Source organism: Sarcophilus harrisii, chromosome 6 (genome assembly GCF_902635505.1).
Source record: "Sarcophilus harrisii chromosome 6, mSarHar1.11, whole genome shotgun sequence".
NCBI lineage: Eukaryota > Metazoa > Chordata > Mammalia > Dasyuromorphia > Dasyuridae > Sarcophilus > Sarcophilus harrisii.
In genome coordinates, this window is record NC_045431.1 from 160,939,075 (window position 1) to 161,062,174 (window position 123,100).

The 123,100-nt window shown below is 35.0% G+C and overlaps 1 protein-coding gene across 1 annotated transcript; it reads left to right on the plus strand.

Moving 5' to 3' along the window:
- Positions 1-61,072: 61,072 nt before the first annotated feature.
- Positions 61,073-120,626, plus strand: RASSF6 (Ras association domain family member 6). The gene is made up of 11 exons (XM_031942251.1): positions 61,073-61,192; positions 73,287-73,371; positions 89,875-89,953; positions 93,939-94,081; positions 104,078-104,175; positions 108,268-108,452; positions 111,121-111,222; positions 113,793-113,844; positions 118,355-118,473; positions 118,577-118,674; positions 118,764-120,626. Exons 2-11 carry the CDS (start codon positions 73,310-73,312, stop codon positions 118,837-118,839), a joined length of 1,014 nt encoding a protein of 337 aa, XP_031798111.1. The 5' UTR covers positions 61,073-61,192; positions 73,287-73,309; the 3' UTR covers positions 118,840-120,626.
- The last annotated feature ends 2,474 nt before the right edge of the window (positions 120,627-123,100 follow it).

Genomic DNA, 123,100 nt, shown 5'->3' on the forward strand with positions numbered 1-123,100 from the left:
CAGAGTATTTTCACTTCTTTTTTTGGTTTGCTTTTTATTTCTCATAGTTTTTCTTCTTTTGTTCTGATTTTTCTTTCACAACATGAAAAATATATCAGATAACTTGCTGTCTTTGGGAGGGGAGAGGGAATAGAGAAAAAAATTGGAACTCAAAAATCTTACAAAAATAAATCTTTATATGCAATTGGGAAAAATAAAATATAATTGAGGAAAAAGAAAGAAATATCCTGATTTTGAACATGATATTGTATGTATAAGGAAAAGCAGTCATATTTAATCCAATAATATATTTTAGATCAGTAAAGGAGAAGAAAGAAAGAAAGAAAGAAAGAAAGAAAGAAAGAAAGAAAGAAAGAAAGAAAGAAAGAAAGAAAGAAAAGATGGAAGAAAGAAGGAAGGAAGGAAGGAACCCCTAAAGAGAGTAGGAACTAAATTTTCCACTCAATAAGAAAACATTTTTAGGAAGAAACATTTTTAAAAAGCTCCATTTGATAAAGATCCCAAAGATTGTGTGTCAGTTTCCCCTGTAGATACAACAGACTAGATCCCATAATTGAGATTTATGTAATTCCCAGCTCTTATTTCTGTGATGCCCACCCTATCTGTATTTCATTCTAAGACATGAAGACCAATGTTTAAAGATCTGAGCTATTTACCCACAGATGAGTGCAAACACAACAGCATGAGAATAAAATAAACCGGAAAGGGGATGAGGAGGAAGGAATAACCCCACCTTAGCCCCAGGCCCTCGCTCAGCTTTTCACAATATCCATTTTCACAACATTCTAAACAAGTAGGGATTTGACTCTGCCAGTCCCCATTCCTGAGGTTGGACACAGGAGCAGGGAGTGTGGAAGAAGCAGCCCTTCTCCAAAGGAACTAAGAGGGTACTGAGAGGCACTGAGAGGCACAGAACTACCTGGGCAAAGGGTCTCTTGGCAAAAAGGAGGTTGCCAGATGCCATAGTTATCCCTGATTAGCTTCTCCATTGACTGCTTCTGTCCCTTACCCATGGCCTCCCCAGTAATAGCCTCCTATCCTGGGCTCTCCTCTCTTCAATCCATTGACAATGATATTCCACAAGCAAGACAATCCATCTCTCCATTTCTGGAGTTTTCCCTGGCTGGTTGCACATGTCTGGGACTTTCTCCCTGCTGTGCCCTAACTACCGACTTACTTGGTTTCCTTCAAATTCAGTTAAAGTTCCACCTTCTACAGGAAGTCTCCCAATCCCTTTTAATTTCAGTGTGTCCCTCTTTTGATGATCTTGTATATAGCTCAGTATACATATAGTATATATGTATGTATACATATATATTTAGAGAGAAAGAGAGAGAGAAAGAAGAAAAGAGAGAGAGAGAAGAAAGAAGAGAGAGAGAGAGAAAGAAGAGAGGGGGGAGAGAGAGAGAGAGAGAGAAGAAAGAAGAGAGAGAGAGAGAAGAAAGAAGAGAGAAAGAGAAAGAAAGAGAGAGAGAGAGAGAGAGAGAGAGAGATGTTTGTTTTCATATTGTCTACCCCACTAGATTGTAAACTCCTTGAGGGTAAACACTATCTTTTGCCTCTTTTTGTATGCTCTGCTGAGCACAGTACCTGGCACAGAGTAGGTGGCTAATAAATACTGATTGATTGGTCACAGCCAATTGGTGCAATGGACAGAGCACCAGCTCTGGAGTCAGGAGGACCGGAGTTCCAATTTGACCTCAGACATTTAACATTTGATAGTTGTGGGACCCTGGGCAAGTCACTTAACCCCAATTGCCTCAGGGGGAAAAATATTGATTGATTCTCCTGGCTTCTCCTTATTTCTAACACCTAAATTTGTCTTGACATTTTGATTTGAGGACAGAGGGATAGGACATGATTTCTAAATCTTTACCTCAGACACATTTTGTGAAGCTTGGCTCAGATGCCCAAATTGGTAATCACTTAGTCATTACTATAAGGCTAAACTACCAAGGCTAAAGCTTCATGGGAAGGCATATTACTTGGCACCCTAATACTATTCATTTCCCACCATCTGCAGAGCAGCCCAGATTGCTCTTTTCCCCTAAACTGAAATCTTGACACCATCAGGGAAGCTAGTGTGGGTCTAGGAGTTTGAGCCCTAGACTTGCAGGGGTCCTCAAACTTTTTAAATAGGGGGCAGTTCACTGTCCCTCAGACTGTTGGAGGTCCGAACTATGGTAAAAACAAAAACTTTGTTTTGTGGGCCTTTAAATAAGAAACTTCATAGCCCTGGGTGAGGGGAATAATCGTCCTCAGCTGCCGCATCTGGCCCGTGGGCCTGCCTGAGTTTAAGGCATAGAATCCCAGACCTTTGCAGTTTAGAAGCCTTAGCAGTCCTGGAGTCTATAGCTTTCATTTAACAAATAGGAAACTGAGGCCCAGGGAAGGAATGTGGTTAAATTAAAGCCACTGAAAATATTTAGGGGAAGAGTCAGGATCAAAATCTTTCCTTTTGCTTTCAGATTTTCCCAACATCATATAAATGATAGCTATTGTTATATCCTGTCTGTACTATATAAAGAGGGAGAGGAAAGGGCAAACAATTTAATCTCTACTTTGATTTTTCTTCTTTCTCAGTAAAGTGAGGGATAGAGAATTCAATTTGGATTGAATTAGAGAGGCTTTATTGAGCTATTCTGGAATGCAGAGGAATTGAACTTTCCAAACTAGATATCTTCCCTCAAATATCCCCCCACACCAGAGACCCAGAGACCCAGGCAAAACTCTTTTTATCCTTATTGATAAGGTCTTCAGCGTTAGCTGTGGTTAGCAGAAGAACTGATAAAAATTAATCCCTGAAGTAAGCAGAGAAGGCACTTATAGAGATTCGTTTAGCTCCATGGTCCTACCTTCTGGGGTGGGTCCAGGCTGAAACCTAAGTTATGTCAAACTCCTGAGACCCATTCTCTGTAGAGTCTCACCTTGCCATGTCCTGTTCCTGAAGTTAAGTTTTCCCTATAAAATCTACTTATGCACTATTCTGTGACTGCTGCCTTCCTTTGTTTGGGTCAGTCCATCATGACACTCTACCTCATGGTGTTTTTCCCCTTTCCTTCCCCCATTCCATGTGATATGCCCCCCAAACTCCACCTCTCAACCCCACTTCTCCTCCTTACAGCTAGCTAACTCTTTTGGGTTGCCGGGTCACTTTTAGGACTAAGGACTTTCCTCAACCTCCTGGAGTGTTTCCTTTCTCCTGGTAAGTGGCAAATTCCACTAGGGAACTTGCCCTTTCCATCATGAATTATTAAAACCCCTTTCTATGTTCTCCCAACTCTATTTCATATTTACCATTCCTGGTATCTATTGTATCCCTTCACTTTGTTTGTAACCTATTCCCCTAAAGAAATCTATCTTTTACCAAAGAGAATGGCCATTATGAATTCTTCAGATGACTGAATCCCAACTTTGATGCTTGCCATCATCTGGTATCTACATTAACCACATCATTCTGATCATGAACCACATCAGTTATCATCTTCTTACTTCCCTTTCCAAAGCTTTCTTTCACCTACTTCCTTTTCTCCTCTCCTTCCATAGATACTCAATATTGTCATACAGATCTCCACTCATTTTGTCATTTACTCCCTAATTTTTTTTTCTCTCCCTCATCTACACTATTCAATTCTTACCTATTATCCCCTCCATTAATTAAATGATCCTTGAGGACCTGGACTATCTGTTGAAACCATTCTTAGCATCACCAGTATCAGGCATATAGTAAACTTGTGGTCTAGTAAGATTAGGTATTGATTTGATAATCTCATAAAAGTCAGCATTACTAATTGAGCCTAATTGGGGTATGAACCTTTGGACATTTGGATTTTTTTTAAAGCATAAATCAATTTGTAACTGGTAGAACCTTTGAAATAGATACTTTTGAAAAAAATCATTCAAGTATTCCTGGGTTTTATTAAGTACTACCTTTCCCCTACAACCCCAAATTTCCCTTCCTAACTTAGCCTTTCATGTAATAAAATATATAGAATTATCATTGCAGCCTTCTTTTTTCCTCCACATGTAGATCTTTGCAAGCAGCTCCAGCAATTTCTGCCAATTATTCTCCAATTTTCCCAACAATTGCTACCAAAAAATGAATTTTTATCCCCAAAGTTGTCTTTATACTTGTCAAATATAAGTTTCTTATATTCATTTGTTGCTGTAAATTGTGTCTACTTTATTCCACTGATCTACCTTTCTATTTCTAAACCAGATAATTTTGATAATTACTGCCTTTTTTATAGTTTAGGATTCAGTACTGCTAAACTTCCTTCTTTTACATTTTTTTTTTGGACCGGTTCCTTTGATATTCTTGACTTTTTCTTCTTCCAAATGAATTTTGTCATTAAGGGATCAATAAAGTTTGAAAGTTGAGAATCAGAAATAGATTTTTCAATAATATGTAGCTTCTTTCTAAATCATTTTGGTTTTTTTGGTTACTAGAGAATCTGATTACTCATCTAAGTAGCTCTTTCTTTCCCTTTCTTTTATACGCAGTCCATGGTATAATCCTACATGAACTTCCACCTGCAATTTCCATGTCTTTGTATGGACTGTACTCAATTTTTAGAATTCTCCTCACACTCCTCTTAGGATCCTGATTTCCTTTGAGGGCCAGTCAAGTGACATGCTCTATGAAAAAGCCTTTCCTAAACATCCCAATGTTAGTTTTATATCCAAAAAAATTACTTCATTTCACATAAATGTATATTGAAAGAGTGAGGGCAGTTAGGTGGTAAAATGACTGGAGTGCCGAGTGTGGAACCAGAAAACTTATCTTCCTGTGATCAAACCTGACCTCAGACCCTTCCTAGCTGTGTGATTCTGGGAAAGTCATTGAACCATGTTGCCTGTTTCCTCAAGTCTCAAATGAGTTGGAGAAGGAAATGAGCACTCCAATATCTTGGCCAAGAAAACCCCAAATGGGGTCATGAAGAGTTGGTCACAATTGAAATTATTTAACAACAAAAATATAGAGATTACATATCAATGTAGATGCAGATATCTTATAATTTTGGTGAATTATATCCCCCAATAAAATGTATGATTTTTAAGGTCAGAGCCTGTCTTTTAATTTTTTTTTTTTTACCTTAGTATCACTGAGTGATACTTATAAACTTATTGAACTAAATTTAACTGAATGATGCTGCTATAAACCTTTGGACAAGTATCTACTTATCCCATTGCTGAAATTTCATAACAAATGTCAAGTAAAATTTTTATTCCTTCTTCATAGGGAAATGTCTAGGGATTGGTGTATATGGACACTCAATCAATATTTGACCAACTAGGATACTGATCAACAGTAGAAAGATGGAGACCCAAGTGGGTCAATCTTAACTCTCTCTAAATTGCGTCTTATTTGTCCTCTCAAAGGAATAGGGGTAAGGACATTGATATAGGGAAATCCCAGGAGAAGAATTTCTCTTTACCAATAGAAGCCAGCACAGTTTCTGCAAATTAGAAAGCTGCCTACAGAACTGAAATATTAAGGGATCTGCCCATGGTGATAGAACTCTTCTTTGTCAATAGTAAGGCTTGAACCTGTGGCGGACTGGTTTTAAGGACAGCCCTGTATCCACTATATCTTACTGTCTTTCATCCTATCAAATAAATCTAAATGAAAAATATTAATCATTTAACATAAGACTCCCAGATTAAGTGTCTAGCCAAAGTAGAAACATCGAATAGTTTATAGCTAATATTAACAACCCATTGTTTACTGAAGGTATGATTAACCAAAGGGAAATACAAGATTAAGAGAGCTATGATTCATGGATAGAAGGTGTTTAGCTTTCTGTTTGAAAAGAATACCTGAATCACAGGAGATACTGATCCTTATAATAATAAAAATGCCACAAACTTAAAAGCTGAATTATTGCTCAATAGATAACAAGGGAAGAAATGTTGGTTGTTGTTTTTTTTTTTTTTTTCCTGGTTATTAAATCTCAAGGAAACCAGCAGTCTATAGATTAGGAAGCATTAAATATGATCATAAAATCTTGAGAACTAGGATGGCTAATAATAGATCATTGAAAACTTAATAAAGATGATAAAAAGATAACTTAATATTAGTGAGTATAAGAAGGTGGAGTGATTCTTCTCCTCATTGTGTGTTCATTTGTCTATATGACTTAGAAGAGATGCAAGAGGAAAGGCAAGAGAAGAAAAATTAAGGAGAGCTCAATAGTGGTATGGTGAGCCAGCCAATATTGAGTAGACTAATAGGCATCCTTTCCCATGGTACAATGTTTCTCTGGGTACTGCTCTCTCCATTGTTCTCTTCATCTTTCTTTCCATATGACCACCTTTCTCTCTCCTCATTTTATTTCTCCACCTCTGAATTTATAAACTTCTCCAAAAAATATCCCATATGTTAATACAAGAGAATATATTTTAAAACATAGAGAAGCTAGCCCTATCAAAATTAAAGAAATGATGACTCCAATTTGGGGGAATAGAAGGTTTATTTCTCTTTTGTCCTTTTCCTTTTTCTTAGGTATCTGCAGAAGAATGGCATGGAATGAAATCTGAGAAAAATAAAAGAGAAAGAAACCAAGTGGTCACCTAGGGAGAAAACTAAATAATTCTGCTAAATATAAGCATTGAACATTAGAAGCCCTTTGCAGATCACTGAGTGAGCAATATGCAAATTCCAGTGATATTTCATTTTTTGTTATGATGACTATTATGGAAATTAAATGGCATTCTTATGATGAATTTTTCCACTATGAATATAAGCTGGAATTTTTTCAAGAAGAGTAATTTTTTTTTTTTTTTGGCAAAGAAGCTCCTCTTTTATACTTGATCATGATGGAAAAATAAAAATTAGTCACTCTAAATCCTGTCAAATAACTTCTCTACCATCCAAATTCCCCTATTGCAACATAAATCAACTCCTTTGGTTGACTCTTTCATTCCTTTGTTCATCTATTCATTCACTCACTCATCAAATCATCTAACAAACATTGATTAAGAAGCTATTATGTGAAATAACTATGTGAGTCCTGAGGGAGATCATGGTATCATAGACCTAGATACTTCTGAAGTTATCTAATTTAGTGTTTTGACTTTGCCGTGGTGGTGACAGAAACCAAGGAAAGTTAAGTAAAGCAATGTCCAAGGTCAAATAAGTAGGGTGGGACTTGACTTTAAGTGGCCTGGCTCCAGAGCCTGTGTTTTTTCTACTGTAATTCACTGCTATTAAGATATAAAACAAGGTTCAAATCCTCAAAAAGTTAATAATTTTAGGAGAGCAGCCATTTCTCAACAACAACAACAAAAATTCTATTTCTTATTCCAGGCATTTTCCCTAATTGTCTCTTGCTTGGAATGCTCTCCCTCCTCACCTCTGCCTCCTGACTTCCCTGGCTTTCTTCATGTCCTTGCTAAAATCTCACCTTCCACAAGAAGTCTTTCCCAGTACTCCCAGTACTTTGATCATTTCCAATTTATCCTTTCTGAAGCTTGTTTGTATACAGTTCTTTGTATATTGTCTTCCCTATTAGTCTGTGAAGTCCTTTAAAACAAGGACGATCTTTTGGCTTTCTTTGTATGCTCAGAAATTAGCTTGGTGCTTGGTGAGTAGTAAATACTTAATAAATGTTTATCGACTGACAGAGGAAAAGAAGGGAGATAAGAGAAATCTCTTCCTCAGTGCCGCTAGAGGTCTAAGAAACATCTGGCAGACAATCTCAAGTGGTGTAATCAATAGAAAGGAAATTGAGATTTTGTTCTTTTCTTTGAAGACTTCCCAGTGGGCAGCTCTTCCAATATCAGAGATCAGTCTTCTCTGACAGGATCTGGCTCCAGAACCTACCTGGAGCCGCTGTTTATACATGCAGATTCTGGAAAGAGGCTCCCCAAGGAAACAAATGCATACTCATTTCCTGAAGAAGATCCACCCACACACATATACTTTAATAAGAAAAATACAAATTAGAATATGAAAAGTGAAATAGAGAGGCATAACAAAGTCCTAAGGGTGGAAATAAGGTGTAGTAGATAGGGAACTGGATCTGGAGCCAAGAAGATCTGAATTTATCTCTGATTTGTAGTGACTCTACAACTCTGGGCAAATCATATAACCTCCTAGTGCCCTGATCAACTCCCTAAAATTATAAATTACAGAGAGGATACCAACTGGTATTAGTAGAGGGGATTTTCTCATCTAAGAGTTTCCTGAATCAATGAATTCATTCAATCCTATCTTAAGAGAAATAATTGATGGCTGGAAGAGATTGGATTGGAGGACATGGAATTAGCACTGGAGGGAATTTGTAGGAAAGTATTGATACAAAGTAAGACTGGGAATTAAGACACTTCGGGCTAAATTCTTCCTCAGGCACTAAACTGATTTCCCAATTTCCTAGAGCTCTAGTTCACACAACTTTAAAACAAATACTAACAAGATTGTTATGGATTTGTAAACTTCATGAAACTGAAAGCTATTCTAATTCTTGTAGGAGGTAATATTCCAGAAAGTTTTAAAAGATGGAGAGTATTTCAAAAGGCTGAAAGAAGTCAGTATGAGTATTGCAATGTAAAGGGTATGCTTTAACCTTACTTCTTCTGGGCTGAGAGGCCTCCATTACCCTTCACCCCAAATTTCAGAGAAACCCAATTAATTTTTGAAATGTCTCTTTTCTCAGTCACTGCCATGAGCCCCCATTAGCAATATTTCCTTCATTTGTTAGAGGCTAGTGACTAACACCTCAAATGTTTTTTTTTTTGTTTTTTAACAAAGAATCTTGACACAATATTGTGAGAAATAATCCAAGAAAATTGTCTGGGAGTGATAGAACATGAGGGGAAATAAGAAATAGAAAAAAATGCACTGATCACTATCTCAATGAGATCCTTTGTGGAAAACATATAGGAACATTATTGACAAATTTCAAAACCCCCAGATCAAAGAGAACATTTTGCAAGAAATAAGAAAAAAAAAAAATTCAATTACTTTGGAGCTACAATTAGAATTATACAAGACTTATCAGCAGTCACAATAAAAGACCGCAGGTCCTGGAATCATATCTATTGACAATCAAAAGAACTAGTTCTGTGGCCAAAAATATCATATCCTACAAGATTATCCTTAATATTGAATAAGAAAAAAAAATTGACATTCAAAAAGAATTCACAAAAAAAACCTCCAGGTTTTCAGGACTTTCTATCAACCAAACTTGAACTTAATAGAAAATTTAACATACAAGAGCTAATATTAAAGATAAATTTCAATGAACTCAACATGAATAAATTGTTTATGATTTATGGGAAATTAACAACGTTTAAAATTGATATCAACACGACAATACTGATGTAATGACTCTGTGTCTCCCAGAACTTTGTGAGGGTGGCCCAACTGGCCAGGGGAAATTCCTAAAAAATGATCCCCACCCACCTGAATCTCCCTTGGGAAAGCTATCTGGTTCTCACAAGAATCTCCCATTCCCAAATGATCTGATTTCACTTTGGTCTGGGAAACAATCACCACCCTTTACTAAAATGAAAATTAATCACTCAAATTTATCTGAAGATCGTTCCCTAGCTTCATGCCATAAAAATACAATATAATCAAAGGCTGAACCCATAATCTTTGCTAATTCCTAATCAGAAAAGCCCACTGAGTTGTTATTATTGTAAAGTTATCTTTGCTAAAAATCCTAACAGGATTTGATCCACTTTGAAGTTGTTTCTTCTCAATGTAAACCCATCTTTGCTAATTCCTAATCAGGAAATCCCATTAAGTTGTTTCTCAGTGTAATAAACCCATTTTTATTTATTTATTTATTTTTTGCCACAAACCTTGCCTGCATGCACAACTGCAAATTCTTTTGCAAAAAACTGTGACACTGGCCTGGGGATCTCTCACCCTCATTTCTCACATGTCAACAATACAATAGCTCAAAAGAAAGATTGGGACAGTATATATATATACTTTCTTGAACTGGGATTGATGCTGTTCTAGTAGCAGTGCAGAGAGTTGTGGGAATCCCCTATTGATTGGAATTGTAAGTCCTGTGTAAAAGAATTCACAAACCCGATATATTAGTGGCAAAAAAGGAAGCTTTATTGGGATTGAGAAGTAGTATTGCTAAAAAGACTGACTTTTGAGCGGCAAAGTCCTGTTAGAGAAATGGAGGTCCTACCAGAGAAATAGAGGTTAGCACTGAGAAAAGAAGCTCTCTTCACAGCAAGCAGGAGTCCTGGTGGGCAGCCGTGCCAAGAGGCAAAGCATACTACTTTGGACTGCTGCAAAAATATGCATTCGGAATCATCCTTTTTAGAAGTCTGAGGCTAAAACTTCCAGTTGAAATGCCCCCACACCTAGATACTCATCTTGGAGTTTCAGCCACTCAATATCAAGCTCAAATCTCCCAACTGAATGAAAATCACTTGCAGGCTTGAAAGAATTTGGAATTTCCTGAAAAGGGTTGACATCTCCAAAAGATCAACGGGAGGGGAGTAATTTGCTCAAGATTTCAAATTGAATGATGTCTCTTAACTTGTATGCTTTCCCAGGAGGGCCTGAGACTCTGAATCTCCCTTCTTTATAGATCAAAGGGAACACAGCTGCCAGAGTGATTATTTTACAGATTAAAAGGGACACGATTTTCAGAGTTCACCTCCATCATTTCTTGTTGTTAAATATTTTGAATCCTCCCTGATAGTCTGCTGGGCACATGATAATGTTCTCTTCTGTTTTTTTGTTTTTTGTTTTTTTTTTTCATTTTGTTTTGTAGATCTTTTCTGTTTTTCTTTTTTCTTATTCTGTTTCTTTAAATAAAATAAATTTGGAAAAAAAAAACAAAGGGATTTTGACTTCAAAGATATAATAAGAACATATATAAAAGATTTTTCTCAATAAGAACATATTTTCTCATTTTTGTCTCTGGTGGAGTAAAGCTCAAAATTAGCATGGTTCCTACAAAGTATTAGTCCCACCAAATTCATGTTCAGATGGGCAAAGCTACTTGATGAATCCTACTGTTAGGACAGATATTGGAGAGTCATTTCTTCCTCCTCAAGGGATTGAGCACTAGTTTGGTAGCCAAGCTACTTGGCCTGGATTATGACCATCATATTCTTGAGACTCATTCTGATGAACAAATTTCCTATTTCCTATACTCCAGCTACTGTGAGCTGATCCCAACTTTTTTGAAAGACTTTAATAGCTCAGGCCACACAATTAATCAAAAAGTTCTTTACCAAAGTACATAATTAGGTAACCAGAGCCAATTACACAATGTTTCCTTGCTCCAGAATCTCTCCAAGGTACTTTCCCTTCCAAGTCATCACTAATTCCACAGAAGCCCTCCCTCCCATGTTTTCCAGAGGTTACAACAATCACACAAGCTTATGGAGATGGAAGGGAGAGACTCCATAGACTTCCATTATAATTATAAGAAAGGGCACTTGTTCCAGAATCAGTGAATACAATTCAACTGAAGAGTAAATAGAAAAGCATGAAAAAATTGGCAAAGATAGATTAGAGTTGTATTGTAAATAGTTCTGAATGTCAAGCTAAGGAGACTATTTTATTTCATCAATATAAATCACAACCCCTCTACAACTTGGCAAATGCACTTGGACAGTTGATGTGGATAAGAAATTCAAAGGAAGAATGATAATATCATTAATTGAAGGAAGAGTTTTGGGGAAAAGAACAGTTTTTTGGAGAAAAACTGCCCCACTCAGTTGTGAGCATGTTGAATTTGAATATCAGGAGATATGTATATATGTAGATATCCAATAGATAGTTGGTGATACAAGTCTGAATCTTGACTAAAAAGTCAACACTGGAGATAAGTAATTAATAAGTCATCCACATAAAAATGATCATTGGAACTCTAGGACTGAATGAAATAACCTGAAGGATAAAGCTAAGAAAAGAAGGAGAAAAAGGAAAAGGAAGCGATATCAGCAAAGAAAGCAATTAAGGAATGCCTGATCATCTTATTCCCCTACTCAATTAACCCCTATTTCTCCCTATTGCCTTTAGGATAAGATATAAATTTTCATGTGGCTTTTAAAGCCTTTCCCTGGAGCCCAATCAATCTCTCTAGGCTCCTTGTATTTTACTCCCCTTTCCTTGCATATGATTTAGCCATTCCTTACCTGAATATACCACAATATCTCCCATCTCACCACTTTTGTATCCCTTCTTCAGAGGGAGTTTCCTTAAATTTTCTAATGTAGCTTTCACAATTTTCTACATGATGCATCAACTTCTAGTTCCCTTCTTTTCAAACTCCCTCAAATTTATTTTGTACTTTGGGGCACATATTAACTGTATATAAAGGGACTATGGTCACTGTACATTGCTTGGCTGATGCATTTTCTCTTTGTAGAACACACTAAAATGATGGCTTCTGAAAGAATCGTGATAGGAAGAAAGAAAAGTATCTTAAAGGTACCACAGAGCAGTGACAGATATTACCTAACTAGTTCTAGTTGACCAATCTTATGGAGAAAGGGAGAGTCTTTTCAAAAAGGCCTGGTAACCTCAATTCATTTTTCTTTGCTTCATTTGCTTGATTGGATTTATATGTTAACTCTTCCCACAGCACTAGATAAGACACTAAATTACAATTGTCACCTTCTGATATTTAGTGGTCCCAAGAAACAGAGTAAGTTCTGGATCTTTTGTTTTGTCCTTATGGATTCTAGTGGAAGGAGTAAAGACTGTATGATCTTGTGATTTCAAAAGATCTGAAGGGCAACTTCATTATGATGCTAGAGAAACTGAGGCAAGATAGAGATTAGAGAGTTTTTAATATTTTATTTGAGCTTCTGAGAGGGAGAGATTGTCTGGAGGAAGAGCAGAATCCATTTTCCTCCAGGAATGAATTGGACTTTTGTCTCAAAGAATTCAACATCAAATGTGAGATTACAATGATTTTTATAGGGCTCTATCAATCAGGGGATACAAAGAGGTGGAATCTGAACACTGGTGAGTGGAAATTTCCAGTAAGGGATCATTAATCCGGTTCTGACAGGTTGGGGGTAGGACGATAAATTCTTATACATTGGAAGTGAAGGGGGTAGTCAAACTAGAGACAGAAAGTCTGGAACAAGAGATATGCTTACCTATCTGTAAATAACTTATCTGCAATTTATGGCTCTATGGAATGCTAATAGTCAGGGTTCCCAGCCCTAATTATCTCAGTCCTAGTGGTTAGGAAGGGGGGATGCAACCTGGGGGATTGAGGCAGAACAATGCAAGGAACTGAGACAGAACAATTTAGGGAAACTGAGGCAAGACAATTTAGGGAAACTGAAGTAGAGCAATCAGGGAAACTGAGGCAGAACAATAAAAGGAAACCGTGGCACAACATGATGTTCTAGACTGAATTTTACAGCTTACTCAGCATCTGTGTCCCAAGGAGCAAGGAGTGACCTTCAGAACACAGATCAATGAAATCATAAAGAAGGACCAGTCTGGCAGCTATGCTACTTTTCCATGTAAACTTAATGGGCCCAAGGGTACATAGGAAATGAGCTAAAGTTTGAGTCTATCCTCCCCCAGAGATGGCACAGGGGAGAGTATAATCTCCTATTTCTGAGGGAAATATTTGCACACTATTCTTGAAATATATCTTTTTGTAAAAGCTAACCAGAATTCAGTGGTTAAATGGATCTACATTAAGAATTGCTGGCAAGGAAGCAGACCCAGAGGGAGCTTATAGCAATGGTATTTGAGGACAGATGGGGGTGATGTAGTCACGTGAAGGTTGTGAATGGTACTGATTGGATGAAGTATTTCTCAGTATTGAGACTAAGTCACGTGATCCCTATTCCCAAAGCTGGGAGATCTGGGTTCCAAGAAAGACCCTGGGAAGTTACATGATCTCTAGGAGGTCAGACAAGAAGTGACTTGATATGTGGGAAGCAGACAATATTGGTGACCATTGGTCAAGGATGGTTACATCCTTTTAATCTATCCAATGAGAAGACTCAGGTCTTTTGCTTTTTAAATCTTGGACAAGCCAGAAGCTGGCCAGATTCAGGAGTACATGGGGGAGTTGGGATGGCCCCCAGATGTGTCTGGGCCCCTCCCAGCAGGGACTAAATAAATGCTTTCTCTTTGTATCTGAAGATGTCTCTGACTAGCTAATTTGGGGAAGGGGGTCTAGCACCCATCAATAGTTGGGAGAGCAAAGATGAGGCACAAAGACTGTGAAGAATCACAATGAGGCATTCTCCCTGCCAAAAGGTCTCAAACAAAATCCAATTATGGTTTTGTGCCGTATTTTGGGAAGGGGCAATTTTTATGGGCAGAAGGAGTGGGGAGAAATAGGAGAGTTGTTTTGACAAATGGTTGGGGACATGTTTTGCTTGAAGGATAGGATCAGGGAGGAGTGGGGAAGAATGCTTGAAGAATAACATTCAAGGAGGAGTAGGGAGAGATCATGGATACTTGAAGGACAAAAACAAAGTATGGGTAATCAAAGTAGGGAAATTTGGGGAAAACAAAGTAAATTTGGGAAAACAAAGTCAGAGGAAATTTGGCAAAACAAAATCAGGGGAGATTTGGGGGAACAATTTCAGAATGGATTAAGGAATTTTGATGTTCCCATCAGGGGCAAGTAGACATGACATCAAGAAGAGAATCAGAGTCTCATCCAGCACCATGAGAGGAGTTACTGAATAATCCCAACTGAGTTAAGGTGGAAAAGGAAGTAACTGAAGTTGACTAAGTTTTGGAAAGAACCTCCCTTTCACCCTATGGTTATCTAACCAGAACCTATTCCAGATAATTCTATCATTTAGTATCTTGAAGGCACTTCCTTCTACATCCTCCTAGTACAGAAAATGTATCCCTGAAACCCGTTAACAAGATTTGCAAAATCCTCACATTCTCTTTTCTTTTACATATGCATATGCAGTCTTCCCTAATTAGAATGTAATGTCCTTGAGGGCAAGGACTATGTCATTGTCATTTTCATTTTCAGATACTGGCAAAGTTCCTGGCTCTTAGTAAGTATTTATTAACTGCTTATTTATTAACTGACTTGTGACTAGTAAAAATCTGAGAAACAAATTTTCTGGGTATTAAAAATAAATTTATTAACTCAGCTGGCCAACAATCAATTAATTGATTGGTGATTAGTGGCTTCTCTTGTTTACCAAAGACAAGAAAAGGAAACTCTGAAACACCTTCTGAACAAGGAATTGCCCTGACAAGTGAAACTTAATTTTCATGAGCAGGTAGTTAATAAGGAGGTGGGTTGAATCTTCAGCACCTTCTGATGAGAATGTGGCTTGTGAGATTTCACAACCTCGGGCGATCTGGGCAGGAGAAGCCTTTTTGACTGGACCTCTCTGGCTAGTTTTCTCCTTCAAGAGCCAGGTTAGCCCAAATGCTAATAAAGGCACCAAAGTCATACTCTAGGTAGCAAGAACCAGTTCCAGCTAGCTTTTGTTTATGAAATCTCATTTGAGTGGGACCCAGACCAAACTAGTTACTGAGCAAATGCTTTGGGGGGTTTACAAATATGACAATAGTCTTATTACTCAGTCATGCCCTTCAGAAACTGACTGGTCTTTTCAGGAATGAGGTTTTGACAAAAACATAAAGAAAAGGAATGGATCACAAACTAATAATTATTAACATAATAGCTTAATATTAATTTATTCAGACTGATTATTGATTGTAAGAATAGTGTATGGGATAAACTGAGTGAAGATCTCTCATGGGAATATGGTTTTGAACTATGTCCTAATTGTGATTTGAGAATAAGTTGAGCTATAGTTAAAAATCTACTAGTGTTCTGATTGTCTTGGATGAACATTTCCCCTCCTGTTTCCCACCACTTCTTAATTATCAGTTAAGTACTTCTTTTAAAGGCTATGATAATTTGTGAAATTCAGGTAATAAAATATCTACTTGTAGGGCAGTTCTCTAGGAAAATTTAAATTAAGAGTTTGTTATTTACTAATATTCTTCTGTTTCTCTGAAAGATTTCTGTATTTAAAGTGTTCAGGGTTGGGGTTGTTATGCCAAAGTTCCCTTTTAATGGGGTGACCAGTTCCTCCAATTGTCCTATTTCGTAATTCTGTCTTAGGTTATAACCATCCCATCTTAATGGTTGAGATAAAGGTTTTATAGACATTCCTTAATGTCATTAGAATATCAGTAACTTCCCTGTATTAGGTTATCCCCACTTAGGTCACTCCATTGTCATTGTTCTTGTTATTCCATAAAAGGCTCGCTGCCCCGATACTCTGGCTAGATTCTTTGAGATGATAGTCTCCTCTAGCCCTGGGATCAACATGGATGCATTGGTCCCAGTATTTCTCTCCATTTAATAAATTATTGAATTGATCTCTAATCTCTGTCTTGTTCAGTTTCTTCCATTACAGGGTGGAGTCTTCTGATCTATTTAATCTTGTGTTTTACAGTTTGTGCTTTGCACTGCTTTACTGTGTTAGGAATTGCCCTTTCTTACAAGATTATAATAAATCTCTTTTTGCTTTTTCTTATCTTGAGAATCTCTGCTTATTTTTGTGATTGCTTCTGTCCCACGCAGTAGGAAAAATGAGTGATTTGTTAGGCATAAATTATTATTATGGGGAGCCTATCAATGAAAGAGAGGAAAGAGTAGCTTGAGGGTATATCAGTGTTATAAAAGAAGGGGATTGCTTTGATCAGCTTATTGTCATTTTGTTTTATGTTTTCAGGATAAGAGAGATTTGAGAATTTTCATAACCATGGGCCCCATTCCCCAAAGGGAGAGAAATAAATGATGGGGCATTTTTTCTTAGAGAAATCTACCAGTAGGAATAAAGGTATAGATGGAAGGATTAACTTTGGCAAGGAGGGCCACTTCATTTTCTGAGAATAAAGAGTAGGATATACAAAGAAATTTTAATGTGAGAAGAAGGGGAATTGGAGTAACTCCCTTAGATATGTTCATTATTCTCCATAAAATAGCCTTCAGATTATCTGCTAAAAACTAGGAGATGTTTGGAAGCTTAAGAAAAGAAGAAAAACTCAGATGAAGAAATTGAAACTATTTCTAGCCATATGAAAAGATGCTTCAAGTCATTATTAATCAGAGAAATGCAAATTAAGACAACTCTGAAATACCATTACACACCTGTCAGATTGGCTAGAATGACAGGGAAAGATAATGCGGAATGTTGGAGAGGATGTGGGAATATTGGGACACTGATACATTGTTGGTGGAATTGTGAATACATCCAGCCATTCTGGAGAGCAATTCGGAACTATGCTCAAAAAGTTATCAAACTGTGCATACCCTTTGACCCAGCAGTGTTATTACTGGGCTTATATCCCAAAGAGATCATAAAGAAGGGAAAGGGACCTGTATGTGCACGAATGTTTGTGGCAAGTCTCTTTGTAGTGTCCAGAAATTGGAAACTGAGTGGATGCCCATCAATTGGAGAATGGTTGAATAAATTGTGGTATATGAATATTATGGAATATTATTGTTCAGTAAGAAATGACCAGCAAGATGATTTCAGAAAGGCCTGGAGAGATTTACATGAACTGATGCTGAGTGAAATGAGCAGGACCAGGAGATCATTATATACTTCAACAACAATACTATATGATGATCAATTCTGATGGACCTGGCCATCTCCAGCAATGAGATGAACCAAATCAGTTCCAATAGAGCAGTAATGAACTGAATCAGCTACACCCAGGAAAAGAACTTTGGGAGGGGACTATGAAACACCACATATAATTCCCAATCCCTCTATTTTTGTCCGCCTGCATTTTTGATTTCCTTCACAGGCTAATTGTACACTATTTCAAAGTCTGATTCTTTTTGTACAGCAAAATAACTGTTTGGGAATGTATACATATATTGTATTTAACTTACACTTTAACATATTTAACATGTATTGGTCAACCTGCCATCTGGGGGAAGGGGTGGGGGGGAAGGAGGGAAAAAGTTGGAACAAAAGGTTTTTCAATTGTCAATGCTGAAAAATTACCCACGCATATATCTTGTAAATAAAAAGCTATACTAAAAAAACAAAACAAAAAAAAAAAAAGAAGAAAAATATAGAACAGATATTGTGGAGGGATATGATAAAGAGACAAGTGATTTAAAAGATTCAGGTCCTTTAAAAGAGAAATAATAGAGGCAGAAAGGAAGGAGAGTGTTACCCATTAAATTTTTAATTAAGTTAATAAAGATTATCCTTAAACTATTAGGAAGAAGTTTTCTGACCATGATTGTTCGTTACAATGGAAAATTTCTTAATCATCACCAAAATGTACATGGAAGTATCACTTATCAATAACTAAACACTTCTTGTGCAAGGCTTTATGCAAAGGAATGAGTCAAAAGGATTTTTTTTTTTTTGATTGAGTAAAGTTTCTGTTTGCCTAAGAAGTTTTATTTAATCCTTGGATGGCTAGAAGGACTTTGTGTGTAAATTCACTATGGCAGGGTAGATAGAGAGTTAACCTTGAAAGAAGTAAGATCAGAGTTCATATAGTGGCTGTATAATTCTGGGCAAGTCATCTAGTGTTTAAGAGTTCTAGGCATCTCACTAAGACTGAACTATAGAGAAGGTACTAATTTTTCTCATCTCATCTACAGATCTGATTCCTATCTTTAATCTTTATAAGCTTAGTTGCTCAATCTAAATATTAGGAAGACAGTGAGAGGGACAGCATGACACCATGGAAAGAGTGCTGATTTTAGAGTCAGAAAAATCTGGTTTTATTCTCTGTGTTATTCCATAGATGGAAATAGATTATTCTATTGTATTGTATTCTGTGCCTTAGTACATGGCTTTCATTATTTGCTCTGGCTCAAAAGAAAACCAGAAGTTGTCAAATGGCCAATCTCATAGCAACAGACAATGACAAATATTAATGGCTTATAATATAATGCTTATTAATTAAATGAATTTTAATTAAGCTTCTCCTTGGATGAAAGACACAGGGACTGACATTGGGCCTATAATTTTTTCATCCGGTCAAACCTGGTCAGATAACTTGGTCAGAAAACTTAGTTTTCAAGAACCCAAAGGATGATCCAAGGCAGACTTCCACTTTGGATAATTGTTATTATTAGGAGTTTAAGTTCTTCACAAGCTACTTCCATCTTTGTTGCTGTTTGCCCTTGATTCTAAATGAGAACCATGACATCAGGGAAGTGATGTCATGACTTGCAAGTGAATTGGATTTAAGGGAGGTGGGCTGTGCAAAGTTACCTGCTTCACTTTTCCTTCCAGAGCCATCTGGATCCAGTGGCCACCTATTGATCAAGAAGATTGGAGATGGCCCTGGAAGAAATGGGAAACCTTGGCCTTTTCAAACAAACATTTTCAGACTTATTATATACTAATGACCCTTATGTATTCTACAATCCAGTCCAATAGGCCTTGTTGCCACTTGTTGCCCAGAAAATTCCAACTCCCATCTCTATGTATAGTTTTTAAGTATTACAAGGCTACTTTACCCCATCTGTATGTGAGGTTCTTATTTCTTTTGAACAACATTTAAGTTCCTTATATTTATATCATGGATCGTGTTCCACCAAATCGCCACAAAATTTGATCTCTTTTGAGATCAAATTTATTTCCTTGAATTGGTCTATCTTGCTCCTTAACCATGCTTCTTTTATTTTTGTATAAACATATTATGTAATAGTTGCTATTTTTTGTTCCTGACTTTTTTTTTCTTCCTTGTGAACTGCTGGATGCCTTGGATATTATTCTATTGTATTATTCTAACTTGTTACTATATTCTTCCTTCTCATTTGAAGATTTTGCCTCAATTTTGGACAACAAAAAAGAATTGAGGCCATTCAATGAGAACTTCCTCTTTTCCCCTTCTGTATCTTATATCCCTCAGACATCCCTCATCTCTATCTCCTACATAACCCATATCTGACATGAAAAGGTAGCCCTTCTTGCCAAACTCACTCTCTCTCTCTCTCTCTCTCTCTCTCTCTTTCTCTCTCTCTCTCTCTCTCTCTCTCAATACTACCCCACTTTCCTGCTACCTAAAAACATGTCTGTGTCTTCCCCATCCTCATCTCTTCTCCCATTTGGGACTAAAATTCTTGAGAAAACCACTTACAAATGTTGTCTCCACTTTATCTCCTCTTATTCAACAAATTGTCTGTTTTTTGTGATAAAAACAAAAGGAGACTGGCAACCTTATAGTGAGTGATAGTTTTTTGGATGGAAGGAAGGAGGAATTCAGACCATTGGAGCTCTGTTGGACATAGAGAATCCGGTAGAGATTATCTCTAGAGACCTCACTTGGGTTAGCCATGAAAGGTAAGAGATTGAGGGGAATCAATACTTGGTAGAAAAAAGACCACCATTTTCTCTGTGTACCATTGTTAGCGTAGGTAAATACCAGGAACATTCTCTCCTACAAAGGAAAGCTATCCTGGATGAGATAGGAGGAATATTAGACCAGGAGAATGATGGTTGGTCACCAGAATTAATTCATTTGTTAATGGAGAATTTGGGCACAGTGAAACACACCACACAAAGAAAAGTTATAGTCCTTTGTTTTATAGGCACTGAAAAGTTAAAGGACTACATATGTGGAGATAAATTTTACACGTGGATAATTCATTGATATATTCTGAGCAGTGCCAAAAATCATTTTCATTTTTACTTTTTTGCTAGAGTTGACTTTAGCAAATACTAATAGTCAGGGAAGAAAATGTGTATATGGAAATTCTATTTTGAAGACTACATGATACCAAAAATGTGGTATCACTATGGAAAGAGTGACCTAGCCCTAACCCTATATAAATATATATATATACTTTTAAAAGCATACATGTACACAAAGTTGTTTATATAGATATATGTATATACATATAAATCTATTTTTATCTAGATTTATGTTTATCTATCTATCTATCAATATGCCTTAAAAAAATATCCCAAGTACTTTTGAAGAGCCATGACTTTACCAAGCTTCTAAACAAGTAGCCTCTGCCTGACCCAGGTCTGGTGTCCATAGACAAAATGTCTTTTCTTTTGGTTTCTGTTAAAAGGTCAGTTCTTGATAAAGGTGGAACAAAAATAGCGGAGAAAAGACAGTGACTCACCTGAGCTCTCCCTGAAACCCTTCTGAACACCTTTTAATAATGTCATAAAACAATTTCTGGAATGGCAGAATACACAAAAAGATGGGGCAAAATAATTTTTCAGTTGGTAACTTACAAGGTCTGTCATACTTGGGTGAGAATGGACCATAATCTAATACATGCTGTGCCAGTACAGACTGGGACCCAGCAAACCAGGAGCAGACCTTGGGAGCCACTGAATCAGAAGCTGAGACACTAAGGCATTGTTGGTGGAGTTGTGATCTTATACAATCATTCTGTAGAGCAATATGAAGCTATGCTCAAAGAGCAATAAAAACCAGGCATATTTTTTAACCTAGTAATACCACTGCTAAATCTGTATCCCAAAAGGAGATTTAAAAAAACACAAAACAAAAGGATCTATGTGTAAAAAATATTTATATTGTGTAATGGACTGAAGTTTGAGTTGATGCACTGAGGTCCCAAGTATGTGAGGCTAAATAGTAATTGGGCTATACTCTATTAATATACATGATTAGATAAAGAATGGTCCCTGCCCACTCTCCGTGCAAGTCCTGATGTGTTGTATAGGAAATGACCATTTGGGTGGGTGGAGGCAGAGAGAGACAGGAAGAGAAACTGGGAGAGATTGGGCCTGGGTTCAATACTCCTAGCTGCTGGTCCTGTGGCTGCTGGTCTAACTAGCTTCTTAATTCAGCTGCACACATTGCTATCGCTGATTCCCTTCCACCTCTGATCTTTCTTCACTGAGAATAAAGACTGACGATTTTCCCCTAACCTGAATTCCTGACTCTGGCTGATTTTAAAATACGCGATCTTCACAATATTGGCTCTTTTCTGTTGGGAAATAATTGGAAATTGACAGGATGCCCAACAACTGGGGAATGGCTGAACAAATTACACTATGTGGTTGTTTTGGAATACTAATGTGTGTAAGAAATGATGAGTAGGATCCTCTTAGAAAAACCTGGAAAAACATCTATGAACAGATACAAAATGAAAGGTATTGTGAAAAGAGATCAGCAATATTGTAAGATGATCAGCTATGAATGACTTAGCTCTTCTCATCAATACTATGATCCAAGACAACTCAGAAAGACATGATGAAAAAGAACCAATCATGTCTGAATACTGATTGAAATATATATATCTATTTTTTTTACTTTATTTTTGAGAGCTTTTTTTAATCTATGATGTCTTTAACACTGTGACTAATATGGAAATAATGTTTTGCATAACTAACATGTATCATCTGTATCAAACTATTTGCCTTCTCAATGAGGAGAGGGAAGAAGAGAGAGAATTTGGAACTCAAAGTTTAAAAAATGAATGTTAAAAATTGTTTTTACATATAATTAAGGGAAAATTAAATACTAAATTAAAAAAAATAAAGGTCAGCTTTTGGCTTTTCAGCCTTTGGACTTCAGTGAAGTCAGTGAGCAAAAATAGGATAGACTTGTCACTGGCAGGATAAAGGGAATTGGCCCATCTGCCTGCCCTTGACTCATAGAAATTTCATGGTAATGTAAAGATATTCAGGTTCTACCAGGATCTAAATCATTTAAAAAAGGGATGTGGGCTCAAGTTCTAGAATTATTCACTTCCATTTTTATAGCATCATTCACAAAGAGTCATCTCTTACTGTTTTCAGAGAATCTCTTTTATTGGACAGTAAAGTCAAGCTCCGTTACAGCTCTAACAGCCAAACGTCAGAGGTCTGTAGTACAAGGAAGCTATTGCTGTGAAATCATAGGGTATATGAAAGGGCTATAGACAAGGGGACTAGAGGGGTTGTATTAAAATCAAGATGTGTCAGCCTCTGAGAGGCCTTGTCAAAGGCTGGTGAATGCAATATATAGACATTTTCCACAGCAGTTTCCTCATTTTCCTCCTCTGTTATGTGCCATATAAGGAGTCTATTGCTGGAATGGACAGGTTTTTTGAGAAACCTTGCCTCTGCAAATCTCTGGACAAAAAGATTTCCCCTTCCTATGTTTTTTTTTTGTTTTTTTTTGTTTTTTTTAATTGAATTGACTAGGTTACTTTTTTACTTTTTTATTTTGTTGCTCCTTTTATTCCTATTGACCCAACTTGAATATTAGTGAATTTTAGCTTAGGAATAAACAGTCAGTAAACTCTTCCCCCTCCCCCAAAACAAAGTGTTATTGTGAGGAGGATAGTCCAAAGGAAGTGAAAGGAATAACTCCCACTTTCCAGAGAATTACATTAGAATGGAGGCAATAGTCCCAAATACAGGAGGTAACCCCATCTGTACATCCTGTAACCCACCTAACAATCAAGGCATTTTAGAAACATTTATCTAGATACTATTTACTATGATCAATAAATTACAAGGAGTGGTCATGCTGATGGCTTTGTAAACCTATGAAACTGTGGTTTCAGACTGAGAAAAAAGAAAGCTTATAGGAAAACAAATTTCTTTTGTTTCCTCAGAGTAGGGACTTGGATTTAATTTATTAGTAATTAATGAAAGCAATTTTGCATTTTGAATACTTTCTGAAAAAGTTACTATTCATACCTTTGAGCTCAGTAAAATACTTAATCATTCTTTTTAATTAATTATTAATATTAAATAATAACCTAGTAGAAGGCTGAAGGGGTCAGGAGGAGAGGGTAGGGCAGAGAGGAGATTGATGAGAGTTCCTGAGGAGTTGAGAGTGATTAGTTATATCCAGCTTTTCATGACTCCCTTGGGAGTTCTTGTGGCAAAGATACTGGAGTGGCTTGTCATTTCCTTCTCCGGTAAATTAAGGAAAACTGAGACTATATGATTTGTTCAAAATCATATCACTAGTGATCTAGGTCTTCCTGACTACAGGATCAATGGTCATCAAGCCACTTGCTGCCTTATTACATCACACCTTGATATATATATATACATACATACACACAAACACCCATTCCTTCACTCATTGAATTGGTTTAAACGAGTTAGTAAAAACACTGCTACACCCTTATTATTTTGGCAGATCAGATATTTTCTCTAATTTAAGGCATTCCCTCAAATGGATCAGATCACCACCCCCTTCTTCATTTTTATCCTATACAATTCTTATTTTGCACAGAAGTCTGTCTACTACTGGAGGTCTTTCACTAGATGTTTTAATGTTACACAGACACCGACGGAACACATAGAGCTGTCCATTAGTGATTGCTCGCTCTTGTGATATGACTAGCTCCTCTCCCTTTCCAATTATTCATCTTTCTGATAGCCCTTGCTATTTCGATGGTAACACTCTACTGTATATTGATGCTTCCATTTTGAGCCCCTTCTTTTGACTTTTTAGTAAATTTTAATTCCTTTGAATTTCAGTGAAGGGCAGACTCAATAGATTGTAGATGTAGAACTTGTAGGGACCTCAGAAGTCATGTAATCTAAACCCTTCATTTTATAGCTGAGGACAACAAGGTCTAGGAATTTTAACTCATGGCTTTTGAGTCAAGAACCAGTCCTAAATTCCACTAAACCATATTGCCTTTAAAATCATGTTTTAAACTGGAAAGCATTCAGGTAATACATACTCTGGTTTCCTCAACTCACTGAGACAACATTGTATACTGACACAGGTTTGAAATGGGAGTCTGATGGGAATCAAGGACTGAAGGACAGCATACATAAAACAAAAAGAGTCTTGCACTCTCTTTCACTTATTCTGTGAGCCTTGTGTGCTCCACACAAAGCCAAGAATATCATGGTTGTCAAGGACAACCAAAGATTTAGTTGTCAAGAATAACCCACTCCTGGGAGCAATGGGAGTTCACAAAAGAACCTTGTTCTCCATGGAACATGAATAAGCAACATGGTTCTGAGTTATATCCTGTGCTGCATTGCCTAGTTCACAGAATGACAGCCCACAATCATGTTGGTTTGTCCATACTATAATGAGTTCTCCCTGATACCAGGAAAGAATATCCTTAGGGAATAGTCTTCTGAGAACTATATCACCTAGAATCTTTCCTGAGGCAGAATGATGTGAGCTCTTCCTTTACTTGGGTATGTCAGGAGTAGAATGGGGAAACCCATCAATCAAAGTGGTAAATTAGGACCATCTTTCATTATAAATGACAATAGAAGCTGGAAATTTTCAGTAGCCCTAGATAGGTACCAAATACCCTTGTATTTGTAGCCCATCACAGGTACTATTTAGTGCCACTTGTATGTATGCAGTCTCTAGAGATGAACAGTTTTGAACTTGGATAGATGTGGATGGTCACTCAAGTTCAGAAGCATCCAAGGAGCTGGCTTGTAGTCCAGGCTAGTTCTTGATCTGATGGAAACTGGAGCAGGTGAGTCAGTTCACATAGACTTCTGGAGTTCAAGTCTCTCTGTAACGATCTCTCCAATATGATAAGAGTGGCCAAGCAGGCACTAAGCATTTATTAAGCATTTATTTTGTGACAGAGAGTGTCCTAAGCACTGGGAATACAAAAAAGCAGAAAGAAAGACAGAGCCTTAAGAAATTTGCACATGGTAAAATATAACATATAAAAAGGAGAATGTGGATAATGGAGGCTTAAATGAGATAATATGTCGAGTGATTTGAAAACCCTACAATACCATATAAATGACAGTTTTTATCATATGAATTTGACCCGTCCATCCAGAACATTTTTTATTGTCAGAGATCATCTCCTTCCAAAAGCAAGTCCAGTTTGAGATACTTTCATCTAAGGGCTTGGGTATAAGGTATAATTATGCTCTACCCCCTAGCAATGGGAATATGGGCAAATATCTGTATCCCATTATGTCCTTATTTCTTTCATCTTCCATTACATATGACAGTAGAAGCTGAAACATTTTTGTAGCCCTTCACAGGTGCTAAAAATGCAGCCACAGGTATTGCTTCTCATATTAATCAGCTGAACTGGGAAGCACGAGAATTCCTGTGACTCAGTCATAGAAACATGTTTATTACTGTTCAGTCATTTTTCAGTCATGGTTAATTCTTCAAAGATACTGGAATGGTTTGCCATTTCCTTCTCTGGCTCATTTTACAGTTAAGAAAATTGATGCTTACAGGGTTAAGTAACTAACCCAAAATCATATGGCTAGTATCTGAGGTCACCTAGTTCCTCCCCAAGAAATGCTTAGCTCTGAATTATTTAACTATTCACAAGATACTAGATTTTCTAGAATTTTGAGGTCTGCAAAATTCAGAGCTGGTGAAATCTCATTCCTCTCCTGTCTCTTCCCTGAATCTTCATTTCTTAAGTTTGTTTGCTTTCTGCTCATTCTTGTCTTTTATGCATAATAGAGAACTGGCCATTTGGAACCCAGGCCTTCGAGTATACATAACATTTCCTTCCTGCTGTCAGCCTACATGGATGCAAATAAGCCTACTGCTATTAGCACTTTATAAGATGTAATAGAATCCTCTGACCCAGATTCAGAGCATACCCAGCTTTTGTGATTATTTTGCTGTCTTTTTACTGAGTGGCCAAAAAAAAAAAAAAAAAAAAAAAAAAAAAAAAAAAAGCATTTTACCTAGGTGATGACCCAGAACTGAATATACACGTAAAAGACACAAACATGCAAAATCACTCTCTTTCCTTCCTTGTGGTGATTCAAGGAAAGAAATTCTGTAAGCCTCTGGGTGAGGTGAAAGAATGAGATATTGGGCCACTTAGACTGTTAAGCAAATATGAATGTATGAACCTGATTTTTCTTGATCTCTAGAGTATTTATGCTTTTCTGATCTTAGGCAAAGGAATACATGAAGTGAAACAACCAGGTGGTTACCTTATGAGCTTAAAAAGGTTGTAAGAGCCATCAGAAGTCCATCAGCCAAGTTCAGGAATGAACCAGCCTTAAGGAATAACCTGCTTGTCCCGTCCAACAGTGACACCTTATCCTACAAATAAGGGGGTAATTTCCACCCCCACTGGAACTTCAGGGGTCCTCAAACTACGGCCCTTGGGCCAGATGCAGCAGCTGAGGAAAATTATCCCCCTCACCCAGGGTTATGAAGTTTCTTTATTTAAAGGCCCACAAAACAAAGTGTTTGTTTTTACTATAATCCGGCCCTCCAACAGTCTGAGGGACAGTGAACTGGCCCCCTATTTAAAAAGTTTGAGGACCCGGGGTTACATCATATTTGGAAACAAATCCAATGGTGAGGGGAATTTTTTACAACTATTTTGAGCCCACTTTTCCCAAAAACTAAGGTGGTTAGTACCCCCCTACATATTCTCAGCAAATATCCCTTTGACAAAGCAAATCATTGTTCACCAGTTTTCAATAATATTGAGGAAATACCAATAAGTTAAATAGCATTGTATTGCTAAGCACTGATGATGATATTAGATGAAGCATACTAGATAAGAGCTTAAAATCATTGGAAGGCTCTGTTGCTCCTCAGAGCTACCATTAGGAGCAGTAGTTGCTCTGAAAAATCACCTTGCCAATGCTAATGCAAGTTGCAGAGTAGCTTCATATTCTCAATATAAAGATGTGACAAATTTGGTTATTTACTACAATATTAGCTTATGAGTATCATCTGTTCAGGCTTCAGTTTTACATATCATCCAATCATCCAGTTATTTACCTGAGATATTTCATCATCGGCCTGATGAGAGGCAAACTTCACTCTCTCCACCACCCCAGAACAACAAAACGCTATTGTTTGACCACCACTTTCTTTATATATATTGTCTTCCTTTGTTGTTGTTATTGTTTATTTCTTTTATTAGAATTTAAGCTTCTTGTCCATTGACAAGAATATCCTCACAAACCCAAAATATTTATTGCAGCACTTTTTTTTTTTAAGAACAAAGAATTGGAAACAAAGCAGATGTCCATTAGTTAGGAAATGGCTAAACAAATTCTGGGACATGACTATAATAAAATATTGCTATACTGTGAGAAATTATAATATGATAAAGACAGAGAAGCATAAAAAGATCTATAAGATTCATACAGAGTGAAGTAAACAGTCAAGAAAACATTATACATATTATCATTTCCATTTATATTGTTATAGTCATGAGTCAAAATTAAATGTTGCAGAATTATAAAGAATAAACGTAGTTCAAAAAAGGAACTAAGAGAAGACACTTCCAACTCATCCATTTGCAGAGACAGGAAGTTCACAAATATTAAATTGGTTTTTCCTTTTTCTTTTTTTTTTTTCTTTAAGGATAATACTTGTTGGGAGCAGAATCAAAATGGCAAAGAAAAGGCAAGAACTCACTTGAGATCTCCCAAATTCTCCTCCAAACAACTTTAAATAATACCTCAGAATGAATTCTGAAGTCTCACAACTCACAAAAATATGGGATGAAGCACTTTTCTAGTCCAATAAAACTTAGAGAGTTGACTAGAAAGTTCTGACAGGAAAGAGATGAGAGTGGAATACAGTATAATGGAGACAACAACCTAATAAGGTATCAGTAGACTTTGGAAGGAACTGAATCAGAAGCAGCATCTTCTGGAGCTCTCAGCCCACAGATAGTAAGAGAGTTGGACAGCTGGTCAGAAAGAGATTACAGGAGTCCCTCTTTTAGTACTGGGGGCAAGACTCTGTTGCATTACCCATATTCAGAGCAAGGTCACAATCCTGAACCTTAGTCGCAGGACAAAGAGGAGCACTAACATGCCAGAGCTAGTGGCCACAAGGGAGCAAGATTCTGGTCACAGTTCCAGAATAAAAAAGAGTGATTGTAGTCTCTCACATACTAGAACACAGGCCAAGAGAGTAGTGACCACATCTCTCCTTAAATTGGATTACCTTGGAAGAATTGAAAACTTACACTGTCTCTGAAAACAATTACATGAAAAAATCTAAAGCTTGGGAAAATGTCCCCTCCACTCCAGAAACAGAGCCCGAAACTTTAACATAAAGTTAAAAGTCAAGAAATAGATTGGACAAATAAGCGAACAATAACAAGAAAAAGAACCTGATCATGGAAAGTTACTATGGGGGTGTAATGGGCTGAGGTTTGAGTTGATGCACTGAGGTCCCAAGCACGTGAGGCTAAATAGTAATTGGACTATACTCTATTAATATGCACGCTTGGATAAAGAATGGCCCCCACCCACTCTCTGTGCAAGTCCTGATGTGTTATATAGGAAATGATGATTTTGGTGGGTAGAGGCAGGGAGACAGGAAGAGAGGCTGAGAGAGATTGCTGGGGGTTTGATTCTGGTAGCTGCTGGTCTTGTGGCTTCTATTCTAGCTAGCTTTTTGACTCAGCTACTGACATTGTATTGTCAATTCCCTTCTTCCTCCGATCTTTCTTCATCTCTGCTAAGAATAAAGATTGGCAATTTCCCCCTAACCTGAATTCCTGACTCCAGCTGATTTTAAAATACGCGGTCATCACATGGGGGCAGAGAAGATCAAAACACAAGTTCAGAAGAAGATTACAAAGTCAAAACTCCTATATCTAAAACTTCAAAGAAGAAATGTTAATTGGTTAAAGGTCCAAAAATGAATTCCTGGAAAAACTCAAAGAGAATTTTTTAAAAATCAAATAATAGAGAAAGAGGAAAACTTAGAAAAATAAATGAGAAGCAATGCAAGAAAATCATGGGCTGGAAAGAGTTAACAGCTTGGTAAAAGAAGCATCGAAAATACTGAGAAAACTAATACCCTAAAAAACAAAATAGATCAAATGGTAGAAGAGGCACAAAAATCCACCGAAGAGAAGGGCTCCTATAAAATCAGATTTGGTCTAAAGGAAAAGGATGTACAAAAGCTCACTGAAGAAAATAATTCCTTAAAAATTAAAATTGGGCAAGTGGAAACTAATGATTCATGAGACATCAAGAAACAATTAAACAAAATCAAAGAAATGAAAAAAAAAGAAGAAAATGTAAATTATTTTGTTGGAAAAGGAACTGACCCAGAAAATAAATCCAAAAGAGATAATGTAAGAATTATTGAACTACCTGAAAGTCATAATCAAAGATTGAGACAGAGCCTAGATATCGTCTTTCAAGTAATTATCAAAGTAAACTTCTGAAATACTAGAATCAGAAAGTAAAAAAGAAATTGAAAGAATTCACCAAATACCTCTTCAGACATGTTCTCAGATGAAAACTCCTAAGAATACAATAGCCAAGTTCCAGAGCTACCAGTTCAAGTAGAAAATTTTGCAATAATCTCCCCCCCCCAAAAAAAAAACCTATTCAAATATTCATGGAACCACTACCAAGATATCACAAGATTTAACATCCTCTACATTAAACGATCAGAGATTTTATAACATGATATTCCAGAGGACAAAGGAGCTTGGATTAAAACCAAGAATCACCTACCCAGCAAAGCTAAATATAATTCCTTAGGAGAGAAAATGGAAATTCAATGAAATAGAAGACTTTCAAGCATTCCTGATGAAAACAGAATAAAAATAAAAAATTTGACTTTCAAATGCAAGACTCAAAAGAAGCATAAAAAGGTAAACAGAAAAGAAAAATTATAATGTGTTCAATAGTTAAACTATTTTACCTTCCCTAAATGGGATATATATATATATATATATATATATATATATATATACAGAGAGAGAGAGAGAGAGAGATTTAGATAGATAGATAGATGGATGGATAGATATAATTTCTAAGAATTCTATCATTATTGAAGCATTTAGAAGAAGCATACATAGAAGGCACAGGCATGAGTTGATTATAATCAGATGCTAACTAAAAAGGGGGGATGAGGAACAAAAGGAAAGAAAAAAATAGAATGAAGTAAATCACCTCAAATAAAAATGCTTGAATGTTATTCTTGTTGAAATTAGCTCAAAGAGAGAATAACATATACATTCCTTTGGGCCTAGAAATTTATCTTATCCTATAAAAAAGTAGGAGGGGAAGAAGTTAAGAGGAGCAGGGATTGATTGAAGGAAGGACATTTTGGAGAAGGTGGTAGTCAGAAACAAAACATTAATGAGGATAAATAGGGCAAAAGGAGAAAAAGGGAGTAGCATTTATGAGGGGAGAGGGAAGAGGATAGACTTATTTCTCAAATATATAAAGAATTGAATTAAATTTATAAAAATAAGAGCCATTCCTCAATTGAGAAATGGTCAAAGGATTAACAGCAGGCAATTTTCAGAAATGATCAAAGTTATCTATTGCTGTTGGTAAATCATGCCCAACTCTTCATAATTCCATGGATTATAGCATGCCCCTCTATCTTCCACTATCTTGTGATATTTATACAAGTTAATGTTCATTATGACATCCATTTCATCATTTACCATGACTTTTTCCTTTTGCCTCCAGTCTTTTCCAATATCAGTGTCTTTTCCAGAGAGCTCCATTTTCCCATTATGTGGCCAAAGTATTAAAGCTTTAGCTTTAGTATTTGAGATTCCAGTGAATAGTCTGAATCAATTTAAGTACTGACTGATTTGATCTCCTTGTGTCCAATGACTACCAAAAGTCTTCTCCATCAACACAATTCAAAAGCATCAATTCTACAATGTTCTACTTACCTTATAGTGTAACTCACAGCCAGAAATCTCTTGATAAAGTGAAAGAAGACAGCATAAAAGCTGGCTTGAAACTTAACATAAAATGCATCTAATTTATACTTTAATATATTTAACATCTACTGGTCATCCTGCCATCTAGGGGAGGGGGTGGGTGGAAGGAGGGGAAAAATTGGAACAAAAGGTTTGGCAATTCTCAATGCTGTAAAATTACCCATACATATAACTTGAAAATAAAAAGCTATTAAAAAAAAAAAGAAACTTAACATAAAAAAAAAAACCTAATATCTTGACAAGTGGTCGCATCACTTCCTGGTAAATAGAAGAAGAAGAAATGGAAACAATGTCAGATTTTATATTCTTGGGCTCAAAGATCTTATTCATTTATTTGGTGAGGCAATTGGGGTTAAGTGACTTGTCCAGATTCACATAGCTAGTAAGGGTTAAGTGTCTGAGGTTAGATTTGAACTCAGGTCCTCCTGACTCCAGGGCCAGTGCTCTATCCACAGTGTTATCTAACCTCCCCATAGTCATGATATTTAAAGATGTTTGCTCCTTGGAAGAAAAGCTATGGCAAATCTGGACAGCATACCAAAAAGCAGAGACATCACCTTGCTAATACAGCTATCTAGTCACATTTTTAAAATGTTCTAAATCACTATTGATTAGAAAAATGCAAATTAAAACAATTCTGAGGTACCATCCCATACCTAGTAGATTAGCTAATATAACAGGAAAGAAAAATGAAAAATATTGGAAGGTTTAGGAAAATTAAGATACTAATGCATTAATGCATTGTTGATGGAGTCGTGAACAGATCCAACTATTCTGGAGAGGAATTTGGACCTATGCCCAAAGAGTTATAAAAAACCATGTATACTCTTTAGCCCAGCAATATGATTACTAGATTGCTATATCAGAGTGATTAAAAAAAAAAGAAAAGGACCTATATATGCAAAAAATATTTATAGTAGCTCTTTTGTGATAGCAAAGAATTGGAACTTGAGGGATGCCCATCAATTGGGGAGTGGATAAATAAGTTATGGTATATGATTATGATGGAATGCCATTTTATTAAAAGAAATGATTAAGCGCTTTCAGAAAAATGAACTTAAATGAAATGATATAAAGTGAAATGAGCAGAACCAGGAGAACACTGTATAAAAATAACAGCAATATTATTTGGTGATTGACTGTTAATGCCTTAGCTATTCTTTGCAATACAATGATCAAAGATAATTCCAAAGAACTTATAATGAAAAATGTTATCCATCTCCAGACAAAGAACTGATAGAATCTGTATGCAAATCAAAGCAAGGGTTTTTTTTTTTTAACTTTATTGTTCTTAGTCTTTTTTTAGTCTGTTTTCTTTCACAACATAACTAATATGTTTTACATGACTTCACATGTTTAATTGTATCAAATATCTTGCCTTTTTAATGAGGGAGGAGGAGGAGGTGGAGGAAGAAGAAAGAATTTAGAATCAAAATTTTTAAAAATATTAAAATAACTTTTACATGGAATTAGGGAAAAATAAGACATAAAATGTATGTGTATGTATATACATGTATACATTTCCATGTATACATGTGTATATATATGCATATATACTATTTATTATATGACATGGCTCTCTGGGAAGAGGAAGGATGCTATGGTGATATAAAAAACAAAATTTAAAAAATAATATAAGCTTTTTAAAGTTTCTTTTTCTCTTTCTCCTTAGTTTGAATCTCAAGCAACCAATCCAATATTTGACACATAGTATATATTTAATAAATGAATTTTTTTCTCCATTCATTTACCCATTAATAGCAAAAATGAAAACCTAGTAGGTAATATGAAGAATTACAGAAAACTTCTCTGAGAAATCTTAGTTATTACTTTTCATACTCAGTACTTAAAGATCTGATAAGATTAAAATGCATGGTCTTCATTTGATATACCAATCAATCTTTTGGGATAGATGATGGAGGTATGGTTATCTCCCAGCCTACCCCCCATTTTAAAGATGAGGAAACTGAGGCTCAGGAAAATTAATCAAACCCAGGTTTTCTTACTCCACTATGTTTAAAGATCAGGGACTGAGGTTCCTGGTTTTCCCTTCCTGAAGATTGCCTTCCTTGTTTCTTTATCTTTAGAAGATAGAGTATCTAGCCATTTCCCTTCTGAAAACTTGGAAATACCTCCTCAAATGCCTGCAGTTTAATAAGAACTTCCTGACACTTAAATCACTTGGTACCCTGATTTCCCCCTTCTGACTCAAGCACAGTCAGCCCTCCTCAAGGCAATAGGGTTGTTTTCCATCCTTCCTGCTTTGCCAAAGCTATGGCCCAGCTCCAGAAAAAGTCAGAACATAGAGGCTCAAAACGGCACATTTCACCTTCACTTAGTAATATCTGGGGAGTTTGCACCACCTTGTGGTGCTTTCCTTACAGATGGAAATCTGTGGTCATGCAATAGCAGCATGTGGGAGTGAAATGGAAAGACTCAAGAAAACCTTCTTTATGGACACGGATGCTGAGAGATAAGCAAATTCTTTCCCCTAAAGAACCACCATGTTAGGTGGTAGAGGACAGGATGGTGGAATTAGAGACCCAGGGCTGGAGAAGAATCTATAGATGATATATTGTCTAGCCCTCTCATTTTCCAGATGAGAAGTTAAGTAACTTGCCCAAGGTCATACAGATGCTAATTTTTTTTTCTTTATTAAAGCTTTTTATTTTTCAAAACATATGCATGGACAATTCATCAACATTAATCCTTGCGGAACCTTGTGTTCCAATTTCCACCCCCTTTTCCCCCTCCCCCAGATGGCAAGTAGTCCAATATATGTTAGACATGGTAGAAATATGTGTTAAGTCCAATATATGCATACATATTTATGCAATTATCTTGCTGCACAAGAAAAATCAAATCAAACCAGAAAAAAATGAGAAAGAAAATAAAATGCAAGCAAACAACAGAAAGAATGAGAATGCTATGTTGTGATCTACATTCAGTTCCCACAAACCTCTCTCTGCATAGATGGCTCTCTTCATCACAAGATCATTGGAACTGCAGACAGATGCTAAGTTTTTGAGAAAGGATTTGAAGGCACTTCCTCTCTCTCCTGAGTCAGTATACCATCCATCTTTTGGCTGGCAGGTTAAAGTTTCCAGAGACTACAACAGCAGGAGTATATTCATCATATTAGGATGACGATAGACCCTTTCTGACTTTGAAGAAGCTAAAATTTAGGCTTACATGAATCAAGATGTTTAAATCTTGATCTGCCCGTGAAGGGAAGAATCTAAATCTGTCTATATCAGCAGTCTTCAGACTGTTTTGATTATGCTCCTGTCAGTAAAAAAAAAAAAAAAAAAGTGAACATGTATTCACAATATATTCACATCTATTTATAAATTAAGCTGTTGGTTCAGTGTGTATTTTATTTCAATATTTCTAAAAGCAACTACCTTGTTATTGTTAGAAAGTATCACTCATTGTCTAATATCTAAGACCTATAGAGAACAATCACAAATATACAATACCAAAGGTCATTTTCCCAATGGATGTCATCAAATGACTTGAACAAACATTTGTCCAAAAAGTTGCACACTGGGAAGATGGTGGAGTAGATCAAAAAACTTTCATCTCTCCATTCCTCCACCAAAAACAAAACAAACAAACAGAAACAACAGAGAGAACATTACCTCAGAGGAAATGTAGAACAGGAGAAATAAAGAAATCATCCCAATATAAAAAGTATCCAAGAAAGACCAAAACTTCCAGAAGTTTGGCCTGAGTGAAACACATATACCTCCAGGGTGACTTTGCCAAACAACCATCCCTTAGGCTACCTGGGGCTGATCAGCAGCCCCTGCTTCAGGAGCTTTCATCTCAGAGACAATGTGTGAGTCAGAAGGCTGAGTAGAAGAAGATCAAAGGAGCCTCTATTGTTAAAAGATTCCAAGCACAACTGTGCTGACCAGATGTGTCCCAGGTTGCAGCCATGGGGAGAAGGAGCTATCACATATTTGATGAGTGCAGTGGCGGGGACGGTGTGTGTGGGGGGGCGGAATTTACTGGCTGTGGGCACTTGCAGTAGAGAAGAGTTCCTGGTTTCAGTTCCAGAGCAGAGAGGACAACTATGGTTTGCAACCACTGAAGGGACCACCACACAAGCAAGGACATTTGCAGGACACTGTGATGGCTTAGGAGTGGAGAGGAGAGCCTAAGGTTGGACTCCCAAGACAGACCTCAGAAAATAATAGTAAGAAGGACCTGAGGCTTGGGACATCATTCTCTACGTCTTAGGACTAGAACTTGTTTTTTGTTTTGTTTTTTTAATTAATTAATTAATTTTATTTTATTAATTTAATAGCCTTTTATTTACAGGTTATATGTATGGGTAACTTTACAGCATTGACAATTGCCAAACCTCTTGTTCCAATTTCTCCTCTCCTTCCCCCCCCCCTCCCCTAGATAGCAGGATGACCAGTAGATGTTAAATATATTAAAATATAAATTAGATACACAATAAGTATACATGACCAAAACGTTATTTTGCTGTACAAAAAGAATCAGAGTCTGAAATATTGTACAATTAGCCTGTGAAGGAAATCCAAAATGAATGTGGGCAAAAATATGGGGATTGGGAATTCAATGTAATAGTTTTTAGTCATCTTCCAGAGTTCTTTTGCTGGGAGTAGCTGGTTCAGTTCATTACTGCTCCATTGGAAATGATTTGGTTGATCTCATTGCTGAGGATGGCCAGGTCCATCAGAACTGGTCATCATAATAGTATTGTTGTTGAAGTATATAATGATCTCTTGGCCCTGCTCGTTTCACTCAGCATCAGTTTGTGTAAGTCTCTCCAGGCCTTTCTGAAATCATCCTGTTGGTCATTTCTTACAGAACAATAATATTCCATAATATTCATATACCACAATTTATTCAGCCATTCTCCAACTGATGGGCATCCACTCAGTTTCCAGTTTCTGGCCATTACAAAGAGGGCTGTCACAAGCATTCGTGCACATACAGGTCCCTTTCCCTTCTTTATGATCTCTTTGGGATATAAGCCCAGTAGAAACACTGCTGGATCAAAGGGTATGCATAGTTTGATAACTTTTTGAGCATAGTTCCAAATTGCTCTCCAGAATGGTTGGATGTATTCACAGTTCCACCAACATTATATTAGTGGGACTAGAACTTGTTATATTAAGAACTAAAAAAGATACAAATAACAACAGGCAAGCAGAGGAGAAAGAACCCAACCATAGATATCTACTACAGGGATAGGGAAGATCAGGATTCATGTTCAAAGGAAGATAATGGATCTAAAAAAAAAAAAAAAAAAAAGCTATTCTTTTTTTCAAAGAGAAATGTCAAATGGTTCCAAGCACAAAAAGAGTACTTGGGAGAATTTTTAAAATAATTGAAAAATCAAATAAGAGATCAAGAAAAAAATTAAAGGGGGGAGCAATCCAAGAAAATCAAGAAAACTATTTTTAAAAAAGTTAATCAACTTGAAATAAAGAATGAAAAATTTAAAGAATATTATTATTCTTTATAATTCCTTGAAATTATAATTCCTTGAAAACTAGACTTTTGTCAAGAGGAAGCTAATGACATTCTAAGACATTGAGAAGTAATAAAACAAATTTTTTTTTAAAAATTTTAAAAATAAAAAAGAATGTGAAATATTTCATCAGAAATAGAATTGATCTGTAAAACAGATTAAAGAGAGATAATATCAGAATAGTCAGATTACCTGAAAAATTATGATGAACAAAAAAGAATCTTGGGGCAACAATGGACCTGTGTTCAAATTTGGCTTCCCATACTCCTCCCATACTTAATACTTCTTAGCTATGTGACTCCAGGCAAGTCACTTAACCCCAATTGTCTCTGTAAAAACAAAACCAAAAAAGAATTTTGAAACAATTTACAAGAAATTATCAAGGAAAATTGCCTTGAAGTTCTAGGACAAGAAGGCAAAACAGAAACAGAAAAAATCCACTGATCACCACCTGAAAGATATCTCTGGGGGAAAACTTATGGGAATATCATAGGTTAAGGACAAAATAGTGTAATCAACAAGAAACAAAGCAATTTAAATATCATGGAGCTACAATAAAAATTACACAGACCTAGCAACTACTACCTTGAAGGACCATATGTCTTGAAATACTGTGTTTCACAGAGGAAAAGAACTGGGGTTATAACCAAGAGTATCCAGGAGAAATATAAGGCAAACATTAAAGACCAATTATTAGGGACTCAATAAGATCAAATTGTTTACTTTTTTATATATGAAAATGTTTCCAATATTATTATGATTATTACCATTATTTGGGTAAATTGAAAGAAATACTGGAGCTAAGCTATGTATGACAGGGTAGTTCTTAAAAAAAATTTTAAGGAAAGATAAAAAGGAGTACTTTTACAAATGAAATATAAAATGAAGAAATGTTACAAAAGAAGCTAGTAAATGGGAGAATGGATGGTGCTGGAACCTTACTCCTATCAGGAATGGGTTAACAAGGGAACAACATATGAATCTAATATAGTATAAAAGTATTCTAAATTAAGAAAGAAATAAGAGGTCAAGAGGATGGAGCAAAGGGAGAATATAAGGGAAGGACTCTTGGAGGGGTGGGTAGGTTAAGGAAAAGGAGAAGAAGGTAATAGAAGTAGAGGAGTGAGAAGGGATAGAGCAAACAAGGTAAGAAGGATAGCATATTAAAAATAGGAAGGAGGAAAATTACAATTATAGCTTAGAATGTAAATGGGATGAATTTACCTATAAAATGGAAATGGGTAGTAGATTAAAAATTTAAATTCAGCAATAAGTTGTTTTCATAAAATACAATAAAAGTAAGAGATACATAAAAAAATAAAGGACAAGAGTAGAACTTATTAATTTTAAAAAGCAGTCATGATCTCAATTAAAGTTAAAATAGACTTAAAAAAGAAAATAGTGAAACTACACTATGAGTCACCAATATTATTCAATATTGTTTTAAATCATTTAAAATAACTAGACTGTATAAAATACCTAAGAGTATGACTGCCAAAACAGACACAGGAATTATGTGAACAAAAATATAGAATACTTTTTATACAAGCAAGGCCAAATATAAATAATTGAAATAATATTTATTGTTCATGGGTTGATAAAGCCAATATATTTTTAAATGATAATTTTACCTATTTATCTACCTATGTCTATCCTTCTTTAGGAGGAAGAAAGAATAAAGTAAAAAGTGCACTGCAGAGAATAAAAGGAAACCTATAAGGAAACAAAGAAAAGCTGAGTAACTTGGAAATCAATGCATAGTATTAAATATATGTTTCCTTGACATGGAAATTTATTGTTTTATATTGAATATTCTCTTATATTCTGCTATATACATGGCAATATTCTTCATTTCTTTTCTCATTTTTTGTTTGTTTAAAATGAATAAAAAGTGTACAAAACAATTGCAAACTATAAACAACCATGTTAAAGCATATAAGACAAAAGTAAATCAAAAAAAGTTTCAATTCATACACAATAAATTGACCACTATGGCAAAAGTTGAGAATGGTCCATGTTGAGAGGAGAAGAATGAGTATAGAAAGACAGCAACATTAATAAATACACTATTGATAGATACATAAATTGATCTAACTATTCTTGGAAATATGTTAAGATAATCAATAAAGTCTCCATATTTTATGGTCCAGACATGACCAGTATGACATAAAATATCCTTTAATTTATTTTTTCTTTTTTTGTATTTTTTATTTATTTAATATTTCCCCAGTCACATTTTAAACAATTTTTTACATTTGTTTTTAAAATTTTGAGTTCTAAATTCTCTCCCTTATCCCCCCCATAATTAAGAAACCACATATGAAGTAATATAAAACATTTCCATAAAAGTATGACATAAAATATCAAGGATATCAAAGATGGAATGAAAGGTATAAAATATTTATAGTAGTTTGTTTTTTATAGTAGCAAAGAATTCATCAATTGGGAATGGCTAAAAATATCGTATATGAATGTTGTGGTGGGACCACTAAAGATAGGCTAGTTATTTTCTACAATAGGACAAGCTATCACCAGAACATGATTGTCCCAGAAGGCAAAGAAAGGCTCAAGCATCACCTTTCTTGTTCATTGCTTCCTGGTAGCCTCTAGCCATAATGGAATATTTTTCTCCTCACGAGAGGATATAAAAGTCCTATATATGGGGAATTAGTGACTTTCAAATGATGTGTGTCCCAAGGTAATACAAGTTCCTACACCCTTCTTTCCTGACCAGGCATTTTTTCATATGTCAGTGAGGACCTCTAAGAGTTGGAACATACTTATTGGAAATCCTTTCTCTGCTGGGTATGAATAAATCTCTCTTTGTTAACAAATGTATAATGTACTCATAAGTGCCTCATTTCATTCCAAAATCCAGCTTGAACAGGATCCTGACCTAAATCATTCCATTCTTAAATGAATAAAATAAAATGGTTTGCAAATATTATCTTATTTGATCCTTACTTACAACAACCCTGTGAGATAGGTATTATTATGATCCCTGTTTACAATTGAGAAACTGAGGTAGACAACTTAATTTTCTCAGGGTTTCATTCAAACTATCAACATTGGAAGTTTAAGGTTTAAACAATGCAGTTAAGAAAAATTACTCAAAAGAAGCACTGAAGTATTAAAGGCTAATTTTGTCAGTGAGCCAATAAACATTTATCATTCATCTGTTTTGCCAGGCAAAATTATTTTTTAAAAAGAGAGGAGGGTACAAAACATAGCCCCTGATTTTAAGGGACTTACAATGGAGAAAACAATAAATATTTACAAATAAGCTACATATAGGACAAAAAAACAAGTAATTTACAAAGGGAAGACACCAGAATTAAGAAAGGTTAAAAGGAGAGTGATTATGACAAAGGTTGCAGAAAGGTCAAAGTGAATGAAGATAAGAGAAAAGATGTTTGGGTAACTTTTGAGGGGGTAGTTTCAGTGGAATAACAAGGTTAAAAGCTGAATTATGATAGGTTAACAGAGTGAAAAGAGAAAATAGAAGTACCTACTATAGATAGTCTTGAGGCGTTTGGTCATGACAGGCAAAAGAGATATAGGACAATAGTTAGTAGAAACGGGATCAACTGAGGGCTTTTTCAGGATGAGCGAGACATCATCATGTATGTGGTTAGTAGGAAATAAGCCTGTAGGGTGACAAAGAAAAAAAATAAGTAAAAGAATGGGAATAATAGAGAGGGCAATCTTATAGAGAAGATGGGATGACTTCAAAAGGAAGAAATAGTGAAAGAAGGCACATGAGGGATAAAAAATGGAGAAGAAAGGAAGATATAGTCTCAATTTTTTTCTCTAAAATGTAAGGCAAGGTTCTCACTTGATAAAGTAAGCATGTAATCAGAAGAAGGTTATTTCAGAAAACCAGGCTTTTTAAGGGAGAAAAGTGGTGTTTACACACTTTAATCTGTAGTATTTTTCCATCAATTTTTTATGCCTAGACAAACATTAATTTGTAGCTGTTGTCAATTTTTGATGTAAAAATGCTCAAACTGAAAATTTAATAATTTCTATATGTAAAAGGGTGGTAGATTGCTGTTAATGCATGGCTCACATTCTTATAGATGTCCACTTGAGTCTGTGATATTTTATGGTGAAGGGATATCTATCTAGATATAGATTTGTGTTTTTAAACATACACACCCACACAATTTTACAATTCTTGGAGCATAATTCCAGATTGCTCTCTGAAATGGTTGGATAAGTTCACAATTCTACCAATGATGTATTAATTTTTCCTTATCTCCTCCAACATTTATCATGTTTCCCTTCTATCACTTAGCCAATCTTAGAGGTATGAGATTGTATCTCAAAGTTCTTTTAATATGCATCTCTCTAATAAATGATTTAGAACAATTTTATATAATTATATATAGGTTTGATTTCTTCCTCCAAAAATTCATATCGTTTGACTATCAATTAAGAAATGCTTCATATTTTTATAAACATTACAAAGTAATTTATATATTTGAGATATGAAACCTTTATCTGAAAAACCATCTATAAAAATTTTCCCCAATTTTCTGCTTTACTTATGACCTTGACTACATTTGTTTTATTTATACAAAATCTTTTTAATCTAATGTAATTAAAATTACCTAGTTTATGCCCTACTCTGTTTTCTATCTTTAGTTTATTCACAAATTATTAACCCATCCATAAAATTGGTAAGTAATATGTTCTGTATTTTTTAAATTTTCTTATAATCTCTCTTCATATCTAAGTCATGTATCCATTCTGACCACATCTTGATAAATGGTATGTTAGTTTATGCCTAATTCTACCATTGTGCTTGGCTAGTTTTCCCAACAATTTTTACCAAATAATGAATTTTTGTCCCAAAAATCTTGTCTTTACACTTGTCAAATACAAGTTTACTGTATGTATTTGCCTCTGTAAATTATATGTCTACTATTCTACTGATCTACCTTTCTATTTCTTAGCCAATACTAGATAGTTTTGATAATTACTGCCTTATAATATAGTTTAAGATCTGTTTTTTTTTTTTCATTAATTTCTTTGATTTTCTTGATCTTGTTCTCCCAAAAGAATTTTTTATCATTTTTTTCTGGCTCAATAAAATAAATTTTAGTTATTCATGTCAGTTGGTAATGAATAATTAGATGAATTTAAATAGAATTGTCATTTTTATTATATTGACCCTGCCTATGAATAATTAACATTTCTTCAGTTATTTAAAGTTCTTAAGAGTTGCAAATACCATTATCTTATATAAGAAACAGTTTAACCTGATTAAATTCCTTATAGTTAGTTTTTCATGTTTACCTTCTTATGTTTCTCCTACTTCTTATAGGTCAAATTTTCTGTTCAGTTCTGGTGTTTTCCTCAAGAATATCTTAAGGTCTTTTAGTATATGGAATACTTATTTCCTTGCAGGATTACATGGAGCTTTGCTGGATAGGTTATTCTTGATTGCAAATCCAGCTTCTTTGCCAGAAGAGAAGCAGAGGGTTGGAAACAGAGTCTGACCATACTGAGAAAGGTTAACCAATTAGAATTGGCTCTAGTATACCTGAACAATTCCCTCCTGTACTTAAAATAAATTAACTAACCACTCTCATGTCATTTCTTTGGTGTAGTTGATGTAGGTGAAAGAGAATGAAAGAGAGGCAATTGCAGGTGGGAGGGGGAGAAATATGCTTATTCTAAAATTCCATATGTTCATTAAGAAATAGGGCAAGCAGAATCTGAACTATCAAGAAAAGAAATTGAGAACTTATTTTTTAAAATGTATTTCATTAAATCTTTTTCAATAACATGTAAAATAATTAACAATCCTTTTTTTTTTAAATTTTGTGTTCCAATTTCTCTCCCTTCCTTCTCATCCTTAGCCCATTCATGAGAAGGCAAGTAATTTGATTTTGATTATATATATAAGATCATGCAAACCATTTCCACATTAGCCAGGTTGCAAAAGAAAACATAAAATAAAACAATAAAGACTTTTTTAAAGTATGTTTCAATCTGTATTCAGAGTTCTTCAGTTCTCTCTCTGAAGATAGGTAGCACTTTTCATCAAACATCTTGGATCATTTCTTGATCAGAGAGGGTAAGTGTATCACATTTGATTACCTTTACAATATTGCTATTACTGTGTCCAATGGAACCTCTCTCATTGGCTCCTTACCATATCAAGCACTGAATTAAATATTCACAAAATGGCCTTATGCTTAGAAAGATGTCATGGAAATAAGAACATTGTTTCCCTTTTATCAATGGCTGATAGTAACTATATGAATGTAGCACTCAATGTCAAAGACTTAACTTTGTATGATGCCATAAGACAGCTCTACCCATAAGGAAGATAGGGTTCATGGCTGTATGTGCACTCATGGGTTGGGGTATAACCAGCTTTACATTTGTTGAGTGAAGAAAGCTTTGCTGTGGCAGAATGCCAGTGAAGAAAGAGTCAGAAAACTAACTGATAATCCTTGAAGAAGGCACTGTTCAGAATCTGTTTCCTAACAGCTTGCTTGGTCAGATTCCTTGCTTGCAACAACATGTTAGATAACTAAAACCTTTGCCTACAGGGCAAAAATGGCATGCTTAAGTGAGTGGAATTTTCACATTTCAGGGCATGCCTGCTAAAAACAAGAATAACAACAAAGCTATTTTCTACAGAGACTCACTACGAGTCTCGTTGCAGCAATTATTTTCTGGTATATCCTTTTCATGTTTTCATTTTTATACTTATTTAACAGGTCTGCAGTGGTTTTTAGAGACAACATTAAAGTTCAGAATCATAATTAGGGTTATATAAACAAAGTTTTGCCCTTTAGCACCAACTTATGGATACTCGGTGTTCTTCTACCCAAGAAATACAAGTGTGGGGAAGTAATATGCCCTTGGTGGGTCTATTCTACAAGAAACAGGTAGGAATGGGGTCAACTGGAAATTGCACCTTTGGTGCAATCCTTAGCAGAACGGCAATACAATCCCCAGATAGTTCAGGACTGAGTGGTGGATCAGGGTAGGGTTCCCCCAGATGGCTTTCCAATCACAGAGGACTTCACAACTCCAAAAGGGGGTGGGGGCATACTTACTCTGCCTGGGGGAGGGAGAAAATGGGTCTTAGATCATGAAAAGACAGTTGACTGGGAAGTGAATTCCCAAACTATAATCACATGTCCCCACCTCTCTAATCCCTAAACTTTATTTGTCCCAAGCACTCAAATCCCTTGTTATAATTCTGTTAAATATTTCTTTCAGAAGTGATTATTAAAGAAGTAGGTCTATAAATATGAAAGAAGAAATTAATCCAACACAACAGCATCAATGATATCTCCTCAATTCTGTAGACCTCTCATCTCCATTAAAAATTCTAGATGACATTTTAGAAAGATAAGGCAACATCAGCCAAAAATCAAGACTCAGTGTATCCTACATCAAAGAAATGGAATGGTGCCAGCCACAGTTTTTAGACCTAATCAGTGTAAAACTACAAATTCTTTGTATAGAGAGAGTTCTAAGTCTGAACTTAATTGGAGCTACTATATGCAATTAAAAAACAATCTTTTAGGCTCTTTCAGGAACTGTTGCTATTCTCCCATTCCTTACCCATATAGTTAGTATTAATTTGAGAACATATTCAGTGTCTACTTGACAACTGAATATTTGCTTTAGGGAATAAATGGGATGAATCATTAGCTTTCAATGAAAAAAGCTGGAAATAAAGTCTTTAAATTCTCCTTTTAAATTTTATTCAATTTTCTCATTAAACTGTCATTTAAAAATTCCATTCTCTGCTTTTGTGATTTCTTCAGCTTTTAATCTGTCACTTAATTTTTTTCTTATTTTGCCTTAAAACTGCAAATAACTTGCTCTCTGACCTTTTGTTTCTTCTGTAACTCCTTCTTGGTCTCCAACTGAAGGTTATACACGTAAGTCTATAAGCATCTGGGGTATATCCTCTCTACATTGAAAAACATTAAGGATATGAACACAAGACTGATAAAAGTTCATGCGTTCCATGGCTGACCGCAGTACACCCCTCCATCTCCTACACACTCCACTACAATCCTAAGGGAAAGGAGGAAGAGGGTTTTAGGGGAAATGTGTCCAATTATTATGGTCTACAATGCCATCTTGTGGCTAATGGGAGGAACCATACCTTCCAGACCACCTGTTTCTTCATGTATGCTAACATTCAGTAAATTCCATTTCAAGCAAAATCCTTCTCATGTAATAATAGCTATGTAAAATGTAAAAATAATAGCATTTATATAACTCTTAAACTTTGCAAGTCACTTTATAAATATGTTTTTATCCTTACAACCCTTATTATTTCCATTTTACAGAGGAGGAAATTAAGGCAGAAAGAAGTGATGTGATTTGCCCAGAGTCTCACAGAAGTTCTTGAAGTTGGATTTGAACTTAGTTCTCTTGCTTTTTGTCCAGAAATCTATATATTATACCATCTGTGTATGCATAAAAGTCTTTAACCTTTCCTTTTTTTCCCTTTCTTCTACCATGAAACACTTACCTTATGAAATATCTCCTTCGTTTATTTTACCTGGGAGACAAACCTCGTTTAAAGCACAAGAATATTATACTTCTATGAAAGAGGAAAACTTTAGTTATTAAAAGAAATTAGACATAATAAAGAATTAAAGTTAATGACTTCTAAAAATGCTTGCGAGGACTAGGATTTTCTTTTAGAATCTCCACAAAAGTCTTTCAACCTCCTCTTATAAAGTTTCTCCCACCCTACCTCACCAACAAAATAGAGGAAGGATGGAGGTATCTAATACATACTTTTGCCACAAAAACAAAACCAAAAGCCTCACCATCTTAATTCAATGAGGTTGGTATAATAAATCATCTGTCCAATAGTTTTCCCTCTTACAGTTTCCTCCCTTGACTTTGGGCTTTTCACCTGGCTTTTGACCAATGTAAAAAACTTTTTCTTCCCATTTCCCAAGTATCTCATGGATTTGATTATCTGTGAACTTTGGATTGATTTAAATTATTATTTTCTTTATTCCTTGGAAAAATTATTCAGATCACATGCCTTCTTTCTTTAAGAAGTTTCTTTCCTTCAGGCCTATTAATTGGCCCTTAATCTCCTGAAAAGATAAGAATATCTTAGGGGAGCAGAGACCAGCATTCAAGATAAATTAAGAGCTACTTTAATTTAATTTTCTTTTTTTTTTTCCCTTTGAATTTATGCAATTACTAGGATTGGACCAGTACTGCATTATCCTACTTTCAGTGTACATGTGCAATATTTTAGCTACATTATAGGTAATGACTTGCTATAGGCTAGTTTGTGAACCTAATTTATAATATTCATAATACTGTTTCTATGGAAAATACATTATGGGTTTCAAAGAACTAATTTATAAAAGACCTTTTGAAATACAACTTCACAGCTTTCCCTATGAGTCAACTAAGCCCGTTTGAACAGATATAATCATAAAATACAAGGGTAGAATGACTTCAAGGAATATATCTAGTCTACCCCATATCAAAGTTTCTTCTGTAGCACATCAATTAAATGGTAAGAGTGGTAGAGAAAAAAGAGATAGGAAAAAAGATCTTATTACCTCTCCTGGAAACTCATTCCTCTTTTGGATATTTCTTTGGGTTAGAATATTTTTCCTACTAATTTTGCTTCTTTAAAACTACCATTCATTGGCCCTAGTTCTGCCCTTTGGAGTCAAGAAGAAAAACTTTGATCTAATGGAGATTGGTGTCCAATGAGAAAGTAAGTTAAAAAAAATTAGCTGGAATCTTGAGCTTCACTGACTAACATTGATTGAATGTTAGAACTAAGTTTGGCCTTAATATGTGATTCAGGAATATTCCTGAAAGGCTCTCTCTCTCTCTCTTTTTTACCTCTACCTCCCTGTTTTCCCTCAAAAATTGGCGCCATTTTTAACTTCTATATCAAAACTTGTTAAACATCACAATCCCACATAGGATCACATAACTGAATGTGGGGGTCAAGAAATTATGATTTTTACCAATAAGTATTTGATTTGTATATTTATTTTGTGTACTTATATACCTGGGGTCACATAAAAAAATTTTCAGATAAAAAGGGGCTATGAGTGGAAAAGGTTTAAGAAGTCCTGTTTTAGTTGATATTATCCTCTCTCCTGTTTCATATATATGTATATCTGTTTTCTCGGTATTAATCTATCATCTCTCATTCTTACTTAAGCCATGTTCTTCTTTATCAGTCCTCTGTAATAATCAAGGTTGAAGGGGTAGCTAAATGGTACTGTTATCCACAGTACTAGTCCTGAAGTCAAAGGTGACCTCAGACACATTACTTCCTAGCTGTATGACCCTGGGCAAGTCACTTAACCCCAATTGCCTCAACAAAATCATCATCATCATCATCATCATGGTTGATCATTTAGCTGATCAGAGTTTTTATGTTTTTCAAAATAGTTTATTTTTACAAAATTGATGTTTTAGTATAAATTGTTCTAGTTCTACTCACTTCACTCTGCATCAGTTCATACAAATTTTTCCATGACTCTTTGAAATCATCTTTTCCTCATTTGTTGTAACTTTATTGTTTTCAATTATGTGGTTATATCAAAATCCAAACAATTTGTTCAGCCATTCCCCAATTACTTTCTCACAATTCTACAAATGCTCTCTTACTTTCTGGTAGTATAAATATTAAATCAAAATCAATATGAGGAATTAATGAAAACATAAAAAATTTTATTGTAGTAAGGGCCAAGAAGACAAGTATCAAACACACACAGTCTTTGGAATACTTTTAAATATAATCTGATTCAGATTGAAATTTAATTGGAAAATATTTAATAAAATAAATAAAAATTCAATAAAACATGGATCATTTTACATTTTAATGGTTTCGTGGCCCCCATTTCTATTTTATTTGACTCTGATAAAATAAGATCTTTGGCCTATCTTAAAATTAAGAGACAGAGAGAGAGAATGAAAGATAGAAAGAAAAATGAGAGGAGGAAAGAAGAAAGGAATCATAAAGAAAAACTATCCATACTATTAGAATTTCTAATTCTAGAAGGAAAAATAGAAAGAACCTATCAGTCACCCCCCTGAAAGTAACCCTAACATGACAAAAACCAAAAACATTGTAACCAGAATTTCATATGTAGTCCAAAATTTCCAAGAAAAGAAAAAATACTGCACACAATCAGAAACTAGCAATGGAGGTACCAAGGAATGGCAGCCAGAATCACACAAACCTTTAACAGCCTCTTATTGCTTTTTTAAAAATAGTATTTTATTTTTCTAAACACATGCAAAGATAGTTTTCAGCATTCAACCCTGAAAAACCTTATGTTTCAAAATTTTCTCCCCCTTTTCTCCTCTCTCGCCTTCTCTAGAAAGCAAACAGTCCTTTATAGGCTAAACACATGCATTTCTTCATTTCCACATTTGTCATATTGCACAAGAAAAATCATATCAAAAGGGGAAAAAGATGAGAAAGAAAAAAAAAAAACAAGCATCCAAACAACAACAATAATAACTTGAAAATACTTTGCTTTGATTCACATTCTTTCTCTGGATGCAGATGGCACTTTCCATCACAAGTCTATTGGAATTACCTTGAATCACCTCATTGTCGAAAAGAACCAAGTTCATCATAGTTGATCATCACATAATCTTCTTGTTGCTGTGTACAATGTTCTCCTGACAATCACTTTAATGTAAAAGAGAGCTTGCAATACATTCAAAAGATAAATGGCAGAGAGTTGCAACCAATAATAACTTTACCTGCAAACATGGATCTCTACTAAAATAGAGGTCTCTTAAGCATTCCTAATGCACAAATCACAGTTGGAGTAGAAATCCTGAAATGTAAATAGTTCAAGAGAAAATTAGAAAGGTAAAACTTCTGAGCATTTGGAAGAGGCTATTCAATGATGAAGGTCTTAATTCCAGTGGGGAAGAAGAAATAACTGACTCTGTTTTCAGAATCCTAGGAAGGCAGAGATGGTTTGATAATAGAAAGCCCATTAACATAAAATATAATTTAAATAGCAAAAAGAATAAAAGTCATCAATAGATGCTTTAAAGAAAAGCTTTGACAAAATATAATATCCACTGAGTTGTGAAACCATGTTAAAAAAAAAAAACAATAACATATAAAATCATGGGAATAAATGGACTTTTCCTTATTATGGCAAAAAGTACTGACAGTTGTCCCAAAGAATCAGAACGCTCTTGGAGATCTGAGATTGATCACAGAAAGAAAGCTTAGAAAGGTGGGTAAGACTAACAAAGCTTCATATGTAGAACAACTCTTCCAACTATTTGTAATATTAAGCATTACATTAAGTATGTAATATTAACCCTTACTGACTTTTATTTATTGACTTCCTATTAGGCTTTCAGTGGGAGATGAGACTTTTTTTTCTCTTTACTTTCATAATTCTGGCTAAATTGGAGATTATAGAGATAAATACAGATAAGAAAAGAACTTTCTTTTTCCTGGTTTATTGAAATTTATGGCATTATAAACCAATTAGAGACTAAAACTATAACTAAAGTGTGACATTTTTACTGTAAATTTCAAAATTATGGGTTTAAATTTTTTAATTGCAAAAACATTTTAGTGTGTTTGGGGAGTTTCACAGCTAGGATTAAGATTAAATATAAATAGCAAAAAACCTTTCTTCCCTTCCTGGAGAAGGATAGATGTATTTATTGTTCTAGCAGAAAGTTATTTCATCTACTAGAAAATAAGCAGAACTGAAGCCTGTTTGAAATAATTCAACTGAATTTAAATTATGTAAATTAGTAGCAAAGTCACCTAAATGGAAATAGATTTTGCAAATGCTAAGGTAAAAATTTAGCCATTAATTGGTATTATATAAGGAAAAATAACTGAGAAATGAAAAAAGAAAATGGATAGAATATTTTTATTTTGTTTTTGTTTTTTAAGTGCAGATCTTTTACACTGACCTTATGAATGTGAAGCAAGGATTTGGAATTTTGGGAAGTGATTTGTGTAGATTTTTTTTAATCCCATTGAGTTAAAAAAGATAGAAGCTTTTTTTTTTTTTTTTTGAAAGTGCCTATTAACACTTTTCTATAAACACTATTCTATCAAGTTATTTATGAAGTGGAATTATTGAAATAAATTTTCAGCATGGAATTATTTGAGTATAGTATGCCAGAATTCTATCCTTGAAGGACCATGGGATAGGTTTATTCCAATTCTTAGGTCCATAAGTTCCAAAAAAAGGAGGATAAGAATGAGACTGTCACCATTAATCTTTGAAAGAGGGCTCTAAAATCCCAAGTGTTCATAGCTAAGGGCCCTTGGGAAATTGAATATTTCAATGTTTACCATTTGGATTGTAAATCCAAATTTTATTTTATTGAAGTTTGTTTAAAACTAAATTATATACTACAGTGGTGTGTCATCCCTGCACTAGGCATGGGATCTCTGTTTGCCAGTGGACATAATAGCCCTCCTAGTCATTATTTGCCTGATATGTAAGGTCCAGAGCTTTTCTCTGTTACCAACATTGGGTCTTTACTTCTTTAGAGCCATCACTTGCCTACCTTGACTCAGTTAGCTGAGGCACAGTGACGTCTAAATCTCTTTCTGACCAGGGCAGTCCTTTATTTTATTGGTTGTTCCCTTCATTCTCAATGAGGACCAAAATGATATCACTATGTTAGAGTCAAGTTACAGTGTGTCCAATCTGTGACTCATCAAACCAGTACAAGCTTGGAATGCTCTGCCACAGGTCAGACACAAATAGTCCCTATGAACATTTAGGGGCTTCTCTAACATTACATATCTCACATTTCTTCTGAGTTAATTCAATTCTGCTTTGCTTATAGAGCACAGAACCTTCTCTCATGAGGGCACCCATGCTAGACAGTCCTGTACCAGTGTCTCCCATATTATACAATCAATTTAAAAATTCTTTAGAGATATCTTGAGAATTTCCTTATCAAAAAAATTGTTTTTCTGACCACCTTGTGAGCACTCCCCCTGTCTTGAATTCTCCATAAAATAATCTTTTTGGCAAACATACATTTGTCATTCAAACAGTATGATCAGCCCAGTGTTGTACTGTAGAGTTGGAATTCTTGATAATTTAGTTTGAGAAAGGACCTCAGTGTCTGGTACCTTATCCTGCCAGATGATCTTCAGAATCTTCCTAAGACAATTCAAATGGAAGCAATCTTTGCATGGCGTTGTTATACTTCCAGCTTTCATATATCCAAGGCAAATAATCACCATACCAGGTAATAATAGCAAGACAACAGAAAGGTTTAAGAACCTTCAAGATAATTTCCTGTGTATTCTTTTATTATTGCTATTGTTACTGTTAAGTCATTTAAATCTTTTCTGACTGTTTTTGTCCCATTTGGAGTTTTCTTGGCAAAGATGCTCAGGTATTTGTCATGTTCTTCTCCAGATATATTCTTTTGACTATTTATTGTTAAAAATAGATTCTAGACGGTTATTTGACGTCAGGTTAGACATACTATGTAACTGTCAGTTTCAGTGTAGATCTTATGCCCTCCAAATCTCATTTTGGGGACTTGTCAAGGAAAGTCCACAAAAGCTTAATAAATATTTCATCTCAGAATTCAGCTTTGCTCCAGGAATCTCCCCCTGAACTGGTTAATTAATGAGGTGAACATGGACAGAGTAAAGAAGGCAAAATTATTTTTTGCTATAATCCTGGTCTATATTTTTGCCTTTCTTATATCTGTCAGCAGCGTAGATAAATCTGTGCTATGTTCTGTTCAAGACAAAAATTTTTCTCTTTTCCTACACCTGTTCTTAATGAAACCATGTGGCTGCTAAATAGGCTTCTTTCTAAAAGTTGGCAAACCAATCCTTTAATAATGTCTTTGAGAACTTTATCATAAATAGAAGTCATTATCACTAATTTATAATTTGCAGGCTCCATTTTTCTCTCTTCATTTTTAAAATGTCACTCAACATCTGTATATCTTTATCTCTAGTCTTATATCATCTTTTCCAATCCTTGTGGTCTTTCAAAGATGACTGAAAACAACTCAATATTGTCGCCTATTTCAGTGAACTAGAATGTAGCTCACCTGGGAACAATGGTTTGAACTAAAAAACAGTCGGATATTTTCTTGCCATCTCCTCACTTATCTTGGGTTTCAATCCAATATCTCATCTTTATTCTATTTTTTCTAGGCCAAGAATTATTCTCTTTGTCTAAGAAAAAGAAGCAAAATAAAACTGAGAAGTTAGGGCTTCTCTCCCAACATGCAGTATTATCATACCATTATCTCCAGTCAGCAGACTTATCTGCTTCTCTCCTACACAGTCAAAAACAAAACAATGATACAAGACATTTTGTTCTTCCTTAGCTATTCTTTCCATCCTCAGCTCATTTTGAACCTTACTAATCATATTATCATTCCTTAAGGCACCTTATTGGGTCCATCCCTAGTTACCTGTCTTTATATCTATTTTTTCTATGTGTTCCCTTAATATTTAAGTTAGGTGATCATGATTCTCCTATGACTCCATATTTAGATACCTTTGTATTTCTCCCTCTTAGAAAATATTTTTATTTGCATCTTTCTGTGAGAGCATCCCAGCCCCTGGGATTTACTTCTGTAGAATTTTAGAGCATAGATCCTGGCTTTGTAACAGTCTTTCTCTAAATCATTTAAAATCCATCCCCAAACTTAGGATTGATATCAGATCCATCACAAACCATAAGTGAAAACAGTCACTTCTCGTTGCATTTCTCTGCATTTCTACTTTTACAAACAAGCCATCATTGAAAAGGGCCACATAACACAGTACTGGAGTTCTGAACCTGGAATCAGAATAACATGAATTCAAACCTAGTCTCAGACATTAGCTGTGTAACCTCGGTCAAGTCACCTAATCTCTATTTGCCTCCTCTTCTAAAAGATGAAGGCAATAATATCACTTACTTCTCATGGTTATGGTGGGAAATAAATGAGATATTTATAAAGTACCTTATAAACTTCAAAACATTATATAAATACTACTGGTAGTCATGGTGGTGGTAGTAGTGACCAGAATCACACAGAGAATAGTTTTCATAGATTCGGACTGTTAGAAAATTAAATTATCTTTATGGCAAGTCAAGAAAGTGTTAGATATTTTGTTGCTGCAAAGTTTTTAGTTGTATATAATAAAAATCATTCATTAAAAAAGAAACTAAATTCACCTGAAGAGGGAAAATATAATTAAAGAATATCAAGGGAAATAACAGAAAATATATGAAAGAAGGAAGTGTAGCAATACCAGATCTTAAATTATGTTATAAAACAATAAGTGCCAAAATTGTTTGGTATTGGTTAAAAAATGAAGATCAATCAAAGAACCTTATCAGGCATACAATATACTGAAGTAAATGAACTTAGTAGCCTTGAATTTGATAAATGCTAAGATCCCAGTTACTGGGAAAGGACTCATTATTTGAGAAAGACTTCTGGGAAAATTAGAAAGCAGTTTGGCAGAAATTAGGTTTAGATCAATATCTCATACACCATATACAAAGGTAAACCACAAATGGATATATGAATTAACTATTAAAGGTCACATATTAGAAAATTAGAGGAGCAGGAAAAAATTCTTTTGCAAGTATGAAGATGGAAAGAGTTCCTGATCAATAAGGAATAGAATACCATAAAAAATAAAATGTTCAACTTTGATTACACAAACAAAATCAGTGCAACTGAACCAGAAAAAAAGTTTCATTATAAAACCTATGAATTGTTATCCACCTTATTGAAAATAATTTAAAACTGCCCCCAAGACAGTAAACTATGCATATCCTAACTCACTAATATGTTCCAAAAAAATTCAAGAAAGAAAAAAAAAAGAACCCATCCATACAAATATGTTTAGAACAGCTCTTTATAAAAGAATTGGAAATGAAGTAGGTATCCATGTGACTAAACTAATGATCTATGAGGATAATGAAACATTATTGTACCATAAGAAAGGACATAGCTACTAAGAAACCTGGCAAGATATGAAGGAATTATTAAAGGATAACATGAACAGAATCAGGAAAATAGTTTTTACATTAACAACAATGTAAAGACCAATAACTTTGAAACACTTAAAAAATTTAGAATAACAAAATATGCTATTTATCTCCTGACAGAGATCATGGCCTCAAGGTGAAGAATGAGACATACTTTTCTATAAAAGACTAATTTGGAAATCATTTTGTTTGATTAGATGTTTTTTTTTTTTTTTTCAAAATCCTCTCTTCCCCCAAGTGGGAAGAGGAAAGGGAAAATGGAACTAGTCAGAAAAGGAAAACAAATGAAAGAAAATAGGAATATTGAAAATTGTTTTAGTACACAGAAAAGAGCAGAAGAAAATTCCAAAAGAAACAACAGGAGTTTTGAAAGTTACATATTGAATTAATTAAATTTTTAAAAGAAAAAATAAACTCTACAAAAAGACTCACAATTTCATGTTTAATCATTTCTGTACTGTTTTGAATATTAAATTGTTTTATTTGATACTTGTTAAGCTCAGAAAAAAATGTAAAGATAAGAAGAAGAGATGTAGGATACTAGTTTGACAGATAGTAGTAGGTTCTAATGAAAAATATTTTAAGAATGAAGGGGTGTGGGGTAATTCTGAATACAGAAGAAAAGGAAACAATAGAAAGGAAGAAGTTGAAAATTAGGGAGAGAAGGGAGATGATTAAAGAGGCAATTTTCTGGGATGCGATGAAGGGTACATGTAAACGGGCCTGTCTTGGCAAGGAGAAGGGTTACCTCATTATCAGAGATCAAAGAAAGAGGAAAGAAGAAGAAAATGAGTAATGTCAAGCAAGGCATTTTAAGAGGATGAGAAAGGAAGAAGACAGAGATCATGGAGAACAATCTGAATTATGAGTTACTATTTTGTATTTAAATCTTTATCAGCAAATATTATGAGTCTTTTTCATGACAAATGTCTTTTAAGTAGAGGAAATAACTATTTTATAGCAAGACAAAATTTTTAAAATACAAAACCAAAACCTGGTTTCCATCATCATTATTCAACTGAAGCTATTCTTTCCAAGTTTACCAAGTCTTTTTGTTTTTGTTTTTTGTTTTTTAACCAATGTTCTTTTAATTGTATTATCTTATCATTTTTTTCTCAGTTCTTAACTTTCCTGACTTTCTCTTCTTGCTCCAAGAAATTTTCTGCTCCCTTGGTGTCTATGACACTTCTTTTCTAGTTCTCCTACTTATCTATCATTCTTTTTCAGTTTCCTTTACTAAATTATTGCCCTTGGGTGACATGTTATAAAGGGATATACTCCCAGAACTGTGACCTTCTTCTTCTATATTCTTAATATCTCATCAGCTCCAATGTGTCCAGCTACCATCTCTCTATATACAACTCCCAGATCTACATTTCCAACTCTAAGCTCTTTCTTAAACTCAAGTCTCACATTGTAATTTACTACGTAGATATCTTAAACTTTACTAAATTCAAAATAGAATTTGTTACCTTTCCTCCTAAATCTACTCTCTTCTCAATCAGGACACCACCCTCCTACCTAGAATGTGCTTAGGTTCTTACTTCTGGTTTCTAAAATGTCCAGTTTCCTTCAAAATTTAGCCTAAATATAGGACTGTAAAGCAAGGATCCCTAACCTGGGGTTCATAATTTCACACACACACACACAAATATATGCATATATACAGACACAGAAATTCATATGTGTCTATGTGTAATGTTGTTCAGTCATTTTCAGTCGTGACTGACTCTTCATGACCCCATTTGGGATTTTCTTGGCAAAGATATTGAAGTGGCTTGGGACTAAGCAAACAGTGTTAAATGATTTGCTTAGTAAATGTCCTAAGTTGGAAGGAACTCCTCTGGAGAATCTGTGGAAGATCATTGAAGAGAATAGGACAAGGTCTGACTTGGGATGCAGGTCCCCTACATGGAAATATCCATGGTGTATATCATAGAACTGTTGTAAAGACAAAATGACATATTTTCTGTCAAGTCATGAAATATTTATTAAGATCTCCTATGTTCCAGTGCTGTGCTAAGTCCTAGAGATACAAAGAAAGGAAAAAAAGAAACAGTCTCTGCTCTCACTGACTAATCAAAAGACATATCATTCAGAGAGCTATGGACAAACAAGCTATATCCAAGATAAATTAGAAATAATCAATAGAGAAAACCCACTGTCATCAAGAGTGATTGTGGAATATAAAATGTGGAATTTTAGCTAGGATTTGAAGAAAACCAGGATGTAGAGATGAGAAGGAAAAAAGTAGAACACAATCACTGAAAATATCTAGAGTTAGGAGATAGAGTGCAAGTAATAACAAGGAATAGGAAGAAAGGGAGAAAGAGAGAGAGGAAGAAAGAAGACAGGAAAGCAGGAGGGAAAGAAGGAAGGAAGGAAAGAAAGGAGGGAGGAAGGAAGGAAGGAACGAATGAACAAATACATGAATTTATTAAGCATATACTGTGTACCAGGTACTGTGTAAAGCACTTTACAAATACTATGTCATTAGATCCTCATAAGTGAGGGAGACAGGTGCTATTATCATCTTCATTTTACAGTTGAGAAAACTGAGGCAGACTTAAGTGACTTGCCCAAGATCTTATAGCTAATAAATATCTGAGGACAGAGTTTATATTTCATCCTGTAGATATTAAGGAGCCACTAAAGTTTATTGAATGAAGGGAGGAATGACTTCCATCATTATCAGCACCAGCTGATATTGATCCTATCAATAGTTTCTTGAGACTATTTTATTAAAAAAAACTTTCTAATTTTCTTCTCACTTATTTTGGGGGGGGTGTGAAAGGGGAATCTTTAAATCTCTTTCTTCTGGGGGAAGTAACTATTACATTAAAAAACTGTCCCTTTATCTCAAGAATCTACCAGAACTCACTGTTCTAGTTTAAAATAGACTTGGATTTTCCTCAAAGGAACCAGTATTAAGAAAAAGCAAAGTATTTTGAAGTCAAAAAAATTCTTGCTTTATGACCATTCACATATATGCCTTATATGTCCCTCACAATGCCTTTCCCACAAATGCCTGGCTTCCTAGGAGGCAATTTGCAGATAGATTAATTCTCGTTTCCACTATGCTGTTTAAGGTTTTTCATTTCCCTTTTCAGTTTCCCCAGCATATATGGCTAAAATAACCTTACTTAGGAGAGGAAATCAATTGACAACAGTGGCTGAATCATAGATGGGGCTGCTTGAGTGGATGTTTGACAACTTCCTATTTTTCTTTTTTTTTTTTTTTTAATCCCTTTTGTTGGAGGAACCATTAGCTGCCAATTTTTCAGTTTTGCTACCTGGATTAATCTAGTGAGAGAGCACCTTCATCTCCCTTCCCCTTATTGCTCCCTCTTTTTGGTCATTTCTTGCAAATAGCCAGGACCAATTAGAAATAAACCATATAAGGAAGCCATTAATATTAAGAGGGATTGAGAAATACTGAGAAATACTGTTTAGACCAATATATTCTAGGAGGTTCCATCTCTTTCCCTCTTCAGGAAATCTGTGATTATATGGAAATAAGGCATACTTGTTACCTTTCCAAATGAGAGAAACTCTCTCATATTAGAACTCCATCTTGGATCTAAGATCCAGATTCATCCTTTTTCTTTTGTTTGCTCATAAATCTAACGTCAGGGAGCAATCTTGCTATCACTGTCACTGACTCGAAGTCAGTTATCCCTATTGGGAGGAAATGCCAGGTCATGGAATTTGAATATGGAGCCACAAATAGACAAAAATATATTCTGTGCAGTAAGCTAACAAAAGCCACCTGGAAAGTAAATGATTAGAAGACGTGTTCCAAGGATATCTGAAGAAGTATATTTCAAAGCAATATTGCTTAATCCTGATAATGGAGAAATGATAACAATAGGCTACAGAAGATGAAGGGTCTGTTTTGAACAAAGACATCCTGTTGACTTAGAGTCTGCAAACATTGCATTCAAAAGTCAGATATCCAGGCCAAAGGAGACTGAGTAATGTATCAAATCTTTTAATTATAGTCACATGTCTATGAATTATACCACTGTTTGAACATAACCATTTATAGGTCTTAGAGGCTTCAGTTCTATAGGATAAAACTCATTGAATCCATTAAAATATTTCAGCTTTAAATCATTTCTACTGAAGCAAGTATGTATGGACCCGCAATCAGATAAATAGTTAGATAAAGCTACTTGTGGTCAGAAAACTGAACCTGAAGTAAAAAGGACCTGAGTTCAAATCCAGCCTTAGATAGTTTAGATAGTTCACTAGCTTGTGAACTGGGTAAATCCCTTAACCTTTCTGGCTCAGCTTCCATATTTGTAAAAAGGGGACATAGCACTTACCTCACAAAGCTGTTAGGATAAAATAAGATATATACAAAGTGCTTTTTAGACTTTAAAATGTTATGCAAATGCTACCTTAAATAAAAAATGTACAGAGGCTGGTTGAAAGCTCCATTCACTAGTAATCATGCTGTGATCACAGTGAAAAGAATATTGAATTTAGAGTTGATAGACATGAGTTCAAATTCTCATTCTGAAACTTACTAGCTATGTGAACTGTTGTTTTTTGACAACAATGTTCTCAAGTTACTTCATTTTTAAAATATAGGTAACAATATTTGTTTCACCTCTGAAGGTTGTTGGGGGTTTTGTTGATGTTAAAATGTATATAAAGATAGATAAACTATAATAATAATTATTATATAGTCACAAAGCTAAAGTCTCAACCATTCTCATCCTATGACATATAAAGCATTCCCTCCTTTTGGTCATTTCTTGCAAATATCCAGGACCAATTAGACATAAATCACAGAAGAAAGCCATTAGTATTTAGAGGGATTGGGAAATTCTGGCCAGACCAATACATTCTTGGAGGTATCCTTTCTTTCCCCATTCAGGAAATCTGGCATCATATGGAAACAAGGCACACTCCAAGCATCACAATTTTGGTTGATTGATAATGAGGAGAAATCAGACTCTTTGCAAGAGTAACAGGACTGCTTTTGTAAAGTAGCCTGTTATACTATTTCTAGTCATATGAAAAGATGCTCCAAGTCATTATTAATCAGAGAAATGCAAATTAAGACAACTCTAAGATACCACTACACACCTGTCAGATTGGCTAAGATGACAGGAAAAAATAATGATGATTGTTGGAGGGGATGTGGGAAAACTGGGACATTGATGCATTGTTGGTGGAGTTGTGAACGAATCCAACCATTTTGGAGAGTAGTTTGGAACTATGCTCAAAAAGTTATCAAACTGTGCATACCCTTTGATCCAGCAGTGTTACTATTGGGCTTATATCCCAAAGAGATCATAAAGAAGGGAAAGGGACCTGTATGTGCACGAATGTTTGTGGCAGCCCTCTTTGTAGTGGCTAGAAACTGGAAACTGAATGGATGTCCATCAGTTGGAGAATGGCTGAATAAATTGTGGTATATGAATACTATGGAATATTACTGTTCTGTAAGAAATGACCAACAGGATGATTTCAGAAAGGCCTGGAGAGACTTACACGAACTGATGCTGAGTGAAATGAGCAGAACCAGGAGATCATTATATACTTCAACAACAATATTATATGATGACCAGTTCTGATGGACCTGGCCATCCTCAGCAACGAGATCAACCAAATCATTTCCAATGGAGCAGTAATGAACTGAACCAGCTACGCCCAGAGAAAGAACTCTGGGAGATGACTAAAAACCATTACATTGAATTCCCAATCCCTATATCTATGCCCACCTGCATTTTTGATTTCCTTCACAAGCTAAATGTACAATATTTCAAAGTCTGATTCTTTTTGTACAGCAAAATAACGTTTTGGTCATGTATACTTATTGTGTATCTAATTTATATTTTAATGTATTTAACATCTACTGGTCATCCTGCCATCTGAGGGAGGGGGTGGGGGAGTAAGAGGTGAAAAATTGGAACAAGAGGTTTGGCAATTGTTAATGCTGTAAAGTTACCCATGCATATAACCTGTAAATAAAAGGCTATTAAATTTTAAAAAAAAAAGTAGCCTGTTGTAGAAAATATCTTATCTACAGTGTTTTATGGAAGAAGTTGCTAAAGTGATAAAATTCACATTTATTTCAAAGAAGGATTGGGGGAAAGGATGGAGTTTTTGATACCAGGAATTCCCCATTTCTTCAGTCAATTTATCACACAGTCTACTATGTGCCAATCACTGAAATAAGCCTGAAAAATCAAAGATGAGGGAGGGGTTGGGGGGGGGGGGAATTAATACTACATTGAGTATCATTTCCCATTTCTGGATCTCCTTTTCTGATGTTCCTTTTGTGGTTGATGGAACAATGGCAGTTAAATGACTCCTGTTTCTCTCAATCCAATACTCAAATCAATTGAATCACATGCTGTGGCCCTATTTTCCTATCTGCTGGGGAGCAAAAAAGGGATTCAAATTAAGCTCATTCAAATGTGGAAGGAAATGAAAGGCATCGTGAAGAATTATTTTTCAGCTCCAATCATTGTCACTTATTAGTAGATATTAGAGTGAAAAGGGGACGGGGCTTGGACTCAGAAACCCTGCTTTGGAATTCCATGCCCTACAGGCAGTATGACTATAAGGAAATCACTTCACCTCAGAGTCTGTTTCAACCAATGCAAAGTAGAGGCAAAAATGCTTGCATTTCCTATGCCATAGGATTATGAGAAGAAATCTTAAAATGTCTCCTAATGTGGTCTCTTGTCGCTCATAGGGTGTATGGTATGGAGCTCAGAAAATATCAGTCTAGATCTGAGAATCGGCTGGCAGGTAGTCGCTAAAGCGTTAACCGGAGTGTCAATTTACCTCTCCTACAGGTGTGTAGTTGGGAGTGTTCCTATCAGCTGCTCCTCTCAAGGAAAATAAACACTCCCAACATGCACTGAGCCATGGGGAGTGTCTCAGGTTTCCAACACGCCTCAGCTAGTTAAGAGTAAGAGTAATAATTAACAGCTTCTAGGACTTTATTAGGCTGTGCAGGGACATCTGTCAGGAAGAGAGCACCCTGCCATGCTCATAGGAAAACCAGGCAAATCCTCTTCCTTCCTCCGTAGTTCTGACCTCCCTCCCAGGTAAGTCAACTTTATGCATTTCATGCATTGCCGGTGTCTGCTATAATTCACTTATGCTCAGAATGACTTTGTTCCACCGACTAGAAAAAAGGGGGAAGACCAATGTTAGAATGCATAGAACGAGGGGATAGGAAGGAAGGCTCCTGACCATCCTGAATTCAACTTCTTCCGGTCTAGTTACCAGCGTTCAAAATTGGGGGGCATGGACTCTGACATCATCGCGATTGCACCTGTCCTAGAAATAAAGAAATCCAGAAGCTCACGTGGGTCAGACCAATCTCAGACTGAACATCTTCTTCCCTTCACATTTTTCATTTTTTTTTTCAGGGTCGAAGCAATAGTTCTTTGGAAGTCTCCTTGAATTTTAGGAGATCCCCTACTTATTAAGTTCTTAAAGTATTTTTGATCTAAATATTGTAAATATCACCTTTGCCCAAGATAACAATAATTAGCATTTATATAGCCAGCCTCTAGGATTTTAAAACTATTATCTCATTTGATCTTCATAACAACCATTTGAAGTGGGTCCTATCAAGTGGGTCCATTTCAGAGCTGATAAAGTGTCATAGATCTAATAGTGTCTAAGGAAAACTTTGATAGGTCCAGGATAATGCAGGCTGGACCTTCTTAAATGTTTTCCACTCAGAAACCCTTTTCATATGAGAAATTTTTACGAGAGCCTGATATGAAGATATATAAAATAAGTGTACAAATCAAACATTTACTGATAATAAATCATAAAGAAATTTATTTTAAAACAATTCTTTGGTATACATATAATTTTACCATTTATGAAAGACAAAAGCAAATTTGCATACTAATGAGATGGCTGCTCCTATTTATTTTTATATAAAGAATTAAATCTTGATGAAATATTTGATACCTTTTACTGCTGTCAAATTTTTCAGGACCCCCCCACATTCAATTACATGACCCCACTTTAAATGGCTTTGTTCTATGCTACCTCATTGACTAGAATTATGTTTCTGATGTCTCTTTCTCTGAATATTGGAAAGGTTAAATTATATATAATATTTGAGAAATAATTAAAGAGTAATGGGGTGGGCCCCTGGACTTGAACTGAGTTCCAATCCTAATTCTGAAACATTAGCTATATGTGACTTCTGGTAAATGACTGAATACAAGGCTTCGGTTTTATCACCTACAAAATGGAGTGATAATTTCACTGCATACCTCCTCAGAGCTGATATAAGGAAAGATCTGGTGAAAAATGCTTTACATAAGAGAATTCTTACTGCATTTTAGAATGGCTTTTTTTAAAAAGTTTGTTTTAAATCATCCTTTCTTAAAAAATGAGACAAGAAGAAAAAACCTTAAAGATAGATAGATGACTTCAATGAAGATTGAGAAACTGCAATAATTATCAGCCCTAGGTTTAAAATTTAGTTCTTCTACAATTTATGCTTCATATTTACAGATAATCCCAAGTAGCAGATTCATTTTATATTGGTTTGTTTTAAGCATAATTTAAATGCTTGCTATGAACCTTCAAGAAAAATATTCAGTAATAGAATACTAAGACAATTACCTGGAGAGAAAAGTAATTAGTTTAAGTAAATACAAGATAATTTGAGAAGAGAGAAAGAAATAACATATAGGGCAACAAGAAAATCCTGGATCTGATCTGAGATTTGAAAAAATCTAAGGGTTTAAGAGATGAGAAGAAATAGTATTTAAGGTCTGGGAGGGAACAGGGAGCCTTTTGAGTCAAGGCACTGAAATGGGAGGTGGAAAACAGTGCAGGAGACAGGAAAAGATGAGTTTGGCTGGGATAGCGCTTATATGAAGAAGAAGAATAGAAACAAGTCCAGAAATATCAACTAGACTGTGGTGAACCTTAGATATCAAATTGAAGAGTTTTATTTTATTCCTAAAGGTAATAGAGAGCCAATGGATGTTTTTGAGCAAGAGAATGACATGATCAAAACAAATGCTTTAGGAACATTTTGGAGGAGTTAAGTAGAGGATAAACTGGAGATGGGAGGAACTAGAAGCTAATGAGAATCTGGACTAGGGGAGAAAAAAGGATGGATAAAGGAAATGTGAAAGAAAACAAAAAATGCCAGAGAAATAAGTTGTGAGAGAGAATAAAGAATCAAATTGACTAAAGTCATGAATCTTTTGACTAGAAGGTTGATGGTACCCTTGTGATAAATGATATAGTTTGAAGAAGAGATGATTTTGGAGAGAGTATAATGAGATTCATTTGACATAATAACAATTTTAATTAATACTAATAACATTGATATTATGATTTCTCCAGATCTGACATAATCAATATTGAAATTCTAAATATAAAGCTATCCTTTCAGAAAACCAACAAAGGAGTTTTACTTTATCCTATAAGTAAAGCAAAGTCATTGAAGAAGATTGCTGTAATTGGTGATGGTAATTATAAATTTGAATATGAATAGGATGAACTCATCTATAAAACAGAAATAGATAGCAGAGTTATCAGGAGCCTTAAAGGCCATAGGATCATAGACATGGGAATTGAAAGGGAACCAGAGACCATCTAGTTAAACTTCCCCATTTTACAGATGAGGAAACTAAGCATTTGGGAGATTAAGTAACTGGATGGACACCACATCTATGGTAAGAAGGCAAAGTCATGATATAAACTCAATTCCTCTAACTCCAAATCCAATTTTATTCTTTTTACTCTACCAAATTGTTTCCTACTTTAGAACTATTGGGCATAAATACCTCTACTAGTTCCAGTTCATTTATAGCTGTCAGAAGTTTAGAAGTGGAATAAATTTAACAAATCATCTAACCATTCTTTTATTGTGTAGAGAAGGAAGTTGAAACCCAGAGAATAGAGTCATAGAGTTGATTAACTATCTGAACTGAAACCATGTTTTATCTAGAATTGCCAATCTAACTTCTTTCTTTTTGTGAGAGGATTACAAGACTAGTAAATTGGGAAAATGTTATAAGATAGATCTTGATTTCTGTAAGACATTTGATAATTTTCTTCTGACTCTGGATGATGTGAAAAAAAAAATGTGAGCTAGATGACAGTACAATTAACTAACTCCATAGCTAATTGAAAATCATGTAAGAAACAGTGATTAATGGATTCAGTCAACTTCAGAGTAAGATTTCTAGTAGAATACTTCTGGACTATGCCTTTGGCCCTGTTAGGCTCAGCATTTTTCAGCAAATAATTGAATGAATTAAGTAATTCAATCCAACAATCATTAAGTACCTACTATGTACTGGGCACTGTGATATGCACTGGAAATGCAAATACAAAACTGGAACAATCTCTTTCCTTACAGAGCTTATACTCTACTAAAAGGGAAATAATAAGGACTCAAGAAGGTACAACATGTTTACAAAATTTAAAAAAAAAGAAATTTTTGCTAGGATCCCTAATGACAAAGACCTTCTGTTAGGAGAAGATACTTGAACTGAAAAGAACCAACATCCCAAACCTGGAGACAACTTTATCATACACAAGAAACAAATTTGGCAAAATTGAACAAAAGAGATTAATGTGGAATAAATACAGAAGGATAGGTTTGGAGCCAGACTGTAAAAAAGCTTTTTAAAAAAACCAACAGAGTATTTTGGTTTATCCTGTAGGCAAAGAGAAATCATTGGAGAAGGAGATTGAAATGGTCAGTAATAGTAATTATGTCTTTGAGTGTGAATGAGATGAACTCACCCATAAAACAGAAATGGATAGCAGAATGGATTGAAAATTAGAATCCAATAATATGTTGTTTACAAGAAATACATTTAAGAATGAGAGATACACACAGATCTGTATTTTAGGCATATCACTATGTCAGCTGTTTAGGGGATGGATTGTAGAGAGGCTCGAGACCAGGGGTCCATTTAGGAAACTATTATAGTAGGGAGCAAAGTGGATAGATTTAGTAGGGGCCTGGATGCTAGAAGACATCTTTGTGAGTTAAAATCTGATCTCAGGCACTTTCTAGCTATGTGACCCTGGACAAGTAACTTAACCCTGTTTGCCTCAATTCCTCCTCTATAAAACAAACCGGAGAACAAAATGGTAAACTATGCTAGTATCTTTGCCAAGAAAATCCCAATGAGATTACAAAGAGTTGGACATGCCTGAAAAAGAATGTAATGGCCCAGATTAGAGGTGATGAGAACCTATATTACAATAATAAATAAAGAGGAAGAATGATAGGAATATCTTGGAAGTAGAACTGGAAAGACTGGTTAACCATTATCACATGTGAGATCAAAGAGACAGAAGATTCAAGAATGAGTCTAAAGTTAAAAATGCTGGTCATTCAATAGAAATAAATATAATTAGAGGAGGAATGGATTTGGTGGGGAGTGAGGGGAAGAATAGAATAAGTTCTGGTACTTTCAGGAGAGAAAAACTACTAGGTAGATGTGGGTCTGGAATTCAGGAGAAAGATCTGGATTCAGTATGTAGAGCTGAGGGTCATTTGCTTAAAAATGATGACTGAAACCACTGAAGCTAAGACCTAAAGATAAGATAAAAGAAAGGAGATAAAAGGGGCCAAGTCAGAGCCCTGGGCTATGCTCAAGCACAAGGGAAAGAATTTAGATGTAGAATCAAATAAGGAGACATCTAGATAGCGAACAGAGAACTACAATTGAGCAATATCTTAAAAACTCAGGGAAGAGAGAATATCCCAAAGATAGGGGTAGCTCACTATGTCAAAAGCTGCAGTGAGGATGAGGAATGGATAAAGAGCATAACCTCTAACAAATAAGAGAGCTTCCTTGCATCTCTGATGATAGTGCAAAGTAAAGGGGGGAGGAGGGAGGCCATACGTAATTAGAATTATACAATGTTTTATTGTTATCGTTCAGTCATTTCAACTGTTTATGACTCTGTGATCCCATTTAGCATCCCATTTTCTTTGTGATCTTGTTTTCTTGGCACAGATACTAGAGTGCAGTGGCTTGCCATTTCCCTGCTCAGCTCATTTTTATAGATGAGGAAGTAAGGCAAATGGGATTAAGTGACTTGCCCAGGGTCACACAGCTAGAAAATGTCTAAGGCCAGTTTTGAACTAAGGAAGATGAGTTTTCCTGACACCAGGCCAGGCATTCTGGCACTCTATCCTCTGTGAAACTTAGCAATGTTTAGATCCTCCCTAAACATTAATTTAGCTTTTGTTACTTCACTGGCACAATCAAATGGTCATTTAGTAGAGGAACTCAGTCCTCTCAGTCAATCATTCTCCCCAGGATGGGGTTGGTGGTTTACACCTATAATTTCAGATTTCTGAGCTCTATGAAATAAGCAGGTATCTGCACTAAGTCCTGGACCAATATTTTGAACCCCCAAGAATGGGAAGCCACCAGGCTGACTAGAGAAGGTGAGTTAGCTCAAATCAGAAATGGAACATGTCAAAGTTCCCTTAGCAATCAGTAGTGGGATTATGCCATGAGAGGCTGCTATAATTCCAGCCCAAGTGAGTTAGAGAGACCAAGTCTGAGACAATTAATCAATAAATGTAACATGACTCATAAATTTTCCTTGGAAATTTAAACAAAGAAGTTGGTAGGTTTCATTTTATCATACATATAAAGCAACTGAAATTGTCATTTGTCATCTGGTTAAGATGGTGACATTAGAAGTTACAAAAAAAAAGTCTAGCTCTCTCACATAAATCCTAGAAAAGATCTAAAAGGTCCTGAGATGGAACAATGACTAAAAACAAAGTGAAGTACTAGTAATTTAAGTCCATTCAACTCAAGACTCCACAAGATGATGAATAGAAGCCAACAAGCAATGGGAGAGGACTCATATCAGGGAAGATTGAAGACAAAGGGAGCTCCATTTAATAGTCTAAAGCCCATGTGTTAATCTAGAGCACTAGTGGGACCTGAAATCAGACCGATCCCTCAGGGCCTAAAATATATAGGGACTCTTAGTAGGAATAGACCAAGTGAAGAAAAAACCATCATAAGGCCTAGTAATCAGATGCTTTTATTCGAATCAATCATAAAGGAAAATAATCCATATCAAAATACAAAGGTAAAGTGAAAATAGAATCTCATTGCTCTTTTTTTGAAAAGAAAGCTCAAATTAAAAGCATACAGAAATATTATAGCTGAAATCTAGCGTTTCTAGGTCTAAGAAAAATTCTGAAACAGCTAGAATGAATTCAGGTACCAAAGAGCTTCAATCAGGGTCACACAAGACTAAATTACAACTATGATCAAGGAAAGGAAATCTTAAAAACAATATTTCACAAGGCAAAATACAAAGACTTACAATCAAAAATAACTTACCAAAGAAAATTGACTATAATCCTACAAGGAAGAAAAAAACAGAACTTAATAAAAGGGAGGATTTTGAATCATTCCTGAAAATGAAAAATGGTTGTTTAGGATCTTTGAAATGCAAACATTTGAGATAAGAGAAACCCAGAAAAGTAAATTCTTTAGAACAATTGGAAGGGAATAGATAATGTGTTAATTTTCTAAAATAAGAGAAGAGACTGTTTCACCTCAGAATACCATTGACCAACCTCTTCTCATGAATACTTTCTTTTCTGCATTGTCTTAAGACTACTCTTACTTATCTTTCCTCCACTGTTCTGACTATTCTTTCTCCATATAACAATAATAATCATTATGGGTAGCATTTATATAGCATCTACTATGTGTCAGATACTATACTAAACACTTTGTATATAGCTCGCTTGATTTTTGCATTAATCCTCTGAGGTAGGTGCCATCATTTCCATTTTACAGTTGAAGAAAATGAGGTAAATAGAGGATAAGTGACTTCCTGCTGGGTCTGGAGTCAGGAAAACTCATTTTCCCGAGTTTAAATTCAGACACTTGCTAGCTGTGTAATCCTGGGTAAGTTACTTAACCTTGTTTGCCTCAGTTTCCTCATCTGAAAAATGAGCTAGAGAAGGAAATGGTATATGACTCCAGTATCTTTGCCAAGAAAAACCACAAATTGGGTCAATCACAAAGAATTGGATATGACTGGAAAATGACTTATCAGAACTATGGATATATCCCAGGATCCTTCTGGGTGCTCTCTTCTCATCTCATCTCATCTCTATCTCTATCTCTCTGTGTGTTTATATTTATCATCTATCAGAAATATTTATGTATATATTCCAGCCCCAGTCTCTCTTCTGAGTTCCTGTTCTTCCTTTCTCACTGTTATTGAATATTTTGTGCTGGATATCTCAAATGCCTCTCAAACAGAACATGTCAAAAACTCAGTTCATTATTTTTCCTCCCAAATTCACTCTTCCAAACCTCCCTGTTTCTTTGGAAGGGAATTCCATGGCCATTTTTCTTGCCACCTAGTTTCACAAACTTGAAATCATCTTTAACCTCCACTCTTCCTCATTCCAGTATCCACTCAATTACCAAATGTGGTCAGCATCATCTTTCACATTCTCTCTTCTTGAAAGTTCACATCCCTATTACATCACTTCATCACCTTTAGTCTAGACAAATATAATAGTCTGTTAATTGATCTACCCTTTCCAAGCTAACCTCCAAATAACTGCAAAACCTATTATCCTAAAGCACTAATCTGACTACCTCACTCAGTGACGTCTAGTGACCCCCTTCTAAGAATACTTCTAAGATTAAATATAAACTCCTCCACTTGACATTTAAGTCTTGACTTCAGCATACCTTTCCATCTTTATTATATATCATTACTCTATAAACACTCTGGAGTCTAGCCAGTTGCCTGGTTGCTATTTTTCACTCACATCTCTGACACACACTATCCCCACACCCAAAATACTTAGCCTCCTCCTTTGTGGCTCTCTGATTATCCATTACCCAAACCCAACTCAATTGCTATCTTCAATATGAAGATTTCCCTGGTGGCCCCAGGTGCATATGTTTCCCCTCACCAATTGCCTTATATTATTTTGTATGTATCATGTAGATAATTATATTTGTATATTTTTTTCCCTCTCTACTTCCTCCCAAAAGAAAGTAAGCTCTTTAAGGGTAGTTTGGTTTAGCCAAAAGCTTTGTTGAATTGGAATTAAAAATTGGGACTTTTATTTTTGTTGTTGGTATCTCCAGTCCTTAAAAGAATACTTGGCACACAAAAGACATTTAATAAATGTTTAACCTTAATTGATTAAATTATCAATTTCAAATGACTGAATTTATCAGGACTGAAATTTATGCCTGTAAATACTGATATTCTTTAAATCTATTGCTATTGATTTGTTCTGAAATAAATCAATAAACAAATATTTGTTAAATATATCAAAATAGGTAATACATATACTATTGGCCTTTACTGTTTGATGTCCCTGCTTTCTTCCCTTCCGATGTTTAGGAGACTGTATTAAAGCCAATCTTTAGATCTCCTAGATCAAAACATGTTTTAAAGAGACACTCTCATCAAATTCCTAGTAAAAGGGGAAAAGAGCAAAGACTGTTTTCTCTTGCATTTCATTATCAATGACTCATTTGCCAGAAGCATGTCCTGACTTTTCAGGTATTTCTAAAATATTTTATTCTTAATCTCAGGTTCATTTGTGGCCTACCCAATTTTCATTTAACAGTTGGGGGGGAGGGGAAGGGGAATTTATTTTGGTTTTGCATTCTTCTCTTTCATTTGATTCAATAGGCTTCCTTTCTAAAACTATGGAATGATTTAAAGGTGTCACAAATATTTTCTTTCAATCACCTGAAATCTTCTTAAGCCATCTGATGGCCTATGACCAACAACAAAATGGTTTTATTCCATCTAATTTAAGTTACCAGTGATTGTGATTCACAGTATAAATATAGCATAAATATCTAGTTTTCCTAAAGAACATTAGTGACTTTTGTTGATTAATACAAATAAGCAACAGGAAAGAGAATGTGTGATGTGTCAGTGATATCGGGGTTCAAGTCTAGCCTGTGACACATTCTGACTGTGTGACTGGCCAAATCATTTAGTCTCCCAGTGCCTCTGACAGTTATCTAAAATTAAAAGCTGTAGAACACTCACCATTCTTCACTGGTGAAAAGGAGTTTCTTCATTGGTAATTCTCAACACCAAGGAAATTACAGGCCCAGGTCAAAACAATGAGAACAGCTTTGGGAACCAATGAGAAAACAACTTAGTTCCCTTCATTCAACCCTTCATTAGTGTGGAGCTTGGAGGAGCAGAAAGAACTCTTGACTTGGGGACTAGGTTTGAGCCTTAACTTGAATTATTTACTAGCTATGTGACCCTATGGAAGTCACTTCACTTTGCTGAACTTTTTTGTTCATATTTTACAAATGACCAAGGTTCAGACTCTATTTGATTTTAGGCAAGCCACATCATCTCTTCTGACCTTGGTTTCCTCATTGGCAAAATGCAAAGATTAGATTAAATTATTGCTAAAGGCATCTCTAAATCCTACTTCACATGGATTTAGTGAGGGAAATGTCTTGCCAATTTTTGAATGCTATATAAATGTAAACTAGCATCAGCATGACTTGTAGCTTTCATGTGTCATCTCCCCATTGGAATTTGAGCTCCTGGAGAGTAGGGACTGACTTTTCTATTTGTATGGAAAATACAAATCCATGATGCTAAGCACTGGCTTTGTAAAGAGTGAACTCTTAGTAATAAATACTTTTTTCATTCATCCATTCATGATTATGATTTTGACTCTAAAAAGGTGAAGTAGTCTTTTAAGTGACCAAGAGCATCCCATATATGTTAGTCTTCCTGGCTATGTTCAGTAATAATTGAGGACTAAAGACACAAGTCATTTGTAACCATGAGCCCGCCCTGAAGGTCAGAATACTTACAAAGGTTTTCTGTGTCCATATGTCCTGCATTAATCTTAATTCAGAGAGTGTTGGGTTTTTTCCTAAAAGTCATGTATTCTACAAGGAATAATAAGCATTAAAGGGGAAATAAAATTGTTGGAAAATTCTCCTATGATATAGATGTTAGACCTGAACAACAACCATAGGTCAACAGGACTATAATCAGGTGAGAAGATTAGAGAATGCTTACTTCTGTGGGATCAGCAACCCCCAGAGAATTCTACATCATCATATGTTTGAACTGTAATACGTAATTTTGAAATTAATTAAGAGGTGCTAGGAAAAGAAGTAGTTGAAAGAGTTAATCAGTGTTCATCTGAGATTTCCTAGAGGAGGAAGACTATGAGGAGTACGTGGGCTTATTACAAAAGAAATATAAAGCAGACTGGAAATGAAAAGAGAAAGACAAGTAAAAAGCATTATTTCATGTTTGTTATTATACTTTTAAATTTATTTTTAATCTTATTTTTATTAGTAACTTTAAAAATAAAACCTTCATTTTTGAAAAAAATATATATTCCTTCACCTTGCCCTACATAAAGATTCATCCCTAGTAACAAAGATTTAACAAGAAAAAGGAAGGAGGATATATTTATGCACACCTGCATTTTTGATTTCCTTCACAAGCTAATTGTACAATATTTCAGAGTCTGATTCTTTTTGTACAGCAAAATAACGTTTTGGTCATGTATACTTATTGTGTATCTAATTTATATTTTAATATATTTAACATCTACTGGTCATCCTGCCATCTAGGGGAGGGGGGGGGGGGGTAAGGAGGTGAAAAATTGGAACAAGAGGTTTGGCAATTGTTAATGCTGTAAAGTTACCCATGCATATATCCTGTAAATAAAAGGCTATTAAATTAAAAAAAAGAAAAAAAGAAAAAGGAAGGAGGAAAAAGCAGTTTAAAAATGTTCGACATATCAATAATGTTTGACAGCATATATAATATTCTGCACCCATAATTCCCCACCTCTGCAAAGAGAGGAGAGTCATATTTTCTCAATTCTTCTCCGGAGCCAAACTTGGTCAATATAATTACATAGGAGAGCACTGTATTGTTTAAGTATGAAGAATGTATCTCCCAAACTTTATAACTCTAACTCCAGCATCTTGCTTCTGCTGTCTTCAAATTTAATTCTCTTTGTGGGTTTAGAGGTCCAGATAATAAGGCATTCCATTATTGAAAAAGATGGAGTGAAAGGAACATTTTCCACTTAAGTCCTCTAGTTAAACCTTGGTACCACTGAACTTAAAGTGTTAAAAAGAAGAAGGTCACTAGTCAAAACTCACTCTCCAAAGCTTACTATTAGCAAAAGGAAATTAGGCAAAATTTAGTAGACTGGTCAAGTCAGAGCATGATTTCAGCCTGCTGAGTACTTGCATTTCTATTTGCTTTATGGGAACAGGGTTTGTCCATTTGGGTTGAATTGCTTTTTTTGCATATAAAAAAAGGAAAACACTCCCATGTGTAGACTATACATGAGAACACTGCTCAAAGATAAAATACAAGAACAATTTAATTAAACTGACCAGTTAGCTCCATAACATGGTTGAAAATGCCATAAATTCTCTAATTATCTTGGCTCCAGTCCCTATTTTCCCAAAGCAAATTCCTTTCTTAAGAAACTACCTCTTGGGGCAGTTAGATGAAGCACTGGATAGAGTACCAGCCCTGGAATCAGGAGGACCTGACTTCAAATCCAACCTCAGACACTTAACAATTCCTAGCTATGTGAAGGAAGAAAGGAGGGGGAAAGAGATGGGTTCTATGGAAGCTTTCTCCAATTTGTTGGTATGTTGATCTAAGTTTCTTATCATTCAATCATGTTCAACTCTTTGTGACCCTGTGGACCATAGTATATCAATACTGTCCAAAGAGTTTTCTCACAAAGATACTACAATAGTTTGCCATTTTCATCTCCAGTAGATTACAGCAAACAGATAAACAGATGCTAAGGGACTTGCTGAGGGTCTCACAGCCAGTAAGTATCAAGACCAGATTTGGGATTGTCCCTAAGTATACCTAAAAGTATACCTATATATACACCTATACCTCCTATTACTGTACAAAATTTCTCTCACAACAGTAGCAACAAAATATTTGGAACAAAAGTTTGATGAAACACTTTCATTGAATTGGAAAACCAGTCTCTATTTGAATATAATAATCCCCTTCACTGAACATAACCCAATAATCTCTTTCCTGATTTTTGCCATTCAATCGACATAGTCAAGAATCATCTGAAATAAACATTCATGTTGATTTCTTTTTTATATGTCATTTCAGCCAGTTTGAATGAGTGGAGAAAAATGACCACCAGTCCTCACCAATTTCCTCTGATTTTCATCAATGAGAAGAAATCCATTACCAGGTAATTGAAATTTCCATTTCATACAATACTCCACTTAAGTGTGATTTGTATGACCTACTATTTGCAGGTAGTATAATAGAGCATTAGTTTGGAGGCAGTGGTGATGGTGAAGTGCTGCTTTTATCTGTTGTATTGATGAACAAGATTGTCACTTCCTTTTATAGATGTGCTGTACCCCTCCTTATGTTAACTGGATATTAGTTTTTTATAGATATTATTAATATATTAGTATAGTCTTTAGTCATTTCTCCAGCTCTTGTTCTCTGGGAAAGGATTTTCTTTCAAACCAGACTAAGAAAAAAATGTGAAAGAAATTTGTAAAGCCCCTGCCTCCAGTACCAGGTCAACTGGTCACAATCTCCCCACCTCACTCCCACCTCTAGGCAGATTAGTCTGCTGATTCATTGTCTAGAATGGATCTTAGTAAATGTTTTTCTCTCTCTGCCCTAGAAGTTATAAAAATGAATCAATAATTCTCTTTTATAAGCTCTGAGCTTCCAGACAAAAAAGAGTGTTCTGGAAAGATACTGTGATTTAATATCTGTCTTTCGTCTTCTCCAGAATTGCCTTCTTGCTGACCTCTGCTACAACTGGTAGTTATGCACATAAATTAAATGAGTCAATTTAAAAAGATGAAGTGAACAGGAAGTTAACAAATTTTAAAAAGTAGAAAAAAGTCTTTCAAGGAATTAGCATATTCCAAGAAAAGTAACAGATTCTTTTCTTCTCCAAAGTGAAAGTCAGTCACTCAACAAGCATTTATTAAGCACCTACTAAGTGCTAGGTACAATTAGATGGTGCAGTGAATAGAGACTAAGCCTGAAGTCAGGAAGACCTGAATTCAAATCCAGCCTTAACCACTTACTAGCTGGGTGACCCTAGGTGGGTCAGTTTACTGTTTGTCTATATTTCTCATCTGTTAAATGAGTCGGAGAAGGAAATGACAAACTACTCCAGTATCTCTGTTAAGAAAACCCCCAAATGGAGAGTTGGTCATGACTGAAATGATTGAAAAATAAACAAAAAATGCCAGGCACCATGCTGAGGGCTAATGAAACAAAAAAGGACAAAAACAAAGTCCCTGCTCTCAAGAAGTTCATAATCTAAGGGAGAGTTGAGGCAATAGGAAGATGAGAGGAGGAAGGGTCAACAGATCCATTTTAGGAGCATTGACCATTTACAGTAAGAGTGCCTGCCCTATATTACTCCTACATAATTGTAGCATGCAGCCTTTGTCTCAGTTTTAGTGCCCATTAACTGCTTTCATCAGCTACTTCTTAGACCCAGTTTTGCTGTTTTTCTCTGGTTTTTCCTCATTTTTAATGCTTCCTCTGCTCTTCCGCTGTGGCTTCAACTCTCAGGCAATCCCTTAGGATGAGAGAGTCTAGCTCATCTTTCAGAGTTCAGCATCTATCAGTGACAAGATTGGAGAAGATCCCTCAGAGATTGAATAAGGGGACCCTGAAATCATTTCTGCCAGAACCAGTGGCCCAAGATGTGAATCAACCTCAGTTCCAGACATAGCTGGAATTAGCTGTTACTAATTCAGTGCTACTCTTAGATTTAAATCTAACATTAATAGCTAACCCTAATTTCTAACTTGACCTTTGTGAGTCTAAGATTTCTCATCTATAAAGAAGTTCCTTTTCTCTTCAAAAAGAAAATTAGTCACTCAACAAATATCTAAGTTTCTACTCTGTGCCAGACAGTGGGGTAAGTTCTGAGGATACATAGAAGGGGGATGAAAATCTAATGAGAGAGAGATTTATAAGATTCTATGATTCTGTCATTTCTAGTATTTTTAACTTTTAAAAGCAGCATTAAATAAAATGTAAAGGAAATGAAGACTCTCAAACCACTGTAAATATATCCCTCCCCTCCCCTAAGGCTGTTTTCCAGATGTTGGACACAGACTTCCATTTCCTGTTCCTGTCTTGAGACTTGCTATCAAATGTGACTGTACTTTCACATAATATAATCTACTGATGTTTTCTTGAAAATTGAAGTATTACGTGAATAATCTTTATCAAATAGTTTACTGTTATAGTGAGGGGAATGGGGAAGGACAAACAAAAGCTTCTAATTCAAATTTTTTTTAAATGAATGTTAAAAAATGTCTTTATATGTAATTGAAAATAATTAAAGACTAAGAAAAAGTAAAATTGTAACATTCCTTCTAAGACTAGCATAAGAGCAGCTGAAATAATAATTCAGAAGGTATTTTCAATACTTATCTGTCATCAGACATCCCTGACCTTCAGTCCTATTCAATAACTATTTATTATGCCATCTCCTATTTTCAAAGAATTATGGTAGGTGTGGGATATACAAAGACAAAAAGAAAATTGTCTCTTCACTCAAAGAATTTACTTTTCACAGATAAATAAAGTAGCTAAATAGCTAAGTAAATACAAATTAATTTGAACTATTCTTTTTCTTTTATATTATATGTATTTAGACTATTCTTTTAGAGAGTAGAAATATCAGGAAAGGCTTTGTAGATTACTTAAGAATCTGAAAGATCTTTTTATTTTCCCCCTGAGGCAATTGGGATTAAGTGACTTGTCCAGGGTCATACAGCCAGGAAATATAAAGCATCTAAGGCCAGATTTGAACTCAGATCCTCCTTCTTGACTTCAGGGCTGATGCTCTATTTACTATACCAATTAATTGGCCTGGACCTGAAAGATCTTAAAAAGGTAGAGATGAGATTATAATCCTAAAATAGGACATCGATCCTTTATCAGAGTGAAGACTCAGAAGATTAAACATTGAATTTGGGGAAGAGCAGCTATATATAGTTCAGGGGTGAGATAAGCATGATGGTGTAGTCAAGAAAACTGAGAAGATGCAATCAGCTAGGAGAAAAATCAGGAAAAACAAAGTGTCCAGAAAGTAGAGGGAATTTTCAGAAAAGGAAAAAAAAAAGAAATGTACATGATAACCATATATTTGAAGGGAAAAGCAAGTTTTATATGGTAGATTTGCAGTTTCATGTGTAACCATCCTTTTTCTTTTACTATGTTATAGAAATGCTTGTTTTGTTCTGCGATTTAAAAATAAAATATTTTTCACTATTTAATATTTCACTATTTAATATTTTGTTTTTCCCCAAAATAATGTTTAAATTTGTTTTTAAAACTTTGAGTTCCAGATTATCTCTCTTCATACCTGCCCCTCCCCCCCCCAATTGTCCTGGATCATTGTATTGCTAAGAATGGTGAAGTCATTCATAGCTGATCATCTTATAATATTGCTGTTCCTTTGTATATAATACATTTCACTTTGCATGAGCTCATAGAGGATTTTCCAGATCTTTCTGAGATCATCCTTGTCATTATCTCTTTTTGCACATCATAATAATCAGCCATTCTACAATTGAGGGATATCCCCTCAATTTTCCAATTCTTTGCCTTGATGAAAGAGCTGCTATAAACATTTTTGTACATAGAAAATAAGATAGTTTTTATTAAAGTTTTTTTATTTTCAAAACATATGCATAGATAATTTTTCAACCTTAACCCTTACAAAACCTTGTGTTCCAATTTTCCCTCTCTCTCCCCTATCCCATACCCTACATGGCAAGTAATCCAATATATATTAAACATGGTAAAAATATATGTTAAATCCAATACACATTTATACAATTATCTTGCTGCACAAGAAAAATCAAACCAAAAATAAAAGAAAAATAAAATGCAAGCAAACAACAGCAAAAATAGTGAAAATGCTATGTTGTGCTCCACACTCAGTTCCCACTGTCCTCTCTCTACATGTATATAGTTCTGTTCATCACAAAATCCTTAGAACTGGCCTGAGTCATCTCCTTGTTGAAAACAGCCACATCCATCGGAATTGATCATTGTATAATCCTGTTGTTGCTGTGTACAATAATCTCCTGATTCTGCTCATTTCACTTAGCATCAGTTCATGTAAGTCTCTCCAGGCCTCTCTGTAATCATCCTGCTGGTCATTTCTTATAGAACAATAATGTTCCATAACATTTATATACCACAATTTATTCAGCCATTCTCCAACTGATGGCTATCCATTAGTTTCCAGTTTCTTGCCACTATAAAAAGGGCTGCCACAAACATTTTTGCACATGTGAGTCCCTTTCCCTCCTTTAAGATCTCTTTGGGATGTAAGCCCAGAAGTAACACTGCTGGATCAAAGGGTATGCACAGTTTGATAACTTTCTGAGCATAGTTCCAAATTGCCCTCCAGCATGGTTGAATCAATCCACAATTCCACCAACAATGTATCCATTTTCCCACATCCCCTCCAACACTGGTCATTATCTTTTCCTGTCATCTGATAGCCAATCTAAGAGGTGTGTAGTGGTACCTCAGAGTTGTCTTAATTTGCATTATTGTGATCAATTGTGACTTAGAGCATCTAAAAAAAATTTTTTTTTAAATAAGCTCTATGTATAGAATTCCTTTGATCAACCAGTTTACTGACTGTCCAAAAGGGAAATAGTTATTTTGGCCACAAAAATGTTTTCAGGAGAAGGGTGGGATTAGTTGGTCAATAATGTAAAACTGCAGAGAGATTAAAAAAGATTAAGAATGAGAAAACACTGAGATGTAGCAGTTCAGACAGGGTTGCCAGCCTTGTTTGGACAATGCTGGAATTGTCCAATGGAATCATCCAAATTAAGATTAGATGGCTAAAAATTATAAAAGTAAATGGGAAATGAAGAATTAGATAACAAATTTAGGCAGTATTCTTTCTAAGAATTTGACTCTGAATGGGAATAGAGAGGCAGAAATCTACTAGGAGTAATGACTTTCAGCAAAGAGGGTACCTGCTTTGAGACTAAACAACAAAAACTAGCATATCGAAGGAGATATCATGTTTACAGACTTTGGAGTATAGTTACTGATTGCTTTCCAGAATGATAGAAACAATTCTATTTCATTACTCAAATAGAGCAAAGAAAATGGATTCTACTTGGTCCTCTTGTACCTTTTTAGTCTTATAATTTTTAACTTGCCAAGTACTATAAGGTCAAGCAACACTGGTCTTCTTACTGTTCCTCCTATATGATTCTCCCTCCATCTTCTAACTCTGTTTTTGCAAACTAGACCAGAAATGGTCTTCCTTCTCAAATTTTCCTGGATTTTCTGACTTCTTTCAAGACTGCTTAAATTCTATCTATTATAAGAAGTTTTTTCCTGTCCACCATCCCCAGGGTCTTTAGAGAATATCTAGTTAACTCTGACTAGGTTGTGTGTTACATAGTTATCTGTTTCTTTAGAATAAAACAGAGTTGTTTTTCCTCTCCCCCAGCCACTAGAGTAGCTGAGGTTGCTAGACTTCAGGGCTTGAAGAAGATTCATCTTCCTGATTTCAAATCTGTCCAGAGACAATTACTAACTGTAACTGATGCAGAGTAAGTCATTTAACCCTGTTTGCCTCAGTTACCTCATCTGTAAAAATGAACTGGAGAAGAAAATGGCAAACCACTGCAGTATCTCCACCAAGAAAACCTCAATTGGGGCCATGAGAACATGGACATGACTGAAAAATAACTGAACAATTACTACCACCCCCCCAGTTCAGCACAACTCTTGGTAGACAAGAAGAGTTCAATAAATGCTAGTTAATGATGAGAAAGGCAATGGGGGAAAAGTCTAGGAGAGGAAGAGAATATAAGGTCAAGGACTATTTCATTTTTGTCTATTTCCAACTTCTAGAATAGTGCCTAGCACAGAAGTGATAAATGTTTATCAAATTGATGGATTAAGTAATAGTATTATGGTATATATTTGTATTTGTTTATTATTACTATGTAGATCAATGGTTCTCAAAAGGTATGTGAAAAAAAGTGTCTCAACAGTTTCTCTAAGTATGCTATGAATTGTAGAGAATTTACACTGGCAATTAAATGCATGGGTATAGACAAGTCTTCTAAGGTAGATTGGGCTTTCTCACAGCAAAGAATGATACTGTGCTGTGAGGTAATTTTTGAAGTTTTGAAAACCACTGACTTAGATGTTTCCCTTTTGTAATACGCAAAGGAGGTTTAGAAAATAGCATATAGCATAGCACCTGGTACATAACAGGCACTTGATAAACATTTATTGATTTTAATTGAAAATACCCTGAAGCTAACAGAACTGGAACCAAAGTGGAATGACCCCATAAAATATGAACTAGCTAAATGAAATGTGGTAAATGAATGCAATGGAATACTATTCTGCCCTAGAAAATGATCCATGTGAAAAATTTGGAGGCGTACAAGGAGGCTTATGTGAACTGAGGCAAAGTAATATAAGCAGAATATGGAAAACAGTCCACACACAATAAAACAATAAAAAATTAATGTTGTATAAAATATAATGATCAAGCAAAAATAAAACTAAAAATGATCTCCCTTGTTTACAGAGATGGGGAACTATGGGTATAAAAGAAGTCAAATAAACATTTGTTCGCCACCTCCTATGTGCTAACTAGTGCCTTTAGGGGGCTCACAAATTATTCGGAATAGAAAATGAAATAAGTATGTACCTATAAAATGTCAAAGGGCTAAATTGGAAATAATCTCAAAGGGAAGGAACAAAAATTAAGGGATATCAATAAAAGCTTCTTGCAGAAGGTAGAATTTTAGCTGAAACTTGAAGAAAGCCAAAAGAGCCAGAAGGAAGGGATGAAAGGGAGAGAATTTCAAGAATGATGGATAGCCAGTAAAAATATACCAATTTCAGGAAGCATAAAAAGACTTAAAGGGGTAGGAAAGGATCAGATTAAGAAGGGCTTCAAAGGCTGAATGGAAGACTTAATATTTAATCCTATAAGTGATAGGGAGCCACTGGAATTTATTGAATGGGAGTGAGGGATGGCATGGCCACAATTGCCCTATAAGAAGGTTATTTTGTCAGCTGAATGGACGCAGGATGGATGGAAGTTGGGAGAGACTTCAGGGACACAGAACAACCAGCAGGATATCATATCAGTCCAAATGTAAGATGATAAAAACTTGTACCAGGTTGGTGATTATGTCAAAAGGGAGAAGGGGCTCATAGGAGAGATGCTGTAATTGGTGCAACAATTTAGATGGAGCAGCATAGCATGCATCAATCAGTTCCAAAGAGGCAATTGCTAAATTTCCAATATGAGCATTTATACTTCAGAAATCATCTAGCCTTATAAATCAGGGTTTGACTTATTATTATGATTGGTTAGACAAGAAAGTTATGAAGAAAATATTAATAATGAAAATAAAAATGTGTGGAATTGTATTTTTTAAATATTGCGTATATATGTATATAGTATATATATATACAAATATACAATTGACATATTGTATATATATGTATTGACATATTGCATATATAACTGGATCTACTTGCATAAATACGTAGATCCAATTGTTATACAATATATTATAAATGTATATAGATCCAATTGTATCTACTTATGTTTCACATTTATATAGATACAATTGTATCTATGATATATTGTGTATATATGTAGATACATATATTTGTATGTATATTTGTCTGTTCTGAGGACTTGTTATTAAATATTTACCAGCATAGCCCTGGATATGTAGGGAGAGGGGAGGTAGGAAGAGAGAGTGAAGACTTGAGGATGTGACCTGGATTGTATATAAGTCAGGATAACTGGGAGGAGGATAATATACCCTCAACAGTCATAGGGAAATTATTGTCATTTTTCATTCATAAAATCATAGAAGGCCTAGAAGGAGTATAATCACATCATTTTATAGCCAAGTAAATTGAGAGACTTAGTGATTTAGCCAGGGTCAGCCAGCTTGTGTCTGAGATTGAGGAGCTTAATTTGGTGGGGTTTGTGTTTTTTTTCTCTTTTCTCTTTTTCATTGTTATCAAAAGGTTTTCTCTATGTTCAAAGAGGAAGAAGGAATATATTCAGAAATGAAGAGTTATGTAAAAACAAAAGATATCAATAAAAGCTGAAAAAAATTAATTATCCCAAGGCAAAGGTATCATCTATTCAATTGCTTCTATTTCCACTTACCAATTGTATAGCTACTGTTGTTTATAGTCCTGCCTTCTGTCCCAGGGGTTACTCCTCCCAGGGCCAGAAACTGGGGCAGAGAGATGTCTTTCCTTCACCTGAAAGTTGAGCAAAGTAAAACCCTTTGACTGTGGCACACAGCTAATCTCTTCCCAGGCTCCCAAAAATAAAGAGAATGTAACCAGGTCAATTTTCCCTCTGAGAGTCTGTTGTGTCTTTCTTTATACCTTGGAACCCAATGCCAACTCCACCAAAGCTATTGAATAAAGAGAGCAGTCCCTTTCTGCCACCCTTGGGCATTTCTGCCTTCACTGCCTAAATTTGATTAAAGGGATATATTGAAATTCAGGTAAAAGGTCATGATTTTCAGAGGTTTCAGCTCTCTTTTACTGAAACCAGGCAACCAAGCCACCTGTTGCAGGGAGCCCCAATTTCACACAAAGATCCACTGTTCCAGAGAATGCTTCCATCTTGGCTTTGGCCTGGTGAGAAATTGTGTTTCCCCTAGAGATTCAGTAGCTCTTGTGATGTTACTTGGCCAAAGGTTAGGGGTGTGAACACTGCCCCCCACACTGAGTTCAGTTAATTAAAGATAAGAGGGCCTCGTTCTAAAAGTCTGGGGTAGGGACTTGGGAGTTAAATTAAACCAAGGTCAAAAAGCTCAAAAAAAGTTTACTTCTTTTACAAAACAGAAAAATGTGATTTTGTTGTTGCTTGTCTTAAGCAAAACTTGAAATAAATACTGCTTAGAATAGAGTCCTGGTGATAAGGAAAAACATTTTTAACTATGATGTATAGAAAATACAAAACAGACCTTTATGGAACTCCAAAAAGAACTAAGATATGGAGCAGGACCATATGGAACAGAACTGACCATAGAAATCACTTAAGTTCTTAAGAGCTTCAGACTTTACCTGAGGACAAACTACCGAGAATATTTTTATTTGATTCTGACCTTGACATGGATGGATGGTAACAGATAGCAAGCTAATACTCTCAAAGTATAATCATTCTGCTAAATCAGAGTCTCCCCAGAGACAGGAGGCAAGCACTAAGGAGGCAGGGACAAAAATCCCAGAACCAGCCAAAGATCTTGAGAGATGAAGGATGAGTACCTTGTTAAGCCTGCATTGCATTAGCTTCCCCTTTTATGCTTTGGAAATAGTAACTGGGAATAGGAGACAGAGAATCTTTCTCATCTTCTATTAGCCCAGTTAAGTGGATAGAGCATCCAGCTTGAAATCAAGAAGACATGAGTTCAAATCCAGTCTCAGACAGTTACTAGTTATGTCACTGTGGCAATTTATTTAATCCAATTTGCCTCAGTTTCCTCATCAGTAAAATGAGCTGAAGAAAAAAATGATAAACACTCCAGCATCTTTGGCAAGAAAATCCTAATTAGGGTCAGGAAGAGTTAGGTCCCATTGAAAAATCTAAACAAAAGCAAACAGAAAACTATATGGAATTCTCTACTTTTTTTTGCTCTTCCATCTGGAGCAGCCCACAAATTAAATATGTGAGCTTAGCAGCCTAAGGCTTTCTATAAATAGGATTTACTAATAATACTTAAGATATTAACTAACCACTGTGGAGATATTCAGGTTTCAGATTGGAATAAAGTGTGACATTTGTGGGTCATAAATTAAGCATTCATTCCACCATAAAAAGGATCAATCAGGATCAATTAATTCAAGTTAACTAGGTTCTCCTTTTCCTCTACATTCACCATGTGGGCAATTCCTGATCAGAAAGTTTTACTATTCACCTAGTGATAATTATACCAATAATGAGGCATATGAAATAATACTTCATTATTTATTGTTTATATAATTATTCATGAGGTACATTTTATTCCTCAGGCAACTAGGAAAGCACAAGTGATTCCACCCTAGACCAATCCAAGTACAAGGACAGTTTCCTTGTACCTTTACAGAGAAATCAGCCAACCTAATTTATGTAAAACAGATACTGCTTCTACCACAAAAGCTGCAAAATATGTTAGTCTTTTTAACCTTTAAGGTTTGTGTTCATGATAAACAGTCATGCTGGTAAATGTTTAACTCTCCCTGGGAGGTGGTAGGGGAAGGGAGAGAGACATTATACACAAAACACTCTTTTAAGTTTGATTAGAATTATTAACATTTTCCTTCACTGTCTTAAGTCTGGATCATCAACAAGACAATAAATCAAGCCCTGATTTGTAGCTATTACTAATATTCAAGGTGTAAATGCTCACACTAAAAGTGAACATTCTATAATACATCAATGAATTGACAAATTATGTGAAGGAAAATGCAGTTGTCACCTAAACCTAAAGAAAATTTCATAGAGTGCCAGAAGTCCTCCAACAAAAGCTGTACACCTATTTGTTGGGGATATCGGAGAGGAAGTTCCTATATGAATTGAACTCTAATGACATCTTTTCTATCTTAGAGATCACAATTGTCTTTTCCACAGCACAAGGGTTAAGGGTGCTGTGCTACAGAAATCTAGAAAATCCTTGTAAAATATTTTGGCCCCTCCTTTGTATTAGAGAAGTCTGAATTATTATAGTATTAAAAGATAAAATATATTGATGTTGTAAAATACTGTACATATATTTTATGCATTTCTGAGTTTCTAAACTGTTTCTATGTCATCTGCTGGTCCTAACATGGTGTTTGCAGCTTCCACAAACCTCCCCCCCCCCAAATTCCTATTTAATTTCTTATGTTGATTTTATCGAAATCGGCAATGGAGGAATAACTGAATGTGGGGGTTGTGAAATTATGATTTATATTCAGTAAATGTTTGATTTTCATGCCTATTGTCAGTGGGGAAAGTTTAAGGAGCCCTGAATTCTAACTGCTAGGTATGGAGGTGCATTAAAGGTGTTCTAATTCCTACTATTGAGGTACTATTGATACTATTCCTACCATAATCCCAGCTATTGAAAAGACTGGAAGGTCATTTGAACTACAACAGATTATTCAGTTGGGTATTGGCATGAATTCCTCACTAATGTGGTAAGCTTCTGGAATCAGATGGACCATCAGATTGCCTAAAAAGGATCTTACTGGTCTTGGTTATAAACAGAACAACTCCCCTACATAACCAGCTTGAGTAAGATAAAGAAATCCAATCTTCAAAAAAGAACTAAAATACAATGCTCCTCAGATTGGAGTTAACCTAATGTAGAAAAAGTTTGTGTCCAAGTTATAATGATGACCATTAGATAATTTCTTATGCAAACATGAGTGTGTACAACAATAGCTTCTTCTGTTTTAGGAACAAACTGATTTGTAATTGTTCCAGAAAGAGAGGTCTATTATGGTTCACTTATTTTTTCCCCCACAATGATCTATTACCAAGGACTTTGCCCTAGGCTCTAACTAACCACTAGTTCTTTAGTGGAACTTTGAGGAAGTTTTCCTGGGGAACCCTAGTACTTTGTATTACCAGGTTTGAGATGTTCTTTATTTTAACTTTACATGATTGTGAGGTTATATAACATCTAGGTCTAGGCCATTCTCCCTTTTTGTAGGAGGAAAGGTACAGGACCTCTTTGTTTCTCACAATAGCTTTGGGAGGGAAGTTGTCAAATTCTTCTGATTTAAGTCTTATAGCAGTATTTTCCCTAGTATAAGTCTGTGATTATAATATTTTCTATGTATCATATCAACGTTCTGCTTTGTTTTGTTTTCTTTTTTATCTCTATGTTTTTATTTTCTATTAAATTAAAAAATAAAAAAGAACCTTTGAATATGGGAAAAATATTTTCTGTGTATTAAGTGTTCCTTAGATATTGCTATTCTGTAAGAATGCCCTTACTCCTCCAGAACCAGCTAATCTCTTTGAAAACTCAGCACATTACCACATACTTTATATGTTCCTTCTCTCATAGGTGCTATTAAATTAAAATGAATATCAAAGTAATATTTGGGAGGAAAAAGAAGTCCTCCAAAAGAGCTGGTTGAAGCATGTAGGATTTTGTGTAGAAGAGGGCACTTCCTCCTGCCCTTTTGCCTTTGTTGTTGTTCCTCCCTCCTTTTCAAAAAGAACTAATGACATCATGGATGATGTCTTGATGTACACAGGAACTGGACTGAAGTGAGGAAGACCTGCACAGAATCATCAGCCTCACCCTCTCTTCCTGAGTCATCAAAGTCAAAAGCAGGACAAAAGTCAGGATGATCTAAGATGCAGTGGATGACTTGACATCTTCATTGTCTGACCAAGTCTAGGGTCTATCCTTCACCCAGTTCAACCACCTTCATGGCCATTCAAACAAATTGTTCTCATCCACCTATTCTAGTGTAGAGAGGGTCTTCACATGCTTGGGGAAGACATCCCCCTAACTCACAAGTCTGAGGCCTATCTATAACCTTCAGTCTGGTTTAGCCTGTCTACAAAGATGATGTGGCCAAGGGAGCACCATGGATATTATGTGCTTGGAAACCAATCAGTCAATAAACATTTTTGAAGTGCCCACTACATTCCAGCACTCTGAGGATACAAAAAAAGACAGAAGAGATTCCCTGCCTTCAAGGAGCTTACACAATGGAGGGAGAATACATGCAAATAATTGTGTAAAAACAAGCTGTTGTTTGTTCTGCCTGTGACCATGACATTAGGGAGGCGATATAATAACATGCTAGTGAGTTGGATTTAAGTGAGGGAGGGCTGTGCAAGCTCATTTTCCCCTCCAGAACCATCTGGATACTGTGACAAGATATAGATCAAGACGACTGGAGACCCGCCCTGGATGAAATGGGAAACCTTATCCTTTTTAAGCTAAGGTCTTCAACAGATCTCAGTTTGACTGATGTTAACAGGCAATCAGTGATTAAGTAATTAAGTGATTAGGTAGCAATTGAGGCAAAGAATCTCCTCTTTCACTTAGTCCAAAAAAATCTAAATGAATGAATGAATTTGAGAAGGGAAGACCCTCAAGGTTTCTGACTGCTACATTGAGAATAAATTTAAAATAATGATCTGAAGAACAAACTAGCATTAAAGGGGATCAGGAACAATTTTCTGAGGAGGATAGGACTTTAAGTGGAACTTGAAGCAAACCAGGTAATAGAGAGGAGGAGAGGAGCAGCCCAGGTATACAGGGCACAAACAGAGAAAATGCCTTCAGTTGGGAGATGGAGCATTTTATTCCAAGAACATTAAAGAGGCTATTGTTAGTGTATCAAACAATATGTGGGTGAGGGAAGAAAAGGGGTAAGGTGTAAAAAAAGCTGGCAGAACCACTTTCAAACACAATAGCTGCCTTCCTAAGTTATTGGCCACCCAGCAACATCATGAGTAGGTACAGACTTGGGTAATTTTGTCCATGGTCTAGTTACTCTGCCACTGACAATATAGGCTGTTGGAATTTGCCTAGAATGTGAAAGGGGAGCCCTGCTTCCTTCTCTCCCTAACACCACCTGTGGATTCACTGATAGAGCTCAGATGGTGGGATAAAGATAATCTTGCCTTGTTCCCGGCTGAGGAACAGGTGCAGAATTGGAATTCCCAGTTGGATTGATAGTCTTAAGATTCAAAGATAATATTAAGCATTCAGAGCTTTAAAACTGAAGCCAAAAGATAGGATTTGATCCATTTGATCATGTTGGGAGGCAGCCCAGTATAGTAAAGGGAGAGATGCCTTTTAGTCAAAAGATCCAGGTACAAGTCCCATCTCTGACAAATACTGGCTGGGTGATAATGAGCAAATTTTCACACATTTCTAATTTTAAATCTTACTTGACCAATGTTCCACCTATTCAAGCTTCAGAAAGCTGTAAAAATATAACTTGCATTGGTAGAGGGAGTTTCCATTGTGATTTTAGACAACATTGATTTGGTCTCCCCTTTAAACCTCTCCCTCCCTCAAAAAAGGAGGAAAAAAAAGCAAGTTTGAAGAGGAAAGTTTTAGAATAAATAGAAGGCAAACCCTAAAATTAGGAAGATTTGGGTTCAAGGCATACTTTGGATAAAAATGAGCTGTATGACAATTTTCTCATTACACACAAAGATTGTTTTCAACATTCATTTTTGTAAGATTTTGAGTTCCTTTTTTTCTCCCTCTCTTCCTTATTTCCTCCCTCTCCAAGACAGCAAACAATTTATATAAGAATATTATATCCTTATATAAATAAATAGCAAAATCAACTCACATAACATCTCTTTAAAAGCCATTAGCAATTTTTTAAAAAAGCAATTAACCCTTTTTTCTCCCTATCCCTCTTTCTATAGACATCTAGAGACCTTTGTAATTTTTAAAGTTTCTTTATACTGAAAGAGTAACAGACTGAAATGGCTAAATGATTGAGGTTTTAAAAAATCATCAGCTCTGATGTCACTCAGCATCTTTGTACTATAGGTAGCACACCCCTAAAGTGGTGAAGCTAGGGGAATTGTAGGATTTCCACCTCACTTTGTTATCCATAGACCTATTTTCATATAGATAAGACAGTTTAAATTATTTAAGGAAGCTATACAGAGACAACATGTAGGCAGAATACAATGATCATAGCATCTACTTTGTCTCAATGAATGCATAGGTGTTTAAAGACTGTTGTTTTTCAATCATTTTCAGTCACTACCCCATTTAGGTAGTGACAAAGGTACTGGAATAGTTTGATCTTTCTTTTGCCAGCTTAAACAGGTTTACCATTATCTTCTTAAGCTCATTTTGTTGTTGTTTAGCCATTTCACTTGTGTTAAATTTTTCATGACCCCTTTTGGGATTTTCTTGGCAAAGGTACTAGAGTGGTTTGGCCTTTCCTTCTCCAGCTTATTTTACAGATGAGGAAAATGAGGTAAATGGGGATAAGTGACCTGTCCAAGGTCACCCAGCTAGTGAGTGTCTGAGATCAGGTTTGAATGTATAAATAAGTCTCATGTATAAATAAGTCCCATGTATACAAACAAGTCCCATGTATATAAACAAGTCCCATGTATAAATAAGTCTTAGGTAAGTATACAAAGAAATGAAAACATTTTTAAAAATATAACTCATCATCTTTCCCCCTTATCCTACCTCTTGTCTAAATTTGTTTTCTTTTAAGGAAAATTATTTTTTCTTCTAATTTCTCGTTTTCTATTCTATTTTTCCATTAACTGGCATCCTTCTATTTACCCAAGTTTCACAACTAGGAGATTATCTTTGTCTTTCTACTCCCCTATCACTCTTGTAGAATCAATTGTTGCATATTGTCAATTCTACAGCTGTGACATCTTTTATATTCATCTTATTATTATTATTATTCATAAAGCTTTACCACTCTAATTTTGTTTTTATATCTCTCACATGAACTGTTACTGTAATCTTCTAATTTATCTCTCTACTTCTCATTTGTCCCTTCTCCAGTATATGCTCCTTCCCAACAAATAACAAAATAATCTTCCCAAGACATGGATATGGCTGTGCCAATCTTCTACTCAAAAATATTCAGTGGGTTCCTATTGTTTGTTAAAATGCAAAATATAGAGCTTGACATTTAAAGTCTCATAAAAAGTAATTTTCTGGTGTTTATTAAATTTAAATTTAAATATAAAAGAATGCTGAACTAGATTATTTAAATATAAAGAATGCTGGACCAGATTATTTTCATTGCAGCTGAAGTCAAAGAATCTGCCTTTCCTCCCAAATAATAACTTTCCTTTTATGTCGTCCCGTACAAGATTGTTATATTCTGATTCTTCAAGAGCCAGAAAGGCCAACCACCCCTACTTCTCCCACAAACCCCAACACCTACAAATTTTTCTCTAGATTTGTAATTATGATAAAATAAATAGCCAAGCTACCTACAACTATCAAGAAGCATTTATTACTATGTGCCTTTGAGCCATTCACTGTGCCAAACACTAGAAATACCTTGAAAAGTAAAAATAACCCTTATTCTCAAAGGATTCAAGTTCTACTGGAGGAGACAATATTCGAAAAACTATGTGCAAATATACTGGATAAATTGGAGATAATCATAGAAGGAAAACACTAACATTAAAGGGTAGCAAGATATGCTTCTTGAATGAGGTAGGATTTTAGCTCAGGTTTGAAGGAAACCATGACTCAGAGAAGTAAGGAGGGAGAGAATTGAAGCCAAGCTGAAATAGATAAAAATGCCTGCAGGCTGGAGTATATCCAGACAACAAATAAGGGCAGACCCTTGCCAAGCTCCATCTACTACAAAGAGATAATTGTGGGAAATAATTTTTGAGTTCTTAGGTTAGCTGTCTCATATCATTTTTTCAGTCCATTTCTTTGAAATAGATTTTAATCACCCTTCCCATCCAAAATTTGCCATGGGTACAGAAATTTTAAGAAACATCCTATTTTTAAAACTAAGCTTTAATTACCAACCTTCTACTTTGGTCCTAGAGAGGGAAAGAAATTTTGGGGAAAGAAATTATTAAATTATTCTTTTCTATTCCATCTGCTTTGGGAAATGAAAATTCAGTGACTTTCTCTTGATATTAATATTATTAAGAATGATGGTATTTTGTTATTATAATTTCTTATAGAGATCAGCTTGATTTTTTATTGAAGACCTACAACGTTTTTTACAGAGACCAGAAGAACCGACATATTGTATATGGTGAGGTAAGAACATCATTGTTCTTAAAAATTAAGGAATGGCTGAACAAGTTGTGATATATGATTGTGAGAAAATGCTAGTGTCCTATAAGAAATAATGGGTTCATTGATTTGAGAAAACCATGAAAACATATGCATGAAATAATGAAGACCAAAATCAGCATAACTAAGTAACACCAATATTGCTTTAAGAACAACTTTGAGCAAATAAGTTATTTTGATTATAAACACCTAAATTAAATAAAGGACATAGAGAAAGATGCTATATAAATTCAGAGAAAGAATTAGTAAATAAAAGTATGTATTGAATAATTTTACATATATAGATATAGATAGATGTATAATACCTATTTGTATATAATGGCAACCATCTTGGCGGAGGGATAGGGAAGAAAAGAAGGGGAAAAAAGAAATTTACCTGATAATTTCATTGTATATTTGAAAGGAATAGCAAGTTGTGCTTGGTAGATTTGAAGTTTCTTATGCAATCATTTTTTGTATTGTGTTGTTTTATTCCATAAATGAAAAATAAAATAAAAACAAAGAGATAACAGATGTATGGATAGATATATATATTTAAATAAAGATATAATCAATTCTATCCTCAGAATAACACTAAAGTAGGAAATATGGTCATTAAAAAAAACTTTTAAGAAAAAGAGAATCCTTGAATTTGCAATTTCATCCATTTGATGATTCCATTGAAATCACTTGATAAGTTTCCCTTTTGATTTAACATAAACAATTCAAAGAGTTTGAATCTCACTAAGAAAAGATGTCATGCCAAAGTCATCATTTAATTTACTAAGAAGAAGCATGTATATCGGAGTATATTATACAAAAAGCTCTGAGTTCCACTTCTGCATCATCCTCCAAGACAACAAATCTGAAAGGTCAATTCTAGAGCCAAATGATAATAACAGTCAGTCTGTTTCAGAAATGACTGAAGTAAATGAGTCAGTGTAAGTGTTTAAAATAAGATTTGACCCAAGTAGTTAAGGAATGATTGTTCTGGATTAGAGTATTCAGTTACATCACTTTCTTGTTTTTATGGGGGGGTGGGGGGGTGGAGGAGAGCAGAGGGAGGATTTGGTCCTTCACTTCCATCCTCAGCTGCTTATGTCATCAAAGAAAGTAGGGGTAAGGAAGGGACAAAGGACAGAGTTAACCAGAAATTTGTATGTTAAATTGCAAGGATTTGTCTCTGGTCCAGTCATCTGATGAAAGAATTTATCTGATTATATTGGAAAGACAACTTACCTTTATCTGGGTAAGGAATGGCCATGCTCTAGAAGATCTTTAAACAATTTTTAAACAGCTAAGCCTGTCCTGGAGCGCTAGAGACAATGGAATAATTTAAGGAATTCAAGGGAACAATAGTGTGTGACCCCTGAGCCTCTTCCAGAAAAGGGAAGAAGGAATGATTTTTCTCTCCAGCTCTCCATCTTATTTGCCATAGAATATAATACAGTAGAGTTACATGCCTCTTAAAAACAAACAATCAAGCAAAAAAAAAAAACAAAAAACAAAAAACACCTATTTCAGAAAATTATACAGTTTAAATCAGGGAATATAGTTACATTCCCCAAAGAGACAATGAGGTGATATTTAAGACAAAACAATTTCAAGAAATGTGTGTATGTGTATGTGTGTGTGTATACACATATACAACTATATACATATCATATGTATATATTATCTAGCAATCCCATTAATGTTTTTAATCTTCTCTTTTAAAAAGTCCTTTATTAATTTTATTTTTCAAGTAAGCATTTTTATTAGTTTGTTCTAACATAAGTCCCCTCATTTAAAAAAATTGTAACCTTACCAATCTCTGTATTTTTAAAAGTATTTTAATGAATACAATTAACAAATGTGTACAGTCAAGCAAAACAAAACCCTTCACTGGCTTTGTATAGCAATATTCTGAATCCTAAATTCATTAACTTCCTGTCAGAAGGCAGATAACATTTTTCAACATGAATCCTCTGAAATAACTGATGGTCACTGAATTCTTTTTAAAAATTATTTATTTAAAGTTTTTCCCAGTTACATTCAAAACATTTTTTTTACATTTGTTTTTAAGATTTTTGAGCCCTAGGTTCTCACTCTTATCCCCACCCACAATTAAGAAACCACATGTGAAGTTATGCAAAACATTTCCATAGAAGTCAACTTGTGAAAGAAAATATAGATCTCCCACCATAATGAAAATAAAAACCCTCAAGAAAAATTAAATTAAAAAGAAAGAAAGATGGAGAGAATGCTTCAGTCTTTATTCAGACACAATCATTTTCTTCTCTAGTTATGGGCAAGATTTTTCATCATAATTCCTTCAGACTATTCATGAATGATTATATTACTGAGAATAGGAAATCATTTACAACTGGTCATCCCAGAACATTGCTGTTACTTTGTATATACCTACAGTGTACAGTATATATTTCACTTTGTTCATGGAAGACTTCCTAGATTTTTTTTTCCCCTGAGAACATCCTGATGATTATTTCCCACAGAATGATAGTATTCCATCACAAACACATAGCACAGTTTATTGAGCCATTGCCCAATTGATTGACATCCCCTCAATTTGCAAATTATATAAAGTTATTTTGCTCTTTCCCTGACTCTGTCAGCTCTACTCAAAGAGTAAGATAAAGATTATAATAACAAAGCATTCCTTTAGTTTCTCTAGTGTGTGGTGATTCACAGCTTTGGAGAACCGACCCACCCCTTGAAGGTACAGAGTCCCCTTTAGCCTTTTACAGGCTTTCTGGGTTCCACACTTAAGTATGGTACTCAACACATCCTGTCCCTGCTCAAAATGTTTTGCTACTGACCACTCCCTCCTCCCTCACTGTAGCCTCTCTTTTATCACTCTTCCCCCTTCCCAAATCCCATTCCCCTCCTATTTTCCTGCAGGGTGAGATAGATTTCTATACCTTTATTGAGTATGTATGTTATTTACTATTTGAGCCAATTCTGATAAGAGTCATTGAATCTTTCTTACAGCTTTTAAAATTTTCTTCCCAGAATTGTTATTATAATAATAATAACAACAACAACAACAAAAATAAAGCTTTCAAAAATTTAAAAGATGCTTTAAAGCATCTATTTGATCATGACAACAACCCTGGGAAATAGGTCCGAAAATTATTCCCATTTTACAGTTGAGAAAACTGAGGCAGATCTAGGTAAAGTGATTTGTACAGGGTAGCACAGTTTGTAAGCATCTGAGTAAGCATCAAATTCAGATATTCTTAGCTTCAAGACCAGCTCTCTATCCAAAGCTCTACCTATTGGCCTTATAGGAATTGTTCTTATTCTGCTTATTTCATTCATCAGTTTGAAAGACTTTAAAATTCTTCATTTTTATAATTTTTATGTTTTAATGAAAATTATTCTTTCATGATCTGCTCACTTCACTCTGCATCAGTCATACAAGTTTTTTTTCATGCCTCTTCAAAATAATATTTCTTCATTTCTTATAATAGTATTCTATCATATTTGTATACCACAATTTGTTGTTTTTTCTCATCTATACCATCAAAAAAAACTGCAATAAATTTTTTTATACATATAGGGCTTCTTCCTGTTTCTTTGATCTCTATTGGGTATAATTTGTACTTTGAGTTTAGAGTTTTCTAGTTCTAGTTATATATATCTTGGTAAGTTATAAGATGGTTCTTTGGAAGTGGGGAGAGGAGGGATACTAGAAGAAAATTTAAAAATAAAGGATACCACTACAAATTTATTTTAAAAATCAATGAATGAGTTACTATATCTCTTATCAAAAATGAAAGGATGCCCTAACAAGTGAAATTGTTTATAAACAGGGAAACAAAACAAATGTAGTTTTTTTGTGAATTTCTCCTGCTATTATTTCTGACAGACTTTTATATTTTTAATATTGAATTGTTATATTTCCCAGGGAAAATATTATAGTTATTGATATATTACAAAGAGTATTGATGGGATAATTTTTTCCTAGATTGAAGATGACAACCTAGTTATTGAGGGAATTTTGGATATATTCTGGGGAGTACAAAAGCCTATCCGGCTGAAAATACAAGATGAAAAGCAGGTTCCTTCTTTTGCCACCATCAAGTCATCACCTTTATTCTCCCAGAAGGGGTGAGCTATAACTCAGATATCTCAAATACAATGTAATGCAAATGAGCTGTTTTTAAGCTTGAATATATATCATCTATAGTTTAAATATTGATATGTAACCTTAACATATGTAACAATATTAAATTTAACATTAATATTTGATTTAATAAATATTAAATATTTTATATATATAATCTTTAGAAATAAAGATCTTTATCTACTAGAGGTAAGTTTTCTGTTCCAAACAAAGCCTTTTATTTGCATGCTTCATTAATATAATCTTCTGACTCTCTACAAACCAAGCTTTAGTAATGTTCAGCCTTTGTAAAGTGTTGTAGATAGAGTACTGGGTCTGGAATCAGGAAGACTCGAGTTCAGATCCTGCCTTAGAAAATTACTAACTGTGTGACCATGAGCAAATCCCTTCACCTCTGCTTGTCTAAGTTTCCTGGAGTGTAAAATGGGAATCATTACAGCACCTATCTTCCAGGATTGTTGTGAGAATCAAATGACATAATATTTGTAACAAAAAAATTGCTTAGCACAGTATCTGTCATATAGTAGGTGCTATTTAAATGCTTATCACCTTCCCCTTTTCATCTTTTAAAGTACTATGTTAGATCCATTCAAACTTACTGTAGGAAGAAAAATAATTGAATCAATTTCCAGTAGATAACCTACATTTCACCATCAGTGAATTAGAATTAATTCATTATATAAAATTCATTATGTAATTTAAAAATAAGAATTAATTCATTAATATTATCTCTCTTTTCTTCATTTCCAGTAGAATTTATAGCCATTCAGAAAACAAAATATGATTTGGTGAAGGAATGATAGAAGGGGAATTGGAGAGACCTGTTCTTGTTGATTTTTCATCCCTAATCTTTCTTTTAGAGAGTTTCTAAGGGCACAACAGAGAACTAGACTAGGAAAGCCTATCCTAATGTTCTCTTTTCTATATAAGATTCTATGGACAGGGATGGAATGAGACCATGACGATGGGCAAGGGAACAGAGCAAGAAAGAGTTGCACAGAATAATCAGATTTGGACAAGGAGATTTTAAAAAGATACTTATATAGTTGGATGTTAAATCATCAGCCAGATCTTGTATGGCCTTCCCAAGTCTTTTTCTTGGTGTTCCTTAAAGTTTCAGGTCTCTAAGATCAGTTCATGAAAACTGATTGACAAATGACTGTGTCCCATTTCTGTTTAATTCAACAGGTAATTATTAAGTAACTATAGTGTTTCATGCATTCTACTAGGTATTGGGGTCACAAAGACAAAAATATAAACAATTCCTGCCTTCAAGGAATTTACACCATTTGTTTGGGAAAATAATAAATACACAGAAATGTGGAAAATTTATACAAGTCAACAAGGTGGGATGAATAGGGAGTTGACTTAGGAGACAGAATTATATTGGCTGTGTGACTCTATGCAAATCATTTACCATTTACTACCCTAGGTAACTCTAAGACCATAAGTTGAGTAGAAGGTGTCAACTTGCATTAATGAAGGGATTTTTCTTATCTGGGAGTTATACAATGAAATTACATGTCCAGTACTATGCCGAAACACAATGTAATTGGGGAGAATAAGAAAGGTCTAATGTAAGTACTCAAATTGAGCTTCAACAGGAAAAGTTTAAAGGTTTTAAAGTTTTAAAGCTTGAAATAAAATGAATGATTTCCCTCTATGTAATGACTCATTCAATGTTTACTTTCAAAATAATGTTTTTATAGTAGGGAGTAAGTGAAATTCTTTCCATTTTTGAACTGAAGAAAGATGGGACATCTAGTTGGTACAGTGAATAAAGCATTAAGTCTAGAGTTAGGAAGACCAGGGTTCAACTTTTTAGCCTCATAATTTACTAGCTTTGTGATCTTGGGCAAGTTATTTAATCTTGTTTGCCTCAGTTTCCTCATCGATCCAATGGCCTAGAGAAGAAAATGGTTAGCCTCTCTATTATCTTTGCCAAAAAAATCCCAAATGAGGTAACAAAGTCAGACATAATTGAAATAATTCAACTGCAACCACAAAAATAGGGATAATAATAATATCACTAGGCTCTTGTGAGGATCAAATGATAAATTATTTGCAAAAACACTAAGCACAGTGTTATATAGGGGCTGTATAAAATTCATTGTACCCTTCTGCTTCAAAGTGTTATTGACTGTTTCATTAATTAATTCTTTCACTGACTTCAAAGATGATGCACAGATATGTTTAGATATTATTTAATAAATTACTAAAATGGCAAATCTCTCAATAATCAGCTAATTAATTATTAATAGGATGTTTCAAGATCTTCTTTCACCCTCGTGCACAAATTTCTAGCCTTATTTATATATCACCATCACTAACCATGTAATTAATTAATTGTAATCAATAACAAAATAAAAAGGCATCTATTGCCAAAGTTACTTCTATGATTTGGGAAAGCATGGGGAAAAAAGCCATAGACTAGAATTTCTCTCATGCATTGCCTACTGCCATTTTAAAAGATTGAAACTATAGTCCTAAATGTCAATTCTTATTTAAATGTAAGGACTCAATTCCTCTTCAAGTAACTGTTTTTCTCCATAAATCAAGACTGAATTCAGTTCAGGTTTCCCTAACAATGCAAATCTATTCATCTCATTCAGCTCCCCTGAAGAATTCACCCCAAAATGTCTTTACAGAGTACCTTTTCCATTGGCAGTTAGCTGAATAATTCCCTCACAAACTCACCAAAGACAGTTAACTGTCAGTCTCATAAGAAATGAGATTCCATTAGTACTTTCTCAGTCTCACATAAGACTCCATCAGTCACAGCAATCAACACTCCATGTTTCTATTCTATTTTCCTCTTAAAGGAAAAATAACAATATACAAAGTTTATGTAGGAGAGGCTATATCATCAAGAGTTAACAAATGTCAATCAAATAATGACTTCTATCTCTAACTCAATTAGGAATCCCCTTTATTGAAGGGCAGGACTGATTTTGGTAGAACAGGTTCTAAAATTAGAATGAATGCTTCTTTTCATATCTTAGGAAGTTGCAGTCAAATCTTGTAGTATTAATATATAATACTGATTGTATTCACCAACAAAACACACAATCCACACTTTAAAAAAAGATGGAGACTATCGTACATGATGGGGGAGATATATAGTATGATACACAATACATTTAATATTGAATTATAGTATTTCAACCCAATCACAGATCCAGTGTACTATGAAAATTCTACTGGTTTAAAAGATTTCCACACTGAGGTAGAGTGAGCATCATCTATCAGGCAATTACCCCATATTTTAGAAAGCATTAATCACCATGGAGTGACTCCAAGTAATTAAATACTCAGATGCCTGGTAAATTGCCTAATTTTTGCAACTTTGATCTTATGAAATTATCAATGAGAAGTTAAAGAATTTAAGCAGAATTCTTTTAAGATGCTTAAAACTCTAAATTTGTTTGATTAAATTTTATGTGGAAATTTTTCTAAAATATAATACCTTCTTAAATAACAGAATTAAATATACTTGATTTTTTTCTCAATATTGCCTGGCACATAGCTGGTACCTAATAATAATTGTTGATCATTTTCATGATTCACAATCAACTTTAGGAACCCTAATTATTGAATTGTTATGTAGTAATTAGTATTGCTCTCAAGGCTCATTGATGTATATAGGGCTGCTGTTTCCCATTTAGTTAATGATCCAAGATTATTGTGATTTTTTTTTTTTGGTTCTTGTATCTGAAGTTTGTTGTTTTTGTCAGGCTTTCAGTATTCTTCTTCACTGTTGTAATTGTACCTCAATTCAACACCCTAACTCTATTTTCTAACTTGTGACTTTTAATTTCATAATAACCCTGTGAAATAATTTTTTTTTTATTTGTGGAGTCCAAAATTGTCCAATCTATAATAAAAGAAAGTGAGGCAGAGCTCTGAGTCAATTGCATTTTATTAAAGGGTTCATGGATTCCTCTAATAAAATTTCCCCCCTTCATCCAGGGCCTTAGTTTTGTAACACTTGATACCCAGATGATAGAGAAGAAGCATTGTAAAATATAGAGTCTTGTTGGCTGCTAGCTCTTTACCTTCGTCCTCCAGGAGATCTATGCAAAATATAGAATCCATAGGTTAGCAAATGAGTCTATGAATAGACCTTGACAGACCTACCTTGACCTTTCAGGAAGTCTTAAAAAGCCAGTGAGCAGACCCATGAGCCAGGGTGATAAACAGATATTTAAATATCTATTTGGCCCAATGAGCCAGTACAGAGGCAGTTCAGAGGCTTTTAAACAGGGTCACTTATTGGGCAAATGCTCATAATCATCTTCCTACATTGAGCAATAAAGAGATGACAAGGGGCAGAAGAGCAATAAAAATATATTAATTAACTCTCCATATTAATTGAGTCATCTCCATCACATTGGGCATGATCACAAGGCAAAAACAAGGGTGGAGATCCTCTAGTTTCCTGTGATTGAGTAAGCCAACCTAACAATCTTCAGTTCACAACTCTGGGTCCTAATATTTAGAAATTAAAATCACTACCCCCTATTAAATCATATCAAAATGATTAATATGATTGAAATAAAATAGGGGCCTAATTAATCATCTATCACACATTATCTCCATTCTATAGATGAGACAATTAAGACTGGAAAAAAAAAGTCATAAACTTCTGAGACTATATTAAAAAACCAAGTCAGAATTCTCTCTACTATGTCATGCTACCCCTTTATGTGGATAAAAGTCCCTAAAATTTTATTTCCAATACACTCACTGGAAGAAATTCCCTGGACCCTATTTCCAAGAATTCTGTGTATTTGGTTATAAAGCCCTGGTACCACCAGGAGAGGACTTCAGTTGGTAAAAAGTCTTTTAGGAAAGGAGGTCTAAAAAGCAGAAATGTTGAAAGCATTCATAAGTGGGGGAGAAAAGATGAGTCACAGATCTCTAAAAGATCTCTCTTCTGAAAGAAGAGCCTGAGAAGTGGACCTGCTCTCTGGGTTCTGAGAGAATGTCAGTGGTCCCAATCTAGAGGAAGGCGTCTTTAACAGCTGACTTACTTCCCAAAAGTTTCTACAGATTCCCTTGAAGCAGACGGCACCAAAATGAACTTTTCACCACTGGACCAGGCGTCTAGAGACCCCTATATTCCACTCCCATTTGTTGTGAGAATATATAAAAAACGATTTTTGTTGTTTGTTTTTGTTTTTGTAGTACCTTTATTCAGGAATGTGCTGGTAAATATTTAACCTGCTTTTCTATATAACCCTCTAGATAGATGATAGATAGATAGATAGACAGACAGATAGACAGATACATATATATATGGAAATGTGTATACATGTTTTGTTGTTGAGTAGTTTCAGTTGTGTCCAACTCTGTGACTCCATTTAGGGTTTTCTTGGCAGAAATACTGCCAAAAGTTTGCCATTTCCTTCTCCAGCTCATTTTACAGATGAGGACACTGAGGCAAACCAGGTGAGGTGACTTGTCACTTACGACTTATGATGGGTCACATAGCTAGTAAGTGTCTGTGGTTAAATTTGAACTCAGCTATACTTGACTCCTGGGCCGGTGCTTTATCTACTGAACCACTTAGCTGCCTCTGTGTGTGTATGTATGTATGTATGTGTATATAGATAGATAGATAGATAGATAGATATGTATGGCATACTTTTAATCTTATTCTTCATTATATTTTCTACCACTTTTTTAACTCTCACGTCATATATATTTACATATATATGCGTGTATGCATGTGTCTATCTCTATGTTTCTATATGTATATGTATATATACCCATATGTGTGTATGAAATCAAGACTTCATTTCCAGCATTTGCTGATTCCTAAGACATAAATGTTCACACTAAAAATTGAACTTTAAACCTGCCTACTGTCAGAATTAGTTGCCTCCAATATGAACCTGACGTAATTAAGAAATATTTAACTCCCCCCAACCCTTTCCCAGAAAGTGATCCCTTATAACAAAGATTTAAAAAGACAGAAGAGGGAAAGCAATTCATGCGTTGGGAAAATTAGTGGAAATTTAAAAGGCATTTGATTATAATTCTTTAAAGGAATTATGGAGGCAATATGGAATAGAGCCATCCTCAGAGCCATGATGACTTATTTCAGACCCATAATGTCTGAGTGGCCTTGAGTAAGATAATTAGTTGGGTTTTTTTAAGAGTTCATAGATTGTATTCTTTTTAAAATTTTTTTATTATAGATTTTTATTTACAAGTTCTATCCATTAGTAATTTTTCAGTATTGACAATTGCAAAATCTTTTGTTCCAATTTTACCCCTCCTTCTCCCCTCCCTCTCCCCCAGATGGCAGGTTGACCAATACATGTTAAATATGTTAAAGTATAAGTTAAATACAATGTATGTATACATGTCCAAACAGTTATTTTGCTGTACAAAAAGAATCGGACTCTGAAATAGTGTACAATTAGTCTGTGAAGGAAATCAAAAATGCAGAAGGACAAAAATAGAGGGATTAGGAATTCTATGTAGTGGTTCATAGTCTTCTCCCAGAGTTCTTTCACTGGGCGTAGCTGGTTCAGTTCATTACTGCTCCATTGGAACTGATTTGTTTCATCTCATTGTTGAAGATGTAATCATCATATAGTATTGTTGTTGAAGTATATAATGATCTCCTGGTCCTGCTCATTTCACTCAGCATCAGTTCATTTAAGTCTCCAGGCCTTTCTGAAATCATCTTGCTGGTCATTTCTTACAGAACAATAATATTCCAGAATATTCATATACACAATTTATTCAACCATTCTCCAATTGATGGGCATCCACTCAGTTTCCAGTTTCTGGCCACTACAAAGAGGACGGCCACAAACATTCTTGCACATAAAGGTCCCTTTCCCTTCTTTAAGATCTCTTTGGAATATAAGCCCAGTAGTAACACTGCTGGATCAAAGGGTATGTACAGTTTGATAACTTTTTGAGCATAGTTCCAAATCATTCTCCAGAATGGCTGGATGTATTCACAATTCCACCAACAATGTATCAGTGTCCCTGTTTTCGTAGATCCCCTCCAACATTCCGAATGATCTTTTCCTGTCATTCTAGCCAAACTAACAGGTGTATAGTATCTCACAGTTGTCTTAATTTGCATTTCTCTGATTAATAATGACTTGGAGCATCTTTTCATATGGCTAGAAATAGTTTCAATTTCTTCATCTGAGAATTGTCTGTTCATATCCTTTGACCATTTATCAATTGGAGAAGGGCTTGATTTCTTATAAATTAGAGTCAATTCTCTTGGCTGGAAATGAAGCCTTTATCAGAACCTTTGATTATAAAAATGTTTTCCCAGTTTATTGTTTCCCTTCTACTCTGGTCTGCATTAGTTTTGTTTGTACAAAAACTTTTCAATTTGATATAATCAAAAATTTCTATTTTGTGATCAATAATGATCTCTAGTTCTTCTTTGGTCAAAAATTCCTTCCTCTTCTACAGGTCTAAGGGGTAAACTATCCTATGTTCTTCTAATTTATTTATAAACTCATTCTTTATGCCTAGGTCATGAACCCATTTTGACCTTATCTTGGTGTATGGTGTTAAGTGTGGGTCAATGCCTAGTTTCTGCCATACTAATTTCCAATTTTCCCAGCAGTTTTTTTCAAATAATGAGTTCTTATCCCAAAAGCCGGGATCTTTGGGTTTGTCAAACACTAGATTATTAAAGTTATTGACTATTTTGTCCTTTGAATCAATAATTAGTTGTTAATGCTCTAGACAACTAAGATTATAGATGGAAGAAAAGATCTTCTCAATCTGCATTGACAGAGAAAGTTTCCTCAGTCAGGGATTTCTTTGCCAATGAAATAATAGTTGCTTCTTGTGAGCTCCACTGAAGTAGAAATTGTCTTTTATCATTCTTTGTATCTCTAGAGTTTAGCATAATGTCTAATATACAGAAAGTATGTGATAAGTGCTAATTGATTAATCATCCCTTTTTCTAGCCTAGCTAATAAAATTTCTAGTATATACAAGGAATTATATCCATTTGAATATAAATGGCTAAGAATGCTAAGAATTTTCTTTCCTTGTTCATTATATGGCTATTATGTTTTAACTAACTGTTTTGCTATTTCATTTATTATTTTCATGGTCTACAAGTAATTAGAGAATATTCCTCTGGCTAGGGCTCATCTTGCAATTTGAATAATTTCTTTTCCAAGCACCTAACCATGATCCTGGGTAAAAGAGCAAAGTTTTCTAGACAAGGGTTCTCAGGAGTCTTTAGGCAACACTATTTCATTATTTTCTTGGAGCTGGAGCTCTAGCCAGATCCTACTCCAGTCCCTCATCAGGAAGAGTAGATGACTGTGGGTTTTCAAAGACTTTTAAAGAAGTTCTTAAGTTTTTGATAAAATCTATGTCTATTGTTCAAAGACAAGTCTAAGTTGGTTCAAGCAGATTCATCATTACATCGGCTACCAGATAATGAATTTTTTCATCTACCACAGTTAACAAAAATCATCTTTTAAGTTGTAGAGATGTTTTGATCTGCATTTTGAATGGAAGTAAAGTTCCCAACAACAAAAGTACAAATCTTGGAATGATTAAAGACACTGCTGAAACCTTTTTGCTAAGCAAAATCTCCTTTTGGAGATTGAAAACAACTTGAAAAATTGTAATTTTGGTCATAAGAGAATCAACTTTGTCCTTGTCATCAATTTGCAACTTCAACCCAGAACTCACCTATGCCACAGGCTCAGAAGAGGAAACCACCATAATCTCTCATCAGTTCTTCCATGCTTACTATGGCAACTAGGATAACAATATGACTTAAAGGAGAAGGCATCTCTGTTGTGTGAGCTTTCCAAGCTTCCTGGATACTTAGAAGAATGAGGGTAAAGCAGATAAAGTAATGAAGGGTCTGGATGACAACAGAGACGGCTGACTTCTACAAACATGTAATACTCATGGTGATCTGCAAAACCTTCTAGGAGAATAGCTGAGCAGTCAGCTCAGTCCTAATCAGCATCATCCACCCAGCATCACTCTCCACATAGCCCTCTTTCTTGTACCCTCAGATTCTCCAAATTCCCTGTCCCAGGACTAGCCAGAATATTAGATATCTATTGCTCTAATAGATATCTAGGGTCCTCTTCTGCTTTAATAAAGAAATCTTTTTTCCTAGGGGATCATTTTATGTCATCAATGAATCTAAAAGCATTTATTAAATACCTACACAATGCTAGGTGCTGGGCATAAAAAAGGTAAAAATAATGTAGTTACTGCCCTCAAGGAACTTATATTCCATTAGGGGAAACATCACATACCCATGAAAGCATAATTCTTGAACTTCTGCTGCATGTATATAGCTGTGTACTATCAGATTCAAAATCACAAGAGTATCTGATTCATTTACTCACCTGTTCCTTTTACTATAGAGTATTTTAGACATTCAGTGCTCAAGCTATCAAGAACTTCTTTATAGATTGTATTTTACTATATGTGGTAAGAGCATCATGGGATAATGGATAGAGACCAGCTTCAGTTACGAAGATCTGAACTCAAGTCCCACAACTAACACCTACTGGTTGTAGGTTTCCAGGCAAATTATTTAACTTCTTGGTGTCCCTTAAAAATGGGCAGAGAATGGTAAGAACAAGCATGTATTAAGCACTTACTATGTGTATGTGGTTCACCAGCCAGTTACCAAACAACATTGTCAGAGGGAATTTGCTCATCTCGATTCACAATGTATGGCAGAATACTGTATGCCAGTGAAATCTCAAGACCAGTCCAAAACATACAAAAAATAAATACTCATTCAATTTATCAATAGCGATTTGTCATTGGTCATAATAAGTAGTCTTCACAATGGTTGTTGAGACCTCATTTCATCTGAATCTAGCCTTAACATTTTTTCACTCATCCAATTGTCATGGTCTCCTTCCCTATAGGGATTCTATGAATATTAAAGTTTTCTAGGTGTATACACACTCACTGACATAATGGTTGCCTTATTTCAGGGGTATGACTCGCTGGGGAGAATTTGATGATCTCTATCACATCAGTGAACTGGAGAAGAAAAAGAGTTCTGTGTATGAAGCCAAAAATCCCCAAGAAGGTCAGTGTCGTCATTTTCCATGATATGTGTGGGTATTATTTGGAACCTCTGAAATCAGCACTTTTTTATATTACCAGCCAAAAAGTTTACTTGGAAGCCCCCTTCATAATTTGATCTCATAATGCATACCTATGTGTAAAATAACTTTAAAATGCTAATGTAAACTGGTGTTTATAATTTTTGTTATAATGGTGGTTGTTTGGTGTTTTGCAGATCATCACTGTCATTATTACCAATTTTTTTACCTATTGCCTGACTGTTTTCTATATTTCAGCAGGATTGGTGCATATACCTGTTATCGTCCAATGATATTTTTTTCAAAATGTGTGAAGTTTATACATAAATTATAGTAATTTTTACTAATAGCACATTTGATGTCCATTTCTTATTGTCTACTGCTGGTAACTTATTTACAGAGTCTAGGTTGGAGTTTTTCTAATTGTTTATCCAATTTTTTCATTCTTTTTCTTCTTGTTTTTTTCTAAACTTTTTATTTTTGCCTTGACAAGTCAGTGGTCGAAGTATACCCACATAGCTGATTTCAAGACTAACTCCCATTTCAGCAACAATTCCAGTGTCTATCAACTCTTTTTTTTTTTAAGTATTCATAATATAAAGTCATGAGATTTCCATGTAATCTATGTCAGTGGTTTTCTTATTAGTTCTTGAACTTTCCCAAGTATGAGCCTTCTCAACTAATAAGAGTTATTATTTTTTAAGGATTTTTCTCCTCAAAGAGTGACTTGCTGATTAATTTCTACATATTGTATTTTACTATAGGGCAGCTAGGTGGTGCAGTGGATAGAGTGCCAGGATTAGAGTCAGGAAGATTCCTTATTTCAGGGGAATTTGCCTTAGTTTTCTCGTCTGTAAAATTTCCTGGAGAAAAAAATGGCAAACCACTTTAGTGTCTTTGCCAAGAAAACCCCAACTGGGATCATGACGAGTTGGATACAACTGAAGAAATGATAGAACAAAAACAACCCTATTATCTCCTACTAACCATATTTCCAGATTTTTTCAATGATTAAATAGATCTAGAAATTCACAGAGGTTTACTTAGAAGACCTGCTCTAATTTGACCTTCTTATAAATTACTTTGCATTCATCCAAGTCTTAGCCTAATTTAACATTCTGCACCCACTCCTAATTTCAAGAGGTCCTCAAGGAGTTCCTTGCCCATAGCACAGCATGTTTCAATCAATTCTGCCCAATTTTTTCAAGATTATAATCAGCAAATCAATCCTACTACCATAAGCCCTAAGTATGTAACACTATGCAGCAATGACACAATACGACAGTGTTGTATCAAATAATATGTGGCAAATGAATCAAAAGAATCATATGCCAACTGGTAGCAATGAAACAGAAATGATAAGTCCATGACCATGAGAAATGGTTTAAATGAATGTATTTACATACCAACAACCAGTATTTAACTGAGCAAACAACATCTGTTAGGTCAGTCCAACATTTATAAGTGTCAGCTACAACAACAATAAAATACATTTACAGTTGTTGTATTATTGCAATATCCTGTCTGCTTGCCTGCCTTCTTGCTTTTCTCTCTTCTTAGTTCCTTCCCTCTCTCCCTCCATTCACATACAGAATCATACCTTTCTCAGTTGGTGCTCTGCCTAAAGAAATATAAATTTTAGTCACTGAAATCTTACAAGATAATTGGGGGCTTATAAGCTAAACTTATTTTCTCATCTAAATTTATTTATTAAAAATATCTGGGACAATTAACTTTTTTAATAATTATAACTTTTTATTGACAGAATCCATGCCTGGGTAATTTTTTACATTATCCCTTGCACTCACTTTTGTTCCGACTTTTCCCTTCCTTCCCTCCCTCCACCCCCTCCCCCAGATGGCAAGCAGTCCTATACATGCTAAATATGTGGGACAATAAACTCTTGCTTCATGTAGTTTCATTTATGATTTCTTAAAATTCAAAACTGGAAAGCCAGGTTCTGGCTCTCACTGATTGGCCAACAATCGGTCCCATCCTAGGTCTCACTGTGTGTGTGTGTTTACAGGAAGGAAGGGAAGGAAAAAAGGAAAAAAATTTACATTTTTAAACTTTGTTATATATTTAAAAGGAAGAGCAAGATGTACATAACAGATTTGCATTTTTGTGCAAATCACCTTTTAAAATTATACAATGTTATGGAAATGCTTGTTTTTATTCCATAAATTAACAATAAAATAAATATGAAAAAAGAAAAAAATCCAGAAAATTATTTCAAAAGAAAACCAAAATGAACTGAGTTACCTCTCAGTTCAAAGTAGAGAGAAAAATATGGGAAAATAAATAAATATTGTGATGGGGTAGGGGATCTCCAAGGTAGTTTTTGTAGGATCTAAAAATATGAAAGGCAAGTGAGAAAGAAAATAACATTAAAAAAATAATCTGGAGCAAAACAATTAAAACTGAACTTTACAAAATTATAAAGAACAAGGCTGGTCCCAAAGAAGATCTGTGGGAAGCATCTTTGCCTCATCATTTGCAGAGGTGGCAAGTCCATTTGGGTGGAACATCACATATATTTTTAGATATGTTCATTGCTTTAATCAATTTTGCTGATTTCTTTTCTTTTTTCATCTTTTCTATTTTTTAAGATATTATTTGTAATATGGGATGAGTGTAAAGAAGAAAGAGAAAGATACAGGGGGGAAATGAAATAATGAAATAAAAGTTTATTTTTAAAATAATGAGGAGGACAAGCTTCCATATGTAAAGAATCTCAGACATTTCAAAGAACTGTTCTACATGTGATGGTTCTCATGGATAATAGAGTTCATATCATAACAAAGTCCAGAGGTAGTAAGGGACCTTTATGTAATATATCTTTTTCTCAGAGAATGATGAGTTTTGTATTTGGTGCTAATACCAAATTAACAGCCTAGCTGCAGCATTGCCAGGGCCAACCAGGCTGAGATCCTTAAGTGCTTCAATGCTCAGTTCAGTTTCCCACATGAATTTTTATATCTATTGATAAGGACTAACTGCCCAAACAATAACAACAACAAAAACAAAACCTGTATGTATATGTTCTGTCTTTCTGGCTCCAGAGCCTTCCTTCCATCCTTCTCTAGAGGAAAACAAATCTCCTATAAAAATCATCAGACCCCAGTGTTGGGGACCTGAAGTTCTTTCTTTCTTTCTATCTCTCTATCTCTGTCAATCTGTCTGTCTCTACCTCAGTCTCTGTCTCTGTCTCTGTCTCTGTCTCTGTCTCTGTCTCTGTCTCTCTCTCTCTCTCTCTCTCTCTCTCTCTCTCTATATATATATATATATATACATATATATGTATTCACACATACATATATATAAATGTATATATGTAATATTATATTTATATATTAGTAATTATATATATACACATACAGACATGTGCATGTCAAGTGGGAATAAGTTTTAAACAAGGAAATCATAGAAATTAATAGGGGAACCATTCAACTAAACATTGTCACTATAGGAAATAGAATAAGCTCCTCTCCCCTTTCTTAGGAATAATGAAATAAGAGGTAAATAGACCACTTGTCTACTAGTGATGGAGAAGAGCAAATGGAGATATCAGGTACATGATATGGACCACTCCACAATCTGCTGCTTGAACTGGCAAATGATTATTTGACCAAAACTGCTAGAGCTCCACACCAGCATCCCTTTGGCTCCATTATCTCCTCTCAGGATCATCACCAAGTGTTCATCTCCAGTCTTTAACCACTCTCCTACTAAAACTGTCTGAGTAACAATCCCAGCCTTCATCTCTTGAGAGTGACAAAAACAAACAGCTCAGAAGCTTCATGACCTCATACTTTCCTTCCCCTTTTTGAAATCCACCTAAACTCAAGGATATAGGAATTGGGGATACTGACTTTGGATACAAATGTCTGCTTGGCTCCTATTATCATTTCCTGCAAGAAGCAAAGAGGCAAGGGTTACTCTGGATTTCAAACATTAATAATTTAATCATTCTCAGGAACATTTCCATTTTTTTAAACAATTTCTGAAAGGGATTTCAGAAACAATCCAAGAAGCAGGGAAACTGACACAGCCTAACAATCTTGCATTCTCCTTAGATGATATGTCTTATAACAGCAGTACCCTGAAGCCTCAGATGGAGGAGGAACTAGATTCTCCCTTACTATACAGAACAATGAGTGAAGCAACCTTGGTGAGAAAGAAGATAAATTTTGGCAAGATAGAGAGAAGAAATAAACAGAATCACAGAGTATCAATTAATGGCCACTTCTATAACCATGAGGTGAGTTAAAAATAAATGGACAGGGAAGGGGTTGTGAAATTTGGGTTATTGAGTAGGATTTTTTTTGGTTGCCTTTTATGCTTTTGTTTGTTTTTTTTCCTATGAACAAAAATATATTTTTCTCTTCTACCCATGTTCCTTCTCTCAATTAAAAAAAAAAAGAAGGGAGGAAGAAAAGGGGAAAGTAAGGGAAGGGAGAAAGAAAAACCTAAAAAACTCATATTCATATTCAAGGAAAGCAAATTTCCATTTTGGCCATTTCCAAATCATATATCTCATTTTGTACCTTGTGTCCCTCACTTCTCATCAGGAAGTTTGTAATATGTTCTCACACTGGTTTTCTAGAATCATGATTGATAATTGTGTTGATCAGAGTCCTTAGGTCTTTTTAAAATTATTTTGTTTTTATAATGTTGTTACTATTGTATAAACATTATCCTAGAGGATTTTTTTAAACAAATACTGTGGTGAAAAGACCTCATTTTATTGAAGACATGGAAAATAAAATCTCACTTTCAAGGATATAGATATTTGTTAGCATTTCCCAACAGCTATTCTGACCTGATTCTTTCACATTCTACCCTGGGAATCTTTCTAGCAGTATTTCCTGTGAAGTCTGGAGGAATGGAAATTTCCTTTCCATATTCCCTTGATTTTTTGCTCAACTTAGACTTACTCCCAGCTCAGGAATATTTCTTTCAATTTTTCCCCATTTGACCTTCCAAGGATTTACAATGGCCACATGTAAATTCGCCCCACGCTTTTTACTCTTTGTATAATATTTGGTATTTTGGATCAAATAGCACCCACTATATGCTGGGCACTGTTCTAAACAGTCGGGAGATCAAAAAAAAGGAAAAAAATAATCCCTGCTGTAATGACCTTTCATAACAAAATATTTTTCTCCCAGTCCTGGAAGAGACTTAAGAAGTTATGGTAAAAATGATGGATATACCATACAGAGAAAACAATAGCACTGTCTCTTGAAGACAGCCCATTTATAGGCTATAGGATATAGATCATTGTTTATAGATCATGGATCTAGAGTTAAAAGGACCTTAAAAGTCACTGAGTCCAATCTGCTCATTTTCTAGTTGAGGAAACTAAGACCTATACTTAGGGTCTCACAGCTAATAAGTATGGATTAAAGTCTTCCTGACTCAAGTCCAATATTGCATCCACTCCAATGAGCAAACTCTGTGAGGCAAAAACAACGGAAGCAAAAGGCCAAAAGAACTCAATGGATATAAGCATTTATTAAACAACTACTATGTGTTAAGACCAGAGGATACAAAGAAAAGTAAAAGTCAATTTTTGTTCTCAGAGAGACCACAATCTAATAACATATAAACATACATACAAACAATGCACAGAATAAATAAGAAAAATGCACATTATTTCCTAGTTGTAATATAGTATAGCATAAACCATGAAAATGTCATACCAAGCACTCAGGGTACCTATAATTAATTGAATATATGATTCTTTACAGAGTGATCATACAGAAATCCTAAATAAAGATTTTACTCATTGTTCTGATGACCATCCTCTAGTCTCTGTCTATGTTTCTGACTCTATCTCCATCTATCTGTTTCTCTGTCTGTCTTTGATTTTCTCTCTCTTTCTCCTTTCCCTCTCTCTTCATCTTTTCCCGTTTTAATTTTCTTTTTCTCTCCCTCTCTCCCTCTCTCTTTGCTGTTCTCCTCTCCTCCCATTTGTCAATCCACACATACATACACACAAAATCAATGGTACTGAAGATACAAATTCAGCAAATGAAGCAGGTCCAACTTGCAAAGAACTTTATCTGTTTGTCTGTCAGTGTCTATTTATTGCTGCCTGTCTACCCTTTCATATATTTTCATCTCTAAATATCATTTCTCTGTGTACTGCTCAAGCTGTATATCATTTATGTATTCTTAATAAATCATCAGCTCACTTCCCTCTCTGCCCATACATGTCCTTGACAGTGAATTTTATGTCACTTATGATACATAAATCATTATTGGTGATGCACTCTAATATGAAATTGTATTTAACTTTAACAAAGACCTAGCCTAGATATTTAACCTATGACACCATTTTCTTCCCCTCTCATTTGAAACCAAAGTTAAAAAAAAATTAAATCTAGGAACTCTGGGCATATGAAGACAATGTGGAAAGCTTCTGAGATGAAACTAACCACGTCATGAATGGTATGCCCTGTTTTCCTATAGAGACACATAGATGTTCTGGCTAAGGCACAAAAATCAATCTAAGTTAGAAAGAAGAAATTAAAAATGCACCTTCCTCCCTTCTTTGTAGAGTTCCGTCCCATGAATGTTAAGCATTTGCATATCCTATCACACTCAACTGATGGACTACCTAGTTTGGACTAATTGCTTTCCCCTCCTTTTTTTGTTTTATTCTCTGTTACAAATTATGGACCTGCAGGGGGGAAATTAGATGTATATTCAGGAACTGATTATTAAAAATCAATAATCAATTAATATAGCAATATCTTTAAAAAATCAGAATCAAACATTCATGAATTCAGACCTGGTCTATTCTATTACCTTATACCAAGAACTTTCTGTTGCTGATGCTCTGGAGCCCAGAGTATAGATTTTATTCAAACAGAAGAATAAGTTCTTAGGATGTGACTGTAATGTTTATTTTCCCCTTCCAGACATCAATTTTTACTCCAGCCTTTGGATCTGAAACCAAAGTGAGAATAAACAGTAACATGAGAACAGAAGAAGTAATAAAGCAGCTTCTACAAAAATTCAAGGTAAACTTTCCTTTTAAACTCAAGTGAAAATCACTCGTGTGTCTTTTTGTGACTTCTCAGATGCAAAATCCAGGGCAATCTCTGCCATTGGCATTTCTACACCAACAAGCTCAGGGCTTGGTCTGTTGGCATTTCCTGCCTTGCTTCTCTAGATCTGGGTTTCCAATCATCTCAGTTCTTATGGGCAGATGAGGATGTAGGCTTTTCCCCTTCCATCCATCCTTGCTCTGCTTCTCAAAAAATGGTCTAAGCAGTTTCCTTTTATAGTTTTCAAAAAGTTATACCATCATTCACTGTAAGAAAACTTATAAAATTATCTTTACAGAGAAATCATGGGGAAGTGATAAAAGATTCTCCTAGTATCTAGGTCAGCCCTCTCTGATACTTGAAGCTCCCACAGTAGTTACTCCAGGTTAAAGGAACTACATCCTTTAGTAGTAGGTCTACTTTTCAATGTTCTGGGAACCATCCTTTAGTCTCTTATATCCCTTCCTCTCTATCATCTCCATAGCATGGGTCTACTCTCAGTATCTTATTAATGTAATTATTTTTTCTCTCATAAACCAGAAGATATAATTGGCTCAAAGCAAAGTCAGATAATGAAATAGCAAAGCAAGAAAAGTCATAATAGACTATTAACAAGGGCATATTATCTTACAACACACTATCAATGGGAAGGAAAGCATTTATGTAGAGATAGCTAATGGAGAATACATTCAAAAGGAAGATATGTAACCAGGATACATGCATGGAAGGGCAAGTTATGCCATCCTCCCAGAACTCAGATATCTTTTTAATGATCTCAATGGCCCTGTTCCTCCTTGAGCATGGTAGACAATCACAGTCCTCTCAACTCTTGTTTTGCCGCTAGACTGATGGCTCTGAAGAAGAAAATGAGTTTAATAACTTTGCACAGCTCTGCCCCACTTAAATCCAATTCATAGCAACTCAGCCATCACTCTCATGAGGGTCGTTGATCCTCAAAATAAATGACAACAAACAATTTCCACTATTCCCCACTGGTGAGTGCTAAACATATAGGCTCAACTCTGCCTTTATCTCACCATCTTATGTGACTTATATTTCCTGGATACAAAGTCTCTATGGGGCAATGATATTTTCTAACAGCTTTTGAACTTTTCTTTTATCTCTAGTAGGCTAGGATATGTAGTTAAGACCTCTCCCTGATAAGATGCTGATTGCTATTTAGTCCCTGCTACCAGTCATTTAGTAAACATTTATTGACTGTCTGCTTTGTGCCAGCACTGTGTTAAGAGTATAAAAGACGCCACTGGGAAGTGAATTGAGCTTTAATGTTGGAGTCAGGATTCCTGAATTCAAATGTGATCTCAGACACTTAACTAATTGTGTGACTGGACAAGTCACTTAATTTATGCCTGCCTCAGTTTCCTCAGTTTATTAAATGGATACCTCTCTTGTGGGGTTGTGACGAGGATCAAATGAGTTGATATTTATATTCTTAGCACAGTTTCTGGTACATAGTAGATATTATTATAAATATATATTCCCTTCCCTTCTCTTTCCCCCAAAAGATAGTCCTTGTTCTCAAGGACCTCATAGTCTAAACAGAGTCAACATGCGAGCAATTTTATGCAAACAAGATTTGTCCAGGATAAATTGGAAATAATTAATCAGTGGAAGGAAAGCCAGGAGAGCTAAGAGTAGGTATAATAAGGGTTATCATATCTAAGTAATTAAGAAGGGCTCTCCCAGACTAAGAGGAAGCTTTTTAGACTTCTCTTTCCAGGTGGACCAAAGACCATGGTTTCTGGAAACTATCTAGCTTCTGGCTTTATATATTCCTAAAATTCTCCAGGCTTAGCACCCAAATGATTTGGAGTCAGAGCAAAAGATAAGCTCAGAAACACTAGTCTTTCTCTGTCTAGTCTTTCTTTTTCCTTCCAAGGCCCTTGTCTTTACTATTCATATCTGTTGAAAACAAAACCCCATTTGGTTCCTTATTTTGACTAATGAAGGGAAAAAAATAAAACCTTTCTCCTGAAAATGCTAAAAGTTGGTAGTAGTTCATCCAGGCTCAGTGAATAGAGTAGTAGACCTCAAGTGAAAAAAATCTGAGTTCAAGTCTGGTCTCAAGCACTGCCCATCTGTGTGACCCTAGGCTTGACTTTACAATCCTGACTCAGTTTCCTCATCTGTATAATGGGGATAATAATAGCACCAACCCTAAAGAGTTCCTGTGAGAATCAAATGATACAATATTTGTAAAGGCCTTCACAAAAACCTTTATGAAGATATTCAGAAAGTTAGGCTTTGGCTTTTCTTAGGATTTTGGATCTTTTTGGATATTCTCCTTATCAGTCTCAATGAATCTCTACTGGGCATTTCCAACAGTAGCAGATGAGCTACTTGTGCACACCAGACCTTTCTCTGCCAGAGCAAACCTTATGAACTCCCCTGTACTCATATCCTTGGAATTATCCCCAAATTTAGGACAGAGTTCCACACTGATACATGAAAGTTAACTAAAATATTTTTACACAACAGAAAATCATGTTTTTTTAATAGATTGTTTTGTTTTTGTTTAACAGATTGAAAATAACCCCCAGGATTTTGCTCTTTATATCATCTATGCAACTGGAGGTAAGAAAAAAAATAATTCAAATTATCTGGTTCTTTCATAAGTCCTTCTTTTAGAAGATATTGGGTTTTTTTGTTTTTGTTGTAACTAATAAGCAAGGCAGATGGCAGAGTTGGTTTTTTTTCTATTAAAAATGGGAGATGTTGGCATTTTGTGCCATGGTCTTATATTTAGGGCAATCTAGGATTCCATAGACTCCAATTTATTTGAAAACATACAAGAGACAAGACAATATTTGGAGCTATCAACTAAACGTCATTTTTTAGAAGGATAAAACACAGTATTTTTCAAATGGAGATCAGAACCCTTAGGAAATCTCCAGTGCCAGGTTTCAGGTCTTATTAAGACTTGAGTTGAGTAATGACCTCTTATTATGTCAGCTCTTAACTCTATATGCCCCACTTCTTATACACTCCCGAGGATAGCAGCCAAATAGTATAGTAGATGGAACCCCAGACGTGGAGTCAGAAAGAACCTAATTCAAATCCTGCCTCTGTCTAGAAGGGATAGAAGAGACAAGTAAATACCCTCTTGCCCTAATTAAACCAATAGGTTGCAAGGAAAGTTGAAAAGGGGCTGAATGCTTGGTACTTACTAAGCTCATGATGTGTGAAGAGAATGATATAACCAAAGACCCAAAATCAGAGGTAATATGGAAAGTGCTGAAATAAAAAAGTGTTTGGGGAGGGGAAGGAGGGAAAAAAAAAGTGGTTATTGGATTAAAAGAAAAATTGTGATTTATAAAATGCAAGAGAGACCCAAACACAGATAAATCAATCACTATTCTTGGGGCTCAGTGAAATGACAAATGATAAACTCCAGAAATAAGTCATATTGTGTAGAATCTGTCACAATCCAGCCATGTTTCTTGATCAGTAGAGAAGTCATACCTTTAGAGTCCTGCTTTATTTTGTCTTGGTCTCCAGGAGTAGTGGAAGAGTCCCAGGTCAGCTTCCTTATATATAAGATGAGACATTTGGACCAAAAGACTTCAAAATTTCTCTTTACTTCTAAATACTTGACAATGCCAGAATCCAAAGCTGAGCTTTTCTCAATTTGTGGATAAATCCACTATGAAACTCAATAGTTTATTCTTTCAGCTGAATGGACTTCTCCTACTGTTGGTCACAAATGTGAATTATGTTTTCATAGAGATGAGTGAGACACTCAAGTTTTAAGAGTAAAGAAACTCATATGCAAAAATAAATTAGAGACTACTAAAAATAAGCCAAAGTGTATTATTTACTTTTGAAAGTTAGGGAGAACGAAAAATATGATTAAAATAGGTCCCATAAATTCTCACTTCCATTTTTTACCGCTACCTCCCATAGTACCTCCTACCAAGTAGGCACAATAAGCTTTTGTTGAATTTAATTCAATTGATTTGAAAAGTATTGTGCATTGCTTGATCCCAAAATGTCTGTATATCATATGGGCACATGCTGCCCCCAACTTCCCCGTCGGGATACCCAGCTGCTTCAGCTAGGCTAGTTTGTCTGTCCTTTGGGTAACCATTGATTAATGGGTGGTAAGAATAGCTGCCTCTGCCACAAGAGTTGTTTCCCCAAATTATGGGTATAAAGGATGAGTTGGAAGCAAGACTAGTGAGTGATCTGGGAGGTCTAGAGGAACAAACACTTCCCTTTCTTAAATGGAAAGATATTTAATTTCACTATTTTGATAAGGAAACATCTAAAATATTCTTTATTTTCTTTTTTGTTAAGCTTTTTATTTTCCCTCTTTTAAAAATAATAATAGTTTTTTATTTTTCAAAGTACATGCAAAGATAGTTTTCAACATCTACCTTTGTAAAACCTTGTGTTCCAAATTTTTCTCCTTCCCTTCCCTCCTCCCCTAGGCAGCAAGTTAATTCAATATAGGTTAAACATGTACAATTCTTCTAAACATATTTCAACATTTACCATGCTGCACAAAAAATCAAATTAAAAAGGGAAAAAATGAGAAAGGAAAAAAAGGTGAAACTACTATGCTGTGATACACATTCAGACTTCATAGTCTTCCCTCTGGATGTGGATGACTCTTTCTATCACAAGTTTATTGGACTTGTCTTGAATCATCTCACTGTTGAAAAGAGCCAAGTCTGTCACAGTTGATCATCACATAATCTTGTTGTTGCTGTGTACAATGTTCTTTTGGTTCTAGGTACCTCACTCAGCATCAGTTCATGTAAATCTTTCCAGGATTTTCTGAAATCAGCCTGCTCATCATTTTGTGTAGAACAATAATATTTCACAACATTCATATACCACAAAGGCCTCATTTCCAAAATATATAGAGAACTGACTCTAATTTATAAGAAACCAAGCCATTCTCCAATTGATAAATGGTCAAAGGATATGAACAGACAATTTTCAGATGATGAAATTGAAATTATTACCACTCATATGAAAGAATGTTCCAAATCATTATTAATCAGAGAAATGCAAATTAAGACAACTCTGAGACACCACTACACACCTATCAAATTGGCTAAGATGACAGGAAAAAATAATGATTGTTGGAGGGGATGCGGGAAAACTGGGACACTGATACATTGTTGGTGGAGCTGTGAACGAATCCAACCATTCTGGAGAGCAATCTGGAATTATGCCCAAAAAGTTATCAAACTGTGATCCAGCAGTGATCCCTTTGATCCAGCAGTGTTTCTACTGGGCTTATACCCCAAGGAGATACTAAAGAAGGGAAAGGGACCTGTATGTGCCAAAATGTTTGTGGCAGCCCTGTTTGTAGTGGCTAGAAGCTGGAAACTCAGTGGATGTCCATCAATTGGAGAATGGTTGGGTAAATTGTGGTATATGAATGTTATGGAATATTATTGTTCTGTAAGAAATGACCAGCAGGATGAATACAGAGAGGCTTGGAGAGAATTACATGAATTGATGCTAAGTGAAATTAGCAGAATCAAGAGATCATTATATATGTCAACAACAATACTGTATGAAGATGTAATCTGATGGAAGTGGATTTCTTTGACAAAGAGACCTAATTCAGTTTCGATTGATCAATGATGGACAGAAGCAGTTAAACCCAAAGAAAAAACACTGGGAAATAAATGTAATCTGTTTGCATTTTTGTTTTTCTTCCCGGGTTATTTCTACCTTCTGAATCCAATTCTCCTTGTGCAACAAGAAAACTGTTTGGATCTGCACACATACATTGTATCTAGGATATACTACGACATATTCAATATATATAGGACTGCTTGCCATCTAGGGGAGGGGGTGGAGGGTGGGAGGGAAAAATCGGAACAGAAGTGAGTGCAAAGGATAATGTTGTTAAAAAAAAATTTACCCTGGCATGGGTTCTGTCAATAAAAAGTTACTATAATAAAAAATAAAAAAAAATTCATATACCACAATTTATTCAGCCATTCCCCAATTGATGGGCATCCACTTAATTTCCAGTACCTTGCCACTACAAAAAGGGTTGCTATAAATTGTTTTGCACAAGTGGGTTCTTTTCCCCTTTTTATGATCGATTTGGGAATATTCTCTATTTTCTTAACCCTGAGTTCTCTTTGATGAGTTGAAGAACAAAAACAAAAACAAAACAAAAAAAGAACTTCATTCCTTTCTCCCTCACTTCAACCACAAAAGACTACCTGTATGTTTTGTTTTAATTTTGAAGCTTCCCCCCTCCATATTACCCTCATATCTCTTCCTCTCCTCCCTACTCAGCAAATCTTCACTTGTAACAAAGATTTTTATAAAGAGAAGAAAAACGGATTAGTGAAATCTTCCCAAATTAGCTAAGGCTAGCACCATGTAAAATAGTTCCTAACCATAATCCCCAACCTCTAAAAGTAAGGAAGAAAGATGTATTTCTAAGTTTTTCTTCAAAGGCAAGCTTCTTGGTCATTATAATTACCTAATGTTTAGTTTGGATTGTTTCATTTCTAATGTTGTATCAATCAATCAGTGAACATTTTTATTAAGTACCTGATATATGGCAGACAATATTAAGCACTAGGGATACAAAAAAAGAGGCAAAATACAGTCTCTGCCCTCAAGAAATTTAAAATCTTAGCATATATTTTAACATGTCTAACATATATTGGATTACCTGTCATCTAGGAGGGGGGCGGGTAGGGGGAAAGGAGGGGAAAATTTGGAACACAAGATTTTGCAAGGGTCAATGTTGAAAAATAATCCATGCATATATTTTGGAAATAAAAAGCTTTAATAAAAAAAAGTTTTAAAATCTAATGGAAGAGACAACATTTAAGCAAATCTATACAAAGCAATCTAGAGCAGTTGGGGAAAGATTCCAATTAAAAAATATAATTTTAATTGAGACTTAAGTCAATGTGGTCTATTATTTTCCTAGTTCTATTGATTTCTCTCTATTCATATAAGTTCTTTCAGTTTTTAAAAATCTTCCTATACTTCTCTGAATTCTTCACATTCATCATTTTTAAAGCATGGTTAATAATAACATTCTTGTACCACATTTTGCTTAACTTACTTGTCTATTCCTCAACCTTGTTTTCAGAAAAGAGACGTCTAAAGAAGACAGACATTCCCTTATTAGAGAGGCTTTTGCAGGGTCCCTCACAAAGGAATGCCAGAATTTTCCTCATGGACCAAGATGCAGAAGAAATCAGCAGTGATGTATGAGATAACATTATCTAGAATTTTTTTGTTGTTGTTGGCTTGCTTTGGGACTCAATGCTTCTCACAAATGTGATTTTTTTTTTGTCTTTCCATTTCTTAGGTGGCTGAATACATTCACTGTCACCTTTCTTTTTTGGAATCAATCCTTCAAAGATTAAATGAAGAAGAAGCACGAGAAATTAAAAAAATAACAACAAAGTAAGTAGAAATCTTTATGTTAATTTCATTTGGTTTTGCTACCACACCAAAGTACAGTTAAATATTTTTTTTTCTTTTTTACTTTTCAGATTCAAAACAGAGAAAGCTTTTATATTAAAACATCTTCAGAATAAAATGATAGTAAAAACAGAGACAACTGTATAGTGCAATAAACACCCATGAATCAAAAACTTCAACCAAATAAAAAGTATTTGCATACTTAATGAGAACATGTATATTGTAGGTACATGCATTACTATAGAAACTTCAAGCTTGTAGAAAATCAACTGACCAGGAAATTTTATTTCCATATGAAGAGATGAAGTTGCCTTTATGTTATACTTGATGCTTTTATATAATATTTGGTCCACTATTTATTCTGAAAATTAGATTTCCAGAATAGTACTCATTTTTTTTTCAGTTAGAGAGGCATTTTTATATAGTGTGAATTTAAAATGTCTTCCTTAGCCTGAATTTTGTCAACTTTTGCAAGAAATGACAAATGAAATGGAAATTAAAGACTGAAAACACTTTTTTTTTAAAAAAAAGAGATGGATTCTTTATGTTGTAAAGAAATTTACTTTTGATACAATATGAATGGAATTTATAGATCACTGATGACCCTTGGGCTTTCACAAAAATGAGGATGATCTTGCAAACTGGCAAGTAAACTTCTATTATATGTGTGTAATCCTGCTAAAACTCCAGAGGACCAAAGACCACAAGCACTTAGTAAACTGCAATATCTACAAGTGTTCCTTTTCCGGAGTTACTGGGTTTTTGATTCCTTTGGCCTGAAGGAACTTCGTATAAGCAGCATTACATCTGGTAAAAGACCTTATCAGAAATTCACAAAGCTGTCTCTATTATTGTTTTTCAGAGCTGATTTTTGAAACACAAAAGAAATTCTGAAAACATAATAGGAGTTTGGGAGTTGTTGTTGTTATTAATAGTTGTTAGTGTCATCCACAACAATTTTTTTAAGCAATTCTTTGTAAGGGTCAATAGGCCTTTTTCTTAATCTACCTCTACTTTTATTTGTCATGGATATTGTCTAAAAAATTTTTCTAAAACATTTTATTTGTGATGTAGACTAGAGCTCTGTATGATAAGTACACAGCTGGAAAAGTACTTTTTTTAAATATTAAAACATATATCACAATTGTTTCAAAAACATAATTCTAAATTATCACCAAAATACAGACTAAACAAGAGTGTGTTTGTATACATTAAATTATATTAAAACCTCCTTATATAGTATAATGTGTGTGACTGGGCTTTCATTACTCTGTTTATTTTTTGGTAACTATCAAGGAAAAGATATCCACTTGTTAAATGTGAGGCTAAAAATATAAACTATAACTCATAGTGGTCTAATTTATATATATAGATAATATGCACTATATGCAATTCTTATCCTCAAGGAGCTCACATTTTCATGGAAAATATAGCATGCAAATGACAATTTCTGTATAAAATATATGCAGTCTAAATATAGGGACACCTCATAAAGAAAGCATTAGCGGAGGGAAGTAGGGCAAGACAAGGTCCCTGATAAAGCTCTGAGATTTGAGCTGAATCTCAAAGGAGGACTAGCTCAAGGAGGTAGAGGTGAAAAGTATTCCAGCAGGAGGATCACCAATACAAAAACTTAGACTTGAAAAATAGTGTTTCACATGTGAGGAATAGCAAGAAACTCATGTAGCTGGACAACAGAGAATGTGAAAAGGAGAAAATGTAAGAAAAAAAGAAAGAAAGGGAGCTAAACTATTTCATTGATCCTGAAAGTGACCAAAAACTACTAAAGTTTATTAAGTTAGAGACATGACATGCTCCAACCTGAACTTTCAAAAAATCTCTTTGGCACCTGAATCAAGGATGAATTAATATGGGAAGAAATTTTTTAATTAAAGGTTTTTATTTTTCAAAACATATGCATGGATAATTCTTCAACCTTAACCCTTGCAAATTCATGTGTTCCAATTTTTCCCTGCCTTTCTCTAACCCCTTCCCTAGATGGCAAGTAATCTAATATATGTTAAACATGGTAGAAATGTATGTTGAATATTTATACAATTATCTTGTTGCCCAAGAAAATAAAATCAAACTGGAAAAAAATTAAAAAGAAAATAAAATGCCAGCAAACAACAACAAAAAGAGTGAAAATGCTATGTTGTGAACCACACTGGGTTATGAGAAGAGATTTGAGGCAGGGAGACTGAGTTATTGCAAAAGTCCAGGCTGCAGGTGATAGGGATCTGTATTAGGGTGATGTCTGTATGAATGGTGAGAAGGGGATATATACAAGAGATATTGTGAAGAAATAAATGAGCGAAATTTGACAGTGGATTAGATGGACCTATGACATGACTGAAAGGGAGAATTCATATATGACACTGAAATTGTAAGCCTGGAAAACAGACTTACCCAGGCTCACAGTAGTATCTGAGGCCAGATTTGAACTCTGAAAGATGAGTCTTCCTGACTCCTGGCCCAACATTCTATCCATTGGACCATCTAGTTGTTCTGGAAAAGCCATACTTTGGAACAGTTTTCATTTGAAAGATGTGTTTGATACTCAGATCGCACATGATTTGCAAGGAAGTGAAGATACTCACTGCAAAAGACTTTCTCAAGGCATGTGGAAAAGGAGCAGAGATGTAGAGTGAAATCTACCAAGACTAACAAGTGAGGTTTTGGGAGTTTTCAGTTTGTTATGGGGTTTTATGCTCAGAAATTACCTCTAATAGGAAGACAAGCCTAAGCCATGTTTGGGTTCTGGGAGATGAGGATTTTGGAGAAATTGCTTGGACAGTTGAGAGCAGAAGTCAAAGAGAAATAGCTTCCTACCTATCCCAGAAAATGTTTCTTATTTTGATGTTTTTAATATCAATCCTGTGATGGAAATTATAACTCTAATTTTTTCTGTAATCTAAATATATTATTTTTTAATAAAACTTTTTTATTTACAAAGCATATGCATGGGTAATTTTTCCAACATTTACCCTTGCAAAACTTTTTGTTCTAAATTTTCTCCTCCTTCCACCTATCCCCTCCTCTAGTTGGCAAGTAGTCCATATATGTATAACTTATTTAATAGTTGTTTGTCAATGTGTAGCAACGAGTCTTATGTGTTTTAAGTATTTATTTTGTAGAGAAATAAATAAATGATTATCATACACCTAATCTTTGTATATAGAGTTTCTTTGTAGAAACAACCCTGACAGATCTTCTTTGGGGAAACCCTACACATGAACCATCTGAACTTTGTTTAAGTTATTATCCCTGGAATTCTACTCTGTTGGAGTGTTGGAGGCAGAGTGAGTAAATCTCAACCCAGAAATTAAAGGAAAACCTGATCCCTCTCTTCTGGGCTAAATTACTCCCATGGCTAACTCCCAGTCAGTGTGAGCCAAAAACTGGGACTTCTTAGTGGGATAACATCTCTCAGCTTCCAAATCTGTTCATCTCTCTACACATCTCCTTTTTTTATGGATGCTAAGTTTAGCAACTTCAGTACCTTCAGAATTTAGCCCTCAAACCAAAAGTAGGAAGAAAAGACCTCCAACGTCTAAGCTAGCTATCCTACAGCCTAACTAGTTTAACCCAGGACTTCTTAAACATTTTCCTCATGACCCCTTTCCACCCACTTTTGTGACTCCTACATTCAGTTACACAACACCATAGAGGAGTATGATCCACAATATAAGAAGCTTTGCTTTTAGCCTATCACTGAGAGTCTTAGTGACTTGTTTAATAACTGGAAGAAGAAAAAAAGAAGCAGCTGCCAAACTACATGCTTATATTCTCAACTTGATTTTTAAAATAATCCTTTTATATCCAGAGAGAGGATAGCTTTAATGAAAACATGAGAATAGAATAGACAAGTTTTTATAAACAAGTATTTTCCTACATCTTCACAGTTTGCTGAATAAACTATAGCATAAAGAAAATCTTTATGTCTCTTTTTGGTTAATTTCATAAAATCATCTGACTAAATAGAGCAAAAAGTAGTTTTAAATGCTTTTCTTAAATGAGATATTTCAAATATGTTAAACTCATAGATTTTAGGATGTGACAACAAATGATTGTTCAAGCATTCTCTGAATATTATTAAGCAAATCATAAAACAGGGAATTCTATCCTCACTAAAATCACTTTTTAGGGTCATCAAAGCTCAAGTGGCACAGTGAATAGAGTAAGAAATGAAGTCAGAAAGATTAGTCCAAATCGTGCTTCAGACACTTACTAACTGTATGATCATAGGCAAGTCACTTAACCCCTTTCAGCCTCAGTTTCCTCATCTGTAAAAGGTTTTGTGAACTATATTAAGATTTAGCTCTACAAATGCTATCTATTATGCTCTGCACAAAGTCCCTTTGAAAGGGGAATCCCCATGGATATCAAATTTCTCTAAAAATTCTCT

Excerpts from the sequence above, each read along its gene's own strand:
- RASSF6 (XM_031942251.1), top strand. The coding sequence starts at position 73,310 with ATGACCACCAGTCCTCACCAATTTCCTCTGATTTTCATCAATGAGAAG. Across the intron at positions 108,453-111,120 it reads GCCACTTCTATAACCATGAG|ACATCAATTTTTACTCCAGC; the intron begins GTGAGTTAAAAA and ends TTCCCCTTCCAG. Across the intron at positions 118,474-118,576 it reads CAGAAGAAATCAGCAGTGAT|GTGGCTGAATACATTCACTG; the intron begins GTATGAGATAAC and ends TCCATTTCTTAG.